A 112,949-nucleotide genomic window follows, 5' to 3' on the forward strand; every position below is an offset into this window, starting at 1 on the left:
CAGAGCTGAGTCAAGGCTTCTCCCGTGCCCTGAGGATAAGGCTCAGCCCCAGCTGCTGGGTAGGGCAGCACTTGGTTGGGGAGGAGTGAGAATTGCTGGCTGGGGGTGTCCTTACAGCCCCCACACAGGCAGGACCCCTGCCCAGCTGGCCTCTGCCTCCTGCTCCTCAGCCACCCCAGCCAGCAGCAAGCCACTGCACAGGAGCACAGTGCTCTCTTTCAGGGAGGGACCTTCTTCCTGTCAGGAACTGCCCTCATCTCTTAATCCTCCTTTTTTGAGGCAGAAACCCCCCAGGGGAGCTGCTGCAGATCCAGCCTGGAACACAGAGGCTGCCTCCTGCTCCCAGGAGAAGCCAGGTCTGCCACGGTCCCTCCCTGCACCCAGGGGTTTCTCAGCCCATACCCTGCTTGCCTCAGTTTGTTGCTTCCTCCTTATTTATGGCAGGAAGAAATGAAGCTCCTCATTCTATATCCTTTCTTTCTTTGGGTTCTGGAGGTAGTTCTTTGGCCACAGAGGTGGAAGACTTGCACCACTTTATTTGCTTGCAAAAATCATTGCTGCGGATAGAGAAAAATAAATTAACACGAATTAACTAAGCTCCTGCTTTTAAGAGTGCCCTGGCATTGTCTCCTGACAGGGAGGGGAAACAGTGCAGCAGTGTGTGTGGGAAGGGCAGGAGGATGCTGGATTGACTGTCCCACCTGCAGGGGCTGTATCCTGCTCTGGTCCTCTCTCGTGCCTGGTTGACATCAGTCCTGGGCTCTGCCCCAGTGCAGCTGCACCAAAAGCAAAGGAGAAAAGTGTTTAGTTTAACACTTTTTTTTCCCCCCCTCTTTCTTTTTTCTTGTGTTTTTGTTGTTGTTTTTTCTTTTTCCCTTTTGTTTTTCTGCATTTAAGCACTTAGTAGAGGGACAAGGCATGAGAAGAGGCCATGTTAAGGCCTGCTGCTTTGAGATGCCTACCAACTGGTTTTGGTTGCCAGTACAAGCATGTTGAGTGGCTGAGGGGTGAGAGTGGGCAGGAAAAGCAAGGAGAGGCACTGGATCAAGGCCTGGTGGCTGCTGGCTGTTACCTGGGCCCTGCAGCATCTCCCACACCCTGCTCAGCTGTCTGACAGTCCTGTTCATCCCTTGGCACTGAAATGGTTCCTTATCCTTCACCCAACACCACACAGCTGCACCAGAGGCTCTCCTCTCCTTCCTGGGAGCATGCCTTAGCACTCATGGCCAGTAACACCCTGAAAAACCCACAGAACACCATGCTTTATGTCATTAATATGATCTTTAATAAATGGAATAATGCACCATTTTACAGCAAGCCTTTTTCCTTTTGACCTAAAGAATAGCCTTTTAAATGCTCTTATCCAACGTCTCTGTATCAATACAATCTCTTTATTTAGGTTTATATATAACAAAGCAATTCTTACAAGTATTCATAGAAAACTCTGTAGTGGCTTTAACAATGTCAGCTTTCATAGTGGCATCCACAGATGATTAAAAAACAAAAATTAGCTTTTTATTTCATACTCACACTGTTCCATGAAACACAACTTATACAGCATAGCAAGGGTATTGGGCAGCTTATACAAAAGAAATAACTGAAAAAGCAATTATTTATAAATTCATACATGATATTTCCTCAGTTATTTGAGAGGAAACCCAAAAATACCCGTTAACAAAAGGGTTCTGATGAGACTACATACTCTAGGGTTTCTCCCCCTCTTCCCCAGAAAAGCTCGCTCAGAAAGTAATGCTCTCTTTACAGTCTTTCTTCAGGAAAATGGCAGTTTGACATCTCCTTATTTCAGCTTCTACAGACCAAACCCTAGACATCAGTCTTTGCCATGCTCATTTTCCTCTTATACTGCATTTGTGGGGAAAATAATCAACAGCGATTGTGAAATATGATTCCAGCTTATATAAATGTGAATAGAGCACACTTTCCTCTAGAGACATAGAGCAGACAAGAAACATTACATACAAACCTTTTTAAATACATTTCAACAGTGTGAAAGAGAGAAGAGAGTCACAAACCAGGAAATTTAAAAGTGACAAATGAAAGTCAGCTCTAACTTGGACTTGCCTGTTCCTTTGTTCTTGGGAACAAACTACAGACACATTAACTATTTTCTTTCCTTTTGAGTCAACAAAACTGAAGTGTGAGTCTTCATTACAGAGCTCTGAAGCACAAAAAGAAGTTAATCAAGCACTCTAGATAAAAAACTCACACGTTTTTTCTTTGTCTTTAAAAACAAGAGAACGGGCTACAAAAATTGACTTTTGAGAGACCTTGCAACTAGGAAGCTACAAAGGGCAATTAATTCTGCTTTAACAAACAAGATGCTAGGGATGTGTGCTCCTGTGATAAATCTGCAGAAGCCTGCAAGAACTTTCCAGAAATCCTTCTTACTCTGACAGGTCCTGTGTCTGCTGAAGCACGACAGATGCATTCAAGATAACCAACTGAATGACTTGAAAATTCACACAGCTGCTGATCAATAGGCTTTTAAAAATATCTGACAATTACATTATTAATCAACATAACTCACCCTAGCTCCTGCTTATTATGCACATATGTATAATAGACCACAGTGAAATAAATAGAAATGGCCATAATAACAATTCATATTGGGAAGGCAGCCACTGAATCAGACCTGCACACAGCCCAGCTCAGCATCCTCAGGGATGGGCTTTACCTGGAAACACTCCACTCCCACCTTCCACCTTGGCTTTCCCTGGGAAATCCTCCCAAGAAATTTTTACAACCAGTGCCAGCAGAACCTGACCTGCCTCTGGGGGCAATCCCTGGCAGACTCCTCTCTGATTTCAGCAGCACTCAGCTCAAACACAAGCTGGTCAGATGTCCATTTCTGCAGGTGCACTCGTGCCAAACAGAACTCATTTTGATTTCCAGGAGTCTCTGCATCTGCCAGCTGCAGAAGTGGAAATTCTGCTACAAGTTTTGAGCCAGTCCAGGTCTGATTTCTTACTATTTCACATCAGAACTGAGTGTACTGGGAGCAGGAGGGGAGTGTGAGATTAAAAAAGGGATGTATTTCTACAGCTACAGTTTTAAATGACAATATAGAAGTCTAAAATGTCACTGGATTTAAGACTATGTTTATAAATGGCAACCACACACATAACTAGTGCTACTACACTAAAAACCCTTGTAAAAATTATCATGTATTCAGTATTTTCGGTTACTTTTCAACCTTTAAGAGAGGCACCTGAAATTACTCAGCTTCAGATCAAGTTTCTCATGTGCATTCCTAACTTTCTCTCTCGTAAATCCATTCCCCCTGAACAATCAGTGACAAGTCTGGCATGGGAGATGTTGCACCACTGGGTGCTATGTCAGAGCCCGATCCCAATTTTACTGTGATGCACTGAACTTAAAAATGGCATCAGAAAAAGAACACTGCATTCACTGCCACTGCCACCATCTGATGCTGTAACTCGCAGAATTTACTCCTGGAATTTATGCACAACATACATATGCATCTAAATACATACAGAGTTTACATAAAAATACAGATATTTGGCTTCACTGCGATATGTGCAGCTTTTTCACTGAGGAAAGGCTTGAAGTTGAACAAAAACCAATAAGCACATTTAGATAAGGAGATGAATCTATTTACCTGTTAAAATGGACAGTGGGAGAGCAGAGAGAAAACTGCAAATAATCCAAATTTATGCAGAATACTAAGTTACCCAGTCTATGATCCAACTTTTCATAGTCTAATCAATCTTCTTTTAATTGTCCTTGATAAGCTGCTCCAAATGTTTCAGTTAGCCATCGGGTCATGTATATGCTACTGAGCTTGACAATTATTATTTGTATGACTTTAAACAAGCCTGTCACAGCAAGAGGTGCTGTCATATTTTTTATACCAGTGAGAATTACAGCATAATTAATTTCTCCTGCGCTGACTGCATGTGTGAATCCTAAAATTCTCCTTAATTAGGCTTAATGATGTTTCAGTGGCAGAATGGCTACAATGTCTGAAGGTTTTTTGTGAAATAAATTATAATCTGAACATATACTTAGTAATGTTATTAGTGGGCTATGTGTTTTCTAACACTTAAAAAAGGAATCTCATCGGAGCAAAATGTACTGAACACTGAGGCTATGGCATAAGCAATGTATCTTTTTTAAGTAAAAAGGCCATTATTATTAAATTTAGCCCAATAATCTATTCCCTCCAAACACAGAACTTACTTATTCTCCTTTCTGAGGCAGGTAGCATTAAGGATTTCTTTTGGAGAAAGCTGGCAGGTGGGAAGATACATACTTTCTAGGCATATTTATAAGGTGGGTTTGTTGTTTTGGTTTTTTTTTATTTCCTGAAGCCTGACAGCATCCATCTTCCATGGGATTTTTGTCCCCACTTCACTGAAAAAAATGAAACTGTTGCCTTTGAAATTTAGGTCACTTTCTGTATGGAAACAAGACACAAACAGCAGTAAGAAACAAACAGAAATGTTCTTTGTTTCTGAGAATATTCTAATGACAGAATCAGTTGGTTTTCTTTTAAATTAGGAATTATTTTACCTTTAGCTGTGCAGTTTAAGTGCATCTTGGAGTTTCAAGAAAGGCATTTTCAATACTACTTGTTTAGTACATTGAGCTATTGAGCATTATAAGCAAATGGAGGGGAAGTTTTGCAAATAATCTGAGCTGTAAATATAAACTCGAGAAGAAAATAAATCTGATTATGAGGCATGTCTGTCCAAATGGTTAGAATTCACATTCTAAAAACCAGGTTATGGTGGTGAGCATCCCTATTATAAGAAACAGAAAGAGACAATGCATTAACCTAAGCAACTCTTCTGGCTTCTACTAGCACATCATTTTCTAAAACCAGTAAGATTCTGGATTTTGGCTTATATATACAAACATCACATGTTTGCTCTAACATTTTACTTGAATTATACATTATAAATTACCATAGCAAATATTCTACTGTTGCCTATTTGACAGTGGCACAATTCATAGGTATTTACACTATCATTCTATTTTCATTTTGCTATATTTATCTTGTCTGCAATATACATGAGAAATTGATAGAAAATTATCAACTTTCATCATTATCCATTTAAAAAACAAAACAAAACAACCCACAAAGAAAACACCTTTGTCTCCCCTGATTATAGCACATTTATCAACTACCCACGTCTCTGATCTGTAGAATTCTCTCTCTTACATCTATTTCATTTGGTTAAGGATGATTCCCCATGGCATGAGACACAATTCAGCATTAGATTTACAGAGAAGGTATTCTGTGGAGATTGGATTATGTGCTGTGAGCAAAAAAAGGGCATTACTAAATTAAGGACTGAAATCTGATCTCACCTAGCTGTGCATAACTACAGTATTTTGGTACCTACTTAAGAGTTTGTTTTGACTGACCTTTAAAAATAAATAGTTTTGCCTCTATTTAACTTATGGGGTATTTTGTAGTTAATGCACACTTCTGTTATGTTACCAAATATGTTTGTCCACGGTAGATTACAAAGCCAAGACCTTCTACTAATTATAATTTATCCCAAAAGCCTTGCAGCAAGTGACAGAAATAGATAAAGGAAAAGAAATTGCTTGCTATAAGAACATTTAAGGAAAACTGCAGAAGAACATTTTCATCCAGTATTAAAATGGTTCTGACTGCACTGAGCATTAAAAAGTTAGGTTTCTTACAAAGGGTTGGCCTGGAAATAAAGGCCAGAAGACTGTCTGAGCAGAAAGAAACAGGAGTGGGAGCAATTAACTCTTCTTTCCCCAGAATGTCCACATTCTGAAATGCTGGGGGATGGCAGAGGCCAAACAAAGAGCCATGGGGAAAGGAGTGAAGAACCCTCAGTGTGCACCATCCCAGAACAGCACCCTCTGCTTCACATGGAGACTCCAGGGCCAATGGAGAAGAAAACCCCAGCCAGCATCATGAGCAGGGTGCCAGCAATTCTGACTCAAGTCCTGAAACCCAGCTGAGCAACTGGCAGGTTTTCAACATCTGGGATGCGAGGCTGCAGCAGATGGGAGGCTGGGGAGGGAATTGAAAGCAGAGCCAGAGGAAGGCTGTAGTTTTGGAGAGGGGAGATAAAACTGCAGCAGGATGACAGAATTAAGCCTCAGAGACGAAAGGTACCACTTGAACTGGTGCTTAAAGAACACGGGGAGCCCAAAAGGTGTCTCATGGCTTGTGTCTCTACAACTACATTTAGTCGATGCCTGGGTTTAGAGAGTTATCTCTTGGAGGTATCTAGGAGAACCTAAGAAACATCAAAAAGCATTACAAGTGAAAATCATAGCAATCGAGCTTGGGCAAGGGAGTTTGGGCAGCAGGAAGAATCAGATGTAGCAAGGAGTACATCATTTCAGTTGTACTATCAGATATATTAGAACAGGGGTGGCAAAGTTTACCTCCGGGGCTAAAAATGATATTACAGCAAGGAAACAAATGAGCTTGAATGCACAGAGCATCTGTTTCAGTCAGCTGAAAGGAGCCTGGCTGGGGGAGGCAATTGTCTGCTGCCAGCATCCTGCCACAGGAGCTTGGCAGGCTGACTGAATAGATTTCCTTTCTTTGAACATCCCCAGATACATTTTCATATCATTTTCAGATGAAGTGATAAGCCCTTACTGGGTACCAAAAGCTGACATGTGTTCTATCTTTTTTATCTAAATAGCTTTTACTGAAATATTTGCAACCAGAAATCATTTTTCTCACATGGAAGGATATTTCTTAGATGGAAGGAGTTGTCCTGACAAAGAAGGAAATTAATTTTCTTTCAGTAGGCAGTAAAGACAATCCTTCTTAAAAAAGGGTAAGGTTTACTTGATATGGTGAAAAAACAGTTTATCTCCATAGCTATAACATTAATGTAACTGACACCTAAAATCAACGTGTATACAAACTGAAAGAAAGGTCTAAGCAGAGGGGAAAAACCCCAGCCCTCCCCTGCCCACACTCATAACCATGAATTTTTAAAGCATGCAATAAATTCTCACAAGATGAATGAGGGGCTCTAGAAACTCTGAAGGGAGGAGGAACAGTTTCAACTCAACTCAGCAACAACAGTCAATGAGGAGGCACCTACCCACAAAAGCAGTCAGGCTGATCTTACCCCAGACTGCCTGCCAGGAGGTGTAACAGGAAAGCTTTGCAACTCATCACAAAACTCTTTTATGCCAAATAAGATCCATGATTTTTCCTCTGTAAACAACATATGGCCACAGTCTATCTTCACTAGACTTTTTAGGCATGGCAGTTATTAAGATTTCTGAATAAAGTGTATTTTTCAACGTACATCATTAGTGATCTAAATGAGGTGTTACGTGAATACAGGGGTGAAACTGCACACAAAATAAAATGGAAAAAAAGGGCTAACATGGTTTGCTTATGCCTGTTCAAAGTTCTGTTATTCAGAATTTCACAGGAGGATCAAAGGAAAGGTACTGGGCTCGGACTTTTTTTCTTTTTTTTCCTTTTTTTTTTTTTTTTTTTTTTTTTTTTTTTTTTTGTTTTGTTCCTTTTTTAAAGCCCTTTCAAACTGGGGAAAATCCATGCACTGTCACCTCAGAGCACAGTGTGATTTAGGCAGCTGCTTCAGGCTGGCTACGGTGTGCAGAGTTCCCTGTCATGACTGGCTGACAACTCCACTGTCAGGGAAAAATCAACAAATGCAGAAAGGGGAACAACGTGGCAGTTTCAGAAACACACTTTTCAATAAAGCATACTGTGAACTATAGACTATTGCACATTTCAACATGACACAAGAAAAATAAGAGGTTTAAAAGAGAGTAATACACTCTGTAACATAGAAATATACAGACTAGCTTGTGCACAGAAATCAAAACATGGTTACAAGACACCACTGCAGTCAAACCTGTCTTAGAGTCTGCTTACGATCTTAGTGACCTTAAGAAACTGGTCCAAACTGATTATCAGCAATACCATTTTTTTTTGTTACTTTTTTTTTTAAAAAAATATTTTGAGACCACATTTTTGATACACATATATATATTCCGTGGTCAAAACAGACAGACTTAACTTTAGCGATACTAAATAAAAGTGCAAAAACGTTCAAAAAACCAAAACAAAATAAAAAAATATGGAAGCATAAGCTAAAAATTTTCTGCATAGCTGAGATCTATTTAAAGCGAGTCCTCGGTAGGGGTTGCTGACAGGAGGAGAAAGCAGTTTTTTTTTTAAAATGTCTTCTGTGTGTTGGGGTTTTTTTTTTTTTTTCAAAATAATGAAAAAAAAAATAAAATAAAAAGAAAAAAAGAAAAAAAAAATAAGTAAAGGGTCATTTTGTTTGCTTTTGAAAGGGTCTCACAGGCAGTTCACTCCTGCATCCTTGGACACCATGGTGGTGGCAGTGCCCCCCTCTGCCAGGTAGACAGCAGTGTTGGATTTGGGGTGTCCTGGGCGGTCGGTGCCGTTGTTGTTGACCTCACAGGGCAGGGGCTCTGTGGAGATGACCCAGGTGGAGGGACGCCACCGCTTCAGGGAGTACGGAGTCTTCACACGCTTCTTGATCTTCTCCCCAGAGCCAGACTTCCCATCCTGTGAGGACTCACCTACTGAACAAAAAAATAAAGTGAAACAAACAAGAAAAAATAATCCCAAACCGACCAACCAAGCAAAAGAAACAAGAAGAGAGCAGGAAATAGCAGTAAGGAGGAAGATAAGATTTAGACTGGCTGTTATTCATGCAAAACAGAACAAAAGAACAAAATCTTATCACAGAAAGGCAACTGCGTGGCAGAGACACACAGAGAGAGGTGTTCCAACCACAGCAGCTGCCACTAAAACAAGGGGTCAGATTCTGTTCTCTGTCAGAAATTACTTCAGTGAAGTAATTTGTGTTACCTTGAATGCACATTGGCATCAAACAGCAGAATCAGCATTTGAGATTTGAGGGGCTTTTGCAATCATAGTACCTTACATTACCTGCAACAGGAGGTACAAAAAGATGTCGCTGCTATAGGATGGCAAAGGCTAAACTTTTAATAGCATAATTACATCATACTTCCCCAAATCCTACTTCACCTGGCAAAGCTTTTCACCTGCAGACAAAACAGTCCATGCTCCATGCAGATACTGTGTCAGGATTTGGGATGCAGGGTTGCAATACTGGCAAAATCAACTTCAACCATGGTAAAATTAAACAAAATCTGGTCTACTTTATATGACTTTCAAACCCTTTTTTTTAAGTTAACCTTCATTTAAAGAAAATTACTGCAATAACCTTTTATCTTTACCTCAGCAAGATTTCAACTCAAGATGTCTACTGAAATAAATTCCCTCTCTAACTACTCTGATTAATTTTTAGTATGTACATGGTAAACTGACAAAGGATTGCTGCAATTGTTGGAGCTAATACAGACAGAGAATGCCTGACCCTCTCCACAGACTGGGCTAATACAGTAAAATCAGTTGCTTTAAAGGTGCTGAATCATTTAAGCAGCTATTATAATAAATTATTTTAATCAATGTCTCTTGGAGACACCTACTTTGAGACAATGAGGAAAAATAAAGAGAAGTAGGTGTAATGTTGCCCCTGAAGAAAGAAACAGGAAGTTTTTCAATATGCTTTGAAGCTGCAAGGAATAATGGAAGGTAGAAATTACTCCCTTCCTAAAGCCAGAGTAGAGAGGTTATAAAGGGACAGATCAGTGCCATGCATGTGGCAGGAAGATCATATCCTAACCTGTGCTGGAGCTGATGGAGACAGGACTTTACTGACAAGATAGAAATTGTCCTAACAGAAATCACATTTAGATGGGATTTAGCAAGTATGCTTTGAGAAGGGACAGGAGGGACAGAAATGCTGCCTATTTGGGCAGATACATGTGGCTATAAAGTAAAAACCTGTCAGGGAAAGCGTTCAGTCCTGCGGGCACTTACACTGCGTACTACAGCTATCCAAGCTATTTGTGGCCGACAGGTCCAGCGAGTTAGGCCTCTGTGCTCTTCTTGTCTGGGTCTGCCCAGGGTTCCTCACAATGTTCTGGACAGTGGCTGTGGCTGTGTCTTGCACTGGGCAGGGGTTGCTGTTGTTGTTATTGGCGTTTGTCCGGCCGGTGTCCAGCGGTCGCTCCCTCCTGTCCACCAGGCGGTCCAGAACCCCTTCATCATGGCCCACCTGCTGCTCCCTCCTCAACAAGGGTTCGTGCTCATCAGGGCTTGAATTAATATTCAGCCGACTATCCTCTCCACTGAACTGGTTCTGGAGCATTTCCTGAGCCCTCTGTGCTACCGAGCTGGCTGCCTGGCCGGTCGGCACCGTGCCGTTGGCGTACTGGGCTGTGCCAGCGTGAGAGTTTATGCTGTGGCTTCTCCCAGCCACCCCGTTCATGGTAACTGTCACAACATGAGGTTCTGCAGCATTGATAGTGTTCATCTTGGCAACCCCCGTCTCCACTTGCTTCAAGTTTGATTTGTGCTTGCCACCGAATTTTAACCGTGGCTCTTTCGTTGAATTTTTGGTGTTGAGGGGGAGGCTAGTGGGCCTCTTGGGAAGGTTCTGTTGCTTGGGCAGAGGATAGACCTGAGCAGATGGGACATCTGGAATCAAACACGCTTGACCATTGCCAGCTTGTGTGAAGTCCTGCTGTCCTGTCACCTCTACTGCAAGTTTTATCAGCGGGTAGAGCAAGCTGGAACTGGTGCTGCTGAGTGGATCTGGCCCGCTGAACTGCTTAAGGGAATGCTCCATCAGGTTCTCATCAGAGCTTTCCTTCAGGTTCTTATCCACTTCTTTTGGATCCAGTTTATTCGTCTCTAAGTCCTCCTCTGTAAGCTGCAGACAAACAGGGGTGGGCCCACCTGGCTGCATGACATTTGCAGTATGCAAGTTTGTTTCATCTGAGTAAGGCATTTCAGATATGGTGGTCATGCCAGTGCTAGGAGTAAGGCCAGTTGTGTTGGTGGTGGTGGTGTTGGTGGACAAACTGGTGACACTTGTCTCAGGACTCGGGATGCGAGCTTGTGCTTGTTGCCTCTCATAGTTAATGGAGTTTCTGTTCTTTTCCCCTGAAGTCAAAGGCGTTGTGGACATTGAGTGCTCAGAAGAAATGTTCTTCACTATGCTGTCAGTGTGGTGGATGGAATCTTCAATGTAGGAAGAGGAGGAGTAATCTGGAAATGGCCTGATCTTTGACACACGCCTATGATGTGACAGATTCCTTCAAGAAAAAACAAAGTTATATTAAGACCATATAGGTAAAAATCACCTCATATTATAAAACCTCTCTTAAGAGAGCTGTATGTCTTTCTGTTTCTTTTTATGTATGAACTAAGGACAGATAGGGTGTAAACTGAGACCCTTCAGTAACTTCCTCAAAAAACCCTGGGTAGCAGAAAATTTTGTCACGGATGTCACCTATACAACTCAGTCAGGTAGCAGGAATTTTCTGCTATTTGTCCAATATGCTGTCTGTCCATCTCACTGCTGTGGTACTGCTCTAGTCATAGAGAAGTGATGCTGAAGGACAGCAAACCAAGAGCCCAACACACAAGATGGAGAAAGTGGTGCTAAGATAAAGTCACAAGGTCCTAAACCATGAAAAACCTATTATTTCACCAATTTAGTTATTCTATGATTTGAAGGTAATTTTTTCCATTACAACAAGCACTGCTACACACAGCAACATTGCTCTTCTCTCAAATCCAGGTGTCTAATGAGTACTACAGCACTAGGGCCAGTCCTACAAACTCACATTTCCTCTGGACCATGTACAAGCAGAGACTGTGCAGCATCTCTCTCAGGGGGGCCAGAATAACAATGACTTAAATGATGGCTCTGTAGTTAATTGAAAAGCTAAAGGTTTGAGACTTGGTAATTTCCAGAATTCATATTGCCTGTAAATGCACAGTTTTCAGAAGAACATTTTAAACAGAACTTTTATGCATCACTTAGCAAGAGTCCTCACAGACAATTCCTTGCCACTTTTTACCTTTGCAAGTCTGCTTGGACAGCTTGCCTGAGTGAGCAGCACAGCTGTTTATGTGAAAGGTGCTCAAATCCTGGGGACACCCAGGAGATCTCAGGCACAGAAGCAGTCAGGATGATGTCCTACCATACCCACCTGCAGACCAGCTCAGGTGAGACATGCTCACTCCACAGCTGCAGAAACCTTAAGCCAGCAGCCTGCTCTGGCTTCCTTCCCTGAGGGAGCTGAGCACTGCATGGGGCATTTGCTGCTGCCTAAAACCAAACATTTTCTCTCCTTACCGCTCATTTTGCATGGCAGTTGACATAGGGTTGACTGTTGGACTAACTGATTTGTTTCTCTCCCAAATCATCATCAGTTCTGCCATCCTCTCCTCAGCACACTGTGCTGTTAGTCGAGCTTCAGCATCTTGATCCCAACAGTCTTCAATTGTTTCTTTAAGTGACCTCACAGCCTGCCAGGAAACAAAAAACAAATCCACTTCATCTTCTGGTTTCCCATTTTATGACAACATTCTGTGTGCATCAGAATAGTCACAAGCTGGTAAGAAAGACAAACAGAAGAAAGCCAATTTCATTCAAAGCCAGGTCACCCTAAAACCAGCAGGAGCAAGACTAATATTGTTGTATCTCAGGCAAAATTAAGACAACAACTATTTAGGGAAAGCCACATACTCCATTACCTTCACAATTCAGGTCCTGGCCCCTGCCTTGCTTCCCTAAACTGCACACAAATAACACAGCCCTGCTCATTTCATCATGATCATTTCATCCTCTGTTCACTACTGTAACATCCATAATTAAGCAGCCCCATAAACATCAGTGAATTTGTCTGCACTATGGGAGGAGATTCTTGCTGCCCTTGTTTTACAGATGGAGAAACAAGAAACAGGCCTGCTTTCCTGGGGTCACACTGTGGGGTGAATGGTGCAGTCAGAATTTGAGCTCAAGACCTCCAAAATGTGCTGCCATATGGTCAGAGACCTGGGGAGGAGACAACTGAAATGATGAGCAGCCAACACTGCAGCTTCCGCTGCCCCCGGCGTACAGGCAGCCACTTACTGGCCCTGCTGCCAGTCAAGGGCACATGGAGAGGAGATGGTTTGCCAGAACCTTAGAGCTGGACCAGTCATCACCATCATCATAATTAGTATTATTATTTTGAATTTTTGGGAAAAAAAAATGGTGACAAAATAATGTGTTAGGTAGTTTAAATCTGGAGGTCACGGCTAGCTCAGGGTCTAATAATACTGCAGTCTACCAGTTGTTTAGAACATAACATTCAAAATGGTGTTCTGCAAAACAAAACAAGCCTTCTTGAACTGTTTTACATATAACTGTCTTCAAAAGCAAATGTCAGCTTGGTTCTTCCAACAGTGCATTTGCCAACACGACTGTAGTTAAAACAGTTGCTGCTCCATTTCCTATGTAGTTTGGGCATGGATTATTTTTTTTTCTCCTGCTCCCCACCCAACAGTGGCTGGCCAAAACTGTGTAATAAAAGAACCTCTCTATGAAGCTCTGAACTCAGTTCCAACATGTTTTACAGCACTGTTAGTACTGGAGGCTATGCTCCTCTCTGAAAATGGTTTCACACATGTTTACAAGCACCAGCAGAGATGAGGCCTCAGGCTCCCCATGATCAGCACAGCAGCCACAAAGTTATCAGCTAGCAAAGGCTTTGAAGATGGAAGGGCATCACTCCAGTAAGGAAAACACCTTGGTAACTAAGAGTCAAATATGTCTCTTTCATAAGCTATTTAAGCTTAAACAAGTTACCAGGTATCAGGCAGCACTCACTTAAGTCCATTTCACTTTGCCTGCAACAAAAGCCAAAGAAGAAGGGGCTGGCATGGCCTCACCTTTGCTGCAGATGAAAGCAAGCAGCTGACTTGCTGGAACTTGTTGGCCTGCAGCACAAGCAAGGCTCTAGGCCATAGCTGTACTAATTCAAAACAACAAACAACAGTACTATGTTTATAGTCCTGGAAATAAAAAATTGGAGATCAAATGGAGCCATATAAAATCTCTAATGTAGTTATAATGAAATGATTGCTAGAAGCTGTAGTCTCTGCAAATTCTGAGGACTATACAACTTAAGAAGTTTATTAACATGTTTATAGATTTTAGTTTTGGAAGAGTATATTACATCTTTGCCAACTATTTTAGGGTGTTATTAGTTTATAAGATGCCAAAAGGCAGAAAATGCCTTTGTATTTCTCATCCAGAATACAAAGAACATATGGGCACTTTGTGGATAATAATACAGACGTTGTCTAACAATGAATGTAACAAGTTATATTCTGTGTATCACACCAGCATCTGTTAATAATCACAGTATTTTTCCTTTAAAAAAAATACAGCTTTCGTGTATATGGCTTTTAAAAAACTGAATTCAATATTAAAGAAGCCTAGACAGAAGCAGCTCCCAATCCCTAAACAGTAGCAAAAAACCTTTTTAAAAGCACGTATTAAAAAAACTGCTTTCAAGAAGTGAGTATGCCCTATAGCTGGTTAAATGACTGCTTCCTTGAAAATGTTCTCTCACCAGGCTGTTCTCCTTCCATGCTTCTGGGAATTTTGGTCTTTGCTTCTCTCTAGACACCAAGACTTGCATATCTTCAAATGTGGGATGGTTTCCGACTTCTGTCTGGAAAGCCATCTGGTATTCTGGCACAGATTCCCCTGTTAGGAAAAGAAGGAAGAAAAAAAAAAAAATCATAGATTAAGAGGCAGAGCAAGAGCTTTCAGGTGATGAAAGGTATCATCAAAGTTGCTGTCTAGCGAGATGTTCTCTGCTTTCCCCCAAAGCCTTGACTTCACAAAAAAAGCTGAATTAACTGCAAATGAGTAAGTGCTGCTCAGCAGCCTCTCAAAGGATGGCATCCTCAGACTTTGCTGGCTGAGTGGCACATTCAGAACGTCTCAGAGCCTGAGGATGACACCTAATTTCTGTGAAACATTTCTGAGTGAATCTGTTCATGTACCTCACTTGGGAGGGAGCTCAGCCGGATTCCAAGTCCCTGCACAGAAGTGCAGCTGTTTGACTGCAGAGGGAATGCTGCAGGTCAGATTAACTCTCTATGCTCCCTCCTGGCAGGAAGGTGGTGTCTGTGACACACTCTCACGTGCTGGATTTCAGAAGTCTGCTTCCTCTTGGTTTATGTTACAGGTATGGAAAAATTCCCTGAATTTGCAATGTCAGTGGAATAAGTAGAAGTGTGACTGGTGAAAGGCAGTGCTGTATCACAGCACTTTCCCACCCATTCTTCCACAAGGGAGGTCTGAAAGTCACTTCAGGCACTTCTATTAGTCCTAAGAACTGAAAGTACTTCCTTTGCCACCAGCCCAGCTCCCAGTGTTTGTAAATGCTGGACAATAATAATAGTGCTCAAACTGCACTTACCATGAGGCCTGCAAACTGCTTACACAGGTATTTTACATATGCTTTGAGCATAAGCCACCCTTTCCACCCAAACACACTGCTCTGACAACTATCATCTTGAACACTAGGTGGCACCGACTCGATGGCAAAAAAAAAACAATTAAGAAAATGATTTCCCTTAATTCAATTTAAAAAGCTACAGCAAAGGAGTAGATTTGGCTGCTGGTTTCTACTACTGATGTTTTCCCCAGCTTTTCTAGTTACCTGGGAAGAGGTCTGTACACCTCATGAATATCTCCCAGTAGATCAGGCCTAGTGCATACATATCTACTTGTTTCAAAGCAGATTCACAGTCCCTCAAGTTCACTGCTCCTTCCAGCACCTCTGGGGCCATGTAGCGGATCGTGCCCACCTGGAAAACATGAAATCAAAGCTTCAAATCAGAAGGCAATTTCCAAATTCAATTTATTATGGAGATTTTTTTTTTTTAATACCCTGCTTTCCTTATTGATACTTTCTACAGTTCAGGAAAATTGAGTTTTCTTACAATCAATGTCCTTAGCTTCTAGACCCTCATCAGGAGTCCAGTCATAATAAAACCTTTCCCTCCTCATTCACTTTCTCCTTTGTATGAAAGCAAAATAATTTTGTCACTTACTCTGTGTTCTCATACACAACACAGGAGAAATGTTTATTTTTCCTGAAATTACTCTGTTTAACACCAAGGTACGTATCATAATTGAAGAGGATGCTGCTGAACAAGGAACCAGTTCTTTTTACTCCTGGACTGTCAGCAAGGCTCTCCCTACATCTCCCATGGTCGAAGGTTATTAACAGCCTTGAAAGACAAGACATTAATTTCCACTAGGAAATATGTTAGATGATAGCAATCACTCATCAGTACTTGTAGGACAGTATTTTCTCACAGGACTATCAATTTCCCTGCATTTTAAACAGTGGTTTCCTTGTTCTTTTGTTCCTTAAGGAGAAATCTAAAAAGAGGACCTGTGCACTAGGTATGATTAATTTAGCACTTGCTTTCTAGGGGAAGGTGATTAGCACTGCAAAATGTGAAGGTTTTTTATAAAAGCACAAAGGAAACAAACACACTGAACTTAGGAGACTTAAAGACTTTCACTCTTTGTTTAAAATACCTCACTCTGTTTCAGCAGTCTATATGCAGGTGTCAGTGCCTTATGCTTACACGAAAAGAAATCAACAAAAACCCACTTACTGAATCATAGCACCATATAAAAAAGAAAGCTCAAGAAATAAGTTTTTCTTTTTGCCCAGAATCCATTCTGAGCTACTCCTAGCATATGTCTTCCCAACCTGTTCTTTAAATTCATAAAATGATCCAAATTCTAGACAGTCTTCATCATCTGTCCACTCCAGTCCTTGGCTGCCTTGGTTTCCACATAACTAACCTAACATCTCCCTCCTACCCAGTAATCCCATTACCTCTTGTCTGACCCACACTGAATGCCAACAGTTTATCCCTTTCTCTTGTTCACTTTGTTTGAAAACTTTACTTCCCTAAATAACCCCCTTTCTTTCACCTCTTCCCACAAGGTACTCTTTCAAGCATCCCCTGTTATTTTGCCCCTGTTCCTCCTTAGTTGGTCCATGTCTCTCTCCATGGAGATGCTCTCCAAATATACCCATTGAAAGTCCAGAAAACTGCATGTGACACAGAAGGAAATGGTTGAAGGATACAGAATGCAGTAAGTCACCATGTCAGGAAATTAACACCAAAACTACTAAAAAATGTTTGGTTTTCAGTTAACACTTGCAGTACAAGATTGAAGGGACCTGTACCATATCAGGAACAACATGGCAACCACACCTACCTTGGATCCTCTTGTATCTTCCCCCAAAATTTCAGTCACCAGGGCTGTCAGTCTTTCAAAGTGCCAGGTTTGGTTTTGACAGTTTTTAGAATAAACCAAATTTCTTCCTATCAAGGTTTCAGCCACTTCTCACCACTACTGAAGCACTTCCCCTTACAGGAGCTGTACCACCTTGGCATTCTCCTGATGACAACACTAACAACTATTTCTCACTGTTACTCCCATAGCAATCTGTCCCCCTTTACACCCAGATCCATCTCCAGTTGTACTTACCTCACTAATGGCTGCATTGTCTTCCTCACCTGGGCGTACCAGTCTGTTTCCAGTCAGCTTCATGGAGAGCCCAAAATCACTGATTACACACGTCCCATCATTCTTCACCAGGACATTGCGGCTGTTCAGGTCACGATGGGATATTGCAGGTTTGTAATGGTCTATTTGGACATAAGGAAGTGGTTGTTATTATTTGAGCAGTTCTACTGTCTGGCAGAATGAGAGAACCTCACTACATCTGCTTAGCTATTAGATGTTTAACTTATCTTTTAGAAAGCTGACATTTTTGCTTCTTCATACTGAGCTCCACAGCATGCTCCTACAGAAAACTCACTGGCATCCAGAGTTCCACTGTACAATGCATTAGGCTCCTGCTATACAGTCCTAGTGTTTGCCAAAAAACTTCTTTCCAAGGGATGTGTCAGCATGATTTTGGCAGGGGAAACCTTGTGTACCTAAGCACAGACCTGCTGCTAGAGCCCTGACAGCCCTTCCAAACGCTCTCTCAGATCCTCACTCCGGTGTTAAACACAGCACCAACTATTTACATGGTGATTGGAACTGGCACCTATTCAGAAGATATGTAGGCAGTATTATTTCAGAGAGTCTGAACATGTTAATCTTGCAAAGGATATGGTCTTTTCCAAAGAATAATCTCAGTTGTTCCTAGTTTATATGCAATTTAATCTGTTAGCAAAACAGCCAGCACTGCAGAACCAGCTTTAGTGTGGAATTTATTCTGCTCCCTGAGTTCCTTCCTAGCCATTCCCAGGCCAGCCTATGTCTGTCTCTTTTTTTTGAGGGAAGATTTACACATTTTCTGGCTGCTAATGGACACACCTGTCTGCACATTTCAAAATGATGAAGTTAGGATGATAGCTGCAGTTCCAATGGCACAGAGGAATTCTGATTTAGGTATTTTCAGCCTTGCATTTTGATAGCATTTCAGTTGTCATCCTCTGCAGGAGTTGATGCTTAACGTTTAAGACATATAGTTTGGAATTTTAATCCAAACACTAGCACCTCAGTGTAGAATTAGTGTTCCACCCTCTTACTTACTGCCAAAAAGCTAAGGCTTCAGTGCCAGGCCATATTCTGCAGCCTGACACAGCACAGAATATCTTGGAATATCTGCTTTATGATCATGATATTTCAGCTGCTGAAATGCTGCTGAAGAATACAAGCAGAGATATAAAGACATAAGTCAACATGTTGTGACACCCAGTGGTCTGATAAAACACTAAAAAGTCCAGCAGTATCATTTGTATACAGCAAAGATGAGGCCCACACCTTTAGAAAAAAATAAAGAGAAATGATAAAACTGCAGTGGAGTTAGAAATCCATCATTCCTCTTTGAAATTCTTCTCTTTCTCATCTCTCTTTCACACACAAACTAAAAATTGCTTTGGTGATTTGTGCCTGAACTGCAAAAACAAACAGATCACCCCATCTGTTTGCTCTCTGCCAGCCAGACATCCCATGCTCCAGGTCTTCAGTGATCTGTTGCCATGATACAGCAGCCCTGCTCAGCTCTGCCTCCTCCTCCTCCTCTTGCCTTTCTCTGGGGCTCTGCTGGCTCCTGCTCCATGTTTTCATACAAGCATCATGGGTGCAGCCCACAACAGGGGATTGTTCAGGAGGACAGAACATACCAGAAGTTCTGAGCAATCGATTCGCCTGCATTGTTTCCTACTTACCACACGGTCACAAAATAAAAAAGAAAGGTAGGAGGCTACTAAGAGAAGGAAGAATACCTTGAACACCTTGGCACCCAACCCTGGCCTTACCTCCTCGAGGTAGCTCCGTGTGCAGGTAAGCCAAGCCCCTTGTTATGGAGTGTGCCAAGCGACAGGAGCTCACCCAGTCACTCGTGTGGAGACTCAGATACTTGCACAGAGAACCCTACACAAAAAAAAAAAGAAAAAAGATAAAAATAACTAAAAATCTTTAAGAGTTGATTTTATTCACTATTCCTGAAAGGTGTCATCCTGCAACTCCTTCTTTGTTGACCCAGATGTCCTAAGACACAAGACTGGACCAAAGTTTCATTAATTTAATTTGGCTTATCTAAAGAAATGGAACAGAAAGTTTATCACAAAATAACAGGGACTGTGCCTTTAGGAATGATTATATATTAGCTATAAAACAAAAGCATAGCACATGGATTTGATTTATTCTTCTGAAAGTCATGCTGAACAACAGAAGAAAGGAAACTGCAGACATAATAGCCTGGATTACTAAACAGTGGTCTTTAAACGATTAAAACTTACAGAATACTCAGCATCTCTCACTGGCAGCTCCCCCACTATGATCAATTTATACATCAACACAAAAAGCCCCCAGAGGCACTTCAGAATAAGAGTGAGTCCACACACTCTGAAGAAACAGGTAAAAAGAATGCCACGTTCCCCTTTTATTGAAGGAGAATTTCAATGAGAAAAATAGGGGATTTTTTAGTAGTTAGAAGTGAAATCTCCAAGAAAACCAGAAAGTTGCCAATTATGATACTGATATATTCTAGCAACTGAGAATTACCATCTGAAACAAGAGCCAGATCCTGCAAACTGCAACATCTTCAAGCACTTATTATGCACCTAGGTCCCAATGATAACACAGCTTAAACAAACTGAATCCCTATACATGACAAACAGATCCTGGTAACAAAAATAAATAAGAAAACAAAACAGAAACCTGAGTGTCTACCTAGAAACTAATTACAGACTCTTACCCTTTTTCTTATATAAAGCTGTTTAAAAAAATACCAGCACTCTTATGAGCCTCCAACTGCCAGCAGCTTGGGTGTGGTACCAGATTTTGTGGCCCAGTGGGTTGAGGTTCCAGCCCCTTCTCCCAGGGGCCACAGGGCTGGTGCCCCAGCCTGACTGGGAGACATTCACAGGATAAAGATCTCAAACCAGTGTCAAGAGCTGTCTGCTGCAGAGCTTGATAGCCAGCAGGGATTCTTTAAGATGGCTGAGGGCTGGGATTTTATGCTTTAGTGAAGTTTAATGTAAATGACAACCAAGGAAAGTATTTTGAGGGAGGATGATGCTTTGGACAGGGAGTATTGAACCTGTGTGGGTTACTCCTTATGGAAATAAGATTTAGGGCTCCAGTTTGAATGGTACAATTCCCTTTTAGTAGGGCTGCCACAGCAAGGTTCCTTCTCTGCTGTTAGCTCCTCATACTGCACAACATCTGCTCACTGAATTAAGGATCACGCTGTGCATTAACTATACCTGCTGTGCTCTTTTTCCAATGACTTCCAAACCACCACTGGATTGATTTTAGACTAATGTTCCTGTTCTTAATACCACATGGAGAAAGGGTCTGATAATATCATGTCATCTGTGCATTTAGTCAGACCATTAACAGATCCTGTTTATATAAGCAACAAGACACACTTTTCCATCAAATTCCATTTCAGCTGATAATCCTTTCACTCGAGAAAACAGCAAAACCAGATCACCTGTGAAGACAATAACTCTGTGTCCTCCCAGGAGCACAATACTTGCTTGATTTCACCGTACTCCATTACTGGAAAACAAGCCTGATGAGCTCTGCCACTGCCCATACGGTATGGGCACTACTGAGCTTTTTCTGTTGTGGTTTAAGTCTCTGCAATCCCTCCCCTTAGATGCTCCCCTCTTGTAAGCTGATATGATCAAGTGTGTTCCCACTCAAAAGTTTCAGCTAAGAGACCCACGTACTGGTGAAGTGCTAAGTTGGTGTAGATATATTCAGATATTTATTCACATGTATGCTCTCAACTTGAAGCACAAACATACATGTAGAACCTCAAACACCTTGAATGAGGCCATTGTTACTGCTACTAAACTTTCCTATGCGTAAACCCCCCATATAAATTATATTTTATCCTTTTTCAGGAAAGCATTCATGCTGTGTATTTTTAAAACACGTTTTGGTAATCTCTTACGTTGTTTCTTTGTGTTACTTGAGCCTTTGTCCTGTTGTCCTCATAATGGATCAAGATCCAGCCACCATTTTTACACACTACAGTAAATATCAACTTGCATGAGACCAAAAAGCTTATTTTAAAAAATTAGTCAACTAAGAAGTGAGTCCTTTGCCATACACAAGTCCCCACAACACATAAATTGCTAAACAGAGTTTTCTGCAATTTCCTATGCGTAAACCCCCCATATAAATTATATTTTATCCTTTTTCAGGAAAGCATTCATGCTGTGTATTTTTAAAACACTTTTGGTTTTGTGCATGTGTATACACTGAGAGATCATTAGGAACCCAAAGCAATGAATTTTAGAAAGGTAAGTTCATTCAGTTAGCTCAGGAGATGGAAGATACATTTCTGGAAAGTAAGGCTGCCTCCTTTAGAACTCTCCTACATTATCAGTATATGGTACAGCAAAATAAATACAGTATGCAACAGAAAGCTTTACAGAAAACAGGATAAAAAGCCAGCATGATTTATAGTGCCACAAACTAGCTTGACAGTGATACTGCATCTATTATGTTTCATTGTAAAACTCACCATGTACAGCTACTGAATGAGGTCATAACTACAATAACAGAAGTATAATAGCAAAATGCTAAGAAGTTTTACATTTCTTAAATTATTTTAAAGGAAAACCAAATCTTTTAATTCTGCCCTTGAATGCTGCAGAGTTGACTGAAAAACCCTGCACTGTAACCAAGAGGAAACAGTGCAGCCTGCTCTTTCTAAGACTGCATTTGGTAGCACTAACTGGGAAATCTTAAAGGATATTACAGTAAACCACACTCAGGTCCATTAAAATTGTAATTTATATGGATTATTCTTCCCTTACTGTGCAAGAAGCAGCAATGAAAAGCCCTGGCAAACACTGAAGTGCATCCTTTGTAGGTGGCTATTCTTAGGTATCTCAAGTGATCTGACTGATTTATTTGAAGCACTTACATTGGGGTAATATTCCATCACCAATAAATATTCCATACGGCCATCAGCAGTGAACCTCTCATCCCCCACGATGAAACGGGCGATGTTGTCGTGTTCCATCAGGGGGATCCTGTAAATGTTCCTCTCGTTGACAAAGTTCTGACGATTAGCAAAAGAAAAGACTTTGACAGCAACCGGGCGCTCATCTAGGGAGCCCTTGTACACTGCCCCGTAGCGACCCCGGCCAATCAGCTGGGGAAAAAAAAAGAAAGGAAATAATTAGTCCAATAAATAACAAACCAAGAATAAAATAAGAGAAAATCCCAGTTTTCACTCTACAAGGATTGTACGCCACCTTTTACACTGACACTGTAAAAAAAGAATTAATATAGGGAATATTTTGTACTGAAAACTAGAATTAGAATCTGTCATAAAAGCTGCTTTGGAGCTGGAAACTTCAGGCCAATTTAGATCTTCCTAAAGTGATCTATAGTCTGAACACTCAGTAAATAAACCATAAGCAATCTATTCAGCCTGTTGTCTATATAGAATCAATGCAACCCATGTGTTTTGTGCTGCTGTGTTATTAAACTTTTGTCTACTTACAGCTTTTTTGTGATCAGTTTTAGTTAACTCCAGAGATCACAGGTATGTGTACATTTTAGGTTGAGGATAGCTTTATAAGATATGTAAGACAGCCCTCAAAGTGGATGGCAAAGAGGCAGAGTCACTTTAAGGTATAAACCCAGTCTGGTTTCTGTCCCCAGAGATGTGGAAAGGCAAATACAGGTTAAGACAATTTGTCCTGCAACACCCTGTGACTAGGGGTGAGGAATCAGTTCCTTAGGATTTGAGGACAAAGGACAGAAAACCCTGTAAAGCAGATCCCTCCACCACCAAGGTTGCTGCTTTTCCCAAGACTGTGTATCAGCATGAGTAACTTCATGCTGGAGTTTTGTACACTTCTGCAATGTTCTTGTATTCATGTAAACTCTGCCTCAAGTACTTTTTGGTTGGCAGAAGGCACTCATCTCCTTTGCTGTCACCACTAGCCCAGGCCACACTGCATGTCTGCAGCCTGAAGCTCTAAGTGTGACTTCTAATGGGCAAAAAGGAGGAAAGTACCACCCTCAGGATCTCTCAGCCCTTCTACAGTTTATTTCTGGCTAAAGGCTTTTAAAACTTCCACATCTGTTCTATCAAGCATACCAATGAAAAGCCTAACATTTTGCAGTTTTCTGGTGATCCATCTGACACCAAACAAAGAAGCACCAAAGTTGAACATCTACCTCCAGTAATTTGAGATTATCCAGATCCAGAGAGGGCTCTGATGCAGCTGCCTCCATCATGTTCATACTGTGCAGGCCTTGTTTACGGTCTCCTGTGGAAGAGGGTGGGGAAGGAATCAGACAGTTTCCTTTTTTTTACTAGAAGTGAAAACAATACAGCTTACCTGGGACTTGGCAGAAATACGTATTCTATTGCAGGCAAGGACATAACAAATTAAAGGAAATCCTGTGAAATCTTCTCAGGGTCAGTAAAAGCAGTAGTGAAGGTGCTGATAGCTACAAACTTAAGGCTATCTGCTACACAATTATTTTGACAACTGAGTGTCACTGGCAATAACTATAAAGCACATTCACAGCCTCACTTAAGCTGTGCTGAGCAGAGGATTTGAAGAAAAACAGGTCCCAAAATGGCAGCTTGGAAAAATCTCTCTGGACTGTTATGAAAGGAGTATCAGCATTAAGTGTCAGAGGAGAAAGGGGAACATTATGTACAAACATCTCACAGGGACTGGGGAGAACGGGAGATTTAACTTTGAGAAACAGCCAAAAGAACAACTAGAAAAAATAAAATAGGATCATCAAACCCTACCTGCAAGCATCCTGTAGCCAAAGAACAGAGCGGCAATCAAAACAGCCAGCACAGACACAGATGCAAGGACAATAACTATAGTCTCATCTCGATGAAAAGAATGAGAAGAATCTGAAAGAAAGCAAGATGAAGACTCTTTAGTTGCTTATTTAAAAGAATCATCACTATCAAACACACGATTGTTATTACAACAATGAGGAAAAATATTGTACTCTGGGCTGTAAGACATTGCACTAAACATTTTCCTTTTAAAATCTAGAGATGGCAAAAGAGCTGATCAGCACATCCACCAGCATCTTTTCCCTGTCTTCCCAGACAGGGAACTTCTCTCTTGCTGTCCAAGGCCAATGGCATCCTGGCATGTATCAGAAACAGCGTCACCAGCAGGTCCAAGGAGGTGATTCAGCCCCTGTACTCAGCGCTGGTAAGGCCACACCTTGAGTCCTGTGTCCAGTTCTGGGCCCCTCAGTTCAAGAAGGATATTGAGGTCCTCGAACAGGTCCAAAGGAGGGCAACCAGGCTGGTGAAGGGACTCGAACACAGATCCTATGAGGAGAGGCTGAGGGAGCTGGGGCTGTTCAGCCTGGAGAAGAGGAGGCTCAGGGGAGACCTCATCGCTCTCTACAACTCCCTGAAAGGAGGTTGGAGCCAGGGGGGGGGTTGGGCTCTTTTCCCAGGCAACTCTCAGTAAGACAAGAGGGCAGGGTCTTAAATTGTGCCGGGGGAAGTTCAGATTGGATATTAGGAAGAATTTTTTCATGGAAAGAGTGATCAGACATTGGAACGGGCTGCCTGGGGAGGTGGTGGACTCTTCATCCCTGGAGACATTTAAAAAGCGACTCGATATGGCACTCAGTGCCATGGTCTAGTGACTGTGGGGGTAGTTGATCAAGGGTTGGACTCGATGAACTCTGAGGTCCCTTCCAACCCAGCCTATTCTATGATTCTATGATTCTAAGTCCAGCACAGCCACACAAGGCCAAGGGGGCACAGTCCCTGCTCTGCTATCTACACCTTAAGCCAGTTCTCTGCTATGAACCAGGCTTGTAACCTTCACAAGTTTTTTTGAAGTATTTTTCCCTGAATGAAAATCACAAAAAGATCTGCAAATAATGCTGCAACTGTGATGAATGCTGAATGTTTTGTTTTCAAGTATCTACAACGTCCATGAGATACAACTCCATTTGTGCAAATATTTCAAAATACCTCGAGTTTTGATTTGTTTTGTGTCAATGTGCAGATAATTTTAGCATAATTCTCACTCCTTAGCTGACAAGAGACAGAGATACCCCCACAGTCTGCAGCAGAGTATCAAGAAACCTGAAACAATAATAAAACACTGAAGAAACCCAAATAACTGGTTTTATTGGGACTTTTTGATTTTTGAAAAAATGGAAGCATCTTGGATTTTTCTTTTTTTTCCAGAAGGAAATAAAGTTGCACTGAAAAAACCTGTTAGTGCCTGGAATGGTTAGCTTAATGCTTCCCAGTGCCAGCCCCCAGCCTTGCTTCTTGCAGGCATATAAAAATTCAGCCACTTTTAATATAAAAATTTATTACTGCAGATATTCCTCTGATGTCAGAATCACTGGAATGTAGCACTACAAGACCTCATTTACTCTGGCTTCAAAACCGAGTTTGAAACCTATGTTTAAACTTGTCTTATATACTGCTAAAAGTACTCCTAAGAAGACTGTAATGAGACCCAACTATGCTAAAACCACAAAATATAAAATGCACACAAGGCTTGAGTGTTGGGTCATTTTTTAGGTGAGACTGAAATGCAATTTATCCCAGTCTACCCTAGTTGAATAAACTGACAAATTCACTGCTTGAACTGCATAAACATGATTCACTTACTGCAGGTCCCAGTGTGGATAGGGACAAGAGAACCAGATAAGAAAAAAAAGCAAACTTTAAAAACAGCTTTCATTTTCACATAGCCATAATGGTAAGAGGAAATAACAAAAAGGTGGTAAAACAAAACACTAGAAAGTTTCAACAGTGACAGAAGTCTGTGAAAAAATCATCCACCAAAATTAACTTGCTGCTCAAGTCTTACAGACCTTCTAAATAACTCCTCATTTCTTGATGAGGAGCTCTCCTCATCCCTCCAGCTCTCCTCTGGGGGCTTTTTACCTTAGTTTTTTTTTTTAAGCAGAGCTGTTTCTTAGCAAACCTTAGACTGGCTCACCTTGAGCCAATTTTTAAACCTTAGACACATTTTAAATAATCTTGCCAACATTCCAACAGCCACATCAGTCCTACAGTGTGAGTTAATACTGCCAGGTTGTTGAGTGACATTTATAAATTTAAGAATAATTAATTTCTTAATAAGGGTAACAGAACAGCTCAATGGAGTGGTAATGTGCAGCTCAACACTCTGTGAGTGGGTAAAATGCTGGCTATGACACACAGCCACTTCCCAGCAAGGACAATTTTACCATCTTTTACTTGTAAGTCTACACAAAAGAGAAGTACAAAACAAACACAGTGAAAAATAGCCCAGATGACCCTCCAAACCCTGCAAAAAGTGTAATTATTTCTCTCTGCCCTCTATCAGCTTTGTATGACTGTGTATGACTAATAACTTTGGATGTGTCAGACTATCCATCTTTCTTAAACAGGACACAAAGGGATATGTCACCTATTGACCCAGTCTTAAACCCTTCCCATGCTTAACAAGGCACTTGCTAACTAATTCATTTTTTCAGGTTTTTCAGTTTTTCCTTTGGAGATGTTTCATCTTTAGCTTTTTACACCAGCTGCTGATCTGCCTTGCAATGCAGAGATGAGAAATGCCAGCAAAGCCAAAACCAGACAGGATCTCTCAAGGCATTTGCAGATCTTCACAATTCCTTTTATCTACTTTCAAGAACCATAACACATATTTTATATCTACATATGCACACAAGCCATGTGCCTCTTGGTATTATTTGGAGATGCATTTTAACTCTCTCACCAAAAGGCACATCAGCCTGGGTCAACAAAAATAACTACTGACCTTTAGGGAAGGCACTTTTAAAATACAAATGAAAAATACACATGGGTACAAATTTACAGATTTATTTTCATGTGTTCTTCCAGGAATTTATAGTCATGAGGAGCAGGAAATTCAACATGAAAATTTATTTGGTATTATACTTCTTATCAATAGCTCCAGGTGCATCACAGAGCACCAACACAACTTTCAGAGGACTTTTTTTGTCTGAAACTGCTAACAACCCTAACTCAAAATCTGCCTTAAAAGACACCTGCCCTAGAGCCTCAGTATTTTTTCATCATGTCATAGTATGAACTGGTTTTAAACATGTACAAGTACTATGAAACAATCTCATTTGAGGTTTTGGAATCATTACCAAATTTGGGGTATTTCTTTAGTGACAAATGCAACGTGAACAAAAAAAAAAAACAACCAAACAACAAAAACCACCAAACCACAACTGCCCAATACTGCCTTCAAAATGCAGAGCAGGAACACTGGTATCTCAGTATTAGTCCCATACCAATATATTGCAGGAAAAAAAAAAAATCAACAATAGCATAAAAAGCCCCAATAGCACATGCTGAGTGGGATTAGTTCCAGACTCCAGAAAATCCAATGATCAAGGAGCTGAGTGCTGAGCCAGTTCCTACCCACACTGGCACACAGAAGGTACCAGCAAAGCTTCCTGAGTTGCTGTCACTCTAACTGGGAGCAGAGGTTAGCAAGTTGCTTGTTTCACTGCTGCTTATATGTGAGGTTTTTATTTCTATCTTCCACTTAGCCTCCCCAGTCTGAAACAAAATCTGCCAGAAAAAAAAAAATTCAAACCAACAGAAACTGCTGTAAGGCCCACAGTGCCTTAGGAGCCAACTTCTTATCCCACTTGGAAATATTTTGCCAGTAACTCTGATACCAGTCACCATTTTCCTGATGTCCACCAATCCCACCATCATAGAGAAATAGCACAGAAATAACATATATGACAATCATCAGCAGCATCTTTTTCCTTTTATTTATTTTTTCTTTTTTTAAATAAAAAAAGGGTAACAAACCACGAGTCAGGCTCTGAAGTGTTGTTTCAAAGCTAGGTATTTATCTGGGGGCAGCCATATAATAAAGGACATCAGCACATAGATTTTCAGTGGGCCTCTAGATTGCTGTAAAAGATTTTCATTCAGTTTTTAGGAATCTGCCTACTCTTCATGTAAATGACTCACAGCTGCTCATCTGTCACACAGTAGTAAATAATTCTACAAAATCTATTAGTGTATTTAAGTTTAGATAAGTGCTGCATAAAAACATTTCAGAGAAACATACAATTATTCTATATAATGAAAATCCATTTAAAAATAATTACCTATGTTCCCACAGGATATCAAAAGATAAGCCAAGTGGTCTTGCATCTGATAGGTACTGAAATATTAGTACTTATTCCAAGTGCCATATTACTGAGTAAGTAGCAATGTGAGTCTCCAAACCAATAAGGAAAACACTATCCATCCTTTAACCTCCACAGCACAACACTAACATCTGACTCTTCAAAACAACTGCAGCTGTAGGGACTTGGATCAAAGTCAACACAATTACAGAGAGACTCCAAGATCTGCCCGTGCAGATCCCTCTCAAAAGCAGCAGAGCCTTCCCACCACCCTACAACTGCTGCTTTGATCTGATGGGCTCAATATGTTCATTGCCAATCTGATGTGGAAGTTGTTCTTCCACTGAGGAATCTCAGAGGTTCTGAGGATGGGAGCAGAAGCAGGAGGGAAGCCTCCTGAGCAAGGGGGAAGGCTGGAGCACACGGGGACAAGGGGGCTTTTGGAGCACATGGGGACAAGGGGGCTTTTGGAGCACACGGGAACAAGGGGGCTTTTGGAGCACATGGGGACAAGGTGGCTTTTGGAGCACATGGGGACAAGGGGCCTTTTGGAGCACATGGGGACAAGGTGGCTTTTGGAGCACATGGGGACAAGGGGGCTTTTGGAGCACATGGGGACAAGGGGGCTTTTGGAGCACATGGGGACAAGGTGGCTTTTGGAGCACATGGGGACAAGGGGGCTTTTGGAGCACATGGGGACAAGGGGGCTTTTGGAGCACATGGGGACAAGGGGGCTTTTGGAGCACACGGGGACAAGGGGGCTTTTGGCTGCAGATGGCTGCAAACATGGTCTGCAGATTGGAAAAGGGACTTCTCAAGTGTAAGTCATTCTACTTGCTTCTTAAGTTGCATTACTTCTCAGAGTGGCCCTGCAACAAGATCTCAGTCCTTTGAAGAAACTTACAATTAGCAATCTCTTCCAAGGGCCCACAGATCTCAATCACAATCTGTTCATCTGGGCAGTCTACACACAGCTTACATCAAGTGTGTCCTAGGAATCTTTCACAACGTGGACAGCTGCATCCTAGCAGTGCATTCCAACCAAACCAAACCACCTCATCAGGTCTTTTTTTCTCCTCTTTTCTGGACAGTAGTTGACATTTCTTTCCAGCCAGCTGACCACTACCTCATTCCTGATCCACTGTCCTGCACCAAGAGAGTTTTGTCTTCATCAGGCTGGAGCACATGACCAGCAAGCAAGCCTCCAATATAAACAAAAAGTTTATATTTATAAATAAATCTTAAATTCATTCAGCACAGGCAAGAAAATTAAAGAAAAAAAAAAGCATAGAACTTGGAGCAAAGAAATATGTTAGTAGCCTTTTAGATACCATGGACATAGGTCAGACTTTCATATATGCAAACAAGAATCCCAGTCACACAGCCATCTGCACCCTACCCCCATTTAACTGGATGCATCCAAGCCCCTGTTTTTGGTTAAGCTGGAACTACAAAGTCAGAATACCTGCAAGTGATATTCTACAGACCTCTACAGTGTACTCCAGCAGGAGCTGTTCTCAGTTTTCCATTAAAACTATGCAGAGCTGAGAATGATGAAAGGGAAAAATAGCATTTCCCAAACAATCCTGCTGCTCACCTAAGCTGCATCCTTCTGTAAATGCTTGAGAATTTACCAATTAAATTAAAATCCATGTCCAAATTTTGTAATAAGTCAGTATAAAATGTAAATATCTCTGTCCATGTGCCCACCTTCAGTCCTTACTTAAAGCAAAGCTCAGGTAAGGAATAATACCCAGGTACAATCTTTGGAGGCACCTGAATCACAATGAAGTTGGCAAGAGAGCTTCTGTGGAAGAGGACTGAGCACTTGGTGCTCACACAGATGAAAAGCACAACAAGAACTGTATTTTTTTTGTGGGAGATGGTGCAACATTCTTAACAAAATAACCCTGCCAAGCAGCAACCCTAATCTTCTCTCATAAATGAAGATGGATGTGTAGTCCCTGGACTTCAGAGCAAATCCCTCGTTTCTAGTCTGTCATCTTAGATGGAGGAGAAAAATTGCACTCAGTTTCAATCATCCCACCATCTGAAGAGAACATTTGAAGAGTCACCAATACATTTCCAATTTGCACTTAGCATCATTGTAGTTCACTGATATTAACTTTACATGGAAAGCCTTATAAAGTGTCCTTTATCTTTTCCTGTTTTCTTCCATATCAGGAGAGCTAAAATTTTAATTCATTATTCACATCATCACGAAGCTGTGTGGAAGCTGGGCTGCAAGAAAGCACTGGAGTCTCATGAGACTGGCTGTAATGCCACAACCTGGCAGTGATGCATCACAGATCCCATCTGCCTCAAACCATCACACAGCTTGGGCTGCTAAACTCATCTCCCAGAACACAGGACAGAGGAGCCCTGCCACAGCTACAAGCCAGTCAGTCGTGATGGCAGAGTTTCAGCAGGAAGATCTGTCTCTGAAAATCTGCTGTCAGAAACTGCAGTTGGGGTTTCAGCTTCCTGGGACTGGTCTCCAAGAGGAGGGTCCCCTTGCTGCCCCCCAGCCAGGTGGGCCCAGGGCTGGGATCCCTGCTGGAGCTCTGTCCCCCTCTGGGGTACCAGCTGCCACCAAGCACCTGATGCTGGGGGGATTTTTCCTTTTTTTTTTTGTTTTGTTTTGTTTTGCTTTGTTTTGAGAACTGAAGGCTGCACTGAAACTTCCAAACTAAGCCTGCGTGGTAATTGCTTTGGCAGAGAAGTGGGTTATGCAATCCCTAATGGCTCTGTCTTTGATGATCAGATAGAGAGAGCTGAATTAGCAGCTTCTCACATTTGTACAGAAGCAATCCCTAAACTGATAAAACCCCAACACGAGTTCTCTTTCTGCCCCTTCTTCCTTCTTCTGTTCAGCTCAGGCATCTTCAGTGTTATTTCTAACACAACTGAACAGACCCCTATGATCATGGCATATGTAAAATGAACAGCAATTAAAAAGAAAACCAAATTTAGATTATCTTTCTGAAGGTCCCTATATACTGGTAAACCCATGGTTACTACAGAGATAAAAGGAATACCTTGCTTCTGTAAGGCAAACTGCATTTAAGTGCACCTCAAACTTGCATTCAAGCTTAATGGAAAGCTTATCTAGACACTTAACCACATACTGGGGACTATTTTGTAAAACAGTCAGAAAGAAGTTTTCTAATAAAAAGGTGGAAAAAACCCATTTAGATTGTTCCTTACTTTGATCTTGGACCAATGGGACTTCCTTCTTATAAAATCAAATAACAGCAGCTTTGACATAATAGAAATCTTCCAGCTTCTATAAAATAAATACTTGATCAAAAAAGTGCATGTGCTGCAACACAAAAAATGAGTACTTCAGAAAGGCTCTTTAAAGCTATTTTAAGTTATTTTAAATCCAATGGACTCAATAACCAAATATTTAATGCTTGTAATGTTCCCAGGCACTAAAAATAGATTCCCAAAAATGACATCAAAACACTAAAATGTATTTTTATATGGGTGAGCAAACAAACCCCCCTAAATCTTTTAGAAAAGCCAGCCCTGGCAAAAATGCCAGCCCTGCATTTTTGATGTTTCTGAGAGCTCTGGAGCCCACTCCTCTGCAGGCAAGACTGATGTCCCAGCAATAAAGCTGCACCCCTATGCCTGACATCTGGGAATTTTTTTTTCCAGTCAACCTTGGCAACAGGCGATGAAATAGGAAGCAATTTAACAGACATGACTGTACAGGGTGTTACTCTAAAACTGTTTTCCTAAACATGCCAGGAAATCTGACTTAGAGTACAATTTTAGGTGACTAACCTCTTCTAGTGACAACCCAAGATCAATACCAACAGATGAATGAAAGTGAGAATGAGTTCTGACAAAATTTTTCAGTACACTTGAGGTTTATGTCCTCATATTTCATATTTAATGTCCTGAATCAGCTTAACACTGTAATCCTCAAGTGTAGCAAATGTTTGAATATTAGTACTTAGCTCTCCCGACTTAACTCAAGAACTCTCTCTATACTTTCAGTCCAACTCAGTGTAGCATACATTCTTTTCTGTAAAAGGTTTTGTAATTTGTGAGTTAAACCTGACACTTTAGAAACATTCATGGTTACTAAAGGCTGTGTTTGCCTGGCTCATGCCAACTCAAACAGCACCCATAGTATTCCAGAAGATATGCATCTCCTGCTCCAGCTTCTCCTGTCATGGTGTTAGAGGGACAAAGTCTAACACAAAAGCACATTTCCCCTTTTCCCATTAATCCTTCCTCGTGCTCACCTGGTTTTCCCAGTCATCTTCTCTACACAGCCATATAATTTCTAACATTTACTAGAGTCTCTTTTTAGGATTTAAAAAATATCTTAAGTTGGGACCTTCAAAAAATCCCCCACCTCTCCTGCCCAACCCAGAGGCCTCAGCAAGAGATGTTTTCCTCCACCCCTGTATCCTTGCTTAAATGGAGCTTCAGCTGGCTTCTGGGCAGGAAGAACTTCCTTCTCAGAGATACTGCACAGATGCAGCTATTTGGGGACATCCTTAAGCAGAAGAACACTAAGGGCAGGGAAGGCTGTGGAAAGCTGAGGAGCATGGCAGAGCTCTCAGGAGGGGAGAGAGGCTGGGGGGAAGTTGAAGCAGTGAGAACCTCCTAGAGAGGGGAAGAGCTGGAATGCCAGGAGGATCCCACCAAGATCACCACTGACACATAGCTTCTGTTCCCAAAGCATCAGCTGGGCTGACCTTCTACCAAACAACTGCATCCTCTGTGAGGGCACATGAGAGCGTATGTTAGAGATGTGTAAATGAGTAAAGTTTTCCTAAAAAAAGAGAAAAATTTCAGAACTTGAAATATAAAGCAAAGACAACCTCAGGTTCTGTTTCTGGCCCTGATACAGAGAAGCCTGACCTCAGGGAGGTGGCTTTGCTTCTCTGTGCTTGACGTTAGCCAGTTAGATAATGGGAAAAACATTCCCCTCCCTCACTTCAAAGGTTACTCTGATTATTTCAGAAGAACACGAAGATGAAAAAGGCAATAATGATAAATAGTAATCCTTAGTTTGCACTTATGCAAAATTCTTCTAGAGATCTAAGTAGTTGATTTCAGATGAAGTACAGAGGCTGTTTGATGTTGGTTTCTGGCAGCACACCCCAGTGCCAGCTTGAGCATCCCTTGCTTCCTGCTCCAGCCCTGTGGTGCCTGCCAGCTGTGCTGCACAGCTGGGCTTCTGCTGAGCAGGGAACAGGCTGGGAGAGAGGAAGAGATCCCAGGCTGCACCCCTGCCAGCACAAACACACATCAATCCAGATCTGAGGCTGGTATCAAAGGATCAATCCACCTTACACGCTGGCTAGATGGGAAACACGGCTCGCAGAACACGTTCTGTCTGCCCTACAGTTACAAACTTGTTTCAAACCAGGAATAAGAATTTCAACAGAAATCTGAATAGGTCACAGGGAGACATTTCATAATCCTATGGAATGGATTTGCTAACCGTGTTGGGCTCTGTGTGATTGCAACATTAGCTCCACAGCCTCAATGAAAACATTTTTACATACTGAATAATAAAGCTTCTGTAACTTTTCTGCTTTAAACACATTTTCAGTGCCATGCAAAATTTTCTTAAATCAATCCCTGAAGTTGTCACTGCCCTGAGTATTGGTTTCAGCTGTTTGGATGATGCTGTACAATTGAACTGTAAGACTAAGACTGGTATCTTCACAGAACTCTTCTTTCTACAAACACTGTAAAAATTAGAATGGGAAAAGCAGCCTTTTAAAAAATGCACACAAAGAAGGCTTCTGTCAATCTGATTTACTCAGATCTCGATTGTACCATGAAATCCTGTTAAATGAATGGCAAAAACCTCAAGTCCTATTAAACAAATAGAAACCTTTTTTGTCAAACAACAAAACAAAATTAAACCTGAGGCTGATGCCCTCCTGACAGATGTTCCTGCTTTAACACAATCACAAAATACAAGCAACCACAGCCAAGTTTTTCAAATTACTCTTCTGGCTCCCAGCTGGATACCATCTCATCATTTCTAGATCTCAGCAAAGACACAGTGAAACTCACCCACTTTTCATACATACTTGTTTGGTCCCCCAAAAGACCTTCCTCTGAAATTATTTGCCCATTATCCTGCTGCTATTCTTACAAGAAATCAGATTTAGGGATATGCAATTCTATAAGCTCTATTAAAGTGAAAATGCATAACCAGGACAAAAATTAAGATTCATAATTGCCAACCAAAAGGAAAGGCTCCAATCAGCTTTACACATCCAGCCCTGCACTATGGTTTGGAGGGTTTTGTTTTGTTTTCCTTGCTTATCCCTTCTAACAACTCACAGGTAATCAGTCACCTCAGTTATACCTCTGGACAGGTACCACCCCCTTGCTGTTTTAGACAGGAGTTGTGTTTCTCCATCTATCATTTCAAAAAGGAAATCCAAGTGTCCAACAGTTTCTGTGATGCTCAGAAAACACACATTCTATTTTTCTTCCTAAACTTCCACTTGCTGTAGGATCTTGCATCCAGGAAAGGTCTGCCAAGAGCCCAGTGCCCCCCAGTGAGGTAGCAAGCTGTCAAGTACTGGAGCCCATTTCTACCAAACAACTCAAATATAGCTACATTACAGCTGTTAGGCCAATACTCAAACTTCAAAAGCCATGGGCAAGTACATACTTGCTTCTCCAGGAGGGAAATAAAAAAAAACAAACCAAAGAACCACAGCTAAGAGCACCTACCTGGTAACTGTTTAATTTTATAATAATCTAGGATGAATGGGGAAGCCTGCCTTCCCATCACAGGGGCAGCATGGTGCTAACAGCACTTCTGGGAATAAGACCCTGCTGCTGGCAGAACCCATTACCATGATCACAAACACATAAATGCAGGGAAGAGGCTCAGGACCTGCTTCTGGCACCGAACCTGAGAGAAACCATACCCCACTGAAACTGATCATTTCAATCCTTATCCTGACTGCTAGGAAAAAATCTCCAAATGGAGCAGTTTATGCTCCCCTCCCAACCCACTCCTACATTAGCACATAAGCATTAAATGAACAAGTCTTTGGAGAACACTGAGGTGGCCCATCAGCTCAGCTAATTAAATATTTAGCACTGCACTCCCCCATGCTATAGGAAATTTCTGCCCACAGCAAACACAGCCAGAGCTGACTGAGTGCAGGGCTGTGCTCACCCCCTGATGCAGATTCCAGCAGCACACACTGCCCAAGAGTAGGGTCAGGTTCAGCAGAACTGGGAAAAGCCATTCAAACTTTGGAACCTTTGGAACATTAATGCACTTGAGTCTATTCTGGAACATTCAGTGGAAGTAAGGATTCAAAAGTTATGAGTTTTCCCCACTAGCAAAATTTAATTACAGCTATCTTCAAAACAGTTATCTATCACTCTAGACTATTATGATGACTGTCTCCCCACAACAGAGCTTGATGTTTTTTGTTTTAATTGAAGTAATTTTTTAAAAATACCAGTTAACTGATCTTGGTAAAAACAGGAAAAATGTTAGCATAACCAAGCTATAAAGCTCAATTCTCAAATTAATCTAAACCCCTCCCCTGCTGCACTGTCTCCCACTGCCACTACACACTCCCTGTTCAGCTGGGCAGGGTCAGCTCACCCCTTCCTCAGCACCCCCACTACGAGGGTGCCTGTACAAGCACTGTTTGCAGGAGCTCTCCTGGCACACTCCTTGGGAGGGGTGTAAAGCTTTTGGTTCAGAGTCTGTATTTATTTAACCCACAGGCATTTTGTGCTTGCTGCAAAGCTGCAATGGAGCATCCAGCAGAGGTGTGTGCAGTGCTCCCTTCCCCAAACCTCCTGGGTGCTTCCCCACTGCCTGAGGAAGAGAGAGATCCAGTTACTCTGCAGGGCCATTAAAAAACTTCTTCATAATCCAGTTTAAATATTTCCTGTCTGATCATCTATCACACTGACTCCTGATGCTTTCCTCCACTTCATGTCACACTCAGCTTCCAGCAGGTTTTCTCTGCTTTCCCACAGCACTGCAGTGCCTGGCCCTGCATCCCCAGGCACAACACTGCTAAGTGCAGATCCCTGGGGCTCAGTCAGCACCATCCATTTTGCCTCCCTCACTACAACTCTATCCTCAGAGACACAAATGGAGGAAACAGAGCAGCACTTAGAATGTAGACAATTTGTGTTTGCTGCACCTCAGATGTCTGCCTTTCAGGAGTTCAGGTTGGTTTGAATGTGGCTATTTTCTCCACTCTTGATGTTAGGTTTTTTTCCTGGATTGTTTTTTGTGATTTTTTTTTTAAATGGTTTTAGGTTTTTTTTTTGTTTGTTTGTTTGGTGGTTTGGTTTTTTCTTTGTGTGTGTGTCTGTGTGTAGTTTTGCTGTTGTGCTTTGTTTTTTTAAATTATAAAAGGGACATACATTACACACTGTACTTGTGATGTACATTTCTAATAATGTGTTGGGGTTGAAACCATTTTATTGGCTCCATCCATCCAGCTCTGGATAGATGCTAGATAGCATCCATCAGATCTGCATCCCTTCAGATACATGTATCCAATTTGTGAACAGATTGACCTCAGGGCTCTAAACCATCACTAAGGTAAATAGAAATGCTTTTATTTGAGATAGGAAAAAAAAAAAAATAATCACTGTCACTGCTACAGCTCTAACACCTATACTTCCAGTCCCAGTGCTACGAAGTTGAGTGATACAAGGACACTTTAAGCTTACTTTCAAAGTCAATACAAACGTCTGGAAAAAGAAATTTTTGCTTAGTCTAAGAAAATATTTACAGACCTGCAAGTAGTTTCTAAATGAGTCTAATGCCACCAGCCTAAAGGAAGGCAAAAATCTGGGCCAAAGCCAAAAGCTGTCTAACATTACTCACAGATCCTTGAGAAAACTTTAGGAAACAGTTGGCCTAGTGCCAAGAAACATACATGCAGAATTTTGTAGGCTCCAGCTCTAAAATGAATGCATAAAACTGTAGTGCTGAAACTCTGAATCCACCTCACTGGAACCTCCAAAGGGATTTAAGAGGACTGGACATAAAATCCTATTCAGTCTCAAAGCAACTTGGTAGAGGATATTTGACAAAAATAAGTCCTTGCTCAGACCTCTCAGAAAATATTGAATCTCTTTCAAGTCCAAAGCAAGAAATAAAAGCTAAGGCAACAGAAAGCCTTCACACTTCAGCATCTTTCCTTGCCATTACAGACTGAATTTCTGACTTGTCCCTTTAGACACAAGTGCATAGCAAATGTTCTTCCATTAATCAATTTTGTATGGAAGCATACTACACAAATCAGCTTAAATAAAATCTAACTTTTGAGAGTATTACCTTAAGACAAATAAATAAATTAATTGCTTTCAAATTACTTGCAGAATAAATATCTTAGTACCACAGAATAAAATATTGATAATCAAAAGACACTTTTGAGAAAGAAATGTCTGGCCTGTGTGCATAAAACTGATGACATTCAGTATTCAGAAAGATCCATAGCTAATCTGATACTGAGCTGGGAAAAAAGAAGCCTGATTGCCTATCACAAATTCAGTTCTACAGAAAACCAAACACAGCACTCAGTTTCCCAACTCCAGTTCTTAGGTATTAGTGACCATAGTAACACAGGACTGCTCGTTTTATTTATTATATACAAAACAGGGAAAATAATAACAAAGAATGCTACACATCACCACCATCTATTTCAATACATAGGGAAGAGCACTCCCAAGCCTGTCATGGAAAGATAACAAAAAGAGGATTGTGACTGGAGTTGAGTAACAGCACAAAAACCTCAAGCTAAATGAAAAGACACAAAGAAAGCCCCAGTAGTGGTACACAGAGGTAACTAGGGCTTGGGGAACTCTACTCTTTGTATTTCATTTATGCCTCCTTGTAACATTTTCAGGAATTCCCCTCGCCCTAATCTGCCCTAATAACAACAGCAACAAACAAATATAAACAGACTTCCCCTATCAACTTGAATCTCTGTTTGCTTGAAGGCCTTTCAATAGCACAGTTCTATTCAGTGAACATACTGTTATCATCTCCTGTCTGGACAGGAACAATGGGAGTTATTTGGTCTGGATAGCGACAGCTTTGGAAATGTTTGCAGTTGGTGTCTGATCAGGAGTAACACACCCAGCAGCACCCTGACCTGATGCTCTGCTTTAACAGTTTGGCTGAAAGTAACCCAAGTGCTCTAAAAAACAGCTCAGCACACTGCCAAAAACCTAAAGCTTTGTTACCTACGGCTCCAAAGGTTGTGCCAGACTGAGATCCCATTCGTGTGTCACCTCCAGACTGCTCTCTGAAGATGCACTGCATGCAGGATGCTGAATAAGGAGCCAGCATGCATGGGAAGTCATGGCCTGGGCTTTCAGCATCTCAGTGTTTTCCAGATACAGAAAAAGAAAAAACAAGTTACCAAAAAAAGGTCCAAAAGCAAAGATTGATGACCATCTCTGAAGAGCCAGGATCTTTCTAATCCTCTGTCCAGACTTCCAGTCCTCTCTGAGGAGGCCAAGTGCCACCATGCTGAGCTATGGATATAGCTCTGGTAGGACTGCAAAGCTGTGTTTTATTTTTGCTAAGTCATGACTACAGAATACAGAATCTTGGCCAATTCTGCCAGTGTATTTGGTTGAGAAGAGTTACCTAAGCACACTGGCAAGCCTTCAAAGAAGAAAGGCTTCCGTGGTGCTGTGGTCTTAACTCACACTGAAGTGCTTAGATTTACAGCACCAAGTCTCAGAGTTTTTGAGGTGACTGGAACAGTTATTAGGAGCCTGCTACCACTTTTACATCTGGTTGTCTATCTGGAATAGACAGGCTATTATATCTATCTGGAATGTCCCAAAAAGCTACACCTATATGTCAATCTGCCTGTCAGAGTTCCTACCTATTTCTCACATTACCTGGGTTGTTAAACAGCAGTGTAGGACTTTTTACAGCAACATTCATATTGTACACATGTATCACACTGCATATGGTAGCACCTGAATACAGACATAAATAACACCATTGTCTGGTCTCCATTTTGCCTTGAGATGAGACAAAACCATTCCTTATCTACTACTTTTGTTATTTACAGCCCACTTTTCCACTAATGCATTCTGAAAGAGTCCAGTTCTTAGGAGCCTTATCTACTTTTGCCTTCTGTAAGGCATTCACAACAAAGCCCTGTCCTGCCCTGCCACAACAGACACCTGCTAATCAGGACTTTACTAAACAGTATGGAAGGGAGACAACATTCAGCATTCCCAGTAAATGGAAAAAACATTTGTGCTGTGTTTGTATTACCCAAAGATATTTGCAAATCTTTAAATTCTTTAGAGTGCATAAAACATACTATGAGAAACCTACTTGTAGCAGAGATGCAGATTAGTGCCTCAAGAACTGCATGTGATACAAGAACTGCATATGATACCAGAATTGTGATTCCTCTATTTTCAGATACAAGTTGGCTTAAAATGTACATTTTCAGTACTACTGAAGGTGGCAAAAACCACTGATTTTTTTTTTTCCCAGAAAATGGATGTTTCCTTTCTTCAGTCTAGATCTTAAATGAAGCATTTGCTGTGTAGTACCAGAAATATGCAGGACACTTCAAGGATTATAAAGATGTAAAACAGACAGTTATATCAAATGAATAATCTAAAAGTTATGTCCACACCTACTTGAAGAATTGAGATCTCTAGGGACTCCCAAAATAAAATACTTTTAGCCCCCTGAAACAAAGCTGAAACAGAGCTCTAGCACTTCACGAACACGAGGTTGTAATGTCAAGAGAAAGACCAAATCCCAACTTGGACCCTCCAAAAAGCTTTTATTTACATTCAAATATATTTTTAGAACTTTTAAGGTTGCTCTGGGAGGTGGTGACACATTACAAACTGCTGCTGGCACAGCTCTGACCTCACCCTCTGCAGCTCTCCCATCAAGTGTGCTCCAGACAGCAGTTTGACAAAGCAGTATGTACTCCTTAAAACAAACAAACAAACTAAAACAAACAAACACACAAACAAAAAAACGAGTTGTTTTTTTGTTTTGTTTTGTTTCTAAATAACATCTGAAATGTTTCTCCTTTTTGTTAAAATAAACATGTTCTTATTTTTTTAAGAGTTTTTATAACATTTTGTGGCTTTGGTGGATAGGAGAAATTTTAAAACAGTTGCACACACATTTCCAAAACACTTCCATCACAGTGCAAGTAAAACACTCCAATTTTAACTCCCTGATCAAACATTTCTCTAAGAGAAAAAATTTACATGTAGAGCTTTCTGTCTAAACAGGCTTTGCCTTCACAGCTAGCATTTCATATTCAGACTCCAATTGCACATCAAAGCCTCCCTTTTAAATTCAGCAAAGATGCACGTTTTATCTCAGGAGACTACAATGTCTTAGAAGTTACAACATTAACTGCTGACATTACAACATTAACTGATCAAGCATTGGAATGGGCTGCCCAGTGAAGTAGTGGATTCTCTGTCCCTGGAGATATTTCAAAAGAGCCTGGATGTGGCACTCAGTGCCATGGTCTAGCAACTGCAACGGAGGTTCAAGGGTTGGACTCGATGATCTCTGAGGTCCCTTCCAACCCAGCCAATTCTATGATTCTAGGATTCTATACAAGCAGTCTTTAGGAGATTCTGCTTTTGACATATCCCCTCCTAACAACATCACCGAACTGAAGTTACCCAACAAGTGTCACCAGTTACCTGGGGTGACTTGCAAAACCTTCCACTGATTCTACAAAAACTAAAGCTTTCACTTGGATTTACACACAACCCTCTACACCAATGGGTTAAATACTTATTGGCTCTCTGCAACAACTTTCCCTTCTTTTTCTCCTCCACATCAATGCACAATCCTTCCACCTTCCCCTTAGCTGCAACAAGACAAGCAGTAGCTTTCATTAGCACACATATCCAAAATGTTTTCACTAAGTATTTGTAGCACTGTGCACCCTGTGTCACCACCCCCTCTGCAGTTAGTTCATATCCTGTAACCAAATAACCAGAAAAAAAAAGTCCTTTGGAAATTTCAGCCAACATTTGTTGCTATGAGGAGAAAACCTTACATTATTTCAACAATAAAATGTACCAGTAACCCTCAACTCTTGCTTCGAGGGATTTTTTCCATGTATCATGCAAATACATCATCTGTCACAAAAAAAACATACTCCTAACTCTCAGTTGCTGTAAGATTAATCTATTTGCAGTGCCAGGAATGCAGCCTTGAGGAAAAAAAAAAATTAAAAAGGCTTTGTTGGTTTGATCTTGATGTTATTTTAATGTGAAGGTTTCATTACAACAATGTATCCATGACCAGTGAAGGAGATAATTCACCTCTTTAGCTACTTAAATTCTATTTAAAGTGCCATTAGGAATGACTGTAGCACTAATGAATTTGTCTTTAGAAGAGTCTCAGGATTTGGGAAGCATTTTTGTAGACATGAGAGGAATATATTTAGCAAGTCTCAAAACAAATATTTGAGAAAGCCAATACACTGAACACTTCCCCAGGAAGCCCTTTTTAGGTTGGGCCAAGGGGTATGTATATACACACACTGGCTCCAGTTAAGATGGAATTTTTGTTTTGTAAATTTTTTTGTGCAAATACAAGAGAGAAGAATAATGAGCCTATCCACAAGTGATGTAGAAAAGCATGAGAAAGAGTATTTTTCCTCAAAAGTGCAAGCTTAGGTTGAGGATGAAAGGTTGCTCTTGAACTGCTGCATTTCAGTATCTCCACATTCCACAGGGAAATCTTCAAATCTGACAAAATGCCATTCTCCAACCTCTGCTGCTCCTGGCATCAGGGAACAGCTACCTGAACTTCTGCATTTCTAACATCTCCAGACTGTGGGCTCTGGACCACACCCCATCCTACATCATTTGCAAAATTCTACCTGGAGGGTCTAGCAGCCAACAACTATGCAAATCTGCCTTGATTATCTTTAAGATAGAAGAGAAGAATATTATGACTACTCAGATGTATGATTGCTTTACATTAGCAGCTGCACATTAAGAGGCAGTGAGGGTTAAATTCAGGGCTTCAAGAACCTGTTTGTCCCTAAACTTATTTTTCATTATTAAAAAAAGTCCTGTTGTGAGATGGGATGGATTTCTGATGTTTATGTCCAGAACAAATATGAACTAAAAAATATAAAAATAATTTTAAAAATCCATTCTTCGTAGATAGTTTTGATATATATGTTTTTATATCCTAGAAGACAACAATTACATGGCAATTAAGTGTAATACTTAAGAAAATTGCTTTATTTTATTACAATAATGTGTTATATCTAACATTTAAGATCTTCATTAACTTCCTTTAGTCTTTTTGAATAATTTGTAGTCTAGCTACATTTTAAAATACACCACTGCTAAATGTCCTACAGAAAATTTAAGACAAAAATCAAATGAAGTAAGTTTTTTTATGCCTCTGTTATTCTTCTTGAAGGAATTAGCTCAAGAGCTTAACAGTATTCTGCTGCTTCCACAGACCCTTCAGTTCTGAGCAGCCCCAGCTCTGATGCATGGTGCAGGAGTAGAGCTTTACAGATAAAGCACCCTTGGTGCTGGGATGGGCAATCCCCACCTCTGCACCTCCTCCAGCAGACAGAGCTGTGCTGGGCTGCAACCTGCTTTGCTTACACCTAAAGCCAAATTTGCCAGATCTGCATATTCTGAAAAGGGAAGGTGAGACAGGAACACAAAACAGTCTGAGCCAACAGCAGCACATGCAGCAGCACTAAATTGCAGCTGGCTGAATTAAGGACTGTGCTACAATTTATTTTCTCTCCTAGCCTCATTTTGCAAGGCAATCTAGATCTTTCAATATTAAAAATTCCACTTAAATATTATTTGAATAACTTAGCACCCAATAATTGAATTCACTGAGCTAGTAATTTCTACCTCTTGAGAAGCACAAGCACAAGTAATTTTGTAGGAACCACATCTTCCTATTTTGGGAGGGGACAGAAAGGGACAAGGAATTATCTCTAACTTTCTTCCCCTCCTGTGTAGATCCCCTGCACAGCACTGATTCCAGCCACACTGGGGAGGCCAATCAGATGGCTGTTACCAGACCCAAACAGAGTCTGTTCTGCACTGCCAAATGGTGATTGTTTACTGGTTCTACAAAGAGTATTATCAGCCAAAAGGCACCATGCCTTACCTACTCTCTTTGTCCATTTATACTGTATACACTTTCCCAGTAAAAGGTTGCTTCTTTTTTCAGTATGCCAAGCCCTCATATTTTGACCTAAGTTGCTTACAAAGATTCCACTCCAGGACCAACTTTTGAAAGCATCAGCACTTTCAGTATCTTAGAGTTTAAGTTAAGGAAGCTTTACCTCCATTTATGCATCTGCCTCTGTTCAATTTCTCTTATTCACAACTCTTTTTTAGAAAGGCTACCCAAACGTTTGTATTAGGCCACTTACTCAGCTTCTTTACAGGTTCTTCACTCTTGGAACACAGCACAAAAGTGTGTTGGCTAGTTATGATCTGGCTTCTGAAATGGGAGGTTAAGGAGCCTGATCCCGTGGTTGGGATCCAGAGAGTATGTTGATTGTATAATAAGTAATTTAACAGATAATCTAATCTGGAAGAAAACTACATTGCTCAAACTAGTACTCTTTGAATGTTATGCCAAAGGTAATCTCTACCAGAGATAGGCAAAAGAAGGAAGTCAGATTTCAAAGCACTCTAAGACTGTTGGAGAGAATTTCAACAGCCTGATATCAGACCGGTTCTACCACCCAAAGCCCTCTGGGAACCAGGGCTGAACAGAGAGCCCAGACTTTTCTCATGTGCCATAATGTTAATGAACCTCCTGGCCTCTTTTTAACACAACTCTGATCCCTTCTGAGTATCTCCAGAGACTTCAGATATTGGGCATTCAAATACCAAAGCATGGGACATCAGAGACTATTTTGGAAAACAATCTGCATTCAGGAGTTGCCTATACAAACAATTCCCTTGCAAGCATTTAACTCCCTGGTGCAGAGCACCATGGAATACACAAACATGAAAAGCAGCCTGTGGAAAAGCTCTGTTCTGCTTGCTATTTCTGCTGCATGTAAATAGAAAAGTCACAAGTTCTGCATTTCACAGCACCATGAAAGAAGGGTCTTTCTCTAAATGATTCCAACCACGAGGTGACAGAGATGGCAATGTGTGACTTACTGTAGGGTGTTGTATCCGTGGGGTCAGGAGGTGGGAAATTCTCAGTGAAGTTGACATTGCACAGGTCTGTGCTACAGCAGCAGAAGCGGTACGTCCCATTCTGAATCAAGGAAGGGGTGGTTGTGACAATGCACTCCTCAAAGTGACACTCCTGTGGGTCTCCTATATGAGACCAGCAGCCTGTAGGAAGAAAAGAATGAAAGCATTCTTTTAAAAAGTGGCATAAAATTAATTCTACTGCACAGACAATAAACACACCTGTAGAAATCCATACATTACACAGTTCAGTGTCACAGAGTGGGGTGAAAACAGCGAGCATAATTTGCTTGCCTGACTTCAATATCACCTTTGAAAATAAAAACTGGAGAATTTCTTCAACACGTGACCATAGTCAAGGAGAGAAAATATGGGCAGGAATGAAGGCCTACATCAGAGGTGTCCAGCTGTCAAGCTTAGTATGACAGTGCCTGAATTCTTGAGCCTTCAAAGCAGATTTAAGCCATTCCTCACCATTTTGATAGCATAGCCAATAGTAGCACCCTCTGGCCCAGAGTCTAGATGAAATGGTGACCCAGTCCCCTCCTCAGAGCTGGGCCACAAAGCTGCATCTATAGGCCAAACACCCAGTCAATACAGACACACATTTTTACTTACTGAGACACTTATTTTTAAATATCTCATTGCATCAATGCATTTACTGAGATATACTCAAGAAAGGCATCTTCCTCTGGCATCCTAAGTGACAAGCATTTTGAGTGCTTTTTCCTTTAACTACACATTAATCTCTTCGGCCTCTTTTAGAAGTAATTTGTTTCAAACAAACTTTCAGTATTTAAAATTGTTAAATGGCAAGTTTACAATTATGCACTTGTATGCATAAATGTCAAATAAATCATGCTACACATAGGTGCCAAGCAGAATGGCCAGCTCTGCAGCTCTGCTCCTTTGTAGGAGCTGGCTAGAGCACAGAGGAGCAAAAGGAAAAGCAGGACAGCAGAGTGAGATGTTACAAACCTTGCTTCACAAGATGTATGTCTCCTTCTCGTGTTTTCTCCCAAAGCCCATAGCAGGTACTGCCTTTCATGCACAAAATGGTGCCATTCTCCTGGGAGATCCTGCTCTCACTGACTCCATGGTCCTGCTGATATGGGTCCTTAAAAGCACACAGCCGCTCCTCGCTCTGCGCAGCTTTGGACAAAGAAGGGAAAACATTTTTTGTCAGCCATTTTATGCATAAAATAGTCACTTTCATAAAAGGACTATAAAGGTCTTCTGGAAAGTTACATTCAAAACTCTCCTGAACTACACATATGTGTTCTTTAAACTGTACTCCAACAGTCAGAAATTTAAATTATGTCCATCCCAAAGTTACTTTCATAAAGAGGACAAAAACAACCTCAGCAGATGTTTCAAAATGAATGTGCAAATGTTCACAGGTGGAGAATAAAAATTTCATGGCATAGTGTGCATCATCTGCATCATCTGTCCTCAAGCACAAGTTACACAACTGTTAGCTGGTTTCTGCATTACTTAATTGTTTCCAGATCCTAAACCAAGATGATATTTTTCAGACTGCCACCCAACCCAGTGCCCACCTAGTTCAGAGGGGTTTTTTCACTCTCATCCCATTGCCCTTCCTCTTTTTTCCCTGCATTATCATAGAATCATAGAATTGGCTGGGTTGGAAGGGACCTCAGGGATCATCGAGTCCAACCCTTGAACCACCGTTGCGGTTGCTAGACCATGGCACTGAGTGCCACATCCAGGCTCTTTTGAAATATCTCCAGACACGGAGAATCCACTACTCCCCTGGGCAGCCCATTCCAATGGCTGATCACTCTCTCCGTAAAGAAATTCTTTCTAATATCTAACCTAAACCTCCCCTGGCACAACTTAAGACCCTGCCCTCTTGTCTTGTTGAAAGTCGTCTGGCAAAAGAGCCCAACCCCCCCCTGGCTCCAACCTCCTTTCAGGGAGTTGTAGAGAGTGATGAGGTCTCCCCTGAGCCTCCTCTTCTTTAGGCTGAACAGCCCCAGCTCCCTCAGCCTCTCCTCATAGGGTCTGTGCTCGAGTCCCTTCACAACGAGTCCCTTCCAATCCAACAGTTGCACTGATATTTACTGCTTTCTGCTCAGCAACCCATCAGTCTGGGCTACACAACTTTCCTGGTGACCACCCACAGAAGTACTACCAGCTGAGTAAAACCCATCACATCGACCAGCAGTTCTGGGAAACACTGCCCATAAACAGGGGCAACACTGCACGTGAAGTCTCCCTGTGTAATGTCCAGCAGGGACATGACAAGACATTAAAAAAGAGCACAAAAGTAAATAGCCAACAACCCCTTAAAAAAAAATAAATAGGGTTTTCTTTATTAAAACAAAGCCACCCACAAAAAGCATAGTATTTTGTACAAGAATATTTAACTAATTTGCTTCAAAGATTTAAGAGCTCAAGAAGCTGCTGTTTTACCGCTGTGGCCACTGCTTACTTGTTCATATCACCTCAACAAAACGACTCAACCATGCCAAGCTACATCTGTCATTTTCTCTTTAGGAAGAGGAAGCACCTTCAAACAATTAACTCTAGAAAGGCATCCAGTCCAAGCTAAATAACTCTTATATTTGTAGTGAATATGATATTCAGAATACTTTCATTTGTCCCACAAATGATGTTACAAAATGCATGAAAGGTTAAGTGTGCACTTACAGCACACTTAAGTGTTATTCAGTGGTAAAGCTCAGCAAACACCCAGTCACAGTAAGAATTTGCACTACGTATCTCAATAACCAGATTTCACCCCTCTCTTTCACTCCCATGAAAACACTGGTGGTGCAAAGGTGCAACGTGGATTTTTGGGAAAACAGATTTTGAACTTAACAAAATTCCAGCATACACGACTGTAAATTATTAAAGGTACTTTATACCTGTAAAATATCTCCTCACAAACCAAAGGACTCACAGATAACTGTCTCACTTACTATTCATTAAGGATTCAAAATTCTCTTATGCTGAGACAAAAACAAATAGGTGCACCATGCAGAAAGCAGCCTGCAAGGGCCTCCCAGTTTATTCTGTGGCAGCAGTCATTAAAACAGCACAATTTAGCTTCTTTTTCAGTGGTCAGGCAAGGCATGTACAGTCAGTGAAGCTAAATGACAGCTCAGTGGTGGCAAAACTCTCAGCTGAGGAGGCAGGAACTTCTTGAGCAGCTGTAATTCAATCCTTGGCAGCTCCAGACACTCTTAGAACCTGGGCAGAAGTCCATGCTCCTCACCCACCTCTCTGCACGCTGGCCAGCACACAGTCTACACCTGCCACCTGGAACCAGAGCTCTGAAGTGATAAATACATATACTCTATACTACAAAGCAGAGCCTTGGTCCTCAGGAACTCGGTCGCCTCAGTTTCCTATCTGACTCTTCTTCCAGGCTGAGCAGAGCTGTCTGGCTGGCTGAGGACAAAAAGGTCACAGCTGGTGGCTGAAGCAGTGGCTGCCACTGGCACGTCCTGGGTTGATGCTGAGGAACAGCTGAGTATGGCAGGAGTGAAGCATCTGTCCTTCTGAGCACTAGGACTACCCAGGCTGCAAGGCAGGAAGGGACAGGGCTCCACTGACAGAGAACTGCAGCACACAACTTTCTGAGAACTGAAAGGAGGAAGAATTCTCATGGAAAGGCAATTTTCAAGAGAGAACAGGACAGAATTACACAGCGTTGTCAAATAGAATGTATCTGCTCCTCAGGACACTGCAAAGGCTTTAAAATGAGTAGCATTTGATAGTTGAGTGGGAGTTGTGTCATCTGAGATGGTGGCTGCTTACTGAATGCTCAAACTGCTGCAAGATAAGCCCTTTCCTCATTTGCCTTTATTGTGAAAAATAAGTCTAAAAGAGCAGAACTGAGAAAGCAGCCACACAGATTTGGATTCCTTATCAAAAACCTGCTGTTTTTTAAAAAGTAATTCCTGTAAAGTTCACTTTCATAATAGCTCAAAAACTTTTAACTTCTGAACTAACAGGGAAAAAGTAACGTATTTGTTTGCTTGCTTTCTACTGAGAAATCCAGTCCAATGTATCATGTCTGTGCCCAGAGATACAAGCAACTTTGGCTGCCTACCTTTCTGGTCTCTGCACCTTTCTATAAATCTTAGGATCCAGGGGTTGAGAAGCAAGAACGTGCAGAAGATACTTTAAAAAAAGTTAACTATAGTGCTAGAAGCTGCTCTGCTACACACTACAGAAAATAGCTGCTGCTACCAAAGACTTTTTTGATTTTATAAAATATATTGCTTTCTAAAAATACCTGCAGAGGGGAGGAAGGGGCAAGCATGAGAAAGTGCAACACCCACTGCTGGCAACCCAAGTGTCTGCCAGTTTCCTAGCAAACTAATAAACTTGCCACAATTTACTGTCAGATGATCTCAGTGAGAAACTTCTCCAACAAAAAATAAAGTTTGCTCACCCAACAACTGGAGTTCTCATGCTGATTGCTGCACATTCTTATCTCCATGATGGCTCAGGCCCAGCACAAGCCCTGTGGGAGCAGCACTCAGCTGACCCCTGCCCCTTCCCTGATGGCACACAACATCTGGTGAACAGGGGACACATCTCAAAAACTACTTCATTTTTTCTCTATGGCCTCTGTAAAGGCCTCATTGTTGAAGCTGTAAAGCCGAAGAAACTTGGGTAGGGCACTCAGATGTCCAGAAACTGTCTTGCAGAACAACAGAAGTGAGGAGCCACTGCAATGTCCCAGCAGGATTTCAGCACATTCCTGCTCTGCCCATCTGGCAGAAGGGTTCCTCTTCCAGGCACTACAAATCACTGTTCTGTGACTTTTGTGGGACACAGGTCTCAAGGTACTTAACATGCAGCAATCAGACAGAAAAACAAAACTCCTCAGCTAGAGTACCTGCTATTTTTGTGTCTGAGGCATGGGCACTGGCAGGGTAAGACCAGAACTACTGGGTACTTCTGTCTTCAGTTTGAATAGATCCAAACACAAGGAGACACCTCTACGTTCAGACCTTTATGAAACAACAAGAGCAATTTAAACAAACAACATATGTATCCTATGAATACTGGGGCTCTTGAAGGGATCCAGACCCTTTGCTACCTGAGTCAGCACACTGCCAGGCAAAGCTCCTGCAGACAGATGTGCTCACCATACACTGAGGACCCATCACAGCTTCCACAGAACCAGCAGTGCTCCCTCAAGTTGGGAAAATAAAGAAGCCATTTACAGATGAAGCTATACAGTTTATCTGCCCAGACACGAAACGTCCCCCCCGCCAACAGAACAGAGACCCAGCACCAGAATAAGGGGCAGCACAGAGTTCACAGGATGTCTGCTGCAGGGCTGAAGTCATCTCCCAGACCTCTGCTCTCACCAACAGAAATCACCTTCTACCAAAATCTTTTTCAGGCCTTTTCAAGATACCTGCAGTAAAACCATCTGCAGGAAAATAATTAAGATCAATTTGAATTGGGGTTTCTCTAAAAGGAGAGATGTACACATTTAACTATTAAATCTAAAGCATTCCCCCAAAGATTAGAAATCTATTTAACAAAATGAGGAACTTCTTTTGTGTTTGGGTTTGGGGTAGGTGCCTGGCTCTTAAGAGTTCACTGTACTTGATGCAGTTATCTGATTAAATCAGTAGGTGATAACAGTGTGGATAACAGAAATACAGATATTATGGCTACAAAAAGGAGAAAGTCACCTATAAGGCTGCCTCTCCAAAACTGGAAAATATCTATTTATTCTTTTTTTCACAATATATATATCTAGGAAGGAAGAGAAGAACTTTTGGTTCTTTTACAGTCCTTATAAGGTAAATTTCATAGTAAATTCTATTTGTGCACCACACAAACTTCATTAAGGACAGACTATGAGAAAGATTTTGAAACAAACAAATGTTTACATTTCCACTGAAAAACTTGCTACCCTCGTAACAAACAGGCTGACATTGAAAAGGACAAACAATTAAAACCTGAACATCATGAAGGGTTTATAATGAAATGCCCATTCTCCATTCCTCTTCAATTTGCTTACCAGACAAACTATGTCAAGATAATTCACTAACAAAAAATTAACTCAAACTTTGTTCTGTCATCCAGTAGAGATCTCCAACAAAGACAAGAAAGGAAGGAAGGGACCTTTCCCAGAAGTTCTACCAAGGAAAAAAACCGTTGAGAGTGGGACAAGCTCTTCACTATTATAAACCAGAAAATCGGAATGGGCTGCCCAGGGAGGTGGTGGATTCTCTGTCCCTGGAGGTTTTTAAGCAGAGACTGAATGTGGCACTCAGTGCCTTGGGCTGGGAACCACAGGGGGAGTGGATCAAGGGTTGGACTTGATGGTCTCACAGGTCCTTTCCAACCTGGCTGATTCTGTGAAGTAACCAAAATGAGTTTTGTTGCTCTCCAGCCCATTTTACATCTATATTTATATAAAAGTAACCTTTACTGTGTGGTTTCAAAAATATGCTGAAAATGTGATAAGCATTACAAGTGAGTGTAGGTGCTTCAAGGAGTAACCCCAGAAACACGTTCCTAAGCATTCCTGCTTGGCTGCCATCACTGGGGTGTCTGATCACCAAGGGCACATTCACAGGCAGATCGTGAAACCTGATTGTCATATTCCAGAAGAGCTGGGAAACTGGAAGAATTGCACTACATTAAGTTACTTTCCTGAAATCATAAAGGAACTGGGAATTGCCTGTAGTTTCCCAGTCCATCCTGTGGCTCACTCTTACTGCCAGAGTGCTCTGGAGCACAGAGCTCACCCCCATGCCTCCACAAAGACTGCCAGGGCTTCAGCATTTTCCTTCTGGCATATGGCTCAGAATTTGATACTATGGCTATCTCAGTGTCTATCAGTTCTGCAATCTACCAAACCAAACTGGCAAAACAAGTCATTGTAGGAAAATGAAATAAATATATTGATGTTCTCAATGCTTGCTCTCTGCAACCACACTGGTGTTTTTAACTGCTCAGGAACAGAGAAGTGGCTCAGATGTTTGTGTGATGGATGTCTGCAGAGGTTCTCTACAAAACCATCCTGAACATGCCTGCTACTTGAATATTTGCCTTTGTTTCCCAGTAAAGATGTTTTTGGACAGCAAAGATAAAGAGAAAATGACAAGTGTATCTACTGTCTGTCAGAAATGTTGCATGCTGTGAATACTCAATTCACCCATACTGGGGTGAGCTTTAACTCTGCCACTGCTTTTAATATGCTAATTCTTTCGTGACCATTTTGTGTTCTAGGAAAACATAATTACTGAAAACAGTTACAACAGAAATAGCAAAAGTTACAGGAATCCAAGAGCAAATCCTTAGCACATGAGTCATGCTCTCATTAATAGCCTAGGAAGTGGGTTCCATTAGTACCGAATCGGGGCTTCCTGTCCTCACATCTATTCAGTGCAGAGCAGGGAATCTACACCCAGTGCCAAGGCAGGAGGAAAGGAAGGAAAAAGGACTCAGTTACTGAAATGCTACAGAGAATGTTTCTGCTCCCTGTCCTAACTGTCAAGATGAAATAAATAAATAACAGCATTTGCAGCTTCGTGATTAATGCCAGGCAGCACACGAACAGAGGCACCTGAGATAAGAGTCAGCAGACAAGAACAGACTGGTTGGCATCACAGACCACACACAGGTACCATGCTGGAAATCGTGTCCTGCTGCCTCCATGCCCACACAGGTGAAGATGGGGAAAAAAAAGACAAAAACAGAAAAAGATTCCTGAGTATTTGTTTACTTGCAATGGGATTTCTTTAAATATGCGACACCAAACACTCATCTGGGAACCTCATTAGGCTGCGATAGATTCTCTGAAGAGATAAAGGTTTTTTTCCTGTAACTTGTTTTTTGAATTAGTGAGATTTTCATCAGAAGGGCCATGGACACAAAACCTGTTTTCTTTCAGCCCTGTCAGCTCTATGAGGAGTTCTTCTGTTTACACAATATGGGGAAACATCATCAGCCTGCAGGCAGGGTTATGAGATAGCACATGTCCTCATCACACCAACTTTTAAAAGGAAAGTGATGAAAGCAGTGCACATCAGGAGGCTCCTTTACGTATGTCCTTTCAACCACCCAGAGCTGATCTGTGGTCTGATGTACAGAGAAACAGAATCTTCACGAAATCATCACTTAGCCAGCACTCCATTGGTTTTTTCATCTTTTTCTCAGAGGCTCTAACAACAAATATTTCAAATGTGCATATATTTATATGCAAATATATGACAAGCAGCCATCCACTGAAAGAAATCCTTCTCCCAGAGACAGGCCATCCTTAATACTACCTTAGAGCAGGAGGAAAAAGCTGTACTGCAGAGAACTGTTCATGTTACACAGTTACAGGTGTGGTCAAAAGCTTCCCTTCTCCTGCTAACAAAAGGAGAAGAAATGAGCAGCACAACCATTGGAGCTCCTCCCATATGTTACAGGACTTACTGTGTACCTCAAGAGATCCTGCAAAATGTATTTTGATAACAAGACCCTTACAGTTTATACTCAGTGTTAAAATCTGGAATAATCTGCTCACAGCACTGCATGCCCTTAATTTTCAGGGATTAAAGTTATTTTGGTTTTGTCTGCTTTTGCTGTGTAATATCACAGTCTCAAATGCTGACAATTAGAGCCAGGCTTTGGTTGAGAACCAATGCCAAAAAGGCACTGATAGCCCCTGAAAGTGATTCAGGGACTGCACATGCAGAGGACTAAATCCTTTATGTTCATTACAAGACCCTTTCCCATCAAAATAGCAGGGGATTAGAAAATTCAGGAGTCTTTTTTTTCGTGTACATAAAAGACTTCATTTTTTCCCTTCTCCTCCACCTAACCTTTAAGTGAGTAAGTGGTTTTAAAGCCTTTTTTCTCTTTCTTCCCTCTCTAGCAGAGTGCTGTCTGCTGATAAACACTACCAGCAGCAACTGAGACGCCAACCTTTTCCTGTTGTGCATTCCTCAGCATACGTGGGTATGTTGGGGTTTCAGCTCCACTCTGAGTACCAGTGCCCTGTTAGCACTGAATGACCCAAACACAACTCCACCACACAGCAGTGTGATCACACAGAGATTTATTGCTAGCAGCTGACAAATGAAGTAGTCCCAAAAAACTGCCAGACTTTATCCAAAAATGTGCTGCCCATAAACCGTGCCACTGCTTTATTTTCACAGCCATCTCAGTGTTTCTGAGGACAACCACACTGTGCAAACCTCATCCAAAACAGACATCATCACAGAATCACAATTTCATCCATCTAGGAAGAATACAAGAGAGCATGGCAAGAAAGCTAGCAACACCTGCACCTGGCATAAGATCTGGAGGGACAAAAGTCAAGAATTTCAAGCAAATTTGTCCCAATAGAGGTAATGCTGGTTCCTGGTTAACATTAAAAGGCTTAGGCATTTTTCAGCTGATATAGGAAGAGATTCAAGCTGAATCTGGAATGAGATCTGGAATCTATCATTGACTCAGCCAGGGTCCAAGAAGGACACACTAGAGGTAAAACACCTGAAATCTCAACCCAACAAGGTAACCTTTTGTTACCTCCAGTTTGTCCATAACAGGAGTTGCCCCCACCTTGCAAGATTTCCTCCAGAATATAAACACACAAACCAGAAAAAAATATCTGCTTCCCTCAGTGATTCAGCATTTTCCTCAATGTTGTTTTATAGCTGCATTCAGCTGGTCCCCAGTTAGAGCACCTGGCTCTAGTGTGCAAGTCTGTCTAGTTCAGCAGGTTTCTGCCTTCCCTCTTTCCCCTGTGCTAAATTACCATTGATTTTTTAACAAAACATAATTAAAACTAAATGTAACGAACAGGTACTGCAGGAAGGTTATCAGTCTGTCCAATATGAAATTTCTAAATACATCACCTGCTACCAATGAAAAACCCACTCTAGTATGTTAAAAAATAACAACATTATCTTAGTTCAACAAATATACAGGACTGATGACATTTTATCACACCATTTTTCACTTAAGGAACAGTTAAAGACTTTGAAGCAAGAGATCACAGCAATTTTTTGGGGGGGTTGTGTTGTCAAAACAGTAAAATGTCATGGCATTTTAGTATTCACTTTGTAAACTTGAAAATACTTATCTTTGCCATCAAACTTCAACATACAGCCAGTGTACAGCCAGTTCTAAAAGCTTCACATTCCACATTAAAGCAAAACCCACTCAACGTGTCCTATAAATGCAAGGGTCCAAGCCAACTCAAAAAGCCTTTGGAAGAAGCTATCAAGCTCAAATGCTGGAAAGCAGAAGTAAATCAGCATAAAACACACGATTAAACCATTCAATACCACAGAACTATCAAATCATGGAGTATGTCTAAAACTCACTTCAGGGAGAACCTCATCTAAACACACTGGTGGAGTCCAAAGCACAGAAATATTTACTCTCAACTGCAAATGCTTGGGTTTTGCATCAATCTTAGAGCTTCCACAACTTTAATAAAGGTAAAAAGATGGTTTCCCATGGGGGTTCATATGTTAGAAAGCATCTCTGTGGCTTCAGATCACTTTGTTTAGCTTGCTCCATCTTCTTGTCGCGAGAAGAAACAATGCTTATTCAACTTCAGGGGCAAACAGGAATTCCAGTCTTTACACAAAGCTGAATCAGCTCAGAAAGAATCTACTCAGGGACTCGTTTCGTTGGGCAAAAGAAAATTATATAATTTCTTTAAAAAGTATTTTGTAAGCCAGCTTTGATGTATATCTTCCACTTTATTTAAGTATTACTCAATCTGAAGCTAAAGGTCACTTATGTCCAGATCCCTGGAAAAAAAAAAAACACAGGGAAGGAAGTAGCTGGCTTTTCCTGACTCAGTGGGATTTGGACATCCAGCTTCTCTAGGTCTTCTAGAAAAATCCCAGCCAACATTTAATCTTCTAAAAGCATGAATATGTGTATTACAGGATTTAAACAAGCCTAGCAATCTTCCATTTTTTAAAAATACCATTCACTTCCTAAATGACTATGTCCCTATTCTAAGAAAAGTAGATATTTTCAACTGACTGTTTAGCAGTTATGTCAGAACAAAAATCATCACAGCCACATTCACACATAATCTTTCCCAGTGGCCTGTGCCTGTTTGCAGAGCTGAAGAAGCCCAAATCCTTTATCTTTGCCCTAGACTGGAGTTCAGGGACTTCCTTCTGGGTATGAGTGTCTGGCTTTTGTTTATCTGGGCTGTCAAAGTGAAGTATCTGCACCCAGTAACACAGGAAACTCTGCAGCAAAAGCAACGGCAAAGCCAACTAATGCTGTGCTGTTTCTCCTCCCAAATCAGATGTAACAAACTTTCCAGAGCAAAAACTGATTATTTCAGAGCCGACTTCAGATTCCCTCAAGACAAATTTTGTTCCTGGATATTCAAGTGATCAGTCTCACTTCTCCAACAAGCAGAGATGCCATTTCTCCTGCCAATCTTATTAAAGCATCCACTTGAAAACTTTTCAGCAGCTTCAGTCTGGAGGAAGACAGTCCCCATACAGCCTGTTGCTTACAGTATATAACAAAAATTCTCCCTGTAAACATTTTTAGGAAGCTTACACTACCGGCAATACACTGAAACATTTGTAAACATTTGTAAGCAGATATTATGTAGTCTGAAGCTCCAGAAAATGGAGCTCCAAAATTCTAACTGTATTCTGCTCTCAGTAATATGTAACACACTTTCAACTACTGAAGCAAAACCTGTTTGGCTCTGAAATCTTAAAACTAAAAAAAAAGGAATAAAGGCAAAAACTAGTGTATATACTGATACACTTTATTTTTTAGGTGTTAGGAAGAAATTCTTCCCTGTGAGGGTGCTGAGCCCCTGTCCCAGGTTTCCCAGAGAAGCTGTGGCTGCCCCATCCCTGGCAGTGTCTCAGCCCAGGCTGGATGGGGCTTGGAGCACCCTGGCTGTGGGAGGTGTCCCTGCCCATGCAGGGGGTTGGAGCTTTAAGGTCCATTCCAACCCAACCCATTCTGTAATTTATGTAGGTGTCAGGCCTCTCACATTTTCAGAATTCCTCAAAGCATACATGTTTAAGTTCCAAACTATCTCAAGCCTTTATCTGCAGGGCATTTAATGCTATGCCACCAAATACCCCAGAAGCCATGGTACTCTTGAGTCAAGAGCAGAGGCAGGAGGGGAGCTCCCCCAGCACCTGAACCCAGCCCAGGTGAAAGCCAGGTCATGCCAAGGACAGAGGATTATCAAGGGCTCCTCAGAGATTGTGGGCTGCTGCAGCAGCTTGGGACCTACTTCAAACACTCAGTGTTCTCCAACTGAGAGAAGGAATGTCAAGAACTGTGAGCTAAAGACATTCATGGGTGCTTGCTGGACTGGGCAAAGCCAGAAAATACTGACTTGCTTCTGCTAGACTTCAGAGTTATTGGCCCAGTGAACACAGGGCACTGTTCACCTCTTTCTTGGTGTTACAGTGCTTGAATTGTTAAGAAATTTCTTGGTGTTACAGTGCATGAACTGTTAAGAAATGTATGGACACAGCACTGAACTATTTAAAATCAATTAGTCCATTCCCTTTGCACATTTATTCTTTCCTGTTTAAATCTTTGTTGTACCAATAACAAGTTCACCAGCTAAGAAGGTGATACAAGATAACTTGTGCAAAGTTGGTATAGTCAGAAAAATCCCTGTCTAGTCAAGACAAGCCTTTCACTAACTTCTGGTTTCTAAGCTTATGCAGTTAAAAAGAGTATGGCTGGGAGATGCAGACAATTCCAGGTTACTGAACATGCTTTGGTTTCAAGGACTGGATTTCATGCACTGTACATCACACCAAAGAAACAAACTTCTGGAGAAAAAGAAAAAAAAATTAATTTTAAACAGTAGAAGATGTTTTTTAAAGATCTTTCTTGATGCTAATGACATGAAACAAGGAAAAGGGCACTCCCAAAACACAGACACACAGAAAAGACTGTAATCAACCTGCTAAACATTTAGCATTACACACCTGAGTATGGGAACTACATTTATGCTCAGAAGTCCATCTTAACTCCTCACCCTTCACATACACCCCAGGCAGCAGAAGCTAAAACATCCCACAGGACACAGCAGGTAGCTATGAGCACGTACTGTGTCAACCACTACTGAGAATGGTATCATCTCAGAACTGAATAAAGTAAATTTTTATCTTTAATTTGAACTAGAAACATTAGAAAGCAATATAACTCGCACTGAACATTTAAATAGCAGCTTTAAAGAAATTCAAGCCAGGCTTATTAATTCATGTCCTTACTTTCTACCAAACTGGCTGTTGTTTATGAAAATTAAATTATAACATGGGAAAACACTCATGTTTGCACATGCATTACAGAAGCATGTTTCTTTATCAAACGTACAGTGCTGTACAGAATCCGGGATGCTTTAAATAAGCCACACAGACATTCAAAGTAGGCTTCCTATTCTTTTAATAGATTTGTATAATGGAAATCTTATTTGCAAACTCTCTAAATAAGACATCCTGATCCGAGCCTGAATTACTTGAGATGGTGATAAGCCAGATAAAAACAATTTCTGGTGATTAAAATACAAATCCTTTCAACGTTAAATGAACTTCAGGCCTCTTTTTTTTTTCATAAACATCTCAAGAACAGACATGTTCTTTTTTTTTTTTTTCTTTTAACATAAATACAGCTATCAAAAAAAGGGAAAAACCCAGAAGCACGGTGAAAATACCCAACTCATAAGCTGAAGATGTCGAGTCTTAGGGCGAGATACAATTTATTCCACAATATTCACTAAACACGTTTACAGGATCAGACAGGTTTTCAGGATCTCTGAGACAAACTAATACTGCAATCAAAGGATTAGCAAACCAGCTGCCTGTGTGCCATTACACCTGATTATCATAGTCTGTAGACAGCGAGCTTCCTTGGAAAGAGCTTTCAGGAATACTCCATTGTTGCCAGGAAGGGTATGCCAGAACAATGTAATATTAACTCACTGCTTTCTTCATTATACATAAAAACCTGAGCTTAATGGAATAGAAGTTCCACGAGGTTTTAGGAAATCTCACATTATAAACTACATTTACAATAAAACCTGGCAAAATGAAGAAGCAGATTACAGAACAGTGTCATTCACTGCTAAGGATGCTGTGCAGTGAAGGTTTGACTTTTCACTCCTCTCCAAGTCTTAGTAAAAACAAAACTGATGCCAATATTCGTGTCTGACCAGATATTAGGATAAAGTCAAGAAAAGACAAAAGTTGAACAATTTGCAAGTTCCACATTTCTCTACAAAATGTTTGCAAAGAGCTTTTCAGTTCACATGTGGAAAATCAGCAAAATGTAAACTTTATAACCCTCAATAACAGAAGTTTATTTATTATTGGAAAGTACACTAATAGTTTGCTATGTCCAAACACTTTCCTCTTTAGGGCTGTGAGAAAGAATTATTGTTCTCACTAGAAACTGAACTGCTACTGAACAGGAAAGCAGCAGAACCCAGCATTTAACAAGATACTAAAGTGTTTGCAGCATTTAACAAAGATACTAAAGTGTTTGCAGATTTGCATACCCCCCCCCCAAAAAAAAAAAAAAAAGGAAACATCTTCACTTTGCTACTAACACTTGAGCATTGTGTTGTTTCAAGACTGTTATGAGTTGCACTGCTGGTAATGGGAGAGCATTTGCATCACTCCAACTTGATACTACTACTATACAGGAAATTCAAGATTTATTAACTATAAAGAAAATTCAGATGTGGAAGGAAATTATTGTGGTGATTCATGCATCTGGCCAAACCACGCCTTTCAGATGACACTGAAGCAAAGCCAAGACCAGTACCCAGCTAAGTTCATCCCTCTGGTAGCTCATAAAAGAAGTTATTTTAGCAGACAGAGTAGACAGAGCTTTATCTGCTTATCAGAAGTATCGATGTGGCATTTTTCACTGCATATGGTTTGATTATTATTTTTTTTAATATGTAATTTGAAGTTACACATAAATGTACACGGATTCAATGTACAGGGAGAAAAATAGGATCATCCTGATTGCAGATTCCAGCTATTGATACGGCCTAAGTGTCCCAGAAGATAGAAATTTCACAGCCAGTGGAGAGACCATCAGCTGCCTAGGGCTAAATAGAGAACTATAAATATGCACCTATGTGAAAAGCTATTCAAAGCTTTTCACAAAGCTTTTAGATTAGGTAGATTATTCCTCCCCTACTTGCTTCTCCTCTAGTTTGTCTTCTTTCCCTCACCTTCTGGGGATTTGAAGATCTTTGAACATCCTCTATAGGAGATGAAACAACAGCCACTCACATGGCACTTTTCAAATGCTCAGTCTGAATGAGGCAGAGTAGGTAAAGAAAAGAAGCTTACCACAGTTTTATCCTCAGCTTCTTTGTTTACAAGGTGGTTACTCTCCAAACGGTGAAATCATTTGATATCATCATATCAAATGATGAAATCTTGCTTGCTGTCTCTCCCATAATACTGAAAGGTAAACCTCTCAGGTTTGGAAGCTTTTCTCACCCTTATATAAACCCTTGTCCCTATCCATCCACCCAAGTAAAGGTTGCTAAGGGGTTCAACAGACAAGTTCATGCACAACCTCTTTGGTTTCTTTATTTTAAAAAGCAGTATTTTCCATTACATCTTGTTTATTCTAAATCACAGTTGCACGTCACCAAGGACAATGAGGATGAGAAAACAGGAAACACTTTGATTGATGTGGGTTTAACGTTACCCAGCCACTGGATTATTCAGAGACCAGAATAAAACTAACAGAAACTACAGGGAAGAAGCTCCTAGTAACAGAATCAGTTCTATTTCATAGAGGAGAAAAAAAACCCCAAAATAGCCCAGCTCCTGCTCAGGCTCATTAATCCTTTCTCCCTCTGTCCCCTCTCTAATTAGGATGATGTGAGTGCTGTCTGAGAAGGCCAAACCATAACGATGTACAACACGGATATTGATGCAAAATTGGAAGTAAAATAATGAAAATGTTGGCAGATATGTCTTTTCTCTCTAGAGAGAAGAGCAGAACACCAAAATCCACCTTATCTTTGTAGGATAATGAAGAACATTCCACAGAGGAAACGTGCAACTGTTCCCATCAGTGACAGCAAGTCACTGACAGTCAGGTACAGAGGGAAAGGAAGATTCCATGGATAAAAAAAAAAGGGAATTTAATTGAGTCATGCCTGAGCTTTCTCTTCCCAGTTAATGAGTACATGAACTACAGAAGTCAGCCTCTCAGCAGAAAGCCACCATTCCCTTCATCTGAAACTCTTTCAGCTCAGTACAAAGCCAAATAGGGAAGCAAAGGAAAAATGTAAACAAATAAAAGAATTGGCTTTTCTGTATGAAACTTGAGTTCATGGGGATCTGCAGCTTTAAAGAACGTTAGCAAGACATGACAGCTCATAGGCTTTGCCACATCAGTAACTTGTAACTGAAAAATATGGAAAATATCAGTATGATGAAATTCAGCCATCTCTTAATACCCCGAGCAGACTTTACTCACAAAATACCATCATTCACTGGGACTTTGAAAGCTACTGAAAGAGTGAGTGCAGAATCTGTCTCACACATTTAAAGCCCTGGGCAGGTCTTCCCCAGTGCAAAGTTCATTGTTATTATTTGCTTCCCTTCCATGTCCCTTTTGCAGCCCTGGGTCTCCACCCTGCTATTTCCCCTCTCAGTGCTTAACCCCCCTGCACTCCCCATGTTGCCTGCATGCAGCCTGACAGCATTCAGCCTCTCACTGATCTTTTCCAATCTGCTCATCACTGCCTCTTCTCCCCAGGACAGCAGCTGCCAGTTTCTCCCACAAGCACCAGTACACCTTTTCTAGGTCACTCGACAGATACAGCATGTCCCTGTCAGTCAGTCTCCCCTGCTCACCCAGGCTTGTGCTGAAACCCATCCCCAGCACATTGCACCCCCACGGAGCTGACACCCTGTGTGGCCCCACTGTCCTTATCTCTGATGTTCTTCAGCCTCTGACCTGACCTCCACACTTTGCCATTTACTGCCTTGAGTCATTAAGCTGTGTCTTTATTCTGACTGTAAATAAGCTGAGACTGGAACCAGCTCGTGATCTCATCCAAACAGGACAGGAGAAAACTGTCCCATCACTCTCATGTTGCCTGCTACAACAAAGTGCTTACCAAAGTCCATATGCAAGGGAAGTAATTTGTTCTCTGATTGCATGGGATGACATTTGTGTAACTCCAGAACTAGGGAGAAGGAAGGCAAGGACATTCCAGAGACCTGTCTGGGCCACAGATTTGGCTGGCACCAGCACTCCCCCAGGAAGCCTCTCCAGCTCCTGCGTGTTCACCCACAGACAGGTACAGCACTGCAGCAGGAATGATTGCAGAGACTTCTCCCATACTGCCTTGTTCCTACTCACACAGAAATTTGGCAGTCCTCTCCTTCACCAGGTCTGCTCTATAACCCAGAGACACCAGATGGTGAGAGCAAAAGTGGGTTTTTTAGATTCTGTTCCCCTCTACCCCCACAATAAAACACTGCCCACTTGCAGTTTTCAATCAAATGTGACACCGATTTCTTAAGAATTAAATGAAAGCATTCTGGGCAGAGGGGGAAGATACCAGAACTGTTCCAATGGAGCTCAAAGTTCCTTATTAGACATGAGATTTCACAGGGAAAAGAAAGATTACTTAAAAGTGCCTCCTACTTAATACCAGCACAGCAGCTCTGGCAAGCACAACGCTCCCAACTCTGCCAGAACTTGTCCCATCTCCAGACCTAATCCACATTTCTCACTTCTACAACTTTTCAGTACACACACGTCACCATTTGCACTTCACTTAAATTGCACAGAAGTTGTTAAATTCCAGCCGAGTGCCAAGCAGCAGTGTTAGAGTCAGACTGGAGGTCTCCCTGCTCCTCCAGCAGTGGCTTCCCCAGGCAGAGCAGGTGCCATGGAGCAGGGCAGGCAAAGGAAGGGGTGTACTGTGCAATGGCTTGATGAGCTTCCATCTAAAACCAGACAAGCTCCTCACAGCAGGGTCTGTTTCTAAAGCATTACAAACAGTTGAGTCCTTTGGGATCTACACACACACAGCCCCAACACCTTCTCCTGAAGCACACACTGACATTAATCCTACACTGGCACAAACACTATCTCAAAAGAATGAAGAATTTTGTTAAAAAAGAAAACCTACTCTTTGCAGTAGCATGAACAGAACAGACGTTCATTGCATTTAATTTCATTTCATACAGTTTCCTAGATATGCACAACTTGATTAAGAAGATTCCACACAAGTCACTATTTCAAGCTAAATGAATCTGAGGCTGTCGATTCTTATTTTCTTAAGCTTTATCTTTTGTATGTGTTCAAAGAAAATAAGTTCTGAAAAACATCCCTGCAAGTATCACTATAGCAACTGCAGCTCTTGAAGCTTCCTTGGTGCAGCACACTCAGATTCCAGATGGAACAAAATGCCACGTCTATCTTGCTTTTTAGAAGGTGCCTCTCTCTCCTCTCCCACAAAGCCTCCACAGACTACCAGGGACATCTGCTGCAGAATTTGCTCTTGCAAAGACCACACAGACAAATTCACCTATTTTTGCAGTTCTGAAAATAAATAAAACAATTGGTTATCACAACTTCTGCACCCAAATGTCTGTGTGAAATGTCACCAGAATGACAAAAGAACTATGTGAGGTATTTATTCAAGTCCCTTCACAACCCCAGGGCTGACTTCATTGAGGTCAGTGGCAGTTTTGTCATGCATTTCAGCAGAGCCAGAATTAGACCCTTTTAGACCTAAAAGAGGTACTTTGAAGGTTGTAAACTAGTCCAGTAAACTACCTCTAGGGAAAAGACAGAAGCCTGGAGGAAAGGCACTTATACTGCCACCCAGGGAGGAAAATAATATCACTGTGAACTGAGTTCAGTGGTTCTACTGTTGTGTGAAGTCAGTATTATGGAAGCAAGAACGACCAAAAAATTGTTCCAGGTGCCACTGTGACCTATAACTGCTGTTTTAATATTCAAGTAAAAATTAACACTCCATGAAAACACATTAGTTCTCCATTGCCAAAAACACATGGAAGAAAAAAACAATTAAAATTCCTGATAGATGCTCTGGCTTGGCCCCTACTCTGGAAAACCACTAACAAGATATTAATCCAGCTCTTGTCTCATCTCTTTTTGTGTTTACAGAAGCCATCCCTCATTTCCAAGGTGAAGTTCTGACATTCTGCACCTTCCTGGCCTGAATGAAGAGTCAGGAGCAGGTTGCAAGGAAAGGCTCTGGTAGTGCTTATGGCAGCGTTTGCAGGATGCTTTCAAGCCTTGGTTTTCAAACAGCAATGTGGTCACAGACCAGGAACATCCGTATGCCCTGGAGAATCAGCCCTTTGTCCTCCAGTTGACATAGATGGAAGCAATCCCCAGTCCATCAGAGAACACTGTCTCGAGTCCTTATCATAGAATCATAGAATCATAGAATTGTCTGGGTTGGAAGGGACCTCAGAGATCATCGAGTCCAACCCTTGACCCACCGTTGCGGTTGCTAGACCATGGCACTGAGTGCCACATCCAGGCTCTTTTGAAATATCTCCAGACACGGAGAATCCACTACTTCCCTGGGCAGCCCATTCCAATGCTTGATCACTCTCTCCGTAAAGAAATTCTTTCTAATATCTAACCTAAATTTCCCCTGGCACAACTTAAGACCCTGCCCTCTTGTCTTGTTGAAAGTCGTCTGGCAAAAGAGCCCAACGTCCACCCGGTTACAACCTCCTTTCAGGGAGTTGTAGAGAGTGATGAGGTCTCCCCTGAGCCTCCTCTTCTCCAGCCTCAACACCCCCAGCTTTCTCAGCCTCTCCTCATAGGGTCTGTGCTCGAGTCCCTTCACCAGCCTGGTTGCCCTCCTTTGGACCTGCTCCGGGTCCTCAATATCCTTCCTGAACTGGGGGGCCCAGAACTGGACACAGTACTCAAGGTGTGGCCTTATCATAAGGTCTGTCAGAGCCGACAGATGGCTCAGCTCTTGTGGAAGAAAAAAATAATTTCCTAGCTGACCTCAAACACTTGGGCTTCCTTGGCACACCTCTCAAAGAACTCAGGAATAGGGAAATGGGGACAGTGTGACTTCTCATCCTGACAAAAAAAAAAATACTGGAGGGAAACAGCAAAGACTATTACAGTCACTGGTGGTAAAAATGCAAGGAGAAGGTTAAAGTTGCCATGTGTGCCAAATGTGTAGGAAGTGTAAATTAAATTATTTTCTTTTTTTTTTTTTTTTTTTTGACAATATATTTTTAAGTATCATGAAGGGTTGTCTGCAATTTTTGATGGGTGTCCTGTAATAAAGCTTGGGTCTGAGAAAAAGTTCAAGCAGTATCAATGTCTGACTTGCAAGCAAGTGAGAGACTGGCATTAACAGCAACAACATTTCTTAAATTGTTGTCTAAATTCTTAAACCAAATATCTATACAAAAATTATTTTCTAAATTATATCCAGGGAGCTTTAGTTACTAAATGCAAATCCAGACATGCAAATTTGATTACACATTTCTGGCATGCCATCAAGGCACAGAAAAATGCCACATACACTTGTCTGCCTAACTAACTGGAGATGACTCAGCTCATAATTATTCAGAAACTCATATTTGATTTATTTTTTTTTTAATTTTAAATGAGTTCAAGGAAATAGCTTCTCCCTTGTGGATATTTTGTGAAAAAAGCAAAACTCTGATGAAATTACTTCCTTCTAACTATCTCAGCTACTTTTAGGCACAAGGAGGTCAGGCAGAGCCTATGGCTACAGAGTTCCCAGGTCACAAATAAACGACTCCAAGAACCTGCAGCATGATTTAGATTATGCCAAGGAAATCTACAGCCTTCTAAACCATCAAACAGACACTTTGAAATAAATGTGAAGGGTACATGTAGTAATTCAAGGTTATAAAAAAGTCACCCAAGGCTTCTGTGATTATTTTTAATTTTACTTTGTACCTCATCAGTACCAGCATTACTAATTAAACAAGTGGTCAGTGATACTTTTCCTACATACCAGGAACTGCTGGATGTCTGCAGCATGAACATAATAAATATGTGAAGCAACTTACCTTTTTGGTCTGGAGAGAAAAACCTGAGACTTTCATCTTGGTTAGGAATATTTCCAATTTTTAGGTTTTTATTCTGGTATTTTGAATACTTGCAGAGCTACCATTTCTGGAAAGTAATAGCCATCAGTCCGTGCTCCCCTCTCTGAGGCCAGCACCCCATAAAACTTCAACTGATACTCCACAAGAAATTGTAATCAGCTCCTTCTAGCTCAAGTATCAGCTCTGGGTTGAAGTGCCAGCAACTCGGTGTCCATCCCTCTCTGTGCTTCCTTCTCCCCAGATTCCTCAGCCCTACAAGCACAAGACAGCACCACTGCACTGACCCAACATCAGCTTGTGCAAGCCTCAGAATAATGCTGAATCCCTTTGGAAAAGCACAGAGGGAGCACATTTTCTTTCAGACAACACAGGCGGTTGATCTGCACTGTAAAACAAATGCAGCTTTAAAACCTAACTGTACCCACTCCCAGAAAATGCTCAATTAAGAGCCTGGAATGGGAGAGGCTGTTTCCCTCCTGGAAAAGCAGCCCAGCTCACTGAGGATGTGCTGGGTCTTCAGACAACAGAGGGCTATTGAGATGCCCATTCTGGCATGCTGTTTATGTCTCTATTAAGTGATGTGCAGCTGTACAAACAGCAGTGTGTCACCAGCACACAGCCTCCTCCACTGCCATTTATCTCACTCAATAGCACTGCCATCAGCTGAACTATGCCCAGCATCTGGAAAACAGTAACTAATACCTTCAAGACACAATCCCTTTCTATACAAAAACCTATCTATGGGTCTCAAACAGTAAATTGCATGGCAGTCTGTCTACCACATCTCCACAAAGGGGTTATGCTGAAACTGCAGTTCCTGGGGAGGCTGAGGGGCCATGTGTTGGTTTTATGAATATTCTGATTCATTATCAGAGTCTGTTCTCCAAACAGAGAACAGCACTGTATAAATTTTGCTGTACATCCAGTACAACCATCAACAAAAGCCACCATTTATTTATTTCTCCAGGTAGAAAAGGTCTCCCCAGCTGTGCTAATGCCATCATATTCCCAAACAAACTATTAAACTGATGAGGAGGAGACTGTAATTTCCAAAGGAAAGCCTGGAAAAAGAGTTGTTTTTGCAGATCTGCACAACAAGCTGGTGGAGATGATGAAACAGGAGCTGAGAGAGCTGCCAGCCCTGCCTGGCAGGAGGCTGTAACCCTCTTTCTAGCTCCCCATCCCTGCCACACACTCACCCAGTCACTCCCTGCACACTGGTTTTGCCTTCACTCCCTGTCTCACAGCACAGATTTCCATCCTGGCTCTTCACAGCATTCAGCAGGGGCAGCACCCTGATGCAAAGATTTTTATCTTGCTGCTGCTCAGAGCTACTGTGATTTTCTTTATAAAGCTTCAGATCTTATCCAGTTAGAAATCATAGGTTAAACACAGAAGGGGAAGATGGGGGGGGGGGGGGAAAGTGTTCTCAGAGCTGAAAGTCCATCTGGCCTGGCAGAACTTCACTCCAGCAGAAAACATTCCTTTTTGATCTTTAGAAACAGTGTTGCCTCAGTAATTGAGTATTTCAGAGAAGTTACAAACTGCTAGTAGTTTTTCCTGTAAATGGCACAAAGAATACACTTTTAACATAAGCAAAACAAAACCATCTTGACACCTCTCAGAAAGGATGGTATCAATCATTTATAGCTGAAGGAAAAGAATGGATTGAGATGCTTATTTTCAGAAAATGATTCACAGCTGACCAAGAATGGGAAATGTGCAAACTACACCATATTTTTGTTAGGTGGTGGTGTTTACCTCTTTAGCACGTTATTTCTCATGTGATTTGGAATATAGCACAGGTCAGCTTTAATAAGGGTGCAGGAAGAGCTTTGGAGGTGGTGTTCCAGTTACTGAGTCTCAGCAGGGAAAGGAGAAGGGAAGGACAGGAGTAAGGCAGCTGCAGAGCACCAGCCAGGGTCCAGCTGATCCCCCAGCCCTCAGGTAACCCCTTGAGCCCTTTAGCACATTTAGTGTCAAGAAAGGAAAAAGAGAAAGGAAAGGAGAAAGGAAAGGAGAAAGGAAAGGAGAAAGGAAAGGAGAAAGGAAAGGAGAAAGGAAAGGAGAAAGGAAAGGAGAAAGGAAAGGAGAAAGGAAAGGAGAAAGGAAAGGAGAAAGGAAAGGAGAAAGGAAAGGAAGAAAGGAAAGGGGAAAGGAAAGGGGAAAGGAAAGGGGGGGGGGAAGGAAAAAGGGGGAAAGGAAAGGGGAAAGGAAAGGGGAAAGGAAAGGGAAAGGAAAGGAAAGGAAAGGAAAGGAAAGGAAAGGAAAGGAAAGGAAAGGAAAGGAAAGAAAGGAAAGGAAAAGGAAAGGAAAGGAAAGGAAAGGAAAGGAAAGGAAAGGAAAGGAAAGAAAGGAAAGGAAAGGAAAGGAAAGGGAAAGGAAAGAAAGGAAAGGAAAGAAAGGAAGAAGGAAAAGGAAAGGAAAGGAAAGAAAAAGAAAGAAGGAAAGGAAAGGAAAGGAAAGGAAAGGAAAGGAAAGGAAAGGAAAGGAAAGAAGGGAAAGGAAGAAAGGAAAGGAAAGGAAAGGAAAGGGAAAAGGAAAGGAAAGGAAGGAAAGGAAAGGAAAGGAAAGGAAAGGAAAGGAAGGAAAGGAAAGGAAAGGAAACGGAAAGGAAAGGAAAGGAAAGAAAGGAAAGGAAAGAAAGGAAAGGAAAGGAAGGGAAAGGAAAGGAAAGGAAAGGAAAGGAAAGGAAAGGAAAGGAAAGGAAAGGAAAGGAAAGGAAAGGAAAGGAAAGGAAAGGAAAGGAAAGGAAAGGAAAGGAAAGGAAAGGAAGGAAAGGAAAGGAAAGGAAAGGGAAAGGAAGGAAAGGAAAGGAAAGGAAAGGAAAGGAAAGGAAAGGAAAGGAAAGGAAAGGAAAGGAAAGGAAAGGAAGGAAAGGAAAGGAAAGGAAAGGAAAGGAAAGGAAAGGAAAGGAAAGGAAAGGAAAGGAAAGGAAAGGAAAGGAAAGGGAAAGAAAGGAAAGGAAAGGAAAGGAAAGGAAAGGAAAGGAAAGGAAAGGAAAGGAAAGGAAAAGGAAAGGAAAGGAAAGGAAAGAAAGGAAAGGGAAAGGAAAGGAAAGGAAAGGAAAGGAAAGGAAAGGAAAGGAAAGGAAAGGAAAGGAAAGGAAGGAAAGGAAAGGAAAGGAAAGGAAAGGAAAGGAAAGGAAAGGAAAGGAAAGGAAAGGAAAGGAAAGGAAAGGAAAAGGAAAGGAAAGGAAAGAAAGGAAGAAAGGAAAAGGAAAGGAAAGGAAAGGAAAAAGGAAAGGAAAGGAAAGGAAAGGAAAGGAAAGGAAAGGAAAGGAAAGGAAAGGAAAGGAAAGGAAAGGAAAGGAAAGGAAAGGAAAGGAAAGGAAAGGAAAGGAAAGGAAAGGAAAGGAAAGGAAAGGAAAGGAAAGGAAAGGAAAGGAAAGGAAAGGAAAGGAAAGGAAAGGAAAGGAAAAGGAAAGGAAAGGAATTCACCAGAATACAGTGAATCATTCACAGAAAGTGGTCTCTCATTGAGTCACGGAGTGGGATTTTCCTCTTTGAGTCAGGGGTTTAAATTATTTGGAATGAATTATCACTCCTCTCAACAATAATTTGCAAACTTCATTAACATTATAATTTAACTGTCTGACCCACTATCCTATAACAGGGTATAACCCAAATCCTTGTTAACAGGACACAAAACATTTCCTTTCCTTGGGTGAAACCACACGTTCAGATCCCACTGGCAGGCAAGTTCCAGCTAAAAAGTGTAACTTTAGTAAATTATCAGCCAGGAACCATCAAACACCCCACTTCCTCACTTCCTCAGGCTCACTGCCAGCACTGCCTGAGCTCAAAAATAACCTGTAGGAAGTTTACTGCCTTGACCATCTCATGCTGCAAGCAGTTCTCATCCCAAGCCTTTAGTTTGACACAGATAAATTACATATACACAGCAAGTATGTAGTGTTTAGCAGAAGCACTTCATCTTCCAAGCTGATATTAAAAGCCCTGGCTATGTGCTGTCTGCAGTACCTAATGAACACCCCAAGTAAATCCTAGGCTAGGAGGAGCCAAGAGAGAGGCTCCATCCCAAGCCTTACCCACATGGAGCACCCTTTCCCCAGGCAGGGAGAAGGTGACTGCTCCATCACCTGTGGCTGAGCAGGGGACCAGACTCATGTAAATACAGCAAGAAACTGCACTGAGGAAAGCCTGAGGATGAGCTCTAACAAGCACAGAGTGGAGTCACAGAGGTGCTATAGGTAACAGGTAACATCTCCCCAGTGCTGAGAGGGAAGGGGGTGCAGGTATCCCCGAGTGACACTTGCCAAGAAGACTCTGCTTCCCAGGAAAGGGATTTCACAGCATGCTGTTCAGTGAAGCTCTGAACATGGACAATTTAGCCAAGGCAAAGCAATTAAAAGAACAAACAGGGTGTGGGAAAGCTGGGTAGCAAACAAAGGAGCATGGACAGCAGAAAGAGAAGAGAGAGCAAGGCTCTGAAGAGATGCTGGAAGGCAGCAGATAAAGAGTCCATCAGCACAGGAGTGGTAAAGCAGGTCTAAGTTACCACTGCTGTGACAATCCATTCCTACATTAATCACACATTTCAATTTGTGCATAATGCAGCTATCAGCTGAAATGTAAAACCACATTTATATCTAAATAATGATTTTAAATTGCATTAGCAACCTACTGTAAGGTTCTGGAGAAAACGTTTGCACTAACATCATCATCTCACTTTCTTAATTTCAGACTGTGAAATATATACAAATTAACATCTGTGAAATGCAAAAAAATATGGATTTATATGTAAGGATCTTTGAGAAGAGACACAGGTTCTGCATAATTAACAGCATGGAGGAGACAGACATGTTTGCTCTTCTTAATAACCAGCATCCTGTAATTTAGCAAGCTGCTATCATGAAAAACCTGTTATTCCATTTATCACTTTCTCACCAAACTGGACTGAAATTTTAGTCTGGATTTCATTTAAATCTTCCTTTGTAACGGTGCATCTGAACACAGCTCCATAATCACAGCTCTGAATATTTGCTATGCAGGATGTATTTTCAGGGAGAAGGGAGGTGAAAGACATTTTCCTTTAGCTGCAGGAAAGCAGCCTTTGAATCAGACAGAGGGACCCAGAGTGAAAAGGCACCAACAATGCCCACATCAGGGTAATGAAGCAGAAAAGCAGCAGAAAAGCAGCAGAAAAGCAGCAGAGCAAAGGGGCTGTGAGGGAACTGGACCTCCCCCACCGTATGGCCCAGGCTTCAGGTGGAGGCCACTCACCTTCCACCTCTTCCTTCTGCACAGGGCTCCAAAAAGTGCACTTCTTATTTATTTCACCACCACCAATCCACTGTGTAATGTTTAGCATGAAGTAGACAGGGGAGACACACAGCCCTGGCCTCTCAGCACTCCTGATGTATGCAGAAAATGAACACAAGACCTTAATTTTCAGCATGAGACAAAAGGTATAACTCCATGCACATCATCTACAGGGATCATCCCACTGGTTAAAAGGCATCTCAGCCAGCTGACTGCTCAGGCTATGAAAAGGTTTCATGCTCTTATGTTTCCCTCCAGCTCCTCACTTGGTGCTGCCAGTGACAGAGTAGAACATTTCTGAAACCCTACTCTTCCATTGCATATGTTTTTTGGATGATTTTCAATACTGCCCAGCAGTTTCAGATGTTAGATACACAAATATTTCATCATTTTCAGGACAATTTTCTGGCTTCTAAGCATCAGCAGCTTAGGACTCTCCAGGTACAGAGATTAGAGCATTTTCAGTTAAAATAATTAAAAAAAAAATTTAAAAAAAGAAGAAAAAAAAATCTCTAGAAATTTTTCTCCCTCTTCTTTGAAAAGAACCAACTGTATCAAATCACAGCTTTCATTAGAAAACAAAAACAAAAAACAAACAAACAAAAAGCCAATGGGCTTTAGCTAACTAAATACAAATATGGATGTCAAGCAACTAGAAATCTTAAATGCAATTCCATGCCCTCTAATGTCCATTAATTGATATTCAGGATATGACATGAAGTTGGCTGCATGAGGAACACCACCACCACTGCATTTAGTTAGCAATGGCCTCTTTCAGTCTTGAAAGGATTTACAGTGTTGGAATAGACAACTTAGTACCTGTAAGCTCCTGTTAAAAATGTCCACAATTCACTACAAAAAGCATTTGTTTACCAGGTCACATTAAAAAAAAAAGTCCAGTCCAGTAGTAAAGCAAGAAAGATTGATGACAGCTCTGCAGATCTGATGTTTAAATGCCCTCCTCCACTGTGCCTTCCCATCTCTCCCATTTTGTTCTCCAAGCCTTTCAAAAGCAATCTGTGTCTGCACTATACTGCTCAGCAAATAATTATGCACATCACCTACACATCTTTATTATTTACATTTTCTTATTATCCTAAGTAACCAAAGGCTCACAAAACCAAAAAGTTTAAAAAGCTTTACCCTCCCTGCTGCCAGGGATTAGCATATTTAAGCATTCTAGGGTGGCCTGGGTGAAACAAAAGAGAAGGGCTGGGAAGCACCACAAAGCAAGGCTTCTCAAGCAGAAACCTTCCTTTAAAATAAAACAAAAGAGAAAAACCCAACACTTATGCATTTTCACCACTTGCTATTTACCCAGGGACAGAAATATGGTCTAAAATATGATTAAAAAAAATTAAATCAATGCAGAAAATTAAGAAGTTGTAATGAAAATCAGTGTATCCCACAGCTCAAACATTTCTTTTTTCCCTGCAGAAAAAGTCTGCCCTAAAGTTCACAGTAAAGCACAATACAGTCAAGCCCTAAACGAGCCTCCTTCTCCTATAAATCAAGGAAACTACACACGGGAATAGAGGATGAAAGAAATTTCTCTCTCTTTAGACAGAAAGTTCCCAAAACATCAGCCCTTAAGCCACGCTTTTAATTGAGACAATCCAGTTTTAAACTGTTTAATATGGTTTTTACACATTGGCTGTGAACAACTGACTCTCTCCAGCTCCATGGACCACTTGTGGTTAGACAAAGGTTTTTTCTAATCAGCTGCTCAATAACTCTAGACAAGGCTGTTATTCAGTAATCCAGGAATAATTCTCTTTTTCTCCCAAGGCCATTACACTGCCTCCTAAACCAAACTGAAGTAGGATTAGCACCTTTTTATTTCTGAAAATCATTGAGCTGACTGTCACAGTGCTTTTACCAGAGTTTCACTAAATTTTAAGCTGTGACCTTGCCCTGTATTGAGTAATTACAGTATAGAATTGTACAAAGGATAGTAAACTACTAAGCCTTTGCAGAGTAAATTCCACAGCACTAATTCTTCAACCTCTGTGGAGTTGAAAGACAACAGCACCCATTCCACAGCCACCTAACACCAGGTACATCTACCAAGAGATGAAGAAATTCCAGATTTGCTCAAAGAAATGAAGTATCTGCTGTGTTACTGATACCACTTCAGGACACAAAACCTTCACTTGGCTCAGTGCTTTTGAAGTGCTTTAATACATTTTTGATAGCTCAGTGAATGGACTAGTGGGTAGTTCATTTGCATTTATTTTGATAGAATATGCAAAGAGGGTCTCTGAAGATACCTTTAAATAAACTACAGAGAAAACATTCATTATTTCAGTAACTATGAATGACAGAAGTTGTCCCAGAGAAATCAGACACCCGTACACTTTCTGCATTAAAATTTAATTGGATTATTTACTACCAATGTGATTTCCTTCCTGAAAACCATTTCACACTCAGCTGTGACAAGCCTCTAGCAACTCCATCAACCATCACTCAAACTGAAGCAGAAAATCAGTGACAGCCCTGGATCCTCCCCAGATCTGAGAACGTGCCAGTTTTGGCCTTTTTGGACTTTCTATTCCCACACAGCTTCCTGTGAGTAATCACCTTGCACAGACATTTCCCAAGCCACTTCTTAGCAATAAAACTGCTACTTCCTTCTCTGTGCTGACCCCCAGTAACTTCACTCCTACTGATCTGGACAAACACCAGTTGACTCTGGAGCCCCAAGTGTTGCCAATAATCAGACTTTCCTTCCCTTACACACAAGTGTCCACGAAATTCAAGACTATTGGTGCTGCAGTCCGATGCAAACATCTCAGGTCTTCCTCTAAGATAAGATAAAGGCATTGTGAAGGGGGAGAGTTTCAAAGAGCTGATGGAAAAGATTACCAAGCAAGACAATTGTGCTGTATCACTACAAAAAAGACCTCAAATTAGCTTTATGAGAATGAACTTTGACAATAATGAAAGACAAAAATGTGTTTGATCACTCAGAACACCTTTTCAATCTACTTAAGGTAAATGGTTACTAAAAGTTTTTAAAAACGAGCAGGCATATGTTTCAGCTTGGAAGGCAGATGAATACATCTGTTGATGAAGGAAATACAGCTTTGAAGATGAGCTGTTACAAGGAAAAGGCATTTCTTTTGTGCACAAGAAAGGTGCACTTTACTGCAAGTTTTAAAAATCAGTGTCTCATTAACTTAACTAGTCCATCACCTGGACCTGGCATTACTAAGCATTTCTTCTACCTGCTCACACCTTGTAAGCCATTTTGCACATCTCATAAATACAAAATTCTTCTGCAAAACTCTACAATACATTTCATATTTGAAGCACTCAGTTATAACATTATAATGTTCTCTTTGCTTCAGTCATCCATCTCATATCCAGAGGAATCATTGCTCTACAAACAGATGCAAACCATGTCTTGTCCAGTGCAGGTTCTACCAAGTACCTTTAGACAGCCAGCTATGACACTAAGGTCCAAGAACACAAAAAAAGAATACACCCCATTCTGCAGCAGAGGGAAGCATTGCAGGCTCTTTAAATTTAATATACACATAGAATCTAAGAACACACAGACACTGTTTCAACACCTAACAGCCCTGAAGCTCCTGAGGAGGTACAGTGAGCAGGCAGAGCTAAATTTCTCTCTCAGAATAATTCATATTAATATGGAAAATTTCCAAGCCTGGTACCCAAGTGCTGCACACCCCTACTCCCCACAAGAGCTGGAGCTGACCCACAGCAGGAGCCCTCAGGAGCTGCTGCAGCTCACCAGTCTGGCAGGGAACTAGGTCAGTAACCCCACAAGCACACCACTTACATTTCTGCCAGGTTAGTGACTTAAAGCTGCTTAATGAAGGGTTCCAGAGGAGTACAAGGGAGAGGAAGGGACACACAGCTAGGAGCAGGAGAGAAGCTGGAAGAGAGAGATGTCTTAATGGATTGCTGGGGTAGGATGACTAAATCACCAGGTTCAGGAACTGCAGCCTCCTGCCTGGTTCCTCCAGACCCTCGCCAGAATGTGACAAATAACTGGGATGAGTAGGAAAAGACCTGTAAGCACTTTTCTGCCTCTCCCTACATCAAAGGGCATATCCTGACCAAACCCAGCTCTCGTTACTTGCAAACATTTTTTAAAAAAGCAACCCTGTGCAAAAATCAAGTTCTGTATTCATGGTTATGTATTTGTGTGGCATCTTCAAAGCCACATTTAGTATCACCTCCATAGAGAAATTCCTGAAATGAAAAAAACAGGAATGAAAACATTAAAAGGTGGAAGGATGAGAAAAAATTATTTCTTGGTAAAACTGGTTCACCTAAAAGAAATGCAGATAGAATTGTATATTAAACAGCTGTTAAGAATGGCAAAGATAGGTAACTCATTCATTAAAGAATTCACTAAAAGTTACACAGAATTGTTCCAAAATTTTCTATCCTGTCTTACCCAAAACATAAGCCAAACCCATTAGTTTCAGAGTTAATATAAACTGCTAAAAAAACCAATATAATTTCATCCAGCAGTTTATACTAACTCTGAAACCAAGAGTTTCCTGTGGGGTAATGGCTTGCTTTTAATGAAATCATAAAGAAATCACAGCAAACAGTTAAGGATTAGAAAAACAAGACAAGATGTCTACAACTGTTATGAAGAACACTTAGAGACATCCAGAAAAGTTTGTCTGCATGCTTCAGCAGCCATTTCAGAGAGGGGAGGGAAAATCTACCTTCAAGACTTCTTTCTCTCAGCTTCAGGAAACTTTTAGAAGTAAATCATACCCATAATCACTGTAAATCATGGAAAAACAGTAAAGTATATCGAGTTATTAATACTGCTAAATATTTCATCTTGAAGTTAACTTCAACTGCACACCCAAACACTTACACAGACTGCTTTTAAAAGATGTACTGATATAAGCAATGGAAATTATTACTAGATATTAAATGATAAAGTTAATGTTAGAGAATAAATTAAAGTTTGTGGTAGAAGCAAGAATACACAAGATACTGAAATTTAAGTTCTTCCAAAATTTCCCTTAAAATAGTTGTTTCTTTCTGCTGTCTTTCTCCCTTACTCTCATCCAAGACATGTAGCTACCCCTGCCCCATGTTCTGTTCAGACAAGGACACAGACTGAGCAGGGACCTTGGAGACCCAAGAAAACTCTGCATGAGAGTCACAGCTGAAGTTTTTAACCTGCCAAGAAGTCTGTTCTCAGCCAGGTTTTTGCCCCGGGGTGTGGAGGGTGGGAGCAGGCCTGGAGGAGGAGAGGGAGGACTGTAGATTTTTTGCTGTTGTTGTTTTAAATACAGTATTTCAGGCACACAAGAGTGGTCAGCACCTCCTGCTTCTAACCCAGCTTGACTTGAAGTGACCTTGCCTCTCCAACCTCGAGAGGAGAGAGAAAAGGATCTGTGAATCTCTTCCAAGTTCTTCAGAAGCAAAACCATAGCAGCAATTTATTAGAAGATGCCATGACAATCACATTTTAGTCACCTCATAGGCAAAACCAGAAAGCTCTAACAAGCTCTCCAGTGCTTCTGCAGCATTAAATAATGAAGACAAACACAGCCAACACTTGAGAAAACCCGATCTGGCCTTCTGGCTGGCTGCCACAAAATCCTTACTTCATTTAAATTCTGCTCCAATTCTAGTCTCTTATTGTTTCATTGCTTTAGGGAGCTTTCACTTCACAATGAGGGCACCTCTGCCAATCTCTCCCTGCCTCTGTAAATAATTTACTGGCTACATGATTTCATCATAAGCTGTGACCGGAACTGCAGCATCAGAGAATTTAAAACATTGGTGGTAAGATGCCCACTCCTCCCCAACAGCCAGAGTTCTATCAGGGGCCCTCTGGCAATGTCTGAAAAACCTGGAGCAGGTACCACCAAATGTGTTTCATCAAGATGGGGATGAAATTCCCCTCCAAGAAGGACAACTGCTTCAACACAGCCCCTGTAGGCTTCAAATGGAGTGAGTACACTGGTAGAGCAAAGGGAGAGGGTACTCTAGACTGACTCCCTCTTGTGTCTTTGAGCCAGTCTCTTGTACACCTGTGAAGATTCATCGTGCCTCATGCCCAGACAGAGCAGTCTCAAGTCAATTAAGATATAATAAATCTCTTTCTGGCTCCCTTAGAAAACTGTCCTGCATCATGCAGTCTTTAAAATCTAGAGGGAACAAGGAGGTCCCTCATCCACACAGACCAGCTGCACCCCTTCACTTTCAGAAGCCACTGGAAACTACCCTTGCCTTCACCCCTGGAATGATGATACACTTTTACTCCTTCTGTAAAGGCCTTCGGAGCAATCTTCCATGTGTAAAACCAGTTGTCAGACACACAGTTTGTGTCACTGGGGCAGTCCCTGGAGAGGGAACACAGAAGTCTCTCCGTGGGGATGTAAGGTTTTGTTATTTGAAAGCATGACTGTAAAATTCAGTACAGACAGCTCTGGAGAAGTTTATGCTCTGCAGGAAGACATGTAACTTGCAAATGGATCCATTAAAAACACTCAACTGAGTGCAAGCCCTTCTGCTTTCAGCAGGCACTGGAATTCCATCCTCCAGAGCCCCCAACTCCTGTGAGGAGCATCAGGAGTAGGGGCAAGCTGCAGAAGATCAGTCATGTGAACTCTCCATCACTGGATAATGGAATGCTTGCTTTGCTTCAAAAATTTGTTAAACAAAGTTACAGATTTCTCCCTGCAAACTCCACAAAATTATTTTACTGAGTATTGATGGGTTTTTTTAATTTATTCATAATGTCATAAAACAAATTCAAGCAGAAGGAAAGTTTTTATCAAAACTGCAAAACTGTGGAAGCTATAGTAGCAATTCAGGTAAACTGGGTCCCACCTATTCCATTAACACACTAGCTCTGATTTGTCATGGCCTGTTTATCATGATTTGGTTTTGCTAGAGTGACCACCACCAGGAGTATGTTTTAATCTGGGTGCTATTTCAGCTCAGTACATTCACATACATAACTTGAATTTCAAGTTTTAGGACCTTTCCTTAACTAACTGCATTGTTAACCATCTTTTCCACGTTATCCAATTAGGGCCCACACTGAGGGACAGTAGGGCTGACATTATTTATATTCACTTACTCTTAATTTAAATTGAAAGGGGAGGGAATAATTACATTTATTACAACCAAGACTAGAACTCTGCCTGTAATTAAGGATCTGACACATCTTAGAAGAACTCTATTTTTGGTTGCTTAAAACATTTGCCAAACTATCAGTGTGGACAAAGATTTCATAGAGCATGTGCTTTCCTACTATTTTACCTAGAAATAAAACCCAGATTCTTTTAAAATGATGCTGTCTTGCCCGAGAATAAGACTGGAAAAAAAATAGCTTGTGAAGTCCATAATAAAATACTTTTTGAAAGTATTCTGTTGACAAATTCTAAAACTGGTAGAAGCTGAATTTAAGATGTGGCAGATGGGCTGCCTCATACTCAGGGTGTGGCTTTTGGTTGGTTTGTGGCTAACTCTTTTTTTCATTTGGGGAAGTGGAAAGGGAATAGAGGGAGGATTGCTCATTTTCTTGACAAAGTACCAAAATTATAGGCCTCTGAAAAACTTCATAAGAGTCTGTTTGGAAACTCAATTTTTTACAGACCAGCAGCACTGGACATGCTCTGCAGCCTTTCCAGCCTGCTGGATTGTTGCAGATGCTGCTTCTGCAGGCAGGTAAAATGTGCTCAGCTGCTTCAGCAGCCACCTGAGGTCAACCTGCCTTCAGCTCCTCCTCCAGCACCCAAGCACCAGCTCTGGTAAAACTGGAACTACAAACACAGCTCTCACCTTAGCTCCTTGGCACTTGCAGGGGTGGAACAGAGGAAAATAGGAAGAAAGCAAGGCACTGGGAATGCTGCTAAGGGGTGACAAGCAGAGAGAAGACAGAGCACAGAAAGCAGCATCGCTGCTCAGACAGGCAGACAAAAGGAAAGGAGGTCAAAACCAAATCAAAAGATCAAAAGCCTGGAAGAAGATGCAACTGAAACAGAGGAAAAACACATTGGAAACGCTTGTACTCCCCAATGAAGAGCAACTTTGCTTTCTAGAAGCAGCACATTTTTCCCTCTCTTTTTTTTTTTTACTTTTTTGCTCACTCTCTAGGGACATGGCATTTAGACCATGATTCTGACCACAATCTTCTCTTAGGGAAAAAAGATACTATTGTAGTCAGAAACAGTAGGAAATAAACTGCTAGGTTCAAAGGATACAGCAAGAGATGATTTTAATGACATTTTGTTTTCAGTATATAAAGGTTTTGGGTTTGTTTTGTTTTTTTTTAATTGCTTCCATATCCTTATTGCAGACAGCTCTCAGCAGGCTATCTGGGTGCAAGACAGCCTGCAAGACTGCTTTTTCTGTCTTTGCTCTCCTTCCTTAGCAGTTGCTTTCATGGTGATCTTTGGAACTAAATCTCAACATTTGAAGAACAGTATTAAATGACCTTCTGATTGATTCAAAGATACTGATTAGATATGAAATGTAAAAGAAGATGCAATGCTTCAAGGGAGAGAGTCTTTGCAAATGTATTTGCAAACTCTGAAGTTTCTAGCAGTGCACATTTCTGGAAATAACCAATCTCCCAGCAAAACATGCAACAATTTCCAAATCCAAACTCGTATGGCTTGTTATCCCATAGCATGAAATAATATGGGCAGAACTAGAAATACACAAATTATGTGTAGAAATATAGAAATTTGGGTAGGAACACACAGATAATCCAGTGGCTACCAGACAAGCCTACAAGTGCTGAAGTCAAGCAGCATTTCACCAAACACAACTGAAGATGCTTTAGGCAAGCCACTCTTTGAGCCTCAACTCACCATTTGAACCATGAGCAGATAACACAGCCACATCTCACCAGGTTCTGCTCCCTGCTTCTGGCACTCAGAATTCCAACTCAGGCTGAGATTTCAGTTGTTTTTGAGCATTTGTGAGGACAGCAATAGCAGGGAATACTTGCTTTAAAGAAAACAAAAGCTTTTAGACGTTTCAGTAAAGCAAGTGCCCATCCCTGGCAAGCTTTAATTTTTCAGGTAAGAAAGGACTACCTGGAGTTCCAGTATTTAACTGAATAGGGAGATTCCAGTCCTTCAACTGTCTGGTTTCAAGAGATAACTCAGCTACTTCAACAGCTAGTTTGTATTTGTATTCAGCAGTATTTAGAGAATTGCATCAACACGTGTGCATGTGTCATACCAACATCAAAAGCCAACCACTTAGCTTCACTAAGCAGCCTACAAAGACTTTCAGCAGAAAACAATCCCTCTCTTTCCAACCTTTCCCAGTGACTAACTCAAATTTTATTTTTTTTTAATATGCCTAAAGAGGTCTTTATTGCCTAGGTCTTGTGAGGAGGATTCATTCCTCACACCTGCCTAGTGCCTAGAGCTTCAGCCATTCAGACAAGAGCAAAATTAGGAAAGTTCATCTCTAATTATGTTATCAAGCATTCCTGAACCTCACCCACATTTCTTGTGCTTCCAAAGAGTGATTTATGGAAATAACCTTTTCCATTACAGATCTCTTACCTGTTCACTTGTGAAGCAATTCCACAGCATACATTCTTCTATTTTCATCTACTATTCATTTGCATGCCAGAAGAGATTTCAATACTTTTAATTCTACTGTACTTTTTTGTTACTACATTCTGAAATCTGCCACCTAGCTGGCATGCTTTCCCCACAGTAATGAAACTCCAGTTCAGTGTCCATGGTCCCTTCAAACTGCTTTTATTATGGCAATAGTGTTAAGCTTTGGCAACGAGCATAATTAAGCACATTCAGGAATTGCATAACACTACATCCTCTTTTTTTGGAGCTTGGATGCTGAGGAGTCCCAATTGTCCAAAGATGACTCAAAATGTTGTCTCTCAATTCCCAAGTCACTCATTTTAAGACCACAATCATCCTGGTTGCTGTCTCTCACACAAGGAGCCTTCAGGAAATTTACAAGGTACACTATTAGCAAAAATAACACCTGAGATGAAGGGAAATAAGTTGATTAGAGGGAAAAAATAGCCACAACTACCTTAAAGTTTTGTCATAGTACATATAGTTTAAAATTCACCAAACCACAGAGAAATTGGTGATATCTGAGTAAATGGATAAAATCCACTTTTCTTGATTCAGATAGAAGCCCACTGGATTCCCTCGCCTTAGTTCCCCCTAAACTCACTAGCTGAGATGTGAAAAATGAACAGCTTCAGAAAAAGGCAAGAGAAAACACTCTCAGTGTTTCGTATGCTCATTTAAATATCCTTTTGTTGCAGAGTTTCTCAAAATCTGCAGAGAAGGCAGGGCTCAGAGCAATTTTTATATACTAGTGTTGGACACCAAATCATTCCAGAAACACAACTGGACAATGCTCAGGCTCAAAGTCCCTCCCCTCTCTCCTGCACAGGCAGAAGAGACACCTGGAGAACCTCTGACAGAAGGTAGGGAAAAAGCTACAAAAAACCACACAGGAAATACACAAAGATGAAGGAAAGAAGAGTAACAAAATTTCAGCAATGTTATGTCCCTACACTTAGGTTTTTTTGAGAAAAAAAAAAAAACCACTGTTGAAAGAAAAGGTTAAAAAAATGTTCTGGGATGGCAATGAAAGAAATCCAAACTGGTGGACATCAATGGACCAGCAGCCAGCAGCCCAGAGATCTGTTCCCCTTTTCTAGTGGCTGCTAAGCAACAGCAAGATACTTCATCTCCCTATGGTCCTCCTTCCACCCATCATCTGCAGTCTGTAAGCACCCTGATACAGCTCCTCATTCCAACCAGTTAGGCCTCAGTGCTTATTTTTCTTTTTTTAAGCATCTGCATTGCAATGGGCAGTGGTATGCAGAGCACAACTTCTCAAAACATAACTGATGTCTCAGAACAGAAAATCCAGGGGATGAGACTTGTCTCCAGCTCCCAAGAAACAACAACATTTATGGCAACTTAGACAACTGCTTAGAGGGGAAAAGCAGCTATTTTTAACTATTTTGCTTAGTGGCTGCACTTGAGGGAGGCTCCCATTTCCTTTCCCTGCCTTACGTAGCAGCCCTAAGTACTATTTCCTTTACCCTCAGCTGCTTTTACAAAATATCTGGGCTTGTAGCTTGCAACAATGCACTGTCTTCAGTCCTGTCCCAGGTTCAAAGCAAACTCCTTTGCTTCCAAACCAGCTCTGCCCTGCAGAGCTGCAGGCAACTTTACCTTTGAATGCATTTATTTCTGGTCCATGCAGAAACAGCAAAGCTGAAGCAGGGAAGGGCCTGAGCATGAACCAGCAAGCCAGGAAGGGGATCCAGAGGTAAGGTGCTGGTGCTCCTCCTGGTAAGAGCAGAGAGGATGTAGGTGTGCTGTGCTGCTTGAGCACTGCTACTTGGGCTCATCATTTGCACTCTATCACACTATCAGAGGAGCCTGGAGAGACAGCACTGTACAATTTGTCAGCTCCTGGTAACAAAAAACCAAGTATTTGGTGGATCATTAGAGGAGTTTTGAAGCTCCTCTCTAGGAATACCATTGCTAAAGACCTACTTAACTTGCTTAGTTTAATTTTGTTTATTTAAAAGCTATGAGAGGTTTATTATCAATGCTAATACCAGTCTTCTGCACTCCTTAATACAACTGGATAAATGCTACCATATGCCAGCAATGGGGCAGGAGAGAGGAATTCCATCTTCTTCCTCAGATGGAGACATTTGAGATGAGGACAGTCTTTGTATTCACATTTGTATACATCTGGTGAATAAAAACCGGAAGGATAGGAAGGGCAGATCAAGCAAAAGCTACAGCAGTTCTAAACTAACTTCCAAAGCCTGATCTCATCAGTCTTGGACAATACAGCTCCAAACACAAAGATGAGAATTCAAAATAATTCTAGCAGAACTATAAGGAAAGGTATCAGCTATCACACTGATTACTGAATAGAGATCTCCAAGACAGTATGATGATTTTCTTTTTGAACTGTCACAATCTCCCCTCCTCTCCTGCCCTATGTCATAGTTGACAACACGGAGAATAATTTTGCTTTTCTTCTACACACAGCGAAAAAACATATTACCAGTTTGCCTTTCAAAAGCCCTAGAAGCCTCTAATAAACTGCACAATAGAAGAAATACTTTGGAAATTTGTGGCATGGAATCTACATACTCCCTAAGGGCTGGAATAGCCCTTAACACCATTTTACCCAAAATGCCCTCCTCCCCAAATCCTAACCAAGGCTTCATGTGATTCTACCAAAAGCATTATTTAAACACGTATCTCAAATTGCTTCCTTAATTACTCACTCAAGCTCATGCATGTTTAAAAGAAGTTTAGCAGCTGAGCCACCTCTCCTGGGCTACCCTGAGCCAAGTTTATGTAGGCAATGACTGTCCTATACTGCCTCTGATCTCACCACACTGCATTTCCCCCAGAACAAATTATACATTCACAGAGGATCTGTCATCTGCCAGTCAAGATTCTGAGAGCTTGTGTTCTGCAAGGCAATAAAGGCAGAAAAACAAAAGAGCCCCACTTTCAGAAAGCATACCAGAAGAGTCAGGGAAGCTAAGCATTCCTTTAGGGAAGAATAAACTTCAGTATTTTGCACTTCCTTTATGCATCCCAGTTGATCTGAGCACTTATCAAAGATCTCTTTTTAGTAACATGATACAACTCGTTCCTCTTCATTAAAGAGGAGAAACACATAAAACAGCAATTCTGAAGTTTAAATAAAAATGTCTTTTTTACAATAACTGAAAAAAGGGGAATAAAGAAAACGAAGAAGAGAGCTTATCAATAGGGAAGCACACACGAAGAGCCACCTCTGAACTGGGGATATGTCATCCAAGGGGCCAAGAGGCAGGAAAGTCTGAAACTGCAAGATTCTACTCTCTATGGGAACATGAAATTACCCTTTTTTCCACCAAATGAGGCAGAGATCCTGCTGAGAAAAACACTTAATAAAAGCTGTCACAGTTATGCAGGAAGCCACTAAATGAAGGTCAGACAGGTAGTTAAAATGACTTTTTTTTGTTGTTTCGTATGACTGATTTGGTGTTTGATTTTAATGCTCTGCTTTTTGGTAATTCTGGTTTTACTAGTGAAAACTATGGGATCATTATTCATCCTCTGCTGAACACAATGTTTGCAGCTTCTCTAAGTGCTCCACTTGGATCTCAAATGGTGCAAGGATTATCATCTGCTGCTCATGCAGAATAATTGATAAGAGACAAGAAAAGGTGTTCACAAACCCAGCCAAGATAAAATACAAAACTACACTGGGAATTCACTTAATTTATCTTGCAGCAACTTTGCACGTGCATGGACTCAGCTTCTTTCCAAAAACTGTCTTATTGCAGGTTTGGAGCATGCACACAGGCAATCAAAGTAAAGCAGCTGGCAAACTATTTCATTTCCATCTGAACCAGTCCTGTCCCTTTACAATCTCCCTGCTTGTGCCTCCAGTCAGGGGCATCTGCTACTCACTGTCCTCAAATCACCAAGAAAACCTGAAAAGTACCTTTTTACACTTTCCCCAAGAGCTCCACCATTTTCCTCCTCAGCAGTAATGTCTACATGGAAATCAAGCTAAAATCCAGCAGAACCAATGGAACTGGGCTCAGCTTGTGCTACATAACACTGAAACTTCAAATTCTGATAGCCCTTTGCCTGGAAACCTATTGTGCTTCAGTTAAAGGGTGGAGATGATTCTCTAGTGGTGTTTCCCAATATTTTTGCTAAAAAAGCATACTTCAGCCTTCCTCCCACCTCAATGAGATAATAAGCTTTTCCTTCAGTCAAATTTAATATACTGTACAGCACTTCATCAAGCTATTTCTTTCAAAAATCACCACCCCTAATGAAATGAGAAGAAGCCAACATTCCACAATCCAGACAGCAGCTTTCCAAGTCAAGACTCTGAAACTTCAGGATGAGTATTGCTAGTGATGGCACCCAGCTCTGCCCCGTGCCCTCCACAGCACATTCTTCAGCTGCAAGGTCACTTTGCAGAAGGTGATTAGCCAGCCTTGTTTGGTACAGGGTACAGAATGATGCTCTCCTGCCTGTCTAGACTGAAACTCCATGGAATGCAGCTACCTCTGCACCCCACATTCCCACACCTCAGGGGAGTGAAGCAAGCCCTGGTGTTATCAATGGAGCACTGAAACTGACTGCTTTATGTCATCAGCACACAGGAATTTACAACCAGATTCCGTCAGCCTCCTTTATTATTGCATATTTCAGCTAAAAGTAGTAACTCTATGTGTTAACTGTTATTTTAAACTATTTAGTTGCAATTATATGTTGAAAGCACACGTCAGGAACATAAAGGTAAAATTCACTACAGGCTTGCTTTGACTATCCTAAAAAGAGTAATAAAACCAAAGGCAGAGAAGGGTGGGCAAATCTAGGAAAAGGATCAAGACACAAATATCTTGTCCTGGAATAACACTGGAAAGCACCCAGCCAGGATGTCTAGTTTTATCTGGAAGCAAGGACATTGCAGTCAGCTTACTTCTCAGTGTTTCTTCATAGCTTCAATCAAATGCCAGATTTCCAAATACCTCTGTCAGGCTTAAAGTGCTAACTATAAATTTGTATAAATGAACACTGGAATATTCAGAACACTGGAATACTAAACTGGCTGGTGGGATTACAGCAGCACCTTGTATAACAAGCATCTGAAAGTAGAATATAATTGTATTGAACTTCATTGCCCCAAAGTGATTCTGGCTTTAAGCTCACAGCATGAACAGAAAAATATGTGAAAAAAGCAACACTGAGAGGCTTACAGGTGGCACCAGTTCAGCACAGAAAGGGGAAAGTGACTTTAAATACAGGACATTCACACAAATTTTCATTTTCCCCTCAGTACTCAGATATGGAAGACAACTTAGCTGGCACATTTAAAAAGTTCAGTATTTAGGATTATCTTGATTAACTTTAATTAGAAGCCTGGCTGAAGGCTGCTGATGTTTTTAGTTTTTATGCAGCATTATATGTACAAACCTGCTGCAGGAGTGTTGCAAGTGATTCATAACAGCATCCTTAAAGGTATTTCAAATTCTTCTCTCTGGAAACTGTGGGTTTAACTACATTTTTAGATTTGAAGTTGTCAGAAAAAATACCAGATACACAACAAATGCATGAAGCCTGCCACCAAAGAGGAGCCATAACTCTTCTTGGTAGTGGTAAAGCAACATTTAAACACAGGTACTGTTCATGTGACTTCATAGCCCCTCAGTCACTTGAATTAAGCACTACCTATGAGAAAGCTCTGGTTTTCATAAATAATTACAATTTTATGGAATATTAATCCTCAACAAATGCAAGGAGGTAAAATCATAGAAAGGATTGACATTACTACATTTTTATTATTGTTTCATGACTTGTCTTCCTGGTTTTATACACTCCCCCATATTTTTTCATTCTTTTGCTATGCTGTGTCACATTTGGTCTACATAGTCCTGTGCCCAAGGGACACAGCTTCAATTTTAAGTGCTGTTACATAGGCTGCATCCAGATTAGTAAATTATAATTAGGGTTAAATATTTGTTTTGCACACAAACATTCTATTGCACTGCTTCTTAAGATGAGGGAAGGCAAACTTGCTGACAGCTTCATTAATGGTACTGCTTCCCTGACAGGAAACAATAAAAGCAGAGAAAGCCTCTCTATTTTTCCTTTAAGATACTTTTTAGTTTGTACCAAAAATTTAAGGAAAGAAAATATTTTGTACCTTTTAAATTCTTAACTAAAAACAATGTTAAACAACTGTGGCCAAGTAATTGTGTTCTGTTGCAACAGCATTAACTACTACAGACTAAATAGAACTAGAATTCAATTAGGCCAGATTCTCCTTAGTATAACTAAAAAAAATAGTTATTTAACAGGTCCTGGCAGAACCTGGTTGTAACTAATGAGCGTCGAGTTTACCAGCCTTTTTTTTTTTTTTTTTTCAATTAAGAACAACGAGCAAACAGCTAATTTGCTAATACTGAAATGCTAGGTTTTAGCAGAGAAGTAGATTGATAAGTTTGAATTTTGGTAACATACAGAGGAGGTAAGAATATATATATATATATACATATAATATAGCTAACTGTATATAATATACAGACACACACACATTTACACACATAGCACAGGTCATCTGCACGGTGTCTAAGCAACACCCACTAGAGCTGGGGATTTGTGGATGTTCTGCCTAAAAAAAGTTTCCAGAGACACCCAATGACTCCTGCAGCAGTAGGGTAAATACCCTGCTGCTTCCAGGTCTTTCTTGTCGCTCATTGAGATGCAGGGAGTCACTCTCCCAGCCTGCAGAGCAAAGCAGAGCCGAGCCGGAGCAGCTCCCGCACCGCACCGCCCCGCACCAGCCCAGCCCCGACACCTGCAGCGGCGGCGGCAGCGCCGGGAGAGAAGCGGGAGAAAAGCACTGGAAACATCAGAAGCTGAGACCGCGGGGACATCCTCATTGCAGAGCTCCTGTAATCCTTGCCTGACTGCCACTGGAATGATTTTAACACCGGGAAGACTGTCCCGGGCCGAGCGGCTGCTCCGCACGCATCATGCGGGGGTGCTAAAAAAACGCTGCAATCTGCCCACTGCCATCTTGGCTTTCTGCAGCTTACTATATTGGTTCTGCACATCATCCCCATCTCAGAGACAGCTAAATATAATGAAAATCTATATTTAAGAACTGCTAATCATATAAAAAAACTACTCTTCGGCTAAGAAGGTCTCTCGTCTGCAAATAAATATAGGAAAATAATTTATAGTGTCTAGGCTTCAAACAAATGAGAGAGGACTGGCCAAGTTCACAGCATGCAGCACATACCTACAGCATTCAGCATGTCTGCACCAACATTTTTGCAATTTGGAAGGCACGGGGACTCCAAGCCCCCCAGCCACAGCAGCTTTGCTGACTCCTCTCTGAAGGACAGCACCAGAAGGAAGGATTAAAGCTCAAGTAGGTTCAGCAACAAAGCAACTACAGCAGAACCACTCCCTCGCCGACAACAACAAACACTTTTTAACAGTGGAAAATTACACATATTCCCTGTAACATCATCCATTTAATACAATCATTACTGCAGAAAATAGCTTGAACACAAACCATTATTTTTCTTAATGTAAGTTGGTCAAGTCCAACAAATTTCAGAGCAGCACAGGACTGTGGATTAGCTGAAATACTTGGAAAAAAGTAATTAGGATTCTCAAACATGGATGGTCTAGGAGTTGTGTTTGTTCCACCTAGCTGTACTCATGCTGCTTTGGTTGCAGAAATGAAACGTTTTGTTTTTAACAGCAACCAAGTCAAACTAAGTGCAAGGCAGAGCAGCAGAGCATGTTGAGTCAGTCCTTCTTGTCACTGAACTATGCTAAAGCTGCTCACACCAGGTGAACCTGACCTTTGTGACTTACAGAGGGAAATGTACCTCATGCTAAGAATTATGATCTTCAGAGATGACACTGCCAACACCCAATACTTTGATATTAATTAAGTGCTGCATTCTCTAACCTATAAATTAAGGAGCCCAATTAACATACATGACCTGAGATTACACTTTCAGTCATCCTACTTAAAAAAAAAAAAAGCCTCTTACCCATATTTCATTGCACTCCAAACAGTATATAGAGCAGCTCAAGGAGCACAGATGTAGTATTTGGTTTTGGTTAAACCCAGCAGTGAGAGCTGCTGTGCAGCACTGCCAAACCCAGGGGCTGGCAACAGCCAGGACAGCAGCTCAGGGACCCCCTGTCCCACCAGCTGTGACACTGCCTGACACTTGCTCCTACCCAGAAAGTGACAGTATGTGCCTTTCAGGCAGGTATGAACCCTGATTCATACAAATAATAAAACTATTTTTCATGCACTTCACAAGTGCACACAAGTGTAGTATCCAACAAAAGCATTCATAAAGGCCACAGGGAAAGCCTAAGTCATGGCACAGTTGAAAAAAAGATCGTAGGGAAGTTTAACCTGTGAGATATCTGAACTAAAGCTAAGTGTACACACAGGATAGTAAATTAAATCCAGCTTTGAAAGTCTCAGCAACAATGCATACTACATACTGCAAATTACTCCTAGACACTGAAACTGTGATGATAGCCATTCAGTAAAGTGCTCTGGGTATTGTTTTGGAAGTCCAGTTAAAAAAAGTGCCTACTACATTGTCTCAGAAACACAAATTGTTCCACAAGCAGCAGACTAATTGCTCATGAACATGTCCTTTCTCCCACACTTCTTACCCAATTCTCACTCCTCCCACAAAAGGGATCCTCGGCTCTCTCCCAGATTTCCTGCAGCATGCTGAGTGAGCAGAAGACAGAATTTACTGTGCTTAGCCCAGAACAGTGGATGTCTGCATAAACACACTCACCAGTGTCCCTGGGCTGACTGGGCAGCCACCTGGGAGCAGAGAGATTCACCTGGGCTGAGTTCTGCTCAGCTTTCCCCTGGGGAGATCTCTGCCTTGGAACTGCCTCCCCTATTCAGTTCCTGGTTTCCATGAACACAGTAGCAAATTCATCTCTTTAGACTCTTTGCATCTTTCACATATGGTTTAAATTGACCAAAACAAAAAATTTCATTTGATGCAAACCCAAGAAGACAACTGGGAAAACTAACACACACCAATGCCTCGGAATAAAAAGCCAGCACCACCCAAAAACCTTGTGATTCCTAAACTTAGATGACCGAGGGAAGGGGTGGAGGGTAAAGGCATTATCTAAATTACTGGCTGCCTCATTCGTTCTCACAAGAGAGAAATCTTCAAAACTGCCTCCAAAAATTACTCTTTCTTTTCTCTCCCCCCAGCACAGAACCTTCACCACACAACTGCAGTCCCCCAGAGTCTGGCAGAGAGACACCATCTCTGGCCAGCCACCTAATGTGCCTTGGTTCTCATCCCACTACAAACCAGCTTGGATCCTTCACCCTTCCAAAGCCCTCCTGCCCTGCCAGCCTGCTGGCACACCCAGAGCCATCTCTGCCATCTCCACTCCTGCTCCCTCCTCTGCAATCCAGACCCCTTCAGTCAGGAAGGCACCATCAGAAATCAGAATTTTAAGAACAGCCTAAGTTTTCAAAACCAGTTTTTAAAAACTGCAAAAAACTCAGGTTAAGGCACTGACAGTTAACAGAAGCTTCTCGTGGCAAATTACTGCATCCAAGTTGGAAACACTGAGCTCCCACATAAGAACTCTGATGGTCCCTGGCACTGGTTGCAGGCACAGCCCATGCCACATGTCCCCATTGATCACCACACACTAATTAAGGCACATCTGAAACAATCATGCATTCGAATAGAAGGGAAGAACAACCACTGCTTGGTGCATTATGAAAAAATAGTAATTAAGCCCTGTGACAGGACAGACTACCTAAACAGGCTGTGAAATCCTCTGCACTGGAGGTTTGAGAGATGTTAGACAAGCTTTGCTATCAGTACTGATGCAAGCAGACCATGGAGGAAATAGAAGTTACTTCCAGCATTACCCTTCTGTGAACTTCATTTCAGAGAAAGAGGGAAAAAAAACCCCACCAATATCACCCCTCAAAAAACAAACAGGCAAAAAAACCCAAAACAAAAAAAACACCCAGCAAAACCACACCAATAGTTGAGTATCCAACCTGATTTTCTGTTTTAGATAACAGCTCTTTCATATCACATATTTTTAAATTGAAATTCAAGCAATGAGCAATTCCACCAAAAAGTTTAATAAAATTAATACTTAATTAAATACCTAATACTTAATTTAAAATTAATATTTAAAACTGCAAGCAAGCTATGCACAGATCTTTGCCCTAATCAACATAAACCATCACCAAGACTTATTTAATTCAGGGCATAAACAGTTTGTTCCCAATGAAACTTCACACACAGCTCTGGCTGGGACAAGTTAGGTTGTACTCAGAAAATGACAGCACATGTTTGTGACACAGCCAGCCTGAGCCCAAACACAATATAGCTCCAGGGGCAGTAAGCCACACACAGTTGTTAGGAATAAAACATTTCCAAGGAATCTGACACACCAACCTTCTCATCCCTCTGCTGAGGAAGGCAGAGGAAGGTGGTATCTGCCAAGGAAACACCACCACTTACCACACAGACTACAGAGAAATACTTAATGGAACATAAAAAGACCAGGCTAGGCTGATATTTCAGAAACACCTCAGAACTCAAACAGAAAAATAAATTTCATTTTTAGGTTGCGTCTGAACGAGCCATAAACAACAGATATATATAGCTCTGGCAAAGAAGTAGAGATTGGGGTGCATAGAGGTATTTTTAAAGAGTTGTTGAGTGTGCAAGTTAGAGAGAGTCAGGTACTAACTCAAAACACTGAATTTAAAGAACTGAACTGAATGGCCAAGGAGGCTTTTCCTTGTGTCACACAATTCATATTTCAAACAAATTTCCTTGAGATACTAAAGTAACTTTAACCAGTGACACAGAATTGGATAAAGATGCTTCGGTTCACTCATTTTAATGAATAATTAAGATGATCATTTAAAAAAAATATTTCAATCTCTATCCAATTCCATTCACACTGAAGATTTTGCAACCCTGTTGAGCCACACTGACTTATGGAAAGATTCCCAAAGCTAAGAGGCCATTCTGTTTGCTTTAATTTTCAGCTTATATTTTCCACAAATAATTTACATATCAGACAATGGAATGCTGTCTACCCTGGTTATGCATAAAGAAGGAAAAGTGGTTTAGTATTGCATATCACAGATGGCAAGCAAGTGAAATGAAGGAAGATTTTATCTTTAATATCGGGTACATACAAACACCCAAACAAAATTCTTTAGCAAGAGGAGGGAACAGCTCAGAGGTTCACCAATCACCCCCTCAGGCACAGCCCTCACAAATACTCTGCAATACAAGGGTGTAAGAAAGTGCCTCATAATTCTAAAATATTTAGAAAGAGGTATTATTCCAAGTCATTTGAGATATAAGGGACAAAGTAGTACAAATTTTGTTTTCCAGTATAACTTTTCCAATCCCTCAAATGATTACCCAAGCCTACCAGGAGCAAAGTGCCCTTGCATTTCTCCTTACGAGTTACACGAGTTAATTATGGAGTTACCAGATGGCTGTTAAGATCTGGATCTTATGGAGGAAGCCAGTAATACTTTCCCCCTAATAATCAGAAAATAAGTCTAAAACTAGAAGTTTTTTGTATCTTCAGTTACAAAGGTGAAGGAAGAATCATCTTTCTTCGTTTGCATTCCAGGTTATGAGCTGAACAGTCATCTACAGCTCCACTTTAAGATTTATTTTTTTCTTGCCTTCTTTATGCATCTTCACACCTTTCCTGCCCAGGCTAAGCCCAAGTCTGTGTGGAGCTCTGCTCAGAGAGGTCCAGATACTCTCCTCCAGACACAAATTCACAAACCTGTTATGAAAATACTTTCCCTCTGATGTAATGATTCTGCATTAATAAACACTCAGCTCTGTACACTGCTGAGATATAGTATTCATTCACTAATCAGAACTAAGAATTAATAGGGGTTTTCAGAGCTACAAAGGCAGCATTTTCACTCTGATGGGAGTGTAGAGTTTATACTTTGGGGGAGGGGAAGAGAAGAAAGAGTGTTGGATCTTTCATGAACATAAAAGGGCAGAATTACACATTAGTGTTGCTTCCCCATGTATAGACATTTTTTTTCTGAAATGCAATGTAAACTGAAAGTCAACGATTTGTTACTTCAACCAAAGCTGAAATCATCCCTGTAATTACTTTTAGGGAGGATTAGGACCAGGGTTTTCTAAAATGTGGATTGTTAAAATTTGGCAATTAAGAAATAAATCACAATGGGAAAATAGGTTCCTATTCACCAAAGAACGAAACAAGCTGGCACCGTTAATGCCCTTGTAACAAGGCAAAACCAGAACCGAGACACTGGGAGTGCTGTTGCCAGGTCAGGATTGAGGCAAAACGTGCAAATGGGCTCCTACCCCACCTGCCCAGCCCTTGGCCTGCTGCAAATCCCTCCCTGCTCCTCCACCAACCTTTCTCCTTCATCAGGGCACAGAAATTACCAACTCAGGGGGGAAAAAGCCTACGCTTTCAAAAATCTGTATTTGAAAGAGAAGTTGAGATGCTGGGTATCCTTGATTCCTACATGCTTTAATACAAAGATTTCCTGACCTTCAGAAGTTCCTTCTTCCAAAAAAAAAAAAAAAAAGAAAAAAAGAAAAAAAGAAAAAAAAGGAAAACACTCCAGAAACTACCACAGCGAGACGCTGCAGACAGCAATCTAAAATAATGGCAGTCAAAGGTCAGGATGATACAGGCAACATCCATCTTTTCATTTAAATATCTCCCTGAAAGAGACCTTTTAAAAGCAGAGGTGAGAAAATCAGGGACTATCCAGGCAGAGTGCTGAAAAGCTGCCTCAACACGTGTAATTTACAGGATTTTCCTAATAATAACAAGTATCTTCAACGTTGACAAATATTTAAATTTTCCGACCTCAAAGAAATCTAACATGGAAACTACCTCCAGCCTGCTGGTCACCATGGCAAGACATAGCAATTTTCTTATCCAGATTCCCTTATGAATTAAGACACCTCGGGTTAAAAAACAATGCTAAAAAAAGCAAGCATTGCAAATTGGACCCTCAGTAGTAGGAAGACACCAAAGTCCTCGAAAATGCACACCAGGAGAATGATTGGATTTTAGTGCCTAACAATGCTGGGTGACACTCAGAAGGCCTCAACATGCTCATCTGTCACCCTGACAGAAAAGGAAGGGGCACCAGACCAATACACACCTCTCTGATTCAGATACCACAGCCCACCACCCTGCACATCTGACACCGAGCTTCCCCGCCAAACCAAAAACAGGTCTAGAGAGTCCAAAAACAAGGATGAGGATTCTCTCTGCATATATACTTCCAACTTCTTGTTAAGGGCACTCCTGAAGATCTTTCAGCATTTCGTGTTACTGTTCCATCCTCACAAGTGACAAGAGAAACAGCTGAATTTCTGCTTCAGGTATCTCCTCCCAGAAAAAATCCACAAGCCGGTGAGTCTGTTATGAAACGGCAGCACATGTTTAAGGCCCCTAAAAGGACCGATGCTGATCAAATTTAAAATGGCTGGGCCCAAAGATCCCACGGCAACACCGGCACAGCTCTTGCTGGCCATTAAAATATATATTAAAAATTCCTGCGTTGCCTTACAAAGGGCGAGGTATGCAAAACGAAAAGATTATATATTTTTCCGAAACTGAAATAAGTTATTAGACAAGAGCAGCAGATCTAGGCAAAGCACGGCATCCTGAATGCAGGTCGGGTTCATTTGCACAATAAAGCAGATTTCCTTCCCCGAGACTCTTAGCATATCGAGATTTCAAAACTTTTACCCGGCTCCGCCACCGAAACAAGATGATACACACCACTCTTTAAGGAGACGCAGATGTGCCCAGATGCCAGCGGACCCCACCCCCCTTGCCTGTGCCAAAATGGCTAGTTGGATACACAGCCTGGCTACTTACCAGCCGCAGTGCTGAGCAGCAGGGTGGCACTGGAGAGCAGGAGCACCAGCACAAGGTGCTGCAGTGAGGCAGTCATACCTGGGGACGCCGAGGAGCCAGGCAGGACGAGGAAAAAAATTGGAAAAAAAACCCAAAAAACAAAAAACCCACAACAAAACAAAACAACAACAACAAAAAAATCCCGAAGAGAGGAATCTCCTCCTTCTTTCGCGCAGCCTTCCTCGACTCTCTGGGTTCACAATCCCGTCTGGAAGAGCAAATGGCAGCTGAGAGGAGCCCTCTCGGCTCTCACTCCATTACAGCCGCTGCCTTCATCTCCCGGCAGCCGGCACCGCTCGGCGGGCTCCGGGCAAGCGCCTGCTCCTGCCCGCCCGCCCCGAGGCATCGCCCCCCGCCCGGGCACGGCGGCAGGCTCCCGACCAGCTGGGCACCGAGCTTATTCCCCACGCAGCTTCACGATATCGAAGAAACAGCCCGGGTGAGGCGGTAACATATCCAGGCGCGGTCCCGCGTCTGCAGCAATGTCAGTCAGAGCCGCCGCAGGCCGGCGGGGCACGGAGAACGAGCTCTGCGGGCTGAGCCGCCTCCCGGCCCGGCCGAGCTCTCTGTCTTCTCCCGGCTGCCTCACGCCCCCGGGAAGGCGGCGGCGATCCCCTCAGTCTCTGGGCGGAGAGGCGCGGCCCCCGCTGCTCTCAGGGCGAGGGCTGCGGCGGCATCGCGGCCCATCAGTCTGCCCCGCCGGGCGGGCTGCACCGCGCACCCCCGGCCACCCCGGCGGAGCTGCGGACCGGGGCGGCGGGCGGCGAGGCCCCTCCCGGCCGGCTCCAGCTGCCGCGGCACCCGGCTCCCCTCGGCGGGCAGGAGCGCGGCGCAGGCCCTTCCCTCTCCTCCTTCTCCTTCCCCGAGCCTCCACAGCGCCAGGCAGCCCCCGGCCCGGCCCGCTCCTCTCTCTCTCTCTCCGCTCCCCCGCCGGGGGCCGAGCCACACGCAGTTCGTCCGCGGGACGGGACCGCCTCAGCCCCTCCGCTCTGCCAGCGCCTCGGCTCCGCGCCGGCGAGGGGCCGCCCCGCTCCGCCTCCTTCCCGAGCCCGCCGCCGGCTGCGGGCGGGTGCCCAGGGCGGGTGCCGAGGACCGGAGCCTTCCCCGCAGGCTGAGGGCCGGAGCCTTCCCGCAGCCTCCCCGCAGGCTCAGGGCCGCCGCCTCGCCTCACCGCCCCCTCCCTCCCGCCGGCCCCAGACACAAAGGGGGCTCGCGCACACCGCCTCCCGCCCGGCCCGCGCGCCCCGCCCCGCCCCCGACCATAGAGGTGGGCCTCCAGGTAGCCAGAGGGGCAGGCGGCGCCAGGCCCCGCCATGTTGTGGGAGGGGGCGGCGGGACCGGACCCGAACTGGGCCGAACCAGGCCTAGCTCCGGCTTGACGAGGGTAGAGCCCTTCCCGGCAAGGCCTGAGTGCCCGTCAGCTGGGAACCGTGAGCTCAAGACTCACAAAACTGCGTTTAACAAAAAACCAAACCAAAACCCAAACAAAACAAAGGTTTTTTTCTCGCCCTGAGGTTGCACCCGCTCTGAACGCCGCGCTCTGCCTGGCACCAGCCCCTCAGGCCTGCCCTCTGCTCCAGGTCACCGACGCCACCGTCCCTGTTGATCTCCAGGCACCGGCAGTGCCGCCCATTTCTCTGTGAGTGAGCCCAGGCCTGGCTGCTCTGGCTGCTTCAGACACCTCCCCAACCAGAACCTCTGTCTGCCTGTTCAACCGAGATGTAATAATTCCAGCAGGAAGATAACGCCAGTCCTGCGAGCTGTTGGCATGCTTCAGCCTTTGCTGTGCTCTCCAGGACCAGAGGAATAAGCGAGGGCAGGAGCTGAGGGGAGAGCTGTGACTGGAACCTGCTATCTGATGTTTGGGCCTAGCAAGGCTCTTTCAAACAAGTTTTACTGGGTGTATCATAGAATTGGCTGGGTTGGAAGGGACCTCAGAGATCATCGAGTCCAACCCTTGAACCACCGTTGCGGTTGCTAGACCATGGCACTGAGTGCCACATCCAGGCTCTTTTGAAATATCTCCAGACACGGAGAATCCACTACTTCCCTGGGCAGCCCATTCCAATGTCTGATCACTCTCTCTGTAAAGAAATTCTTTCTAATATCTAACCTAAATTTCCGCTGGCACAACTTAAGACCCTGCCCTCTTGTCTTGTTGAAAGTCGTCTGGCAAAAGAGCCCAACCCCCCCCTGGCTCCAACCTCCTTTCAGGGAGTTGTAGAGAGCGATGAGGTCTCCCCTGAGCCTCCTCTTCTTTAGGCTGAACAGCCCCAGCTCTCTCAGCCTCTCCTCATAGGGTCTGTGCTCGAGTCCCTTCACCAGCCTGGTTGCCCTCCTTTGGACCTGCTCCAGCACCTCAATCTCCTTCCTGAGCTGAGGGGCCCAGGACTGGACACAGTACTCAAGGTGTGGCCTCACCAGCGCTGAGCACAGGGGCAGAATCCCTTCCCTGGACCTGCTGGCCACGCTGTTCCTGAGCCAGCCCAGGATGCCATTGGCCTTCTTGGCCACCTGGGCACACTGCTGGCTCATGTTCAGCTTCCTGTCAATCCAGACTCCCAGGTCCCTTTCTGCCACTCTGTGCCCAGCCTGGAGCTCCCCATGGGGTTGTTGTGGCCAAAGCGCAGGACCCGGCACTTGGCCTTGTTGAACCTCATCCCCTTGGGATCAGCCCAACTCTCCAGTCTGTCCAGGTCCCTCTGCAGAGCCCTCCTGCCTTCCCGATGATCCACACTCCCCCCCAGCTTAGTGTCAGCTGGGAATTTGCTGATGATGGACTCAATCCCCTCATCTAGATCATCAATGAAGATATTGAACAGAACTGGGCCCAACACTGATCCCTGGGGGACACCACTAGTGACCGGCTGCCAACTGGATGCAGCCCTGTTCAGCACCACTCTCTGGGCCCGGCCCTCCAGCCAGTGAAGGTTCTTAAAAACACCCTGCACGCAGAAGGCACCTTCCTGTCTGGGCTTCTCCACAGGACTGATTGTGGTAAGTGCTTCCCTGTGCCTAAATTTCCACAGCAGTTTAGAAATGGGGTACACAGAGTGAGTAAAAGCACAGAATTCCAGCTCCATGCCTCAAAATATTGAGTGCTACTGCATAAAATGGTGTAGCTGCAAATCAGAGTTACTATTTCAGTGATAATAAAAGGTTTCTGCACAACTCCATTCAACTCTTCACAAGCCATAACAGGTGAACCAGATGAAATCTGATCTTGCATCATCACAATGATTATTAAATAAATTCTAGTAGGATTTTTATCATCATGATGCTTCATCCAGAAGCATAGCTTGACATTCCTAGGGTGAAGCTGAGCTTATATGGTAGATTCTTACAAAAAATGTGTTAAAGGTTTATTTACAATATCTGTACTTCCCATCTAACGTGGGTACTGGTGAGAGACAACAAAACATAGAAACCCACTTTGTAATTTCTGTTGCCACCTTCCAGAATTACAACCATATGTTAACCACAGTGTCCTTCCTGCTATTTGTGGAATGTAAACTGTCAAGAAATAACCTTTAAAAGAAAAAAAAAAAAAAGGAACCCCCCCCAAAAAACCAACACCCATCAACAAACAATAGTTTTACTACCAAGAGACATAAAACCCCAACATTGGGTATTTTTCATGGGCCAAAAATCTGGTGTTTTTTTCCTGGGTGGGCAGAGACAGGGAGCTAAGCACAGAGGTTCTGCTCAGCTGGACCTGCCAGCAGGAGCAGCACCATCTGCCTTGTGCACAGAAAACAAGAGCCCAGCAGTGGGGGCTGCACACTCTGGGGATGGCAAAAGAAAATGTCTGTAGTTGTTTATGATGTGAACCAAATGCCTGAAGGCAGTGGCAGGAGTCTCACCCCTTCCAGCAGCTCTGGCTTTCTCTCATGAATGAGTGCTGCAGTTCTTCTCCATCTGAAATAGCACAGAACAGATATTCTGCCTTAAAACGCTGACTTTTCTTCTTTTCTCTCCACAAAATGGGTTGGATTTCTGTGCTGTAGTTTCCTAGAAAGAAAGAGCAAGAGGTGCTGCTTTTAACACTCTCATTTCCCCTCGGTTTCACAGAAAGCCCAGCCCCTGATCATGAAACCCCCCTTGTGAAGCCCACGGGGGCTGTGGATTTGCTGTGCCTGAGCACTTAGCAGATCCTTAGAGTCAGCCCTAGCAGACTGCACAGCTTTCTCCTCCTCCCACCCTGCCCAGTGCTGACTTTCCCATCCCCCTGGGGGCTGCCCCAGCCCACCCCTCCGGGCAGATGTGGGGAGGGAGCTCTGGTGCCTCCGCAGGGCAGCAGCTCCCCTTTCCCACGCTGCTGGGAGGGACTCAGAGCTCTGAACTGTCAGGCTCAGGCTCCCTCCTTGCTGGGAAGTGCGGACAGACAGAGCCTCCTGTGACAGACTGCTGTCTGTGAGCCTGGGTGGGTGTTCATCAGTAGCAAGTCAGCCCTGCAGAGTCATAAATGCTCAGCAGGATGAAAACTGGCAGAGCTGCAGCATGGGAAACCTGTGGTGTGGGCTCAGGTAAGGGTAGGGGGGCAGAGAAGAGAAAACCCTTAAAAACTTACTGAGACTTAAAAGGAAACAGACTGCCCAAAGCCCAGGAAGAACTTCACCCAATGAAGCAGTGCTGCCCAAACTTAACAGGCATGAGAGTGATGAGCAGAAAACCCTTGTGAAACAGCTGCCCTCTGCAGCCCTGTTCTGGCCAGGAGGCTGTTCTGGGCAGGGGCAAGGAGGAGAGCAGCAGAGGGGCTGGGGTATGGTGTCTGCCAGTTCCCCAGGGTGTCAGCACCAAGTGGGGCAGGGCTCCTGTGTCCCCTCCTTGGGAAGGGAGCTCTGAGTGACAGGGCTGGGAGCTGCCCCTGGGCTCTAGCAAGGCACTGGGATGAGAAGCAAGGCTGGCAGGCAGCAAGGGTGTTTCCCACTGCCAGCCACACTGGTGCAGATGTTGACATCACCTGGGAATTCGGTGCTGTTCCCAAGTGACATTAAACTGCTCCTTGTTAGCAGCATCTCCTCTAAACAACACACGTTCATTCCTCATTGCCTGGAACAGGGAAAAACTATGGGATACAGACTGGGAAGCATAAGAGATCAGCAGAGGATAAAATGAAGAAAAGCAAACTGGATGGCCAAGCAATCATAGAATCATAGAATCGACTGGGTTGGAAGGGACCTCAGAGATCATCAAGTCCAACCCTTGATCCACTACTGCTGCAGTTCCCAGCCCATGGCACTGAGTGCCACATCCAGTCTCTTTTTAAATATCCCCAGGGATGGAGAATAGCTTGAGCCCTGCTTCTTTTCAGAACGTGCAATTTTCAGGCACTTAAAAAAGATTTCTCAGGATAGGTTCCCTGCTATCCAGGAGTTTTTCAGCGCTGACGCAACGTAACTCTTATCATGGTTGGGACTCAGGGGACTGCTCTTTTTGACAGGGCCTTTCATGAAGTCAGCAGCTCAGTTTAAAACAAGCCATAAATTACATTTGGCTGCCCATCAGCTTGGCCAGAGTGTTCTCTCAGTGCTGTCATAAGTGCTGGGGAAAGAGGATAATAACACGGCCCAGCATTTATCTTTTAGGGAGTATTTTGTTCCTAATTTAAAACCAAAGCATCACCATAGCACTGGCTCTGATGCCTAAACAGACTTCATGCTTTAAAACAGCAATCAAGATGCTTGCAGACTTTCCTACAAACCCCCCCATTCTGGATCCTCAGTAGTGGCTTAACAAAGAAGGGATCCTTGGTAAGTTAGGGATCTGTCAGCAGGATCCATCTCACCTCCTGTGACAGAACATGGAGAGAGAGGTGGTTTCTGATAGGAAGGATCCAAGCCTTATACAGCTCTCCAGATTTTTATTAACATCTTGAATTGCAGCCAGGACAAACTGAAAAGACAATACTGTTTACTTACAGTCTGCTGAGTTAGCAGCTACAGCTTCACCCAGCACAGCCAAACAATCACAGGCAGAGGCTGTTACCCTGGCAAGTATTCAGTTCCTTCTTTTACATCCATTTTCCCATCCAACCCAGGGTGCCACACAGAGGCACTGACACATCCCCTGGGAGTCAGAGGTCAGGCTAGCAAGGGTGCCAGTGGGAAGAGCATAGCCACAGAGAAATGGATATACAATAAGCTAGAGGGAAAATGATGAATCTTATGGGGACTTTAGAAGAAACTTTAGAAGCCCAGAAGTACCTCTCTTCAGCGTGGATGCATTTCCTTGGGAACAGGGAAAGGCACTCTGCCCTTCAGAGCCTTCCTGCAGCTGACTGGTTGCTTTCACCTTGGCTGAATTATTGTCAGTTTTTGCTCCTCTTCCAGGGCTCGGCTTCATCTTGAGAACCAGATCCCACAAAAGAGGGGCAGAGAGACACCAAGCCATGACTGAAAGCCCAGAAAAGTCCTTTGCAGGAAAAAGTCAGTTCCTTTCTGTTCTTTCTGACAGGCAGGAAAAGCCCTCTCCACCACCACTGGTCTGCCCAGACATGAGGCTGGCAAAACCTCCTGTGGCATCACACACCAGAGCAGGCTCTCACCCTCATGGTTCTACCCACAGCCTCAAGGAAACAGTAAATGGAAATCCCTGCCTCAGAAGGAATTCATTTCCCCCTTAGTCCAGATAAATAATCTGTGCCAGACACTACTTTTGGCTTTTAGACTCATAAAATTCCATCTGAAGGCTGTTAGGACTTAATTTTTCTTTGTCTCTGAAGCATAGAAAAGAGCAACAGCCTTTGAGCCTTTGGAAAAAAAACCCAAAAAACCCCACACCACCAAAAAAACCCTTGCCAGTATGAACTGGTAAGTGTTTTCAGACCTGGGTTTTTCTAATCATACAATGTTGCTGTGTAATCTACTGCAAGATGAACAAAGTCATAACAGTGTTTGACATCATCATCCCATATGGGAAGAGAACTTTTGTGGCAGCTTTGTTTACCTTTTGGCAGGAGACATAATTAATTTAATGCAAAAACTAATTGCACCATTTTTCTGGCAGTCCCTGGAAATACTTATTTTTATGTTAAACTTACCAGTTTCCCTGGTTGTGTTGTGATTTCCTACGGGGAGCCCAAAACTGCCTGATCAAAGATGTGAGGGGCAAGCCTGGAAAATGAGGAAGGTGGACATGGGACAGGTCAGCCTTTGGTACCTGAAGGGAAAGCAGAAGAAGGTGCACACTGTGGGATTAACAGACAGAGGGAGTATTTTGTATCCCAAAGGATTAGCAGTGAAGGAGTTAATATCCCTTTTTACGTTTCATAATACACGATATTTCCCTGTGATAATTAACTACCAACAGTGTTCATAGCAGTTGCTGTCTTGCTTTAGAGATAACACTGCTTAGTCTGTGGAAACTTTATCTCCATTTTGGGGGTGGAGGTGAAAGAAACTTTCAAGTTAGCTCCCAGAAGCACCTCCCACTTTGAACTAAGCCTGAAATCTTATGTTAAAGGCCCTTTGCAGCTTGCCTGAATCCCTTGGCTTGTTTTTCACAACATAAAATGGGAAATTTGCTGCAGGGTGTTTATCAGTTCAAAACATCACTTATTCATTAAATCCAACAATGGACTCAGTCAGAAACAGGAGATGTAATGAGCTGTGTGGGAATCATCATCTGCTCTGCAGCAGAGGGTATGTCATTGCCACAGACCTGCAGGGTTTCATTCCTGAGAGCTCTCTGAGCCTGCTCACGACAGGCAGCTGGGAACAGAACTCATGGCATCCCCAAGACACTTCTCCTCCTATTCTTACTTTCTTTTTTCCTTCTGGTTTTGGGGGTGTTTTGTTTTGTTTTGCTGGTATTGTTTGGGTTCTTTTTAATCATTCAATACACGAGCTACTTGGCAGTGCAAGCCAAGGTTGGTTTTCCAAAGCCACCTTTTCCTTTTTGTTCTTTAATTTCTTGCAGGTAATTAGACCTAAAAAATATTTCTCTAATCAGCACAACACTTCAGCCTTTGAGAACAAAATGAAACCCCCTAACAAAGCCTTGGTGGATAACCATGGATAACCATGGATAACCATGGCAAATTGATGTCTGGAGAAGCCAGCCTGTGTGCATGTGTATTGCTGGCTGTCCTCAAACTCCACACCAGCTTGACAAGCCTCAGACATTCCTCTAAAGGAGAGAAGCAATGTCTACAGAGCAGTGTTACTTGCTGGTTTAAATGACATATTTTAATGGCAAACCAGCCATGCCTGTAGCTGCTCCCCAAACACCCTGAGTGGTGGCAGTGGTGGCACCTCTTGCCACTGGAGGTGGCTGCCAGGTGTTAGAGGTGTGAAGCCTGGGTGTTACTCTGCTCCCCAGAGGATCCATTTTACCCCTCTGACATATTCTTTGCTTCTTACCACGCCTAGATGGGTGGTGGGGATGGTGACACAGTCAGGGTTGCATTGGCCCCTACCTTTTTCCATCCGTTCTTTGGCAGCTCCTGTGCAGCCACGGTTCTGCTCCAAGGCTGCTGGCTTGGGCAGTCATTTGGTGTAACGGGGCACACATATCCCATGCTCTCTGTGTCTTTCAGCAGCTGCAGCACAGCCCTTGGCCTCTGCTCTTACCTGGCTTCTGGGTCTCTCCTAATTGCCTTTCCAAGGAATCAGCAGCAGTGCTGAGGGAACAGCTTTTCCTCAGGCTGCCCACAACAGTAGGAAGGTCCCCAGGAGCCCCAGGTTCCAGGGGAGGGTGCTGCTCTGAGCATGCCTGCTCAGCATCCTTCTCCTGCATGTGGCCAGCTCCAGGAACATCACCTGGAGAGAGATAAAAGTAAAATTATTACCTCTCCCTACACCAAACAGGAGATCTCCGTCCCTTATGCTCCTGCCTGTAACCTGACATCTGTTGCCTGACAGTTTTAAAACATTTTTATCCATGAAGACTGTTCCTTCAGGTCCAGAACGGGTCAGCATCTCTTCAGGCTTGCTTGCCTCTCAAGGATCAGTTTGGAAAAATAAACTCAACTGCTTTCCTAGAACATCCACCAGAAATGCCCTTGCTGAAGTGAGAGAGGCCACACCACTTCACTGACCCCATCCACCAAGGGCAGAAGGGGGGCTGGTGGCTGACCCCCCAGCCAGCCCAGCAAAGAGAAGACACCAGCACCTGTGTCTGGATAACCCAGAGCAGGCAGAGCCAGCCCTGGGCTTCACTCCTCCTCACCCACAGCCCTCACAGGTACACTCAGTGATGGGACAGGGGGGTGCAGCCACATTTTGTGAGGGACAGAAGATTCCTATGGGCCGGGGCTCTTGGATGCAACTGGAGAAGTCTGAGAAGTTCCCCTGCAGCCTCCCTTTGGAGCAGGTCCCTGGGGCAGCCCAGCAGAGGAGCTTTTGCTCACTTGGAGTTCCATGTTTGGCTCAGCAGAGCCAACAGCTGTAACACAGCTCTCTCCTGTCCTCCTCCCTTGCCTGTTCTGTTGATGAAATCTCTCACCCCAATTTGGGAGATAGTGGTGTTTGCTAAACACACTCTGCCTTGCTACCAGAAGAGCTTCTGACCTTGTCCTGTCTTCTTCTTGGCGTTTGGCAAATACTTATCAGTGCTCGCAGTGACCTCCAGCCAGCTGGGCAGAAAGCTGTGGAGCCAAACATGTGCACAAAGAATTCCAGGGGCAGCTGTTACTCCTGCATTATCTCCTCCCATGGCTGCTGCAGCTCCAAGTAGTTAATGTGTGTTGCAGTTTGCAGCCCCCTGCCCTGCAGCAGATGAAAGAGCATCTTCCTTCAGCTCGGGGCCATTAAATCCATCTCAACAAGGAGGGCCTTCAGCCTGCCAGCAGCCCGTGTTGCCAAATGTATCCTGCCCTCAGATGAAACGGAGCCCAGAACAGATGCCACAGATCACAGACCTGCCCTCTTTAGCTGAGAAGGTCACCATTTAATCACCCTTCCCAAATTAAATGAAACAGAGGCCGCTCTGTGTGTATCCAAACATAGCACCCCTTCCCTTCAGCTCCTCCTGAAGCTCAGGCATGAGCTCTCTCACCCTGACATGGAGAGGTCCAAGCCCGACCAGAGTTCATTCAACCCCAAGAACACAAACGAGTTGCTTCCAGAAAATGAGTCCATTGCAGCTAGAGACAATTATGAAAGGCTGAGTGAGGCTGGGACCAGATGTGTGCTCTGCTCACCCCAGCTGTTGCTTAGAGCCAAGCCCTGGTTTGTTTTGCTTTTGTTTTTTAAACAAAACAGAGGACTGACAGGAATCAGGGCTCCTCTGTAACAAGAAATACCTTCCTAGTGTTTTTCTGCACAGCTGCAGCTGCCACCCACCTCCTGCCAGGGCATGGTGGCTCTCAGGGGGGGGACACCCTTACATGCTAGGATGGAAGTGAATGGTGATGCCATCCTGTTGAAGTTCAGCTCCAAGAATCAACTGGCTGTCTTCGAGAGTTTCTGGTTCTTTTATCTTTTATGCTCTGTACTGTCCCCTGGAAATCAGAGGGACTGCATGGCTTCAATAATCCTTTGCCTTCATGGCACATCTCCCCATCAGAGGATCTCAAAGCAGTTTGCCAGCCAGAACGGGCACAACTTCACACTGTGCCTGCTAGATAAGAGGAGGATGGAATACATTAACTGCTTAAAAGCACACAGCAGCTCTGTGGGATGAAGGAAGAAGAAGAAAAATATATATCCGTTTGAGAACTGTAGAGGGTTTTATAGAGAGGCAGCCTGGCAGGCTGCCAGGATGCTGAAATTGCCACCCCTACACAACCACAAACACCATGGAAACCAGCTGGGGACCAAGAGGCAGGAAGGGAGATCAGCAGGAGCATGGCAGCCAGGCTGGGACACTCCTGCTCTGCAGGCTGAGGGAGGAGGACATGCCCAGCCACCAGTGCTGCTGCCAGGGGGGAGCAGGGCTCCAGGAGGAGGTTCTGCCAAGTCTGGGCTAACGCTGCTTTCCTGATGGATGACAGCAAAGATGGGGATGCTGGAGACTGCTACATCATGCCAGCTGTGGTACAGAGATAATTGAGACCCTGAGTGCCAGGTAGAGCTTCCACATCTGCTGGGAGGTGTAGGAAGACTCAAGTAAGTTGACACTTTAATGAGAAAGGGGAAGGAACATGCACACACAAGCTCCTGCATGCCCTGTCTGGTGAGGCATGATAAAAAGGCATGAGATACTCAACAGTAAATTTCCCCCCCCTACAAATAGCAAGAAATCTCAAGAAAGGAATCCTTGAAGCTGATAAAAAGTAAGGAAAAGGAAGAGACCTGGAAAACAAAACCAAAAATAACAAATGAAACTGAATATAACAGGAATAACAAAAATAAACAAATCCAGGAAAGTGGTGGGGGAGGAACAAACACACTGTTAATCTGTGGAGTACACCATGCACACATTAAACTACCAAGGAAGCTCAGAGAAACACCCAGGTTCCCAAGTGAGCAGGGACAGCTGCTGGGGACCAAACAGCACACATCCCTTGGAAAGCCAAGGCAGGAGGAATCCGAGCATAAAACACCTGTACTCCTTCCAAAATGCTGCTAACAGGAACAGCAGTGTCTCTCGAGGAAGTGGGGTACAGGGCAGCCCTGGGGATGTGCAGGTCCCAGAACCAGGCTTGGATAAACCAGCCCAGTGAGTGGAAATGAGAGGCACACTGAGAGGGAGCTCTCCCTCCTTCTCTCAGCAGCTGAAGGGTGCAGAGGTGACCTGCTCCAGATCCCAGCTGGAACAGAGGCCAGGCGGAGAGGGGAGCATCTCACAGAAGAGCAAAAGGGACTGGAGAAGCAGAGAAGCAATGGAGAGGAAGCTGTGTGAGAAGACTGAGAGCCAAAGGGTCTCCCAGCCAGCACAGGGGAGGGCTGGAAGGAAGAGATGGGAAGGCTGCCATGAACATCCCCCACAAGGCTCTCTATCTAGGAACAGGCGAGGGCCACACAGCCAGCACAGAACCCTGCTCACAGCCCAAGAACCGGGTCTGGAGGAGGGTGAGAACAACAGGATAACATCAGGCATTTCTCACGGAGCTGAAGGACCGCCGCTGGTCATCAGGAGACAAGTGCAGATGGGAGACTTTGAAGCAGTGCCAGAAAAAACAAGCTACAGCCAGGGTCAAGGAACATGGAATCCAACTCCTAGTTGTCAGCAGTTGTGGTGTATACATTGCTGAAAACAGATGCAGTGCCAGGAAAATCCAACTCCCAGTGTGAAAAAAATAACTTAAGAATGATAATGAGCAAAGCCAAAGTAACTGTGACTGTGAATTAGTGATTACACAAAAGCTTTTATCTTAAAATTATGTTAGGCCAAATTCTGAAATCAGTTTTTCAGCCAGAATGTTCCCTCGGGACCCTGTGATTTGGCCACAAGTTGCTACATCTTAAAAAAAGAAAAGTAAATAATTTTTTTTTTATAAAGCTAACTGATTGCTACACAGCCTCAGCTTTGCATCAGACACTCCTTTGGGAGGGAGCTGGAGTTATCCACCTCATGCCCCTGTCCCTCTGTACAGCCTAACCACGAGGCACAGGGCAACCTTCACTGTTGGCTTCCTTACCTGGCTGCTATTCAGAGGAGTGGGAACATGGGACTGTTCCTTCTGCAAGGAAGCACACAGTAGTCAAAGCTCCCTGAAACAAGTAAGATACCATCCATGCTGCAGTTCCTTCCAGTAGAACGTGTCAAAGCTGCTCCTGAAAAGCTGAGTGCACAGGAGCTGGGTATTGCCACAAAGAAAAGCAGCCATCACCACTGCCAGCCCCTTCCACCTTTTTTGCAGAGCTGCCGTGTTCTTTGGTACATCAGGAATAAACAGAAAGAAAAAAAATAAAAAAAGTCTTTTCTAAATAACTGTTCTGGTTTAAAAACAAACACTGCCCTACTGGCAGGCACACAAGAACAGCATCAGGATCCTCTCATCCCATTCCCCAGCATGAACCAGCCCAGCAGGAGCTCCAGGCTTCACACCTGGAGGCCTCTGTGCAGTTTCAAATGGGGCATCATAGAATCATGGAATCATAGAATTGGCTGGGTTGGAAGGGACCTCAGAGATCATCGAGTCCAACCCCTGAACCACCGCTGCGGTTGCTAGACCATGGCACTGAGTGCCACATCCAGGCTCTTTTTAAGTATCTCCAGACACGGAGAATCCACTACTTCCCTGGGCAGCCCATTCCAATGGCTGATCAACCTCTCTGTAAAGAAATTCTTTCTAATATCTAACCTAAACTTCCCCTGGCAAATCTGAGGGTCCTGCCAGCAGAGCAACTGCCCCACAGCTGCACCCAGAGGCAGCTCTCTCCCCACCACCCTTTCCAGTTCTGGTTCCAGACCCAGGGAACACAACCCTTCCCTGCTTCTGCTTTGGGTTTGGCTTGTCTTAAGTAACATGCTGCCAACCTGCAATTTCTGAAGAGGTATCAAAAGCACCATGGTGACACGATGACCATTTTGAGCAGGAAACACACCTTTCCTCTGAAAGCCCTTCCAAAAGCAAGGGAACGTGCTCCAATACTTGTCCTAAAATCTGAAGCTAGAATGCTCCCCAGCCAAATACGTGGGTAATAGCTTTTTCAAGTCATGCAAACACTTTGGAGATTCTGAAAGGAGAAATAGCTGGAAATAGTTTCAGATAAAAGAACCTTTTACGCCAGCTGGCAAAAGGCAAACAGATGGATCAGATAGATGGAGAGACGGGGCTTAAAGCCACTTTTGTCTCAGCAGTGGGCTGGGCTTGTGTATGCAAGGTCTGAAGGCAGCATATCATATCATCTGACCCTTAAATGTTAGCTTTATGAAATCATATCAGATGAAGCCACAGTGTTCAAAAGCATCTCTGGGCTGGCAGGACACTCACCCTCCTCCCGCTTTGCCCAGCAGCACCTTCACCAGACCCTGGGCCCCCCAGGTTCTCCCCCTCAGTTCAGCAGTCCAGTCTCTGCTAAAGGTTGAGGGGATTCAGCTCCGTTATGGCACAGGGAGGCTCCCAAATATTTAGGCAAAACCACTTTTTCCTCCAGAGTGCAACAGCAGCAGGGCAACTGCAGATGGTGAGAAGTGAAGGGTGCTGTGAAGGCAAAACACGTTTGATATGCTTCACAGAAACTTACTGACAGCAAGTGGGATGCCAACCAAACAGGGCAGGGCGAGCAGGGGGTTTCTTTGGTAGCCCATGCTCTGTGAGAAAGGCAGTGCTTTGGTGAAGCTGGGATTTTAGTGACTGAATCCCAAGTGGCCAAACTGAGCTGCCTGAGGAGCAGAGTTACACCCTGGTTGGTGGGGATGGGTCTGAGCCCTGGGTCTGCACAAACCCTCACTGCCTGCTGCCAGCCAGACACCCACCTCCCAACACTTGGTTGCTTTTTGTATATGGGATTATGGGGAAGGGCTTAGGATGCCCCCAGTGCTGGCAGCTCGTTTCATGTGCTGTTTGTGACAACCCACAAGGACCATGGTCCCTGCAGGCTCCCTCCAGGCTTCAGGGGGTTGCTCCCAGTGTGAGATCCCGGCTTTGCTGGGTCACCAACCAAAGCAAACCCAGAGTCTCTGTAGCATCTCAACCAGCACAAGGAGATCACACAAGTCTGTAAAGATTGGAAAGATTAAAATAAGTACATTGAACAGGGTGAGGAGTAGTTTAGCTTTCTTTTAGAAATGTGGGGATTTTGCTATATAAGGACTATGTGTCTCTAGAGATTTCATGTCAAACTTGAATTGCTTAATGAATATTAAATATTTATCAAGCAATTCACAGTTGAAAGTGGCCTGCAATGATGAATCAGAAAAGAAAATCACCCCATGAATTCATCCTGAAGGACTTTAATACTCACCTTTAGAGATGGTTCTGCTTTTCACATCAGACATTAAACTCCTTCCTGTCCTGTCTGCCCGGGAATCTCTGGGTTACCAAAGACATGGCAGGATTATGCCATCAAAGTTACAACATCACAGCCTTGATGTGAGTAATCCCCACGTAAATGGGAAAGAGCAAGACATGCAGTCTGTGTGGTGGGTAGGTGTGGAGTCAGACTGCTTCCTGCAGCCCGTGGGGGTGTGGGAAGCACATCCCCTCCACACAGGGATGGCTTGGGGTGGTCTCCCTTAGCACTTTCTTCCTCAGGTCCCTTTGTAGGGTTCACCTTCCCCTGGTCCCCCACTCACATCAGGGCAGTGTGGCTCACAGTAAAGGGATCACTCCCTTAAATCCATAAAGGGAAATATATATAATATATACAGGATTCTTTGTTTTCATAAGCATGTTCATAGGGAAAAATCCCTCTCTACACGAGGCACATCATAACTTTCTACCTGTGGCTTCTCAAAGACAAGCAAAGCTGCCTTCCGTGCACACCACAGAGCCAAAAATACCTCAGAGAGCACCCAGACTTCTTCGTCCATCTTAGATAAGTAGTTGTCAGGAGAAGACATCACCCAGAATACTTCTCTCTCCTGTAGGCATCATCTTGTGATGATTGGCACAGCAGCACTGAAGGGCACTTGTGAAGCATGCTGATATGGTGCAACTTCTGCTGATGTGAAACACAGCTACAGGCAGGCACAGAGCTCACTGCAGCCATTCCTAAAGGTCAGGGCTTCACGAGGGGATGGCAACCAGCAGCTGACAGCCCAGGGAAACCCAGATGCTTACTTGCATATTGAGCAAATTTGATTGAGAAATCACAGAAACATTAATAAGCACATGTTTTGTTATTCTACACTTCAGCTTAGTTCATTTGGGGTTTTTTAGGTTAAAGACACACTCAAGAGTTCTTTCTTATACTTCTGACCTCAGCAAATATGTTGTTCAACTGTCAGTATCAGAGTTGGGAGCTCTGATGATTTATTGCAGACTTCATGCTAGCTGATATTTTGTACAGGCTGTAGACCCACACAATTAATCAATGCTTCAGCTTTTATCAGCCTAAGTTTCTAAGATTTAGGCTAAACTAGATGAAACTAAATCCTAAAAATGTACACACCAGGATCCTGCCAAACCCCAAAAGCTCCTACTTGTACAACTGCTGTCGTTTTTCTCAGTTGATAATACAGTGTGGGACATAACACTTGATTTTTTTCTTAGTGCCTGGAGCTACTTGTAGATTGTGTCCTAGATTGTCCCTTCAGATTGCACAGGTACATTTGGGCTGTGCTGCTGTATTGTCACAGCCCTCAGTGCCTGGGCTTGTGACTCACCACACCACCACGAGGTGCTGGAGGAACCATCTCTTGTTGGAAACCAGTGGGAGGCTCCAGGAAATGCCAGTTAGAAAGGGCTGGAGGCAGCAGCACAGTAAAAATAAATCCACACCTAGCACATCAGAAGATACTCATTAAAAAGGGAAGTATCTGTGTCCCTGCTCTGACATGGTGTGTGCATGATTTGACAAAAGTAGTTCCTCAGCCCCGTTTACTGGTAAAATGCTGCACATCAGCTGGGCTTTGGAAACCAGAGAGAAACAGATCAACCAGATGGCTGGTGACTGAACAAGGCTCTGGCCCTCACTACAAAAGCCATCCTCAGCATCTGCCTCTCAGCACAGCCTGGGTGAGACCCTTTATGAGTGACTTCAAAGGTAAGCTGACACATCACCACTGATCCTGATGAGTTGCATCCATCTGAAACACTGCACCAGCAGCTGAGCTTCCTGCAGGCTTCTCAAGAGATCTGAAACTCTTTCAGGCCTTTGGAGTCAAGGCTTTGACTCACAGCTCCTCCTCAAGTTCACCATCCTGCTCCAGAAACAGAAATGAAGTAAATATTATGAGACTTGCAGACTACCCTGGTCAGAACAGTACATTGCTTTCCACTTCTTTGCATTAGATGAAATATTTCATCGCTGGCAGGGTGTGGCCAGGCAAAAGGAATGGTTCATTTTCTTTAATTAATTTTGGTACTATTTGTACCTGCGCCTTCTTTAATGGTTTCAGGTGCATCAGTTATCAGGAATATCTGCTTCAAGGCACAAGCAGTGAAAGTTCTTGATCCATCTTCCCCTGCAGGGTTTTACAGCCTCTCCTCCTGCAATAGGTGCGAGGCCCTTTCCCACAGATGCTCTGGAGTATAACTATTTTCACTGCCAAAATACTTAAACTTGGGGGGCTGGGGGGGTGAAGAAAAAGATAAAAGGCTTTTCAAAGCAAGTGAATCAGCCAAGGGGGAAAAAATAGACTCGGTCTCTCTCCTACCAGTTTAATTAACAGCATTCCTCTCCAGGGACACCAAGCACAATGCTAACCCCTCTGAGTGCCTTTCCACAGCCCAGCCCTGCAGCTGCCCCCTCTCTGCCCCCCCTTCCCATACCAGAGCTGCTGTGGGGGGGCAGGGGTGTCTGCTCCCAGCCAGGGCCTTGCTCCAGCCAAGCCTTTGAGCAGAGGAGATAGTGCAGTGAAAGGAGCAGGACTGGTTGTGCTTCAAGATAAGATTGTCTGCCAGGGCTTTGTTGGAGGCAACCTTGCAGATGCAGGAAGGAAAACAAGCTGTAAAGATGGTAAAAGGAGAAGGAAAAAAACACCCCAAGGGAAGTGGTGCTGGCACAGGAGACCGAGAGCTCCCCAGTGAAATAAACACGAGCAGCACAAGTCAAGCAGCATCTGATCCTGCCTCAGGAAGCCCCTCTCACATCCTTCTGCAACTCTCCCTCTGGACAGGGTGCCAGGGACCTTGGCACAAGATGGAACAGCCCACCTGAACCTGCACTGCTCCAGCCCTCCTCAGCAAGCAGCCAGGAGCACCAGGGGCTGCTCTGCTCAGTGACAAAATCTGCCCAGGACACCAACTGTGAGGGCTGGCACTTCCCAGGCAGGTATGAGCTGATGACCATGGTGGCATCAGGAAGAAAAGCACCTGGTGGCAGAGTTTGGAGAAGGACAATGAATTGCTGCTCCTGCAGGAAAGGCAGGAGGTGAAGGATAGCACCAGGACAGCTGGCAGCCACATGGGAGCTCACCAACCCAGACAGGGCTGCACTCCTGTCCCATCAGCTTCCACTGGTTGCTTGGTTGTTTTTCCAGATTTAGCCTCCAATTGCATCTGTTCAGGCCCTGCATTCGATCTGTCTCATGGACATAAAGAACAAGGACCTTCTCAGAGGGTCACAGAGGTAAACCCAGAGCCTCATCCCCACCTGGGCGGTCGCCCAAACTCAAGTGTGGGAGCAGCAGGGCCCAGCTGGAGGGTTCCCTCCTGTGCCCTCACCCACCAGTGGTGGCACAGCCCCAGGGACACACAGAAGGCAG

At 42.8% G+C, this 112,949-nt stretch overlaps 1 protein-coding gene across 3 annotated transcripts; it reads right to left on the bottom strand.

Moving 5' to 3' along the window:
• Positions 1–1,266: 1,266 nt before the first annotated feature.
• On the bottom strand, positions 1,267–95,458 carry BMPR2 (bone morphogenetic protein receptor type 2). 3 transcript variants are annotated; one of them, XM_030454746.1, is made up of 13 exons: positions 94,707–95,458; positions 45,804–45,977; positions 44,790–44,969; positions 24,244–24,354; positions 23,655–23,746; positions 22,387–22,617; positions 19,256–19,370; positions 17,469–17,629; positions 15,610–15,757; positions 14,509–14,645; positions 12,243–12,415; positions 9,914–11,193; positions 1,267–8,583 (listed from the first exon to the last, which is right to left on the bottom strand). In XM_030454746.1, the coding sequence occupies exons 1-13, from the start codon at positions 94,780–94,782 to the stop codon at positions 8,336–8,338; spliced, it is 3,126 nt and encodes a 1,041-aa protein (XP_030310606.1). In that variant the 5' UTR covers positions 94,783–95,458; the 3' UTR covers positions 1,267–8,335. The 3 variants fall into 3 exon arrangements, with proteins under 3 accessions (XP_030310606.1, XP_030310605.1, XP_030310607.1); XM_030454745.1 differs by having other exon boundaries at positions 1,267–8,586; XM_030454747.1 differs by lacking the exon at positions 24,244–24,354 and having other exon boundaries at positions 1,267–8,586.
• Between the last annotated feature and the right edge of the window lie 17,491 nt (positions 95,459–112,949).

The sequence above is a fragment of the Calypte anna genome, chromosome 7 (genome assembly GCF_003957555.1).
Source record: "Calypte anna isolate BGI_N300 chromosome 7, bCalAnn1_v1.p, whole genome shotgun sequence".
Classification (NCBI taxonomy): domain Eukaryota; kingdom Metazoa; phylum Chordata; class Aves; order Apodiformes; family Trochilidae; genus Calypte; species Calypte anna.

Excerpts from the sequence above, each read along its gene's own strand:
- BMPR2 (XM_030454745.1), bottom strand. The coding sequence starts at position 94,782 with ATGACTGCCTCACTGCAGCACCTTGTGCTGGTGCTCCTGCTCTCCAGT. Across the intron at positions 44,970-45,803 it reads CATACATCTTGTGAAGCAAG|GCTGCTGGTCTCATATAGGA; the intron begins GTTTGTAACATC and ends TTCTTCCTACAG. Across the intron at positions 11,194-12,242 it reads ACTGCCATGCAAAATGAGCG|GAATCTGTCACATCATAGGC; the intron begins GTAAGGAGAGAA and ends TTTTTCTTGAAG.